General features: G+C 36.0%; 3 protein-coding genes and 1 long non-coding RNA gene across 5 annotated transcripts; 2 read left to right on the top strand and 2 right to left on the bottom strand.

The window, feature by feature from the left end:
- Positions 1-21,254: 21,254 nt before the first annotated feature.
- LOC123536568 (transcription factor IIIB 90 kDa subunit-like) lies at positions 21,255-72,678 on the bottom strand. Of its 2 annotated transcripts, XM_045319874.2 has the most exons (17): positions 72,575-72,676; positions 69,694-69,899; positions 68,721-68,801; positions 67,835-68,008; positions 66,524-66,555; positions 64,485-64,557; positions 51,979-52,128; positions 49,411-49,504; positions 48,696-48,816; positions 48,296-48,410; positions 46,797-47,374; positions 45,095-45,176; positions 42,919-42,980; positions 42,115-42,375; positions 32,565-32,694; positions 29,363-29,449; positions 21,255-26,846 (listed from the first exon to the last, which is right to left on the bottom strand). In XM_045319874.2, exons 2-17 carry the CDS (start codon positions 69,875-69,877, stop codon positions 26,812-26,814), a joined length of 2,259 nt encoding a protein of 752 aa, XP_045175809.2. In that variant the 5' UTR covers positions 69,878-69,899; positions 72,575-72,676; the 3' UTR covers positions 21,255-26,811. The 2 variants fall into 2 exon arrangements, with proteins under 2 accessions (XP_045175809.2, XP_053404726.1); XM_053548751.1 differs by lacking the exons at positions 21,255-26,846; positions 29,363-29,449; positions 32,565-32,694 and adding an exon at positions 32,701-41,124 and having other exon boundaries at positions 72,575-72,678.
- Positions 53,036-64,263, top strand: LOC123536575 (BTB/POZ domain-containing protein 6-B-like). The gene is made up of 3 exons (XM_045319888.2): positions 53,036-53,166; positions 59,077-59,580; positions 61,508-64,263. The coding sequence occupies exons 2-3, from the start codon at positions 59,105-59,107 to the stop codon at positions 62,538-62,540; spliced, it is 1,509 nt and encodes a 502-aa protein (XP_045175823.2). The 5' UTR covers positions 53,036-53,166; positions 59,077-59,104; the 3' UTR covers positions 62,541-64,263.
- On the top strand, positions 72,622-100,645 carry LOC123536583 (kelch-like protein 13). The gene is made up of 3 exons (XM_045319899.2): positions 72,622-72,737; positions 88,465-88,696; positions 89,046-100,645. The coding sequence occupies exons 2-3, from the start codon at positions 88,528-88,530 to the stop codon at positions 90,692-90,694; spliced, it is 1,818 nt and encodes a 605-aa protein (XP_045175834.2). The 5' UTR covers positions 72,622-72,737; positions 88,465-88,527; the 3' UTR covers positions 90,695-100,645.
- Positions 100,646-113,258: 12,613 nt separating this feature from the next.
- LOC128558688 (uncharacterized) lies at positions 113,259-116,911 on the bottom strand. The gene is made up of 3 exons (XR_008371845.1): positions 114,511-116,911; positions 114,091-114,213; positions 113,259-113,507 (listed from the first exon to the last, which is right to left on the bottom strand). It is a non-coding gene; the product is annotated as an uncharacterized LOC128558688 (long non-coding RNA).
- Positions 116,912-126,424: the final 9,513 nt, after the last annotated feature.

Below are 126,424 nucleotides of genomic sequence, written 5' to 3'. Positions count from 1 at the left end.
ACCTATATAATTACCACAAAATAGGGTAAAACTGGGTCGAGAGATGGTACACGGAGGCTAATGCAGGTAATATAAAAGGACATTGAATGAAACTAGTTCTTGAATTTATATACTGAACTTTTTGTGCACTTCATCCATCAACCACACTGTCTTGTGTACTCGGCTAAAGTTTCTATCATTATCAACATCAGCTGGACACAGTGTATATTGTCAGTAATTATAATGTCCAATTATTAGGTCCCCATCCCTTTGGCAGAAGCCCTTCAGTTATCACTGTCCATTTATCTGCCTGTACCTGCAGGCCACTACTTTGACATTATTAAGTGGATTTTGTCAAATCTTTACACAATGATAGAGACCATTAAGAGAGAGTGCAGTGTAATCTAGCTTGCATACTTATTTAGGTTGACTATAAAAAGTATATGGAGAGCTGTCGTACTCGCTTGGGCATCAGCGTGCATGTCCTCACCTTGGTTAAAGTTTTGATGCACTTTGACATTATCTCAATCATTATTTGATGGAAACTTAAAACAGTTATTCCTCATCATTACCCACATCTTGTGACAAAAAGACCATGACTCTGGCACCAATATTTCATGAATTATACCCCTTTTTACTTACAATTTCAGGATAAAGTTTTTTGTGCTCTTTCACTCTGTCTCTTCTATTACTAGATGGATTTGATTCAAACTAATTTCAACTAGAGCTATCACTAAAGGTGATGAATGTACCCCATTGCAATTCGACACACACACAAGATTGCATAATTATGTGGACTGTATGTATATATAGACTGTATGTATACAGTATAGTAACAAAAAACAAAGTCCCATAACTATGCAGAATATTTATCTAAAAGAACGTAACATGCACAATGCACAACTAGGGTTGGTACTGATCACTTGTGTGAAGTTTTGTTAAATTGTGTGCAAGGGTTCAGAAGATTTGGTGCGCACAAGATTGCATATGCAGACTGTATGTACATAGTATGTTAACAAGAAACAAAGTCCCATAACTCTGCAATTTTTGTTTTTTAAAGAACCTAACATGCCCCATGCACAACTACTGTTGTTACCGATCACTTGTGTGAAGTTTCATTAAACTGTGTCAAGGGGATGAGGGGAGATGGTGCGCACAAGATTGTGTCTATGTATATAGTATAGTAACAAAAAACAAAGTCCCGTAACTCTGCAATTTTTTTTTTTCTGAAAGAACCTAACATACCCCATGCACAACTACTGTTGTTACTGATCACTTGTGTTAAGTTTCATTAAAATGTGTCAAGGGGATGAGGAGAGATGGTGCGCACAAGATTGTGTCTATGTATATAGTATAGTAACAAAAAACAAAGTCCCGTAACTCTGCAAATTTTTATTCTGAAAGAACCTAAAATGCCCCATGCACAACTACTGTTGTTACTGATCACTTGTGTGAAGTTTCATTAAATTGTGTCAAGGGGATGAGGAGAGATGGTGCGCACAAGACTGTGTCTATGTATTTAGTATAGTAACAAAAAACAAAGTCCCATAACTCTGCAAATTTTTATTCTGAAAGAACCAAACATCCCCATGCACAACTACTGTTGTTACTGATCACTTGTGTTAAGTTTCATTAAATTGTGTCAAGGGGATGAGGAGAGATGGTGCGCACAAGATTGTGTCTACGGACAGACGGACAGACAACCTGAAACCAGTATACCCCCCTGACAACTTTGTTGTCAGGGGGGTACAAAAACAGTTGTTCCACATCATCACCCACATCATGTGACATAATGTCCATAAATCTGGCACATTTTTCATGAAATTCGCCACCTTTTTACTTACAATTTTAGCTTAATTATGAAGCATTTCTCTATATCTCTGTTGTTACAGAATGGATTTGATTCAAACTTAAAACAGTTGTGCCACATCATCAGCCACCTCATATGACACAAAGGCAACAACTCTTGCACCAATATTTCATAAATCATGCCCCCTTTTGCTTAAAATATCAAATTAATTTTGACGCACTTAAATTACTCTATCTTTACTTAACGGATTTGATTCAAATTTGAAATGTTACTTCCTCATCATTGTCATCATATGACACAAGCTAAAATATTTCTCGATTATAGTCAGTAACTATACCCCCACAAAACGAAGATTGGGGTGTGGGAAGGGGTATATAGGAGTGAGCTTGGTTGGTCGGTCAGTCCATTGGTTTTCATGGTTTCAGGACAATAACTCATGAAAGGCTTGACAGATTTAAATAATTTTTGGTACACAGGTGTAAACATTATAAAATAAAAGTCAAGATGAGGTCAGTAGGTCAAATGTCATGGTCATAATGACCTGGAACAGTTAAATGGTTTCCTGATGATAACTTGAGAATGCTTGGGCCTAGGATCATAAATTTTGGTACACAGTTGTAACATCATAAAATACAGGTCAAGTTCGAATCGAGGTCACAGAGACCCGGAACATTTAAACCGTTTCCGGACGATAACTTGAGAATGCTTTGGCCTAGGATCACGAAACTTAATAGGGAGGTTGATCATGACCAGCATATGATCCCTATTGATTTTGAGGTCAGTAGGTCAAATGTCAATGTCACTGTGACCCATAACAGTTAAAACATTTCTGGACGATAACTTGAGAATACTTGGGCCTAGGATCATGAAAGTTGATACTGTAGGAACGTTGGTCATGCCTATTGATTTTGAGGTCAGTAGGTCAAGGTTACAGTGACCCGGAACAGTTAAACCGTTACCGAACACTTGGACCTAGGATCACGAAACTTAAAATGGAGGTTGATCATGACCAGCAGATGACCCTTATTGATTTTGCGGTTCGACTTTGACATTGGCTTACTTCTGTGACAAGGCCGTATTGTGGGGGTATAAGTCGTCACTCCTGTGACAGCTCTAGTTAAGTTATAAAGCTTTCTTGTGAAATATAGTATTAATTTTCTGATATCTAAGTCTCTTCTCTTCTTTTATTGTCGTACGATCTGGAGGCCAGTGCATTTAAACGGGAAACACAGGGCATGTTCTTCATTCTTGATACATATACTTTTTATAGAAACAAAGATCTTTAACATATCAGGCATCAACTGATTGCTGGTTCGAAAATACTTACTCTTATGCAGATTTCAGCAACAATACGTGGAGAATTGTTTTGCTCACAGCCGGCTAACGGTGTGATAAAAAACTGTTTTCTATGCTGCACCAATATTATACTTTCTAACAGTACCAATTCTGTACTGTTTCTCATTTGCATATAAGTATCTTATTGAGTACAGCATTAAATGCTGCACCAGATAAACACTATAATTCTGTACTGATCCCCTGCCGAAGGTGGAGGAATACAGATTTGGTATTGTCCGTTCAGCTGTTCGTACATGCGTCACACGATTGTTACCTTGGGTTATAGGAGGTACGTAGCCTAGGACAATAGAAATTCATTGTATTCATTCTGTAACCCTTTAAGTCTTTTGTTCCTTAAGCGGTCATTCTATTGTTTTCAAACAATGGATTGACCACCTACTAGTAATACCAAATTGGGGCGTTGAGTGTGTGTGTGTAGGGGGCGGGGTCATCAGTCCGAAATTGAAAATCTTTTAATTCAAAAAGTATTTTTGAGACAGAATCACAAAATCTCACAATTGTTTATCATAATACGGCCTTTACTCGTATTTAGTATTATCCCCAGTAAAAGCAGTTTTTCCCCTTGATTTGATAAAAAGAGGGATTTCTGATTGAACCTAAGTAGCTTTTTCTTCTGGTTGTCATGGCAATCTGCATTCAGTATGGAAGACCTATATTTGAAAAAACCTGAAAGGGACTACGCAAGGAACATTCCAGTGAAGTTTAGTTGAAATTGGATAGGTGGTTTATAGTAGGAGATGTTCTTTAAACAAGAGCTGTCCGTAAGACAGCCAGCTCGACTATTCGAAATATTGTCCCAGAAGCAGGAAAATATTACCCAACAAGGGTGCCAGAATGTCACAATATACGCCCGTCACAGCAAATTTCTTTACACTAGCAACTGTATTTGCAAATGGAATTTTAATTTTGTGGAAGTAATTATTGTAATTCTTTTGTTTTTTCTAAATCCACATAAAAGCTCCTTACCAGGTAGAGATACCTTAAAATACACCTAAAATTAGAAAGTAACATCTATGTTGTACCACAGAAAAGTGGTCTTGGTTTTTCCCTACGGTCAATTATAAAAAAGTTACAATATAAGTTAATTATAGTAACAACTAAGGGAAGTTAATCTTTAAAAAAAAAAAAAAAAACAATCCCCCCATAAAATTTTAAGTCCACATAAAAATCCTTACCAGGTAGAGATAGGTCAAAATACACCTCAGAATTGGATGTAACATGCATGTTGTACTACAGAAAAGTGGTCTCAATTTTTCCCTACAACTAGTAATGAAAAAGTTACAATACAAGCTATTCATAGTAACAACAAAGGGAAGTAATTCTAAAGAAGGGACCTGCGCATGACACTTTGTCTCATGATGGTGTACAATTGTGCCAAGTTACATCAAAATCCCTCCATGCATGAAGAAGAAATGCTTCAGACAAAGTCATTCTTGTATCTGACCTTTGTCCTCTAAGTGTGACCTTGACCTTAGACCTAGGGGCCTGGTGTTTGCGCAAGACACTCCATCTCATGGTGGTGAACATTTGTGCCAAGTTATATCAAAATCCCTCCATGCATGAAGAAGAAATGCTCTGGACAAAGTTTTCATTCTTGTATCCTTTGACCTCTAAGTGTGACCTTGACCTTAGACCTAAGGACCTGGTTCTTGCGCAGGACACTCTGTCTCATGATGGTGAACATTTGTGCCAAGTTAAATCAGAATCCCTCCATGCATGAAGAAGATATGCTCCGGACAAAGTCATTCTAGAATTTGACCTTTGATCTCTAAGTGTGACCTTGACCTTAGACCTAGGGACCTGGTTCTTGCGCATGACACTCCGTCTCATGATGGTGAATAACTGTGCCAAGTTTCATCAAAATCCCTCCATGCATGAAGAAGATATGCTCCGGACAAAGTCATTCTTGAATTTGACCTTTGACCTCTAAGTGTGACCTTGACCTTAGATCCAGGGACCTGGTTCCTGCGCTTGACACTCCGTCTCATGATGGTGAACAACTGTGCCAAGTTTCATCAAAATCCCTCTATGCATGAAGAAGATATGCTCCGGACAAAGTCTGTGGACGCCGCCCGCCTGCCAGGGGCGTTCCCATTATACGTATAACAAGAGTGCAAGAATGTCACAATATACGCCCGTCACAGCAAATTTCTTTACTCTAGCACCTGTATTTGCAAATGGAATTTTAATTTTGTGGTTGTTTAGTAATAACTAAGTGTTTTGTTTTTCTAAGTCCACAAAAAAACTCCTTACCAGGTAGAGATACCTTAAAATACACCTAAAATTGGAAAGTAACATCTATGTTGTACCACAGAAAAGTGGTCTTGGTTTTTCCCTACGGTCAATTATAAAAAAGTTACAATATAAGTTATTTATAGTAACAACTAAGGGAAGTTAATCTTAAAAAAAAAAAAAAAAAAAAAAAAAAAAAAAATCAAAAAAAAAATTGTAAGTCCACACAAAAATCTTTACCAGGTACAGACTGGTCAAAATACACCTCAAAATTGGATGTAGCATGCATGTTGTACTACAGAAAAGTGGTCTCGATTTTTCCCTACGACTAGTAATGAAAAAGTTACAATATAAGCTATTTATAGTAACAACAAAGGGAAGTAATTCTAAAGAAGGGAACTGCGCATGACACTTCGTCTCATGATGATGTATAATTGTGTCAAGTTACATCAAAATCCCTCCATGCATGAAGAAGAAATGCTTCGGACAAAGTCATTCTTGTATCTGACCTTTGGCCTCTAAGTGTGACCTTGACCTTAGACCTAGGGACCTGGTTCTTGCGCACGACACTACGTCTTGTGGTGGTGAACATTTGTGCCAAGTTATATCAAAATCCCTCTATGCATGAAGAAGAAATGCTCCGGACAAGGTTTTCATTCTTGTATCCTTTGACCTCTAAGTGTGACCTTGACCTTAGACCTAGAGACCTGGTTCTCGCGCATGACACTCCGCCTCATGGTGGTGAACATTTGTGCCAAGTTATATCAAAATCCCTCTATGCATGAAGAAGAAATGCTCCGGACAAAGTTTTCATTCTTGTATCCTTTGACCTCTAAGTGTGACCTTGACCTTAGACCTAGGGACCTGGTTCTTGCGCATGACACTCCTTCTCATGATGATGAACAATTGTGCCAACTTTCATCAAAATCCCTCTATGCATGAAGAAGATATGCTCCGGACAAAGTCATTCTTCAATTTGACCTTTGACCTCCAAGTGTGACCTTGACCTTAGACCTAGGGACCTGGTTCTTGCGCATGACACTCCGTCTCATGATGGTGAACAACTGTGCCAAGTTTCATCAAAATCCCTTCATGCATGTAGAAGATATGCTCCGGACAAGGTCTGTGGACGCCGCCCGCCCGCCCGCCCGCCAGGGGCGTTCCCATAATACGTCCCGTTTTTCAAACGGGCGTATAAAAAGGTTAAATATCAAAGAGTTTTAAGTTCAAAAGGGGACATAATTTGACCAAAATGCATATCAGAGTTATGGGACTTGAAGTTTCAAATCTATATGCCTTTTAGTACTAGCTGTATGTACTTGCACGCAAAACTTTAACCAGGATTTTCTAAGTCCAAAAGGGGGCATAATTTGGCCAAAATGAAGGTCAGAGTTATGGGACTTGGTGCTATCAACTAGTTTTATAACCCCGAAGACACATGTGAAGTTTCAATTTTATATCTGCATCAGTTTTGGAGATACCGTATTTTGGTGCGTATAGGTCGCACTTTTTCTACTCATTCTGCTGCCTGAAAAAGTTCCTGCGACCTATACCACAGAACATTGCCAGCAGATTTTTTTTCAGGCCAATTTTCTGACCGTAGCTCTCGCAAAATTACGTGCATTTGTTACAAACGAACAAAATGGTTAAAAAGTATCAATATCGGCGGCTTTTCAACCAATAGCGGTTATTTTCAATAAAATATTTCGTAAATAACCCATACAGACTATTAAAATTACGAATGACTTTAATTCAATGATGTTTTTGAAGTTTGAATTACGTTAGTCTCTACTTTCATTTTACTGGATGCCATGACAGGTACATTGTACTCCGGGTTGGATAAAATCTGGACAGATCCGTCCTCCATTCAAAACATTGTTTATACTAATTCTTAGCATAATAAAAAGCTTGAAAGACATTTTTTTACATTTAATTTTTAAATAATAAAAAAAAAAAAGTCCAAAAAGAGATATTTTGTTAATTTTTTTACTCAGAATCAAAAGAACGCGGTTAATTACATGACGCGGAAAGGTGTTATAATTGCTGTGCAAACAATTCACACTTTAACTTGATAATTGCAGAATGTAAACACAAACCGACTGCTGCCAATTAGTGTCAAAAAGCCGCATTTCTTTGATTTGAGGTGCAGTCTATTACCGATACTACCGTTGGTACGAAACGGTTTGGATCGAAAAAACACTGTGCGATTTCCACCAATCAGGTTCTGATAATGATTCAGTCCACGGCAGCAATATGGCCGCCGCCATAACTTTTTTGCCGGTAAAAATCTGAAATATAACTGCGACTAATACGCTAGAACTTCAATTTTCCAACCATTTCCAGGGCAAAAATTAGATGCGTACTATACATTACCTCGACCTATACACACCAAAATACGGTAGTAACTTGCATGTAAAACTTTAACTTGCATGTAAAACTTTAACCAGAATTTTCTAAGTCCAAAAGGGGGCATTATTTGCTCAAAATACATGTCAGAGTTATGGGACTTGACCCAGTGAGGTTGGTAATAGATCTAGAAAAGAAAAAAATAAGTTTCAAATCTATATGCCTTTTAGTAATAGCTGTATGTACTTGCACGCAAAACTTTAACCAAGGTGTGACGCCAACGCCAGGGTGAGTAGAATAGCTAGACTATTCTTTGAATAGTCGAGCTAAAAATAATTATGGACAACAGATGGAAAGACAGCATGCAGACAAAAGACATCCAATAAAACAAAAACTCACAATATGAGTATGGCGTGCTCGGATGAACTTAAAAAGTAATGCCAGACATCGAACACATATCGCAGTGCCATCACAAGAGCTCATCCTGAACCTTTGGTTAAGGAGAGCTAAAAGAAAGATAAATAAATAATTATAAAAGTTACAGTTACGGTTCTTGTCAATACTTTCTGAACAAATATTACAGGTGAGAGAAAGAAAAATCAGTATTTCTAGATAAAGTTATGGTTCTTCCTCTATGAAGACTTTCCCATATTGTCATCTATCATATTATTAAATTGGGTTTAATATCTTACAGATATTAAAAATAAAGAAAAAAAATCCTTTTTATTGAATCATTTACCTTTTGTGACCTTTAGAATCAACCTTTATTACCAAATACAGTCGACATCGTACTTGCGACCACCTCTATTAAGCGATTTTTGTATTCAACGACCAGTCAAAATCCCTCTTGAACGTTTTCAGTATATAAATTCATTCCATTAAACGACTTTTTTATTAAACGACTAGCGACCACAGTAATGTAGTCCCGACAGGTAATATATTCGACAAAAGTATCTATTAAGCGACCGGGTACCAAAATTCTACAGGGAATTTCTTCATCTGTGTAATTAGCGAGTACGTTTTGCATGTGACTGAAGGCAATTAACCTGTATATCAGTCAAACTGACAAACAATCTAGCTAATTTCCACGGTTTGTGGACTTGGAAAAGTGTTCACGATGTTAAAACAGATTTTGAAACCATATATGTATGTTCATATGAATACAGTTACATTAACAGTTAAAAATAACTTTCCTTTTCATCTGAATGAAATTCATTAAGAGACCATTCCATTAAGAGACCACTTCTTAGCAGTACCTTGGGTGGTCTCTTAATACAATGTTGACTGTATGACAAACAGGCATTTAAAAGAGAAGATACAATGTCATGGATATATAGACAGATGGATGGACAAACAGATAGATAAACAACTTTCTTAAAATCTCCCATCCACTTCATGGCATGGAATAGATATTAAATGTATACAAAATGGTTAAGACAAAATGGCCATGTATAAAAGGGAATAATTGAACAATGACAGCAAGTCAAGAGTTATGTGATTTAAGACCCTACTCCTGATTTTATTTCTGGAATTTGAAGCCTGGTAGAACTGTTCACACCCATAAAAGGAAGCTAGATTGAAACCTTGCTTCAAAGAATTTGAGCAGAAATAGACTGAAAACCTTAAACAGTTTAAAGTCAGATTCCAGATAGCTATCATTTCTAGCAGTATTTCTTACCTTTGCTTTAAGATTATCTCTGCCAAGGCCACTGGCACCAGATCAGAAAGAAAATGCCTCCGTACGTGTTATACCCTACCCCTAGGTATTCTATAAGAACCATGGTCGTGAACGGGAAAATATACTAACCCGTTTCAATCGCACATTTCATACCTAAAGCGCGCAGTATGGTAAATGTGTACTATGGATATCAAACAAGTAGTAATTTATCTTCCATTGTGTACCGGTCACATTTTTTCAATACATCTTTTCTTAGAAAAACAACGCGTAGTTTATAGTAATTTCAACATTACACTAAAAACTTGCTTGAACTTCCCTGGTGAAGTTCCGTTCTAGATTACAAAACCATTCTGATTGGCTGTTGTGAAAATGTATGTCAATCGTCATTTTACTACACGTGTTCGCTAAAATGTGAAAATGCAGCAAAATGTGCAAAATGAATAAAATATACAGAACAGATGCAGACCAATGTACGATTTCAAATTAAAGATCATATACAAGATGAATTTCATTCATCATTTCGAGTTTTAGTGTAAAATTGTGATTTTTTTTAAATCTGTTTTTGTTTGTTTACGTTTCGCCAAACATGTGCGCACTGCCGTGACCTCTAGACCGGATGTTCATTAGGGAAGTTCAAGCAAGTTTTTTCTGTAACGTTGACGAAAGCATAAAATATGTTGATAATCTCAGCAATATGGAATATTGAGACAATGTGACTGGTACACGATGGAAGATAAATTATCGCTTGTTCAATATACTAGGTACCCATTCACCGAACTGCGCATTTAAGTTGAGAAATGTTCGATTGAAACGGGTTAGTGCACTTTCCCGTTCATGACCATGGTTCTTATAGAATACCTAGGGGTAGGGTATAACACGTACGGAGGCATTTTCTTTCTGATCTGGTGCCAGTGGCCAAGGCCTCTAACATGACAATCTGTCTGCCTTGTATCTAACCTCATATTCTGCCATTCCTGTAATGTGACATTCTGCTGTTCCTCTAATAGGTATCATCTGTACGACCAAACTGCTAGTACTAGAACAATCTCCTTTCTCTAGATATGGAACATATACCTGAAGAAGAAAACATGACAATGCTTTTTAAAACAGCAGTTTGTGGCCACTGAGAGTTTTCAAAATGTAGAATTGTTGCAAGAGTATATGTAACTTTCCTTGTACTTCATTCTGAAAGGTACTAAATGTAACTCAAAACTATAAATTTATTTAGGATGTGCTGAATCATACGGGTGTATCGGTTTTCCAGGCGTTTGTTGGTCATGGTATGTGCCGTAATGCTGTTTGTGTACAAGTACATTTGTGATGTAATCAAAAACATGTAACAGGAGTTGTCAATTATACAACCATTATATAAAGAAATAAACATTGTAAAACTGTTCTGTTTGTTGCTGGAAAAAAAAAACAGTTTGCACTGTTTTGTCTGTTGCTGAAAATTAACAATTTGCCAAGTTTGAAACATTCTTTAAAACACTGCCATCATGAAGTTTACAGAAATCTACTTTCTGCAGCTTACAGGGAGCTGATAAAATTTTATAAAACACTCTATTCCTGTTTTATAGACTCATATCTGAAAAATATTGTGGCACTCGTACAACAGTAAACGCTATACAAGAGTTTTTTTTGCTGGGTTTAACGTTACACTGGCAAAGATAGGTCATAGGGTAACTTTCCAGCTTTTGATGGTACAGGAAGACCCGAGATGCCCCTCCAGGCATTATATTTGACAGGCCAACACCTGGGTATAGCAACCAACCTTCCTCAACCTTTACCCTGCTAAATTTCTATAATGAACTTGTCCATCTTTTAAATTGGACAGTATTATTACATGTTAAAAGGGATGCATACTAGGATACTGGCTGAATGGCGAACATTGCAGATCATGATCAGACTGCACAGGATGTGTAGGTTGATCTTGATCTGCACTGGTTGCAAAGACATAATCAAAAACGTCCAGCTTGATAGAGTAAAGCTGGCTAGATGTCTTCTCAGACATGAAAGAATTCTTAATCCAAAGTGAATTTTGGACCCACAGCGGCGGCAAACAAGGCAGGGATTCAAAGTTGGCAACATTAACCACTTGGCCACCTAAAATATCATGATATACCAAAGTAAGAATAAAGGTGGCCATACCCAACCATTAACTTATATACACAGTCATGCACTTTATGGAAATGTTCATTCTTAAAAGGAAATGAATTTACAGAAATTTGTATCTTGTCTTTTTTTTCAACGTATTTACACTGCTTATATGTTACACATGGATGAAAAAAATGTGTACCTGTTTTGGCATCACCACTATCATGGTCAACACACAACAAAGAACTATCTACCCGACAACCATCTTCGCTGCCTCCGCTACAACAGTACACAGAACTGTCTACTAGGCTGAACCAGCTTCACTGCTTACATACCTGAAAAGAGACAAAATGAAAATGTTTTGCACAAACCCCGTTTTCTTGACATACTGTGTGAAAATTCTACATGCTCATTGTTTATAACTGAATACTATGAAAGCTGGTGCACCATGCTAAAAGCTAAAATACTGACTGTCAAATGGTTACTTTTTAAATGATAAATGTCCAATTGTTAAATGCAAAATGTGAAAGTCAATAAATTCCAAATGCTTATTGCTAAGAGCTGATTCCAATTATGAGCTGAACATAACAAGGGGTGAATGCATTTTTAAATAGTCATTTGCCACTGTTTCATCACTTCGGCTCAATTTAAAACTTATTTTTAAATAGTATTCCTTAACAGTTTAGGTGCCATGCACCCAAGACCGACTGAACATCATCAGGTTTTGCTCTAAGTCAGACTGGTAAAACATTATATCTTTTGAAATACTTCAAACTTTATTTTTTAATAAGATCATTTCCTCATAAAGCTGACATTTATCATATAGCATTAAGTGTATGGCATCTAGCATTTTGTATGTAGTACTAAGCATTATATATCTGGCATCAGCATTAAGTAATAGGCATTAAACATTTGTCATTTAGCATTAATGATAATTAGCATGTATTGAAAGCAGCCTGTCATGCTACTACCCAAATTCTAAATGAAAAATATTTTATGCTAAATGCAAGTTATCATACTAAACAGCAAATACTTAATGATATACTCAACAACTTTTCTAACTCCACACCTGTTTTTTTGTTTTAATCTGTGCTAAATTTTGACAGATTTGAATGAAATTTGTACACGCAATGTTTAATGATTATTTTATTAATATAAAACATAACAACAATAACAGTCTGAAGTAAACTTATTTAACCACAAAGGTAACAATAAACTAGGTAACCCTTCAATCACAAGTCACATAATCAGTAAATTCCAGGAGGACGGACATTTTGACCTGGACGTTTTGGCAAGGCAAATTTTCTGAATAGGACGTTTTGGCCCAAAAAATAAATTGTGGCTCCATGACACACAAAATATGGTCTGACCAAGTTTAACATAGACTTATATAGGGAAAAAAATAAAAATCTTTGTCTGAAAGTTAAAATTTGGTAGGTAGCATTGCCTAGTGGACCTCTAACAGGATTGTTTAAATTATGCCCCTGGGGTAAAAAGAGGCCCCACCCTCAGGGTCACTTGTTATATGAGATATATAGGGAAAAATACTTAAAAAATTATCAGATCATATTTCCTAGACTGTTTCATTATATTTACCTGATGTACCCAAGTGATTACGGGTCACCTTACTGTGACCTTGACCTACTGACCTACTTTCTTGTTTTTTTTTAAGATACAGCCTTGAAATTTGGACGACATGTAGTTTTGCATACCGATCTTAAAACTGACTTTCAGTGTGACTTACTGACCTACTTTCTATTATTTTAGCATCTGTTTGCCATTTGAAACATGTGGCTCATAATTTACTCAGGTGAGCGACTCATGTATATATGTGTGTGTGTGTGAAAATATTTGGGTTTTTTTTATGAAATTTCCATTTAAATGATCCATTATTAACATCTTCCTCAGATCACATATTCACTGTTTCTGATGATTATTCCAGACCATATTTTGCATGTTATGGAAATAAAATTTAATTTTGGCCAAAACATCCTACCCAAAAAAATTGTCTGGCCAAGACATCCTAGGCCAAATGTCCTACATTCCACATAATCAGTAAATTCCAAATCACAGCAAATACACACTGAACCTACGAATTTGATGAAATTCAATTTATTATATCCTGAATGTTCAACTGTGTTCAGTTAATACTAATTATCAATGTCTTCAAAGGTATGACTGTGATCTGTACTTATATCTCTTAAACTAACGAATATAGCTAAAATTTAATCATTTAAAAGGAAAATTAAACAAGAGCTGTCACTAATGGTGACAACCCTTACAGAAGAAAAAGGCCTGCTGCGTACTCTTGCTGTGTACATACAGCGTATATGATGCGTACATGATGTGTACTGAAATCAAGGGCTTTAAATAGTACGCAGGATATACACCGCACATACACCGATAGTACGTTTGTAGTACACTTTTGACATGCAAATGAGCTCTGCCGTGTACTACTTGCTGTGGACTACATAGTACACAGGATGTACGCTGGAGGAATTTAGTATGCGGGAAATAGTACGCAGCATGTACGCGGCACATACACTTTTCACATGCAAATGAGCCTGCGGTGTACTACCTCTGCGGCGTACATGCTGTGTACTCCTGCGGCGTACATTCTGTGTACTCCTGGCCCATTCCTGCGGCGTACATGCTGTGTACTCCTGCTGCATACATGCTGTGTACTCTTGTGGCGAAACTGCTGTGATAATGTAAATTCCTTACCCCACCAACTTTCTTATGCAAATGCTGATCATTTGGACAGAAAAAAAACAGAAAAAAGATAAGTGACATGCATCAATAAGTATTTACCCTTACCAAAATAATGTAGATTGATGTTATCAAATAAATTAGTATGCTTTTCTTCATCCACTTTTCAATGAAATAAATCAATTTTTGTAGCATGTAATTTGGTAAACATCTGAAGAAAATGGCGTAACTGCATCAAGGGGAAACAACTTTAATGCAACTAAATATAAGTGTTATAAATTTCGAAGTATCTGCGGTGTACATGCAGTGTACTATTTTCTTGTACAAGTTCTCCTGCGTACATGCAGTGTACTCCTTAAATTTTCAGAGTCTGTCCTGCGTACTTGAAGTGTACTAGTGACCTCCTGCGTACATGCTGTGTACTCGTCGAAATAGTACTCGGCATGTACGCGGCATGCGGTGTATGTAAAATGTACTCCTCTGGCTTACTACTGTGTTCGCGGCATATACACAGCAAATACGCAGCATGTACGCCACAGAGGCTTGCTTCTGTAAGGGAAATGCACCTGCAGCACCTTGACTTTTGACCTGGTGACCCCAAAGTCAGTAGGGGTCGTGTACTCAATAAGTACTATCAGTGTGTGAAGTTTGAAGGTCCTGGGTGCAGTGGTTCACGAGTAAAGTGCCTTCATGCAAAAAGTTAACATTGCCTTCATGCAAAAAGTTAACGTTGTGACGAATGGACGGACAGTTGAAAACTAATATGCCTCCCTTCGGGGGCATAAAAAAAAATACTGTTCTAGTCTACCAGTCTGATTTACAGTAGCAATAACAGGTTCTACTATCTTGAGACCGTAGGACTGGAACCTGGTCAGTTTTTAATCTAAAATGTTAATTAGAAAAAAAGTTTTTAACAGAGAAAAAGTTTTGTAATGAAGGTCAATGACTATTTAAAGGTATATTAATTTCATATTTGAAAACCTGAACAATTACTAAATAAAAGTATATATAATTTATGTAAACATAAAATTAACAAGTGGTACTAGCATTTAGGAGTGAACTGTCGCTTTTATTAATAGATTTGAAAGGTTACTGGAATAAACCACTTCAGTAAAGGGGTATCCTACCTTTTTATAACTTATTTTTATAATAAATATTTAAATGACTGCCTCTTCGACAATTAGACACAGTGGTGCAGTGGTAAGTGTGACTTCTCTAGAATCTAACTTTTGGGAGTTCGAATTCCAACGGAGATCAATATTTTTTTTTTCATTTTATATATTTTTTTTATTTATATTTTGGTAACATATATTTAAAATGATAATAATGTTAAAGATGTATTTGAATTGCATTACTTGTATCATTTTGCTATTTTCGCATATAACATAGGTTTTTCAAATATATTTTTGATTGTGAATTATTCAACATGGTTGACATAGCTCTTGACAATTTGGTCATTCAACTAGCTGATGACACTGATTCAGAGGAAACCGACGCCGCCAGTGAGTGTGAGGATGCTCCATGGGGAGCGTGTGTTTGAAATGTATTGAAATTGTATGAATGAAATTAAAAATGAAATTGAAATGGTGAAATAAAATGAAATAAAAAAAAACATGAAAAATATAAATAAAACAAATTTAATCATACAACAAATCACCCTGTGTGGGATTCGAACCCACAGCCTCCTAATCGCAAAAGTTAGATCACTAGCAAGATTCTTCAATTGTACCAACTGAGCTATCAATGCAATTTCAATCTACTCAGTATTTGAAATGTATTTATAGTTTTAAATAAGTCAAATATCTTTCAAACCATTATTTAATAAATGGAACAGTCTGGAAAATCCAAGTCTAAAAATAAAAGCGACAGGTCACTCCTAATTGCTAATACTATTTATTAAGTTTTAAAAGAACACAATGTATACATGTATAGCCAGTGGTTTCTTTTTTGCTATGTTTTTACAGCCAAATGGGACTGTTTCCGTCGCCAAAAATAGCCATATTTTCCCTCAAAGGTCATATTTTCCCCTTTGGATTAAAAGAAAATGTTTCCGTAATAATTTTTATAGAGAAAAGCTTTACCAAAGTCAATGTTTATGTATTTTTCAACCCCAGTTACCCCATGTTGTTTCAGATTAACAACTTTCGCAGCTGTTACGGACCAATAATTATGTAACACTATGCATGTTTACTTCAATAATTATGTGCACTATGTTAACTTCTCATCAATGACATCAGGTGCCAAATTCAAAAGACAAATGGAATCAGTTCTTGCATATCTTATCATTAAAATCAAATGATTTGGATTTAGAATCTATCCTTTTTGGGCTTTATCAGGCTACATTTTCCCTTCAGAAAGCCACAGGTTGGTAAAGAAAAATTGAAAAATCAAATAAAAAAATCACTGATAGCTTAACACAGAATAAATGAGTACAACTGCTAAAATTGGAAGTTTTTTTTTAAGAATGGGCTATTACTGCATGACATTTATGGCCATCAAGTGGTTCTTAGAGAAGGTTCGAGAGTTTGCGTAGCTTATCAGACAAAATTAAGAACAAGAGATATGTAAGTTGTAAATGGGCTTTTATTTAAGCCGGTATCAAAAACATGAAATACAAAATATCAAAACACATTTAGTTTGTTGACTAGAATTGTTAAAACATATATCATATCAATTTTGTTTTATCTGGGAAATAAAATTCCGGTTGACTGTTTAAGGCAGCAATAGGGATAGGAAAGGCTTATACATGTAGTTGTTTACATTACATAAATATTGTTTACATTACATAAACAATGTTATCAGTTGAGATATAGAAATCCATTTTATATTATATACATTTCTTGAAGGTTCTAGAGTTTACTTGTCTGGGTGGCCATAAAGACCTGGTCTGAGTGAGGTCTTTATATTAATGGCCATAAATGTATTTTATTAGTATGAAATGTTTTATGGACGAGATGGTTCCATACTATCCCGTACGGCCGTTGGCCATATACTTAAGCAGCAGCAAACTGTTTCACAGTGATAATCTGAAAATAGATGCGCATGCGCACAAACGACTTTCACGTTAAACAAAGAAGACAGCTTTCTTATTTCATTCGCTGAATATTTACATATTTTACTTGTTAGAATTTGTTTAACATTAAATAAACATTAAATTAAACAAATTCTAACAAGTAAAATATGTAAATATTCAGCGAATGAAATAAGAAAGCTGTCTTCTTTGTTTAATGTGAAAGTCGTTTGTGCGCATGCCCATCTATTTTCAGATTATCACTGTGAAACAGTTTGCTGCTGCTTAAGTATACGGCCAACGGCCGTACGGGATAATATGGAACCATCTCGTCCATAAAACATTTTATACTAATAAAATACATTTATGAATGTAGAGATAGCTTTGCATACAAACTAATTAATATATTTAGTAAAGTAATATTTACATATGATGAGAATTTTCTTCATTTGAATTAGATATCTAATTATAAAACATTTTAGAGACAGATGGCCATTGGAAAATCAAATAACTTTCAACTTCTTGCGGTAATACGTTTCGCGCGCATTTTTTTATTTGGATGCTTTTTGATTTGGGTGCGTTTTGACGTGCAGTTGACCTACTGCTGCCATAACTTTGCTGAAAAAGCAAAATTTTAGATGCCTGTTTACTTACCAAACGTTTCCAATCAACACCGACTCGACTTTTACCATTTTTATATTTCTTCTCTTTCCCACTAAAGACAACACACAACAATAATGTCGTCAACAGGTCAAGGTGAACACATCTCGTAAGTTCGTAACGTCACATGGTCCACGGTGGGGAAAGCACGTGACTAAATCGGATAACGTGCACGCAAAAGTGCTGAAAATAGGCCCGCTTTAGGTATGTTTTTTCACTATAACTTTTTGATTCGCAATTTGTTTTAAACGAGATAACGTGCATAAACCCCGCAATAAAAAGCTCTTTCAGCGGATATATGTTGATGAAACTCCCTCCCGTTTACGTAATCCTTGCCCAACCGATTCGAAAGATGCAAAATCATGAGTTTACCTGGAGTAAAAGTGTGACAAACGCTTTTCGATTTTCATCGTAAAAAGCAGTAAAAACAGCAAGTTCTAATGTGTGTCCGTAACATAAAGTGTGTTAGTAATTAAGTTTTAAAGCCTTCTTAAGAAATATAGCATTTATTTCAAGATATATATAATAATTTTATGTTATTGAACGATCTGGAGGCATGCCGCTTTAAAGTATAAATGTTTGAGTGCTAGTTCTATTCCAGAGTTCGTCCGGAAAGGCAAGGTCGTGTCAAAAATTTACAGAAAAAAAAATTTAATGTGACAAACACTTTTTGCAAACCCTCTTATATGCATTAAAACTAAAACTACTAACTGTGTTCTTTGAATGTGTCTCTTCAAGTCCTGTTGGATTTTCGTCCTTATATTTTAGAAATAGTAGATGTGTAGTTAAATTACAGGATAACGTTGATCATCTGAAAAAAAGAATGAAAGGATTATTTTTATTGAAAAAGAGTTATATGAGTCGAAAAGAGGTCTTGGGTAAAATATTTGGGATTGATTGGGGAGAACCCCAATAAAATTGTATTGTAGACTTATTGTAAACATATTCTCCGTTCACATATCGACACTCAATCTGATCATGGCAGACATTTTCTTAAGATATGTTTTATGAATAAAGGTATTGACTTCATCGATGTACTTGGTATATTTCGGGATAAACGTGCCATTGATTCTGTGCCTAAATACTTCGGAAGCTCTGACGTTCCGATTTTCTGTTATAAATATAAAACACCTGTAAGAAATATTATATTCAATTACAATAAAATTGTTTCAGACCTAGAAGTATATACTAATACTCCAACTTCCTGTGAATGTAAACACTCAAAATTTTGCTATTCAGATGCAGGCCATGTCTGGTAATTTTGATATTATCAAAGACAAACGTATTCGTAATTTATTTTTTAAAGGGCCTAAATACAGAATTCCTTCAAATACTGACTTTGATGCATGTCGTGGTCAGATTGCAGAATCCATCGAAACTTTTGTGTTAAATGGTGCCGACGTGAAAATGCTGATCCAAATGCATTATCGTCTCTTTAATATTGTCGATTCCCGTATTAAATTTTATAAAACAAATGAGCACCTACTTCCGCCTAAGCCCAAGTTCACTTTAAGACATCTGAAAAAAGAAATCCAAGAATTTCATTCTAAATATGTTTTAGTTCCAGCAGACAAGGCGGCTAACAATATTATCATCATTTGACGCCTACATTATATAAATATTTTACGAAGCGAACTAAATAGTACTAAAGCTTATATACTGAGTACTTCTGTTGAACAACATTTGATCACTCATCACATCACTGATCAGGTCATTTAAAGGTATTTATTTTTTAGCTCTAGAAGCCCATAATAGGGGCCAAATACTCTTGTTCGAACAAAATTCAGAGTGGACCTTACATTGACACCTCAAACAGAGTTTGAGGAAGATTAAATGGTTCAGAAGTCATTTAACCTTTAGCCTGCTGGCGGCCAGTGTTTCTGCCTTTTCGACCAGTGCAGACCAAGCTGATCATGGTCTGAACTGTTCGCTATCCAGTCAGTAAATTTTCATGTAATTCTAATAATAAATGGTATTGCCCAAATTGAATGGTGGACCAGTCCACTTTAGAAATTTAACAGGCTAAGGGTTAAAGGTATTTTTTTAGCTTTAGTGGCCCATAAAAGGAGTCATGTGCCCCAATCTGAATAAATGGGGAGAGTACCATACAATGATGCTGCATACCAAGTTTAATCAATAGCCATGAAACAGTACATAAAAAGTTGTTAAAACTTATTTCTACTTTAAGCTCTAATGGCCCCTAAAAGAGGCTAAGCGCCCCCATTTGTTCAAACTTCTTAGAGGACCTTACAATGATGCTACAAACCAAGATTGATGAATATACATCAAGCGGTTTATGAGAAGGCGTTAAAAGTATTTCTATTTTTTAGCTGTTGAGACCCCTTATAGGGGCCAATCACCCCCATTTGAAGAAACTTTGGAGAGGACCTTCAAATGATGCTACAGGCCAAGTTTGATGAAGATCTAACAAACTGTTCATGAGATGACGTTGTTTAAAGGTATTTTATTTTTAGCCCTAGCGGTCCAATCAAGGGCCAAAACATCCCCAGTTGAACAAAATTGAGAGGCCTTAGAATGATGATTCAGTCAAAATATGATGAAGATCCATGAAATAGTTCATGAAAAGAAGTCATGAAAAGGTGTTTTTCTTTTCTTTATTTTTGATGAAGATCCATCAAATTGTTCACAGGAAAAAATCATTTAAAGTTTTTTTCTAAGTTTAGCTCTGGTGGCCACTTAGTGGTGCCAAGCTGAAACATTTGAACAAACTTAGAGGACCATGCCAGGATGCTACTGACCAATTGCAAGTTTGTTGCAATTCTGATCAGTAGGTCCAGACGAGAATGACATCTGAAGAAAATTGTAGTTGAACAGAAGAAGAATTTACGGACCGACTAGGGCAATTCTAAATTACCTTTAGAAAAGCTAACATTTCGAGTTTTGGGAATAAAAATTTCAGTTACTTTGAACATAATGCTTAGGAATGTCTCAGTTCATGATCTTACATACATAGTCGAGTGAAAATTTTACAAGATCTAATTTATCTAGGGGGGCATTATTAAGACATAGAAATTCAATGATAAAACATTTCATTGACAATCACATCCTCGGTCACTTATTCATGATTCAAAACTGTCCCGATTAATCAGCTAACCATTACAGTAGGAGCTTGAACCCATGCTTATGTAGTTCAGTGACTTATCACTCAACTAAAAACATAACCACCTTCCACAAGTTGTTATTTGTGCCAAAATTACATACTAGTTTAACAAGGACTATCTGAATCAAAGAGCAGATCTGACATGGGACAGATGGTTTGAATAATGGACAATGGCTCTGGTGACAAAACATAAGTAACCATAATTGTGATAGTAAAGTTTTACAATCAACAGGTTCTTTCAAAGAAAACAATATCCAACTCTTAATTTACTTCTTTTTATTTCAATTTGACCATTATCTAGTACAATTATTTTTTAAATGCCAACAATTTAATAAATAGTAATTTATAAGCAAACTTCATCAAAGTAAAACGTTTTTCATTTCAAATAAATACAAAAACATGCAGAATATAATGCCCTACATGTGTGTGGTATATAATTGTAGACATTAAGTTTCCTACCAACTCACATTTTGATTTTATTTATTATTTAACAGAAAAATATAAATGTATATATGTATTAAACATAAAACTGAAAATAATGCAAAGCCACAAGTTTCTTAGCTAGTTTGGAATCTTTAACATTAGCAACAACAATATGACAAAGTATGACATGCAGAATTAGAATTTCAAGTAAGCATAAACAAATGGAATTCTGACTTGAGGTACAAGATCATTCACAAAATACACAGACTAAAGCAATAACTTCAAAATCAGCCAACTTGGATCTAGTCTTTAAGTTTGTATCATTTTGAAACATAATATGTCTGCTACATGTGAACAAAATCTGAATTTTTTACCATGCTGCATGCATTATATTTGTTTGTTGTGTTTCTAAATCTATAGAAAATAAACAGAACACAACTTCTATGATTAAAATATCACTGTATCATTTGAAGATTAAGATTTTTTTTTCAACAAGGTATCCATTTAATACATTTAACTAAAGCATATAGATACTGAATTTCTTCTCTCATTTATTTCTCTGGAAATTTCTTCTCTCATTTATTTCTCTGGAAATCAAAAAAAAAAAACAATCCATTTATACTTATCAATGAGTAAAAGTGATGCTAATAATGTATACAGATGATTGAGCCAACATTTAAGATAGGTCGGCTAAAATTTGTGGTTTTCGAAAGTTTGTCAGTGTTTCCCATACTTCCTGCAATTTTTAATGTTTTGCAAAGACTTCTTGATGTTCTTGTGATGTCATTTCTATGTCAGTTCACATTATGACTGCCCTAGACAAAACGTCCTTTAATTTAATCTCAAATGATTGACTGTCATTTTGAAGAAATATCATTTAAATGTAATAAAATATATTCACAATGTTAAGGTGATTTTCTATTGCAGAAATGTATGTGAATGTATTAGCAGTTATTGATGAATTTACATTTAAAAAGTCAAAACATTGACTGGGCTGCACAGCACATTTCTATAATTATCAAATAATCTCAGTAACTGAAGAGATCCTGATGAAAGATGTGCATGCACCACTGCCCTATAATGATCTATATTTGTATTAAATTTCATGAAGATCCGTCAATGGATTACTTTGTGATGTAGGAATTTATAACTTATAAAACAATGGAAGGGCAGTAACTCTGGTTACTGAAGTGATCCTGACAAAAGGTGCATGACCCTATAGTGATCTACATTTCTGTAAAGTTTCATGAAGATCCATTAAAATAGTCGAAAATCCCTATTTCTTACAAAATCAAGGGGAAAAACTCTGCTTTAACTGGAATTAAAAGTTAGTAAATGTCATGTGCTACTTAATAATTGTGTGAGGTTTGATGATTCCAGTTAAATACTTTTTTAATCTATTATAAGCAGATTCCTGGTTTTTGTTTTTTTTTTTAATCAAGGGGAAAAACTCTTTTACTCTGTCAAGAGGAATAATACTAAATGTGAGCTAAGGTCATGTGCTAATCAGTCATTAAGATTTTTGATTCTAGCTAAAATACTTTTTTTCAATTTTAAGCATTTTCAATTTGTTTTTACCAAATCGAGGGATAAACCCTGCTTTTACTAGGTCAAGCGTGATAATACTAAATGTAAGCAAAGCCCACATGATATGCATTTTCTATTTAGGACCGACAGACAAACATATGGAGAGGCAATGCAAAAATAATATCCCTCTATATTGGCGGGGGATAATAATTACAGTTGCCATCGGACATGTTACTGATTATAACAATACCAGTTATACTAAACTGCACATACTAGTGAATAAAGTTGAAGTGCCAGTCTACATATTTATTGATTAAAACACTATTATTTTTTTTCCATTTCTGTATGTACTGTTACTATTAACTAACCAATCTGATAAAAATATAATTTTATCTAGTGAATTTGGCACACTGCCAGTCCTACATTTAATACATGAACAAAGTAGATCTACTTGTCATAATTATTTCACAAAAATATGTAAATACAAGCCTTTTCTTTTTCAGTAAAATTTAGCAGTATCTTTTAGGGCATGGACAGCTTGAAATTTGAACCAAATGCACCCAGTCATCAAATGCCTGTAGGTACTTGTGTATGCCCTAGTATTTTCAAATGTGGTAAAAAATTCCTGTAAAATCAGTGTGACCAACACAGAGTATTGTATACTAGCACTGCATCTGTACATACCCTGGTAAAACAAGAGGGCCATGATGGCCCTAGATTGCTCACCTGAGATATGCTGCTAGCAGGAACAGTTTTGGTAGATGGTTATGCAAGGTAAATGTCTGTGAAATAATGTGCTTTCTGACAAGAATATTTTAAAAGTTTCTATTAAATAAATATGGCAGGTAATGTGTACATGTGTGTTGGGGGTGGGGGAGGTGGGGTAAAAAGTTGCAGGAATGTGACATGACAATATCAAACAAGAAGATTTTTTCACTACATATCAAAAAAGATTTTTCCACTACATACATGTAGGGAAAAGTGACCACACACCTTACCCCTTAGGGGCAGTTTTTATTTTTTGATGAAACAGAATAATTTGTACAATCTTCGTAAAAGGTCACCCAAGAAACATTTGTGTAAAACTGTTTTAAAATTGGGCCTGCTGTTTCTGACAAAAACATTTTTAAAGTTTCTAATATATACATATAGAGAAAAAAGTTACAACTCCCCCTGACAGCAATGTTTTATGACAAAGCATAATAATTTAAACAATCTTGGTAGAAGGTCACACAAGGACCATTTGTGTGAAATTATTTTAAAATCGGGCCAGCAATTTCATACAAGAATTTTTTTGTTTCCACTTATATTATACATATAGGGAAAAAGTGACTGTGCCCTCTGGCAGCCATTGTTTTTTGATTAATCAAAATAATTTGAACAATCTTGGTAGAGGGTCCCACAAGGACCAATTGTGTAAAATCATTTTAAAATTGGGCCAGCAGTATCACATAAAAAGATTTTTAATGTTTCCACTATAAACATATAGGGAGAAGAGGCCACGTACCCTGGCTGTCATGTTTTTTTTATGAATCAGAATAATTTGAACAATCTTGGTAGAAGGTTACATAAGGACCATTTGTGTGAAGTTTTTTCAAAATCAGACCAGGAGATGTCATTTGAAGAATTTTCTATTTTTAGCTCTGGCAGTCCCTATGTGCACATCATGCTCTGGTGAGCTAAAAATTGCTTCTGTGTAATCAAACAGCACTACATACTTGTAAACTTATTTCATTTTTACACAAATTGTTATTTTTCCTGACATAGCAAAATAACAACATCTGACTGTCACACTATGTACATGGCTCAAAAGATAAGAAACTATATAAATCTTGTTGCTGAAAATAAAACCGAATGTAGCCACTATGTACAATATGTACATGATATTATTCATCTTATCATTTATTGTTACTATAATGTCATTTGTGAATTCTAATAATGTAGAGAGTTACATCGCTACATTACAGTTACTGTACTCTAAAGCATGTAAAAATAAAACCAGAAGACAAGTCTTTTTTGTAAATTAAAATCTGTGCCATTTGACAATGCCTGATGATCTAGTTCTAAAAGAAGCAGTTGCCCTGAACAGTTATTTATACAGCTGATACTCGTTTATCTCAAAATTTCGGTTACCTCCAAGACATTTGCCATCCAGCTATCATGTGCACAAAATTATCATTTTAACACTTAGCCTTACATTTTGAGAAAAAATTCAAACAACACCAAATCATAAAAGGAAAGGGTTGTTTCAGATGAAAATTGAATACATAAAACATGTATATTACTCTACAAAACAGTTGTCAGTACCACTGAATTCTGGAAAGGGACTGCATAAAGGGGCCACACCATTTTCAAAGAACTATACGTTACATATCTTTGTTTTGATGCATCTGCATCGATGTCCCAGTGCTGAAATTTCACATAACTAGGTGTAACATAGTTTTCAGCAACTGTTTATTTTCATTTCTTTACAAATGGCATTCATTTTGAAAGGGGGACAACTTTTCCAGAATATTTCAAGTATCCACCTTACAGGACAGTACAGGTCAGGTAGGTTGTTGGTAAAGATGTTTGTTTATCAAATATTTCTGTGTTTTGATGACACACTCCTAAATCTTAAGTTGAATTTGGTTATTTCAAAGTAAAAGCTTGATCTCTTTGAATTGGAGATACCGAGTATCAATTGTATATAAACTTAAGGACTTGAACTGATCTTGCACAATCATATAATACTAACAAATCACAGACATGGTCAAATGGCACATTACAAGCAATAACAAAAGCTGCCATCTGAAGAAAGTCAACACAATTATACAACAAGAAAATTCCTCCTAGCTTACAAGGATACACCCACTACTCTTTGCTTCAATTTTGCATCACTTAAAAACATAGCTGTGCATCAAGTGAAATTTTACTACAACATCACTTTATCTTTAAAATCACAACTTTATTATCATTTATTCTAGGTATTAACATAATCAATTCCACATAATACATATTACAATGCCCCGAGATATGACTGTTTCATGAAAGATGGAAATGCATGAAAGTCTATGAAAAAAACCTGTTCAGTTAACTTTGATTTTGTATGTAACTGTATAATTAAGAAAATTACAATGTGAAGGTAATGAGCAGACAGGTGCATGTGGCTTGATCTACTAGTACCCTAGTCTTAAAAATAAATTTCAGAACACTTATTAAACGTTTCCTCAATAAATACTAATTCAAGACGTAAACTATTCTGTAAGTTAATAACTAACCGACCAACTTGACAGAGCCGTCATCAATGTCCCTGTTATGTCCAGGTAGATTATTTATGTTGTACCAAAGTGAGACAGAGTAATATACAACCTTTCTGAATTTTTCCTCGGGAACATGAAAAATAAAGTAAATGTGACTTATCAAAAATTTGTTTATCGAGGACTTAAGCAGATTAATTAAGCTTCATTTATTAAAGAAGAACAGAGTCATATTCAGACTCGTAAATTCTGTATAGAAATTATATCTCATTTAATTCAGTATTTCTTAACTGATCTTGAATTACATTACAAAATATAACATTCAACAAGAGGAATTTTCTGGTCTTCTTGCTAACACTATAAGCTACAGAAACATTGTAAAAATATGTATCAATGCTCCAAAACGTTACAACTGCTTTCTCAACAATAAATTCCATCCAGCTAACCACTTTACTGAGCCAGGAGTTTAATGTACCCTACTCAGTTCATTGCATTCTCTACAGGGGAGCAAACAATTTCAATCCAACAAGAGTTCTGTGCCCTTGCTATAGCTGTTCTATCTAATAATTGGCCAAACCGTTTCAATTCAATGCAAGTTCTGTGCCCTATAGCTGTGTGGTCTCCTAATTAGTCCATGTCATAATCATATTCTTCCTCTACACCTGGAAGTAAAAAAAAACCAAATTTTCAAATGCTGCCGAGCACTTCAATACTAGTTCCAAAAGTATTTTCATTCTATACAATTCTATTTTTTCACAGGTTTTTGGAAAAAGGCCCCTGGTCAAATTAACAATTTTTTAGGTGGTAAATTGTCATACTTGGGGGAAAAGTATTCTCAAAGTAGAATGGGAAAATTAGAAACATTAATTACAATAGTTTAAAACTTTCTTTTTCAAGTCTTACTGGTAGCCATTCAAATGAGTATCCCCTAGTGAAATTTAGAAAATTCATTTTTCAGGATTTTTTTTTCTTCTAAGTTACTGGTTCTTGACAGACCTTGCAGAAATAGTCCAACTATTCACCTGTCATGTTTAAACTTTTGTATACACTTACTGAGTTTTTCAGTATTGTTTTCACTACAACTATAAGTGAATTGTCAAAAAAGTGTAAAAAAAAAGGTCTGGAAAATACGTCACATTCGATTCGATGTAAAGAGTTTTTGTGACCAAGTTTTGGGTACTTTCTACAATAAATTTCATTGTAACTGTGTTTTGAAAGGTTTTTACTTATAAAAACATGAAATATACCAGCAGAATCATATATCTGAGTTTTGCCCAGGTGCAGACAGCCGTTAGTAACAGGTTGATTGTTATTATTATTATTATCATTATTATTATTATACCAGATTTATATAGCGCCCTTTTCATGATAAACACGTTCAAAGGCGCTTTACACATACTGCAGCCACATAGGGCGCAAAATCATCCTCTACTAGTACAGACACAGAGCGATCTGACCAGAGGGACAGAGTGAGATAAAGCCTCCAGAACAGACAGAGAGAACTTTTCAGATACAGACGTGTCCGGCTAACTTAGCCTAGCTCTTTTCAAATAGACAGTCTGGTTCTTTAACGTGCCCGGTGTATAGCACCGATACACGCGAAGCCGTATTTCCTGGGAAGAACCAGTACATGCCTCTAGTTAGGTGGGAGACATTCAAGAGCATCTCAGAAATTTCCAGTGCCTGGACTGAGATTCGAACCCCAAACCTCTGGATTGACAGTCAAGCGTGTTACCACTAGACCACCGGCCCACCTTCTGTGGACTATAGATACAAGTAACTCTTCTAGAGATACACAGGTTGTTATTATTATCAAAATTGGTCAGAATGGTAATCTTGAAGATTAAAATTTGTTTGATTTCATTAGCAAACGGCGAGAAATTTCTTTAGATAATCAGAAATTCATTTCAGTTGGGAATTTTTTGTTTGCATGGGGAATTTTTTGCTTTAAAATGGGAAAACTGTCTTTGGAAACAGGACAGGTTGAAAAAGCCGTATATACTATGGTATGACAAATCTTTAAAATTCAGAAAGTTCCTACTATTATCCTTGAAGACTTATAGAAAGATGTAGAACTCAAACCTGGATCTGCCAAAAACAGCCAAAATTCATGAACAACCCTGAAATGTATTTGTTGGATCAAACATGATCAAGTTATAAAAGTATACCTACCTGGGCAAAATGCAGATTGAAAGTTTTAGGAGCCATTTCAGCTTCCTCTAGTTCAGCCTCAATCAACAAAAATAAATTGCATGTGGAAAGATTATTTCATCTTTTTTCGTTTGTGTTTTGTAATGACTGAGGTCTTGCAGCAATTTTCCACATTTATTGTTGGAGAGGGCCTTCTTTACTATTACAGAACTGACCCAGTAAAGACTTGCCCACAACCAGTGGATACCAGAGTTTAAGTCTTTGATCTAATACACATGCCTATACAAGCTCATACTTACACCTTGTATGTATATCATTCATAAGCCCCAAAAATATCATCAGGAAAAAACTTGTGTATCTATAGAAGAATTACGTGTCAGGAAAAACCTTGTGTATCTATAGAAGAATTACTTATCATCAGGAAAAAACTTGTGTATCTATAGAAGAATTATGTGTATCTATAGTCTATAGAAGTGTTATATATATTTTTAGAAGAATTACGTGTATCTATAATCTATATAAGAATTCTGTGTATTCTGTTTATCTCTAGACGAGTTACGTGTATCTATAGTCCACAGAAGAGTTACAAGTATCTCTAGAAGTTATGTGAATCTATAAGAGTTTTATGTAGTTTTAGAAAAGTTATGTGTATCTATACTCTATAGAAGAGTCCTGTGTATCTCTAGAAGAGATTTGTGTATTTGTAGAAGAGTATGTGTCTTTCTATGTATCTCTAAAAGATCTAAGTGTATCTCTTAAGGACTTGTGTATTTCTTGAAACTTATCTGTTTTGCTAGAAGTGTTATGTGTATCTTATCCCTAAGAACTTTATGTATTTCTTGAAGTTAATGTAACTCTAGAAGAGTTATATATATAGACATTTTAGAAGACTTATATGCATTTATTAAATTTTGTTTTACAGAAAATATTTTTTTTAAAAGGAGTTTTTTCCTTTTGGCACTATTCAAACTTCTAATGATAACAACAAAGATATCAGTACAAATTTGAGGAGATGTAACAGGTGTACCTGTATGTCCAAACAGCTGTGCAGCACTGACGGGGTGATCCTCCTCCTCAAAGTAATCTTCTCCCTCCTCATCATCATATACATCGTCTGTAATATATACATTGATCATATACATTGTCTGTAATATATACATCGATCATATACATCAGTAATATATACATAGATCATATACATCGTCTGTAATATATACATCGATCATATACATCGTCTGTAATATATACATCGATCATAAACATCGTCTGTAATATATACATCGATCATAAACATTATATGTAATATATACATTGATCATATACATCGTCTGTAATATATACATCGTCTGTAACATATACATCGATCATAAACATCATATGTAATATATACATCGATCATATACATCGTCTGTAATATATACATCGATCATAAACATCGTCTGTAATATATACATCGATCATAAACATCATATGTAATATATACATCGATCATATACATCGTCTGTAATATATACATTGATCATAAACATTGTCTGTTATATATACATTGATCATAAACATCATAATTGTACAATATATACATCGATCATATACATCGTCTGTAATATATACATCGATCATATACATCGTCTGTAATATATACATCGATCATAAACATAACATCGTCTGTAATATATACATCGATCATAAACATTATATGTAAAATATACATTGATCATATACATCGTCTGTAATATATACAGTGATCATATACATCGTATATATATATATATATATATATATATATATATATATATATATATATATATATATATACACAAAGAGCATGCTTTTCAGTGAACAGTGAAATTTGTCTTATATTATCAAATATTTTTTCTATCAAATATACACAATTTTGTCAACCCAATGAACAAGAGCTGTCGGTAAGATAGCCAAGCTCGACTATTCGAAATATTGTCCCAGAAGCAGGAAAATATTACCCAAAAAGGTTAAATACCAAAAGAGTTTTAAGTTCAAAAGGGGGAATAATCTGACCAAAATGCATATCAGTTATGGGACTTGCTGCTATTAACTAGTTTTATAACCCCGAAGGCACATGTGAAGTTTCAATTCAATATCTGCATTAGTTTTGGAGATAGAAACTTGCATGTAAAACTTTAACCAGAATTTTCAAAGTCCAAAAGGGGGCATAATTTGGCCAAAATGAAGGTCAGAGTTATGGGACTTGCTGCTATCAACTAGTTTTATAACCCCGAAGACACATGTGAAGTTTCAAATCAATATCTGCATTAGTTTTGGAGATAATAACTTGCATGTAAAACTTTAACCAAAATTTTTTAAGTCTAAAAGGGGGCATAATTTGCTCAAAAAACATGTCAGAGTTATGGGACTTGACCCAGTGAGGTTGGTAATTGATCTAGAAAAAGAAAAAATAAGTTTCAAATCTATATGCCTTTTAGAAATAGCTGTATGTACTTGCACGCAAAAATTTAACCAGAATTTTCTAAGTCCAAAAGGGGGCATAATTTGGCTAAAATGAAGGTCAGAGTTATGGGACTTGCTGCTATCAACTAGATTTATAACCCTGAAGACACATGTGAAGTTTCAAATCAATATCTGCATTAGTTTTTGAGATAGTAACTTGCATGTAAAACTTTAACCAAAATTTTCTAAGTCTATAAGGGGGCATAATTTGCTCAAAATACATGTCAGAGTTATGGGTCTTGACCCAGTGAGGTTGGTAATTGATCTAGAAAAAGAAAAAATAAGTTTCAAATCTATATGCCTTTTAGAAATAGCTGTATGTCCTTGCACGCAAAACTTTAACCAGAATTTTCTAAGTCCAAAAGGGGGCATAATTTGGCCAAAATGAAAGTCAGAGTTATGGGACTTGCTGCTATCAACTAGTTTTATAACCCCGAAGACACATGTGAAGTTTCAAATCAATATCTGCATTAGTTTTGGAGATAGTAACTTGCATGTAAAACTTTAACCAAAATCTTCTAAGTCCAAAAGGGGGCATAATTTGCTTAAAATACATGTCAGAGTTATGGGACTTGACCCAGAGAGGTTGGTAATTGACCTAGAAAAAGAAAAAATAAGTTTCAAAGCTATATGCCTTTAATTGATGGCTGTATGTACTTGCATGCAAAAACTTAACCAAGGTGTGACGCCGACGCCGACGCCGATGCCAGGGTGAGTAGAATAGCTAGACTATTCTTCGAATAGTCGAGCTAAAAACATGAAGAGAGCAGGCAAGGCAGGGTATGTGTGTGTGTTGTGGTGGTGACAGGATACTAAAGGTTGAGAAACTAAATGAACAACAAAAAGTTTGGAGGGAGGGGGCTGCGGGAAGGAATGTAAATTATTGCAGTGACAGAGGATACAAAAGGGCAAGAAACTAGTAAATGAAACAATAAAATGTGCCTTTTTTTTTTTTTGGTGGTGGTGGGGGGGGGGAAGAGAGAGCAGGGTGTGTGTGCAGTGGTGTTGTTAACAGGGTACTAAAGATTAAGAAACTATTTTTTTGCCGCGGGGGGGGGGGGGGGGGGGGGGGTGTCAACTGGAGTGTAATGTAGATTATTGCAGTCTGCATATTGTCTCATCACAGCCTGCCTATATTCCATTCCAAGTTTCAAGTCAATACCTTTAATACTTTTAAGTTATGCTCTAGACACAAAATATGATGGGCAGATTTGACCTTACTGTAACCTTGACCTTTGACCTACCTTCCTAGTTCATGCACTCTGCACATTGTCACACTGCCACTTACCTACATCTCAAGTCTGAAGTCAATATAAATTTGACCTCATTTTGTGACCTTGACCTTTTACCTACAAAGCCAGTACAAAAGCTCTGCACATCGTCTTATCGCTATCTACCATTATGCCAAGTTTTAAGTCAATACTTTCAATGGTTATAAAGTTATGCTCCGGTCACAAATTATGACGGACAGACTGACGCACAGGCCATCACGTATACGTCCATTTTTTTTTTCAAAATGGTCGTATAAAATGCGAGACCTCATTTGGTTATCACAAGACTTAGGGAGATTTCACTCGAGAGAGCTTCAGACCCGTGTTATTGAATAGGTCTTGTCATTGCTGTTTTCTTGAATAGATCTTTGGTCAGCTGCTAAATGTCTTTTTTTTTTCTCTTATCCTAACTACTTCCAAAGTCTCTGGCTGTTAGCTGCTCTAACTCATAGATGAAAGTACATGTAAACATACCTTTTTGGTCATATTGCACTGGTCCCGATTCAACAACAACAACATCTACTGTGGGTTTAACATCCATCTGAGGTAGCATAGGTGGTGGCGCAATATCTGCTTTCTTTGGTTTCTTAGTTACTGGTTCCGGCTGTAAATAGACCATTATTTGTCTATTTACTTCTATTTGTTGCTATTATTGCACCTGCACTGTGAGTTAGTCTGTTTATCTCTCCAAAATGCTTTATGTCTCAACTCTTAGTTTTTTAACAATGCAAGGTATTGTAAATGTAAGGTAGGGTGAGGTGTGTAATGTACAATAGTCAGATCTGTACATCTAAGGTCAAGATGACTTGAACAAACACTAACCAAAACCTTAGCATCAAACCTAACCCACAGGCAAAGGCATTTAAGGGTCATTCATCACTTACTTGTGACATTTCTTCCAGCTCTATGGCAGGACAACTTTCAACAGATAAGATTTCTATTCAGAATTCAAAAGATTCAAGGACCCAAAGTTGTCAATCAGATTCAAGAAACATACCTTGGTAGAAATTTGTGGGATCACTGTTTAGTAATATAGTCATGTATGTATGTATAGCTCAGTATTTTTTAAAAATTTAGTATTCCTCAAACTAAACTGACCACCCAGTTGAATTGTTGCAACATATGGCCTAACAAAGAAGACCACAGTCATACAGCAGAATTATCAAGAGCTGATACAGGAGACTGCACCCTTGACTGATTCAGTGTTGGATAATGGAAAATAGCCTTGTAATACAGGATGCGGGTGATGATGTGGAGCAACTTTCTTAAGTTTAAATCAAACTTTTTAAGTAACTAGATGGGTGTTCTTTTTTATTTTTAAATGTATGTCTCCCCATGCATTTAATCTTGACAAGGCTGGTCTTTTCGAGTATTAAAATGTGGAAGTAAATCTTAACTAACTACAAAGAAACATAAAAGTATATACGGTACTATATACTAGTAGACTTTATGTATAACCAGACTGATGTCCACATCATATGACACATACCCCATAAAAATACTTGACAGAATAATAAATAAAGTCCACAACATGGTAAGAACTCTAGAAAAAAATAGTCAGACATAAAAGTCTGTACAATATGAACATGTCCACTTTATGCTCATGACGTAAAAAAGATTTATTTCAACTGGCTGAAAACTGCAAACTGCAAGAGTCAAGTACACAATGTTTCAAAAACAACACACCCTCAGGATCAGAAGAAAAGTTTGTTTTTTGGAAGTCTTAGGTATTTGGAAGTACACAGCAAATTGGACAAGTACCACTGTATACCATCAGCCATTCTTTGGTTATTTGGAACACATTCAGACTGGAGAATTATTTTAATTTTTGTTCTACAGGGACAGTTTAGTTTTACAATGTTTCAACACTCATTTTAATTATGAAAATGATAGAGATTTTTTACAATGTTTCAACACTCATTTTAATTATGCAAATGATGGAGATTTCGAAAAATGCCATGATTTTAGAGGCTTTATTAATTTTTTTTACATCACTGCATCCAGCTTTGAAGTTGTGAAGTTTGTGAAAGTGTTCGACCAATTACAAAATCAAACCTTCACACTGGCTAATTTATTTCTTTACTAAATTCATGCTATTAATGACACCGCAATCAGAATTAAAAGTCTGTGAAGATGTTTGATGTAAACAACAAAATTTAAACCGCCATTCATTTCTTTAATGAAAGATCTCTATCTAATCACAATCTACAGTGGTCATTTGATCCTTTGATTGACAGGTAGTGATTCTAATGCAAGTCAAAAATAATCAGTCATTGCTGGAATTATAGGTGAGGTTTCCCCACAGGCACAGATTTGTATTCGAATGAATATCTGTTTGTTTGTGTTGTACAGTTTTGGGGAATAAAATTGTACTGAAACAAGTCTTCTTTTTTTTTTTCGAAAATATCGTCCGGTGTTCTGAATTGGAAGATTCATACTTAGAAGTATGGTGTATATATATATATATATATAGGAAGACGGACAAAAACCCACCGGACAACAAGAGCTCGTCGAACACGAAATGCCCCCCTTGATTCATTTAGTAATTTACAAGGAACAGAAATTATATGCACACTGTAAATAAGTATATGTAAACCATGTGACCCACAGGGCGGAGCCATATTTGACCCTAGGGGAATAATTTAAATAATCTTAGTAGAGGATTACTATATGATGTCATATACAAAATATCAAAGCCCTAGGCCCTGTGGTTTTGGACAAGAGGTTTTTCAAAGTTTTTTCCGATATAAGTCTATATAAACCATGTGACCCTAGGGGTGGGGCCATATTTGACCCCAGGGAAATAATCTGAACAATCTTGGTAGAGGACCACTAGATTTTGCTACATACCAAATATCAAAGCCCTAGGCCCTATGGTTTTGGACAAGCAGATCAGAAACCGTTTAACTGTTCCTGGCCAATGTGACCTTGACCTTTGACCTAATGACCTCAAAATCAATAGGGGTCACCTGCTGGTCATGACCAACCTCCCTATCAACTTTCGTGACCCTAGGCCTAAGCGTTCTTGAGTTATCATCCGGAAACTTTTACTGTTCAGGGTCACTGTGACCTTGACCTTTAACATACTGACCTCAAAATCAATAGGGGTCATCTGCTGGTCATGGCCAACCTAACTATCAATTTTCCTGACACTAGGCCCAAGCGTTCTTGAGTTATTGCCTGGAAACCATTTTACTGTTCCTGGTCACTGTGACCTTGACCTTTGACATACTGACCTCAAAATCAATAGGGGTCACCTGCTGGTCATGACCAACCTCCCTATCAACTTTCGTGACCCTAGGCCTAAGCGTTCTTGAGTTATCATCCGAAAACTGTTTTACTGTTCAGGGTCACTGTGACCTTGACCTTTAACATACTGACCTCAAAATCAATAGGGGTCATCTGCTGGTCATGGCCAACCTAACTATCAATTTTCCTGACACTAGGCCCAAGCGTTCTTGAGTTATTGCCTGGAAACCATTTTATTGTTCCTGGTCACTGTGACCTTTACCTTTGACATACTGACCTCAAAATCAATAGGGGTCACCTGCTGGTCATGACCAACCTCCCTATCAACTTTCGTGACCCTAGGCCTAAGCGTTCTTTAGTTATCATCCGGAAACTGTTTTACTGTTCAGGGTCACTGTGACCTTGACCTTTAACATACTGACCTCAAAATCAATAGGGGTCATCTGCTGGTCATTACCAACCTCCCTATCAACTTTCATGATCCTAGGCCCAAGTGTTCTTGAGTTATCATCCGGAAACCGTTTTACTATTCAGGGTCACTGTGACCTTGACCCTTGATATACAGACCTCAAAATCAATAGGGGTCATCTACTGGTGATGACCAACCTCCCTATCAACTTTCATGATCCTAGGCCCAAGCGTTCTTGAGTTATCATCCGGAAACGGATAGGTCTACATTCCGACCGACCGACCGACATCTGCAAAACAATATACCCCTCCTTTTTCAAAGGGGGGCATAAAAACCCACCCAGTGATTTTTACATAGGCGGACATATACCCACCCTAAATATTTTCCAGGCAGACAAAAACCCACCCTATATATTTTGAAGGCGGACAAAAACCCACCTGTTATATATTACTATGTATATAATAAGGGTTATACTGTCAATTTGTGGATGAAAGTAGTGAGTATCGTGCCAGTTATTTTTGCTGTATTATTATTCCTATGTGATTACCAGAAGGGTAGTGTTTATAATTGTTTTCTTTATCATTTCTGTGGACATAAGAGTTGAACATGATCAGAAATAGATTCTAAATTATATAATAATTAGATTCAAACTAAAATTAAGGAATTAATTTATTATATTCAATGTTAACCCTTATCGAAACGAAATATATGAGTTGAACCTGATAAAAAAGTAAATGTATAGTTGTCCGCGTTATTCTCGCGTCATTGGTAATTTCGCGTTATTTCCGTTTTGCACGGAAGCACCATCTTGACGTTGTTTACAAACAACCTACTTTCATTTTCAGTTCAAATCTTAATCATTTCATCAAGAATGCATAGAATTTTGGTGAGTTAGCTTTGAAAATAGCTGAAGTACTTAAATTTCTATCCAATTAAACCAAATCCTGTATTTTTCACTTGTTAACATCGTTTTCGCCAATGTTTTGTTGATGTCGTCTGTTATAAATAGGCCCGATTCTGACAAACGACGATCCCGCAATGCCTTGATTCCCTTTAATTCCCGCCTTGTTACCATAATTTCCGAAACGGACTGGATTTAGTGGTCGCATACAAAGGTTCAATGGTCAGGATTCTGAGAAAGGACAGCTCTTTCAGGTGTACACGCTGTCAAAATGAGTAAATTGTTAAGTACTGGGTGTGGAGCATTTCGCATAATTTTACCAATATCGTTATAATTAAACTGTTGTTTTTACAAACAGACACAGAAGTCCTTAGTGTATCGGAATTAAACAAATATCGTGGTATGTAACCTAACAATAATTCTACAACTACAACAACAACATCTTTAACGCGAAAATACCAAGGACATACAAAATCAAAATGGAAGAAAGTCTACATGTTGACACGTGATTGTCGGGAGTATTTTAATTATATTTTGTGTCAAAACTTGTATGTTTTGATAGATAATGAATTATTTTAAATTATTTATTAAACAAAATAACTGTTATATTTTTATTTGCTTGCTTACTGTTTTTAAAGTCACTAGTACCGCGAGAATATAGGGGAACAGGCTATATATACCAGTCACATGGAGAATCCCAGTTTGCATCAAATGGAATTTTATTTTTCTTAGTAATTATAATGATGCGAACCTAACCTCACTCCTACCCCCACCATGTTCCAAAGTCACAGCACAGTGTAAATACACTCAAATGGCTGCCTCCATTGATCAGCCATTTTCTTAAATTTCAAACTGCCATATCTTCTTCAATACTGGTCCGATTTAAAAAAATTCTTTCAGCGTTATGAAAGGCTTGAGGATGGCTTTTATATAAAGCTAACTTATTGACATGCATTCCTTGACCTTTAAAGAAATTGTTGATGAAAAGTGACCACGCCCTCTGGCATCCATGTTTTTTGACGAATCAGAAAAATTTGAACAGTATTTGTGGAAGGTCACACAAGGACTATTTGTGTGGAATTATTTTAAAATCGGTCAAACAGTTTTATCCAAGAAGATTTTCCAATTTTCTACTTTATACATAAAGGGAAAAAAGACCACGCCCCCTGCCAGCCATGTTTTTTGATGAATCAGAAAAATTTGAACAATCTTGGTAGAGGATCACACAAGAACCATTTGTGTAAAATTATTTTAAAATTGGGCTGGCAGTTTCACAAAAGAAGATTTTTAAAGTTTCCACTATATACATATAGGGAAAAGTGACCAGGCCCTCCGGCGGCCTTGTTTTTTGACGAATCCAAATAATTTGAACAATCTTGGTAGAGGGTCACACAAGGACCATTCAAACTTTTGGCAGTTGGTTTAAATTATTTTTTGAAACTATACTTCACAATTTTTGTTCTAAAAAATAATTACAGCAATTGATCAAGAATGTCTCAATGTGTATTTATGCATGTTTTAATAACTTCTTATTCAATAATTAATTCAAAATTTAAAAAAAGGGCTTTCTGATGTGAAGCATGCATAATTTATATAAAAACCTGCCCCAGCACCATCATGGCAGCTGGGTTTTTAAAAAAAAATACTGTGCAGTATCTTTCCTAGCAGCTGACATGAAACAGTATTGTTTTGTTTAAATTTTGCTCTCAGTGGTCTTTCCAGAAAATTTATCAAATTCCCTGTTTTTCCAGTATTTCATCATCATCAATTGCAATAAAAACTGCACAGTCAGACATCAAACAGCTAAAGTTTCAAGGTTGTAACACCAATTGCACATCCAAGACAAACATTTAATCTATAATTAACCCACACTCAAAAGATCAAAAGTCAAATTAATTAGCACCTTAGAAAGTGCATTAAAACTAATTTCAAACTGCATTAAGTGGTCCAATCAATTAAGTTGTTATTGCTGTTGTTAACCTTTAATCAGTCTGCAACCCCTTATTAAAGGGTGATAATTAATGATGATTAATTCAATTAAGGTAATTAAAAATTGTCTAATAGATATGAGCAAAACATGTCACTTGAATATTGTATAAATATGGATGAAAAGTAAAATTTCAGTTAAACGCATTTGTGCAACTATTACTTGTCATTTATTATCTTAAACTACATTTTGTTTTATGAAAAGATATATATCTTATACTAAAATAAGTTCTGTATTGTGAAATAAGAAAAGTGATATAAACACAGATATGGATTTAATGGAACTTAGGAATTTGTACGAGCAGTCTGTTCTGCAAACTGAAGTGCTAGGTAAGCTTTTTGTTACTTATAAGAGACAAGAGAAAAGAAACTGTTTTACACAGAAAAATACTGTGTTATTTAATGATAATACAAGAAGAGATTCATCACTCTGATATGCCGTGCAATATCAAATTACTTTATATGTTATATATACTTTTCAATTTTCATGACAAGATTTAATAACATTGTTATAAACATAAGACGGTGTGGGAGATGTCATGAAAGCAGATTTATTTACACAGCATAAATTTTAAATTTATTAACTTTATGACCATTTGTATTGCTTAAAAATTAATAAAATTTCATACCTGACTTATTAATGAAACACAAACGTGAGATATTTTGACGAAAACCATTTGCAAGATTAAGTAATTACACTTTATTACATACTCATTTAATAACTCCGTTAAATAGTTTCACTGGAACCTGAAACGTCAATATTTTCCATATTACGTTCAAGTTTCATATCGGATGTGTGACATCATTTGTAAGAAAATTCAGCAAATAAAGAAGATAGGGTTGTGTGCTTGATTTTTTTTTGCTAGACAGATTTGAAATATTTGGACCTCACACAATTTTTCATAATGGGGAAAATCATAACTTTCATAACATTTTCCCCCAGTTGTAAATAGATATAAGGCTTATAAACTGGTGAAATAAAATATATCTATAGGTCTGTTTGCTTATTTTTGAGATATCTGACCATCAATAAAGTGAACCACAAATTTCATGCTAATTTCAAGACATGATTTTGAATTATTTAGTAGCGTGTCACATGTTTTAATATCATATTTTAACTTTAGATAGTAGCAGTGCCAATGTAATAAATTTACTCAGATTGCCATTTATTCATTCTACGTGTTCCAGATAAATGACGTTACGCCATCACTTCCGTTTTATCAAATGTGCAAAACTACCTTAACTGTGACTTTTTCTGGCATGCAAATTATTTGATATGGCAAAAGCCGTTATTCTTTATTATGATAGGACAATCCAACTCACATAAAGAATATTTTTGTGGTTTTAGAAATTGCAGATATTTATGTTGGGTAAACTTCATACAAGTATCATATTGGTCCTCTACATGACTTTCATTAAAAACAGATTGTTCCAAGCCTCATATTTCATCTTCCCTCTTGCTGGACAGATCATGAAAGTTTTGAAAATGATGTCTATAGGAAAATTTAAAGACATTTTCTGAAAAAATGAAATCCATACAATGTAAATTTTAGTGTAACTTCTCAAATATGTAAAAATTTCAACATATTGTCAAACATGATGAAATAAAGCTGTGTAACTGGTAATATTTTATGAAATATTTGCCTACAATTAAAGAGAACTTAAAGTCATAGATTTCTCAAGAAGATTGTATGACATTACTTCCAATTATGCATATACAATTTCAGAATTATTTTATGGGCAAATATTTTGATGAAACTTTAGTACAATTACAATGCTTGTTACATCAAAGAGTTGTCATGGCATGTTTTATATTTCTATCTGTTAAACACTGGTTCAATTTAACAGGAATAAATGATGATAGCTTTGACTTCCGAAAGTTCTGGTGAAATAAACATGCACAACTTACATTATTACTGGCATTTTTGCATGTGGAATAAATATGGATTAGTTGAAAGTGAAGCCTTTTTGCAAACAATATTTTTTTACAATAAGCTGCTAAAACGTTAAAAAAAGCTCCAATCTTATATATATATATTTTTTGTATATTTTCAGAGGTACATTTGCTGGAACTTCTGCATAGGCGTCAGCATGCTAGAGAGACTGGGTCCTCAGAATTTGACTACCTCGAGTTCAAGATCACTATTCTTCTGGGAGTTCTCCACATGTATGAACAGTATCGCGATCAGAAATGGACACTGTTACAGAAAGAGAGTACCCTAGCCTTGGAGGAAGTCCTCTACGGTGACGTTAGAAACAGAGCCACACCAATGACTCCACCCCTCACTCCACCAGGAAGCCCACAGGGTCACAGCTCTCCTCACAACCAAATGGACTGGTCAGAAAGTGAGATCCACATTCACATGATTCCCGCTCCACTTTCACCAATCAGAGACATGGACGAGTTAATACTGACTCCACCCGCAAGTCCACAGTCGCACGATAGGTACTACTTCAGTCGGAACCTTATGAACTCTAGTTTTACAGATCTGCCAGTAACAAGGGAAGTCTAGTGCAAGTAGTGAATATATTTGATAAATATACGTGAACATATATATGATAAATGTATGTGAAACAAGTATGTGCTGATTGCATTATAAAATGTGCTTAGAAGATATTATAATTTGTATATACTGTGAAATTTAGCTTTGTCTTTTCCAGCATTAATGCTGGTTGATAGAAGTGTTGGCTGTGTACATACATTTCCAGATATAAAATTTGTAAATAAATAATAATTACTTTTTATGTTTTATTCATCATAACTCCACTATGTAAAATGACTGACAGTAGTCAGATTCATACATAGAACAAGACAGCCTACGTTGTTCAACACAAGCACAGCAAGTCTAAGCAGTAGGAACCTCTGTATTGTAATTGTTAGAACTTTAAAGAAATTTGAATGTCCTCAATAATTTGAAGTACATTTCAATTCCCATAAACACCCATATGAAAGAATGTTGAAAGTGGAATAATGGCCAAGGATGTAATTATAACCCTGCTAGGTTCTATTACAAGTTAGCTACAGTTATATACAGACTTCATTCATCATGTATGATAGCAATGTATTCAAAACAATATTTGTAGTCTGCAGGTTTAACCCTCAGCCTGCTGGCGGCAAGTGATTCTGCCTTTGCAACCAGTGCAGACCAAGATCAGCCTGCACATCCGTGCAGTCTGATCATGGTCTGCACTGTTCACTATTCAGTCAGTAATTTTTCAGTGAACACCCCTTTGAATAATAAGTGGTATGGCCCAAATTGAATGATGGACTGGTCCATTTTAGATATTTAGCAGGGTAAGGTTTAAAACTGCATTTTTTAAAAATTCAGTACTGACAAATTGCTCAAAAATCTAATACCAAATTGTGGGTATGTCCATAATAGAAATCTAAGGTATCTTCAGTTAAATTTCTTCATAAAATAAATATTCTGCATAGCCTTTTCCGGTATAATTTTTAATTATAAACATAAAAGAAATACCTCTGGCCTGAGATCAAAGCTGACACTTGCTTTTCTCAACCGTGATATAGATGGATTATTATCTCGAAGTATTCCCTGAACATTTGAGTCTCCTTTAACCGGGGAGCTGAAAGCTGTGCTAGATTTCACGTTCAAGTCGTTTAACACATCGTAATTAATTTTACACGATATTTTTTTCTCCTGCATAATTTTCTGTATTGCCTCCTGTGCTGTAGCAGCTTCCTGTACAGGCTGCTTCTTCTTCCTCTTGTGTGTCTTCCTCTACATGAGATAAAGTAATATCAATTTGAAAATGTCTGAAAAATCATTGAAATGTCAAGCTTCAAAAATTAAGAATTACACGTAACATATTCTAAGTATGCCTGAATTCCAACCATTCTTTTTAGTTCTATTTTGCACCATTCTAGTGTCAATACATGGGGTACTTTTCACATCACTTTTATTTCATTATTTGATTGAGAAAAAACATATATGTGTCGATAACAGTACTCTTATTTCAGTCATTTATTCTATTTGAGACAATGACACTATTATTCCCAATGTTTTGAACTTGCATGTCAATCTGTCAATGGATATTATGGAAATACAGCAATCAAATATTACCCAGTACTCAGTATAACAGGCTTTTTTAAATTCTCAAAAAGTACGGAATTACCAGATATTTCAGCAGTGAGAAAGAAGCAAAAACATGATCAGCAAATCAAATTATATGTCATTCTCACATGACAAAAGCAAGTGTATATAAAAATTATCTATTCTTTTGAGATGCAGTATTCAAGTAAAATCTAGAATAATATAACCTACCCGTTTCTCTGGAGGTTTCTTGGCTTCCTCCTCTGCTTCTTTAGCCTTCTTTTCTTCTTTTACTGAAAAAACATCATCAATTTACCAAATCAGGATAAAACCACCAAAACCAGAGATGAACAACTACTGACGATCTTTAAATGCAGAATTTTCCATTAAATGTTGTTTCTGGTTATCTTTCCATCACTGTATAAAGCAGCTGAAACTCCTTTTCAAATACCTCACTAACATTTCATAATAATATCTGACCTAGTACATGATGGTAAAAGCTATGCTGCAGTAAAGGACAATAAAAGCCTGTGTTAAATCTATCAGGTAGAGTTATTTCTAATGTTCGTTTTCTTTAAAAACCAACAACAAACAAACAAAACCCAAAACTTAAAGTCTTTGTACAAGCAGCATACAAGGCATATAATTATACAGATAATATACATCATTGGCACCAGAACAGAAAGACAAGAGCACCGTCTTGGGGGTGCTGACGCTCATCTGATATTTTTGTACAACAGAAGAATTGTCCTACCCATGATTCTCTAAGTCCAAAAAGGGCCATAATTCTTGCAAAATGCAGGATGGTGTTCTGCTTCTTGATGTACATAGTCAATTTATGATGGTGAGCAACTGTTGCAAGTTTCAAAGCAATAGCTTGAATAGTTTAGGAGAAAAGCTGACCTAAACATTCAACTTAACCAATAAATCTGATATTTTCTAAGTCCAAAAGGGGCCATAAGTCTTGCAAAAAGCAGGACAGAGTTATGTTTCTTGCTGTCAATGGTCAGCTTATGATGGTAAACAAGTGTTGCAAGTTAAAAGCAATAGCTTTGATAGTTTAGGAGAAAAGCTGACTTAAACATATTACTCAAGTCCAAAAGGGGCAATAATTCTTGAAAAAAGCAGGCTGGAGTTATGTTTCTTGATTTACAGGGTCAGCTTATGATGGTGAACAAGTGTAACAAGTTTCAAAGCAATAGCTTTGATAGTTTAAGAGAAAAGGTTGACTAAACATAAAACTTAACCAAGAAACCTGATATTTTCTAAGTCCAAAAGGGGCCATAAATCTTGCAAAATGCAGGATGGAGTTATGTTTCTTGATGTACAGGATCAGCTTATGATGGTGAACAAGTATTCCAAGTTTCAAAGCAATAGCTTTAATAGTTTAGAAGAAAAGCTGACCTAAACATAAAACTTAACCAGGCAAAGCCGACGCTGACGCCGACGTCGATCAAGTGATGACAATAACTCATCATTTTTTCTTCAAAAAATCAGATGAGCTAAAAATGCCTCTGTACATGTAATACCAACCCCCTAGGTATTCTATAAGAACCATGGTCATGAAGGGGGAAATATACTAACCAGTTTCAATCGCGCATTTCATACTTAAACCACGCAGTTCGATAAATGTGTACTATGGATATCAAACAAGTGGTAATTTATCTTCCACTGTGTATCGGTAACATTTCTTCAATACATCTTATTTTAGAAAACAACGCGTAGTTTATAGTTATTTCATTACATAAAAAACTTGCCTGAACTTCCCTGGTGAAGTTCTGTTCTAGATTACAAAACCATTCTGATTGGCTAATGTCAAAATGTATGTCAATCGTCATTTTACTACACGTATTCGCTAAAATGTGAAAATGCAGCATAAATGTGCAAAATGAATAAAATAAACAGAACAGATGCAGACCAATGTACGACTTCAAATTGAAGATCATATACAAGATGAATTTCATTCATCATTTCAGGTTTTATTGTAAAAATGTGATTTTTTAAATTCTGTTTTTGTTTGTTTACATTTCGCCAAACATGTACACACTGCGGTGACCTCTAGACCGAATGTTCATTAGGGAAGGTCAAGCTAGTTTTTTCTGTAACGCTGATGAAAGCATAAAATATGTTGATAATCTCAGCAATATGGAATATTGAGACAATGTGACTGGTGCACGATGGAAGATAAATTATCGCTTGTTCAATATACTAAGTACCCATTCACCGAAATGCGCGTTAAAGTTGAGAAATTTACGATTGAAACGGGTTAGTATATTTTCCAGTTCATGACCATGGTTCTTATAGAATACCTAGGGGTAGGGTATAACATGTACAGAGGCATTTTCTTTCTGGTCTGGCGCCAGTGATATACATGGTTCCTAGACATACAAATATAAATCTGACTTACATCTCATTTCTTCGAGGAACTCAGCATTTTCTGCCATCCAGATTCTCGTTTTCAGTAACACCTCTTTCTCTGCTAATATGTACTGAATGATAAAACAATAACAAGAGATCACAGAGTGATCTTGGCGCCCACCATTGAGCCATTTTTTAATGTTCCAAATTTCAAGACTAGCTCAAGGTCAAAATCAAGGTCAAAGTTCATTTTGGTACACAAAACTATGCACATGGTCCAAATTTGAAGGCTGTAGCTTGAGAAATGTGAAAGTAGGTCCCTAGGTCAAAATCACGGTCAAATTTCATATCGGAACACAAAACTATGCATGTGGTCCAAATTTGAAGCCTGTATCTTCAAAAATGAGAAAGTAGGTCACTAGGTCAATGTCAGGGTCAAAGTTTATTTTAGTCCACAAACATATGCATTTGGTCCAAATTTGAAGGCTGTAGCTACAGAAATGTGAAAGTAGGTCACTGGGTCAATCTCAAGGTCAAAGTTCATTTCGGTACACAAAACTATGCATGTGGTCCAAATCTGAAGGCTATAGCTTGAGAAATATGAAAGTAGGCCACTAGGTCAAAATCAAGGTCAAATTTCATTTCGGAACACAACTATGCATGTGTTCCGAATTTGAAGCCTGTACCCTCAAAAATATGAAAGTAGGTCACTAGGTCAATGTCAAGGTCAAAGTTTATTTCGGTACACAAACCTATGCATGTGGTCCAAATTTGAAGGCTGTAGCTACAGAAATTTGAAAGTAGGTCACTAGGTCAAGATTAAGGTCAACTCATGTCAAGGTTCATCTAGCCACTCAAAACTATACATGTGGTCCAAAGTTGAATGTTGTAGGTTATAGACAAAAAGATCTTTAAGGTTTTTCCCTATATAAGTCTATATAAACAATGTGACCACTGGGGCAGGGCCATATTTGACCCTAGGGGGATAATTTAAATAAACTTGGTAGAGAACCACTAGCTACATTACAAATATCAAAGCCCTAGGCTTTGTGGTTTGGACAAGAAGATTTTCAAAGTTTTACCCTATATAAGTCTATATAAACGATGTGACCCAGGGGCGGGGCCATATTTGACCCTACAGAATGCTACATACCAAATATCAAAGCCCTAGACCCTGTGGTTTTGGACAAGAAGATTTTCAAAGTTGTTTCCTATATAAATCTATGTAAATTATAAAAATAAACAAAGGGCCATAACTCACTCAAAAAATGTTGAACCTGTCTGATTTTCAGGGGGACACAACTAGGGTACTAATACATCATTCTGACAAAGTTTCGTCAAAACCCCCTAGTAGTTTCTGAGGAGATGCGGTAACGAGAAATTGTTAACAGACGGAAGGACGACGGACCACGGACGCAGAGTGATTTGAATACCCCACCATCTGATGATGGTGGGCTAAAAACATTAAACAGGTAACAAGCCTAGGTAAACATTTAACCTGGGTTGTCAATTAGCAGCAAACAATATCATTATCAATAGTTGACCACTAAGTGTAACCTTGCCCTAAATCTACACACAACAAATTATTTCATTAAAATAATTTGAATATTGCACAATAAATGCTCAACTCCCAGCTCAAACGAGTTCAGAAGTAGGCATGCATATACTGACAATGAACAAACAATTACAATTATATAATACTCAGTGCAAGTAAGTTCAACAAAAAAACATCTTTAAGTAGTATGCATTACCTTACTAATCTCACTGTCATCAATACCTGTCAGATCAAGTTCACCATCTTCTATACCATCTCTAGAATTATCACTACCTTCCTTCATACAATCAGTTACCAAAGTCTCCATTTCAGGTCCAAGGGTGGGTACTCCAGGAACACCATCTAGTACTTCAGTAGCTTTCTTAATATTGTTACTGCTCAACACACTCACATCTGATCCAATTATCAATTCATCTCTAACTGAATCAGGAGTAATTTTACTACCCTCTAATGACTTTGTACCCTCACTATCCAATATTTCCCGAGTCACATTTTCCGTCTCTGACAGATTTGTCCCAACAATATCAGACACATCTCGAGTCACAGTGTCTGTTTCTACAGACTCTGTCACACCACTATCAAACACTTCTTTGGTTAAATTTTTGTTTGTTCCATCTGAAGACACTGCTGAATTGGATTCATTTTTAAAACTATCAATTTCTGAGAGCGAATCAAGGCTAGAGTTCCTGTTTTCTTCACTTATATTTTCCTCAGGTTCAGTAAGATCACTTAGCCTTGATGTTTCAGAATCCACAGATCCAGCATCAGACATTTCTGGTGGCATAAAAATAAAGGATGAAGGAAAATGTCTACACTACAAATTTGTACACAAAATAACTTGTTACATGCAACAATCTATAAAATGGAACATAAATTTTTCAAATTTCCAGTTCTGCAAGTAGGATAGACAGAATCATATATCCTGAGAATATTTTGTTTTGTTTTGCTAGCCTTATTAACTGTGGAAGTACCACGCAAGATCAAATCTAATGATTAAACTAAAACTTTGCAAAAGGCTAGTTCTTTATTTTTGTTTGAAACTATAAGTTGTGTGTCCCTCACAGGATATTGCGAAATCACTAATTTTCATGGGAGACTAATTTTTATGTAATGCAATGTAATAGAAATATCAATCCAAGAACTTTAATAATAACAAGCAAACAAACTTGCCATTCATTTTATATTTTTAAGTTGAAATCCATGAAACCATATCCATGTCAAATAGCCATTCTCGTCCATTCCATGAAATTCTATGCAAACAAAATTTAACAACTCCACGGTATTCGACAAAAACACAAACCTGATTTTGTTTCTATCATCCTTGTCCAACATTCTGCTTGGCTTTTATCAATTTTGTTGGCTCGAAAAATGCTTTTTAAGGAAAATGGGGAAATATCTATCTTGTGAGTATATCTGAGACATATAAACCTGAAGAGTGAAGTATACACTCACTTGCTAAACTGTGGCCATATTCCCCTAGGTTTTTAGTTGACTACTGTTTGCTCTATACTTACTGGCAATGTGCCAATATTCCCCAAGGTTTCTGGTTGACTAACCTTTACTGTGTACTTACTGGCATAATATACCTGTATTCTCCTAGGTTTCTGGTTGAATAGTGTTTGATCTATATAAACTGGCATACTGTCCTCATATTCCCCCAGGTTTCTGCCTGAGTAACGTTCACTCTATACTTACTGGCATAATGTGCCCATATTCCCCTAGGTTTCTGGTTGAGCAATGTTTGTTCAATCTCTTCCTGTAGTTTAGACACTTCTGATGCATATTCTGGCAATTTACTTTGTTCTTGAAACTAAAAGAAAGATAAATTTACTCCAGGAAAATAGTTTTAAAGATTAATCATGCATCTAGGATTTCTAATGAGTAACTCTTGACTTTATGAACGTTTCCCATCATTTCTTAATTTCAACTCCTGACAGAAAATTTCTATATTATCTAATATCATTTAATATGACCTAAAAGTATTGCACTTTATCCCATTGAGGAACATTACCATTTTCTTTTTGGAATTATTAATTTGCATAATACTGTAAACCCTCACAGAAAGTATAAAGGATATTAAAAATAAAAAAATTACCTTTTTGGCACGACGTTTTCCCTCGGTAAATGATGGTGGGTCAGCCTCCTCCTCTAGGTCTATAGTCTGGAATTCTTCGATTGTTAACTGACTAGATGGCGTTTCTTCAAACTCTATCAATCTTAAGTTTTAACAGAAATTTAATAGAATATTATAAATACTGCCATATCATGTGTATGTATAAAGGTGCAGCATTCATGAACTTCTATGTTATTTAGTCTGAAGACATTTAGTCATATTTGCACGGCAAAATAAGGAGCTGCGTTCAATAAACGCTTGATGCCCCCAGTGGCATCCTAGTCGATACAAAGCAACCTAAGTCCAAAACGAGGTCAAGTTCAAGGTCAAACTGAGGTCAGGTGATGTCTGAAGATGAGGAATGGTCACAGGTTACATCTGCATTAGTATCAAGTCATTCTAGTTAGGGGTATTGATACTAGACGAAACGGTCCCATTTGGTTAACCTCGTACGGACTGACGGACAGGACAATCACTATATGCCTCCCGCATCAGTAGATGCCGGGGCATAAAAACAGACAATAAAGCCTGGTAAAAAATGGTTAAAGATTACTTTTCTGTAAAACATCATGTCTTAATTTTTGTAAAAAGTTGAACTAATGCAAAAACATACACCAGTTGCTGAGGGCCATGTTTTTACCAATAAACCTTTTTCTGGTGATTAGTTAGCCATGAAATGGGAAAACAAACGAAGTACCTTTTTCTCAGTGTTGACTGGCATACCTTTACCACCTTTATTATCTCCTTTACAGATCTTGAGAAATCATGGATTCTTGCAGCCACCAGCAAGGCTGTAAGAACAACAGTACATTTCAAGCAACCGTGAGTGCTAAGAAACAATAAATGGAAATTTTGTAATGCATAAGAAACTATCAAATATTGATAATTTACAAAGGCTAGTCTTACCATGCAGGTCTCTACCGAATGTAGACATACTTCAGTTCAAATCCTGTTTATTTTTCATTTGTCGGTGGCCATAGCATTAGTCACTCCCCATAGACTTTTGTCACATAACAACAAACTTCCAATTGTCACAAAATACAGTAACAAGAGCTGTCGTAGGACAGCAGCGCTTGACTATTCAACAGTCTTGTCAATTGAATGAATACAAAAGACGAAAAATGGGCATAATTTTGTAAAAATGGGAAACAGGCTTATGGAACCTGCATAGTGCTTATCAGCTCATGACAGTGGACAAGCGTGTGAAGTTTCAATCCATTCGCATTAGTGGGTTCTGAGATACCAGCTTACATAAAAGAATTTATTAATTATAACCCAAAACTGCTAAGTCATAAAAGGGGCATAATTTTGAAAAAATGCAAAGTAGAGTTACTGAACCTTTGCACTGCATGTCATATCATGACAGTGAACAAGTGTGTGAAGTTTCAATCCATTCCCATTAGTGGATACTGAGATACCAGCTTACATACAAAAACTTAACCAAGAACTGCTAAGTTGAAAAAGGGGAATAATTTTGAAAAAATGCAAAGTAGAGTTATGGGACCTGCGTAGTGCATGTCATATCATGACAGTGAACAAGTGTGTGTAGTTTCAATTTATTCCAATTAGTGGATACTGAGATACCAGCTTACATACAAAAACTTAACCAAAAAGTCGAAAAGGGGCATAATTTTGAAAAAATGCAAAGTAGAGTTATGGGACCTGCACAGTGCATGTCGGATCATGACAGAGAACAAGTGTGTGAAGTTTCAACCCATTCCCATTAGCGGGTACTGAGATACCAGCTTACATACAAAACCTTAACCAAAAATTTCTAAGTTGAAAAAGGGGCATAATTTTGTAAAAAAGCAAAATAGTGTTATGGAACCTGTGCAATGTAAGTCAGTTTATCATAGTGAACAAGTGTGTGAAGTTTCAATCCATTCCCATTAGTGGTTACTGAGATACCAGCTTACATACAAAAACTTAATCGGGACGCCGACACATGGGCGAGTCCAATAGCTCTACTATTCTTTGAATAGTCGAGCTAAAAATGACCAAGGTCTAAAACAAAATAAAATTTCATTTCAAAGCAACATATAAGGTTGTAAACTATTGATACTAGTTAGTATGTACATCTACGTGGTTGTATTTGATTTGGAGAAGCTTTTGAACAGCTGTTTACTCACAATATTGGCATAGTCATGATCATTTGCCAGGAACCAAACTGTCAAATTTTGTCAATGGCTAAAAACATTTTTTCTCTCATCTAAATGATCTACTAAGAAACTGAAAGACATATTTAACTAGAAGGTGTTTTTGTCACAAAAACATGTTTTCCCCTATGTTTACCTTTAGATCTGGTGTTCATTTTGTGCAGCAAAGCGGAACGTGTCAGCGATACGCACAACTAGACTTGGTACTGATCACTCCTGTGATGTTTCATCGAAATCCAGCCAGCAGTTTGACCTGTGAAAGCCGGACAAGATTTTTCTATTTTTAGCTCTGGTGGCCATTTTTTGCAGCAAAGCGGAACGTGCAACTAGGCTTGGTACTGATCACTCCTGTGATGTTTTGCCGAAATCCAGCCAGCAGTTTGACCTGTAAAGCCTGATAGGATTTTTAGCTCTGGCGGCCATTTTGTGCAGCAAAGGGGAAGTGCTGGCAATATACACAACTAGGGTTGGTACTGATCTCTATTGTGAAGTTTCGTTTAAGTCCAGCCAGCAGTTTGACCTGTAAAAGCTGGACAAGATTTTTCTATTTTCAGCTCTGGTGGCCATTTTGTGTAGCGAAGCGGAACGTGCCGGCGACATGCACAACTAGGCTTGGTACTGATCACTCCTGTGAAGTTTCGCCGAAATCCGGCCAGCAGTTTGACCTGTGAAAGCAGGACAAGCTTAATGCGGACGGATGGTCCCACCGAAATGAAGGAGGGGGCCATTTCTTTTGTTTGAATAGGGGGCCCTGGTCCTATAATCTATTGTTAACGGATTGAAGCTATTGTTCTCTTTACTGCTAGATGGCCCTCTCTTTCTTTTAAGTTGCTCGGACGGACAGTGAAGGCAAAAACAATATTATGAGGGACATAATAAGCATTGTTGGCATGTTGATATTTGGCTATGTTTTTTTTTCACTGAAAAATGATATAGCAAGAAGTAAAAGCCATTATAAAAAACTGCATTACTTTTGAAAAGCCTTTCTTTATTAATATATAGAAAATGGGTGCTGGATGTATTTTTTGTCCTGGAATGTTTTTTGGTCACATAAAGCATCATTATTGACCAAACAAATTTGCCAAATGCCTGTGTATACAACAACATACCTGCTCCACAGAGACCACTAGGTCGTCTACCAGTGGACATCCAATCTCGTTTCATTCTCTGTACCAGTCTCATAGCTGTCATTGATACTTCATGTGTCTTGTCTCCAAACTCCAGACTGTGTGCAAACCTTGATATGTACAAGGCAGGGTCTGAAATAAAGAATTTGTACCGGGGTATGTACAAAATAATTATGTTGTAACTGGCAAAACCGACTCCTGATGAAAAATCAGTTCATTCCAAGTGTAAAGAGCAGATATCTATTACTGTGTAAAATGTTTGGTTCAACTATTAAGTTAAATGATTTTTTATTCCAAACACCAAGCTATAAATGCCACTAATGTAAATGACTCAAAGAGTGGGAATTTAAAATGTAAGAAAGAGAGAGGATGGGGGAAGGAATTGAGATAAATACCAATTAAAATCTCTGATGCACAATTTCACATGCTTGATAACATTCCTAAGAAGGTTCATGATTCTTGGACAAATACTTTTTGGAGACACATGTTAAAAACCCTTTTAGGCCCTTTATACATATTTTTGACTACATTACAGGCCATAAGTCTGGTCTGGCTAAGTGAAATTCTAAACAACCCCAGGTACACAACTTCACAACCCAAAATAACATTCCTATAATGTTTGATAGCTCTAGCTTATTTACTTTTTGAGACAAGTGCAACAAAACTGGGCAGACAGAAGGATAGAGGGATGGCTATCCAGATGCAAGGATAAAGACAAATCTTTTGTGTGCTCCCACCACCCCAAAAAATGGTTGAAGAGGAAAGGTGTGGGGGCACACAAAAAAAACAGTACACAAGTTATCAAGATGTAATATGATACAATTTGATGGGCTATTTCCCACTTTCTCAGCCACATTATATTTTGAAAAATCAGATATGTTAACTATGATTATGAAATTCTTATAAAACTGTTAAAGGTATGTGTAACAAACCCTCATTGTAAACATTAACACTACATAAAAAAAGGTTTATTAATGAGAGGCATCAGTCCTGCATTGCCAAAGGGAAATGAATGTTAATTTATTCACAATCACTTTAATATTGAGTTGTCTCCCTTCCTATGACATATTAATGGAATTGTGGGATATCCAGTAAAAGCAAACAAAGTACAGGAAGTAAGAAAAAATGCAGAATATTGGCCTAAAAATGATGCAAAAAGGACAGTAACATGTAAGTTAGTTTTTGCAAAATCATTACAATAAATGTAAGGACTATACAGCATATCTGACTCCATTATGTATCCTGTTTGTGAAAATTATCCAATTATTTAGCTGTATACTTATAAATAATTCTTAGTGGGTGGGGAAATGGGAGAACCTAGTCCAAATAACTGTACTCAAGGGTTGAATTTTGTTATATTTTTTTGACAGATTATCTGTAAATTTACAGGGTTTTCAGAAAAATCAGAGTCAATATGATAGCACCGAGCTGGAATTAGAGAATTTCTGTGTCCCATACGGAAAACACCATGTCCACCACAGGTCTAGGATTTCATCGTTTTTACAGACAGTCTGTAAATGTATGGGTCGACCGTCCATAAATTTAAACATTTTTCAGTTTATAGAGTTACAGACTGGGTATATGAAATCTGTTAAAATTATAACTTAAATCAAAACTGCCGGTTAAAATGAAATGTTTCACTTATTACATGGATAGATAAACTTAATGGGAGAATTTCAGACAGGTTGTATCACTTTATTTTTTTCTCATTTTCCAAAAATTCAAAGTCATCAATATTTGACAGAAAATCATAAATATTTTTTTTACCTTAAATTCATTTTTGCATGCAGTCTTAAAATCTGTAAGTTTAAACCTGCGGTTTTGATTTAAATTGCAATTTTAACAGATTTCATGTACCCAGTCTGTAAATTTATAGACTAAAAAATCTTTAAATTTATGGATTGTCAGTATATTTACAGAATGTCTATAAAAACTATGAAATCCTAGACCTGCACAATGTCTTTTGATTGAAGGACTCAGTGAAAATCAATGATATATCAGGCACGTAGCTAGGGCATTTTTCATAGTACGCAGATGTAATGGGGGTTGGGGGTTGGCGTATCCTCCCCTTGATTATTTATCAATGTGAGAACGGCAAATGGTGCATTTTAGCGTGTATTTGAAGCAAAAACTAGGGGTGACTATTGAGGCCAATTTTGACTATTGCAATACTATTGATATTGCTGAAAAACTATTGCGATACTATTCTATTGCAGGTTACTATTGCGATACTATTGCAATAGTTATCGGCCACCATGTTTTATACAGTAAAACTACCAACTGGCATTATTACACAGTGTAAGACACAACACCGTTTATAATTGCTGTTAATAGTGTTAATAATACACATTGAGATGTTTGTATAACTGAAATGGACAGATATAAATCTAACATTAAATATTTTTTTTTAAAAAAATTTCTATTTCTTGCCTTCCTTGGCTTTGAAACAATAAGTAAAACAATAAACCTATGGAAGGTATACTCAAACGAAACGGCCATTTTGTTACGAATCTCAACGTGTTTAATAACACAAAGCATCGAAAAAGACGAAAATTGACGGATCGGACTAAGGTGTACCAGCACTAAATGAATGGCCCTACCGAACAGTTTGCTATATCATACAAGTAGCCTACTTTCTCCATGTCCAAAGTACTTTTTCTCATTTAAGATTATTTAAATATATTTAATCAAAGTTTCTAAAAAAAACCCCTAAATTTATTAATTATCTCCCAGACTTCTCAGTCCTTTATGGTAGTTTAATTCCATGAGGGTAATTATTGTAATGGAGATGTAAACATTTTCCGAGGCGCAAATGAGAGCTGTCTCTGTTTCTTGGTTTATGAATTATTAATTATTTCTGTATTTACTAAAATTTCAAAACTATCGAAACTATCGATTGTTGAAGGAACTATCGGCGATTGTTATTGGATCGTGACTTTTCTATCGATGCATACTATCGGGACACTCAGTATCGCAATGCATCGATATTTCGATGTATCGTTACACCCCTAGCAAAAACATTGCACGAAAACCTTATTCTTAATTATTTATATAAACTGTTCTATTTTACTAGGTATGTGCGTTATATTTCACTGGCAATCTGTGGTTTAGTGATCCATGTTATGTGCAAGTATTAATTCAAAACGAATGGTTAGTGGTGGCACACTTTAAAAATATCATTATGATCGGATGTATCATTCAAGAGATATGTCTGTTAGTATATATACGATGATTGTTACAAGGAATTTGCTATAACTTCAAACTGAATACTAGACTAAGTCAACAATCATGATACTGATACAAATGTACCAAACCTGAAACTGATACCCTGTATAGGGAAAGCATTCCGGTATAGCTACGTCTTCATTACATCAACTTCGTTATAGGTATTTCCCTTATCTTTTTTTAAATTAAAACAGTAATGAGTATTCTGCAAAATGTTTCTTACACCTTTTAAACCAATTTGCTATTATTTCAGTTTACTGTACTTAAAACAAAATATGAAGTAAGCAATGATTGCATAGAAAGCAATCTCCGTTGCATGATATAGCCTTCTTGTTCCAACCAAATAAATTAGCCAGTTTAATTGTGTATGCTTGCTAGTTTTCACTACGCAGCTGCGTAAAAGCAGCTACACACCTGTATATAAGCAGGGGTTCCATTTGACCCGGGACCCCGGGTCCGGACCCGAGAGATTTTCAAAAGACGCTCAAAGGACCCGGCATGATACTTGCCTGTGCGTCCTTCGGGACCCGGAGGCATTTTCCTTTGATAATCCTTTCTCTTATCATTCATTTCCTTCAGTAAAACTATTTCCACGATAGACACGTGTATTCCAAAATAAACACTCGCGGTCATGCCTTTGATCTTCTGCTAAATCCCGCCGTTTCTCCTGTAGACATGCCTCGCTGATTTTTTTATCAGCAAGTTACGTCACGGTGAGTGCACATAGGTAAGAAGAATCAATGAAGTGTTGAAATTAATTGATAAAGAGTATTGATCCTGTGTACTGTCAAAAAAGGCGCCAATTATTAAATTATCGTAAGCAGCTGATTACCGAGCATGTGAAAAGTGCCCTGCAAGATTTTTTCATGCCAACTTTAAATTAGACCATTGTTTAGTGATCATACCGTAATTTCAACAAGAAACTTCACAAATTTTGATGAATTTTGAAAGCAAAAATAAATTTTGAATGTCCGTTCACGAGTCTAATTACACCCGATGTCATATGCATATTTCCAAAATTCCTTAAAAAAACTGACTTTCAATGCAGTTTTTAATAATAAATAGCATCATTATTTGAGGAACTATCTCTGATTTAGCTTAGTTGGCCAAGTAAACTAAGCAGAAACTACATTCCGATGACATTCCGAAAGTGTACCAGTATCCGGATAGTACATTTTGGATACATTTTTATAGAGTGTTATAGCACTGTTCTGTTATTAAAAATTAAATGAAATATAGAAGAAAAACCTAATCAAAATAACATGAATTTTGATAAATATTAGTTTACAATATGAGACTATATCACCTGAAACTGACATTTTTATTATGCTGTAACATGATCTTGGGTTTATTGTTTTCTTAGGTAAAGATCTACGTATTACTAAATAAAAAAAATATAGTCAATTATATGGACGTGGTGGGACAGGACTCCTGTATTTTGGAAAAGGACCCTTCAAAATTTGGGCCCAAGGGTCCTGGGACTCTTGGGTTTTCAGGTCTAGTGGAACCCCTGTATAAGAAGCTTGGAAATCATACACCATTTTCTAAAGTTTGATTGGGGCTATTATTTTCATGAATGGTTTCATATCTCTCTAAAAAAAACTAGGGAAATCTTCCTTTGTAATAGATGAATAAGTCATATCAAAATAAATCAAATACATGTAGCAGAAAAAATGCAACTGGCTGCAGTCACTTGCACTAAACACCTAATATCTCATCAAACCTTTATCAGAAAATTACTAAAAACACTTGATTTGTTATTCATACATATATATGAGTCCAAAAACATAATTTTCATCTTGTACTCAACACAAAACTAACAAAAAAGTAGTGGTATAATTGCTATCAAAGACAGAAAATTATTGTTCTTTTATCAAGTTTTCAAAATCCAAATTATTTGGGAATTTTGCTTAAAAGCATTATATACAGTTCTTAAGCAAATTTCTACAAAAAGGTGGTACTTGCAAAGTTTATTTGACATAACCAGTTGTTAAAATGAGTAATATACACAGAATGAAAGGATTGTCTTAATGAAGTATTCATGGATTTTCAGCACTTAAAATGTAGACATATGGGAAGTTTTAGTTGATATACAAAAGTTAATGCTAGTCCCCATGGCAACGTCATGTGCTGTCATCTGACCTAAATTTGCCTCATTCATATTTTGCATTTTCTCAAACGTAACTTGTCTTCAAACTTGTCCTAAGTGTGGTGAATATTTTCATGAAATGTAGGTCTTATGCCAATCATGTCAAACTATATATTTGACATTAGACATACTGCGTTGCTCATCACATGAAAGTCAGTGATATGCGACAATATTTTCTGTTTTGAATAAAAAATCAAACAAAGAGATAAATAATATGTTTTCGTCTATCGTACTTTCAAGGACCATGAATAAAGATAATAAATGCAGATATTAGAGATTTTCCAGGTATTTTTTAAACACACCTTGTAGTTATAGCTACAGTTTCATTTGCTATTTTTTTTCACCGCATTAACAACAAGAGCTGTCTGATGACAGCGCGCTCGACTATTCGAAGAACTGATTGAAGAATGGGGTCAAAATATTTCCACGGATATTCAGACAAAAGGAATAAATAGATTAGACAAACAGTGTTCCTGTATTACTTTGATTTCGATAAGTCTTGCACTAAATGGCAATATATGAGCCAATTTTAAAGTCCAAAAAGGGCCATAATTCAGTCAAAATAGTTATGTACTCTTGCCTACAGATGGAAATCATAATGATAAACAAGTGTTTAAAGTTTACAAGCCATATGTCAAATAGTTTTGACAAAACATGGACATGTATGAAAACAGAACCAATTTCAAAATCCAAAAAGGACCATAATTCAGCCAAAATCGATGACAGAGTTATGTTCTCTTTCCTACAGATAGAGACTATTATACTAAACAAGTGATAAAAGTTTCAAAGCCATATGTCAAACACTTTACAAAAAATATGAACTGGTACGAAAAACTTAACAAAGATTTCTAAGTCAAAATGGGCCATAATTCAGCCAAAATCCTTGATGGAGTTATGTACTCTTGCCTATAACTGGACATGGTGATGGTAAACAGGTGTTGAAAGTTTCAAAGCTTTATCTCAAAAGACTTTGTCAAAATATGAACTGGTACGAAATACTAACCAAGATTCCTAAGTCAGAAAGGGCCATAATTCAGCCAAAATCCTTGATGGAGTTATGTACTCTTGCCTATAACTGGACATGGTGATGGTAAACAAATATTGAAAGTTTCAAAGCTTTATCTCAAAAGACTTTGTCAAAATATGAACTGGTACGAAAAACTTAACCATGATTTCTAAGACAAAAGGGGCCATAATTCAGCCAAAATCCTGGATGGAGTTATGTACTCTTGCCTATAACTGGCCATGATGATGGTTAACAAGTGTTGAAAGTTTCAAAGCTTTATCTCAAAAGACTTTGTCAAAATGTGGACTGGTATGAAAAACTTAACCCAAGGTGTGACGCCAACGCCAACGCCGTGGTGAGTAGGATAGCTCTACTTATTCTTCGAATAGTCGAGCTAAAAATGCTGCAAGACAGGTACAGTACCATATTGCAGTCACTATACCCTGCAGTATACAAATACATCAAGTGTAGGCTGCTAGCTATAGAGAATTGTTATATCATAAGATAGTGAAGAATGTGTATAAGCAACAAGGTCTCTCAGTTAGCAGAATGGTATCCCATGGAAAGAGTTCCAGTCAGGCTGCTTTTCCTAACATGCTTGTTTAGAAACAAAATCAACAGATCTATTGTGTCTCATTATCTGTTATTAAAAAAAAAAGATAAAAAGTTTTCATAATTCTTATCTGAAATTTCATTTCAGTTTTGTGAAACATGTAACCTGAAGAAATATGCAGAGTGCAATTAGAATGGCTACTAAAAGTTGTGTCCCCAAATTTAGAAGTGATTCCGATGAGGAAGTTAACCAGGAGGTTCCATCTAACTATGCTGGAAACCAAACGGTACCAAAGCAGCCAATCCAGCGTGCACCTCGTTCTGTAACAGATCCCGTCTGGAAAACTCCACGGAATCCCCCGCCTCCGCCACAAATATCTTTACCAACATCTCAGGCAAGTCGCGAGTACAATTGGCAAGCAAACATGAGTTCAGTGCGGGAGAAAAATGCTGTAATGTATAACAATCCACTGATGGCTGATGTTTACTTCACTGTTGGATCTGGCAACAAGCAGAGAATTGCTGCACACAAGTATGTGCTTGCCACTGGTAGTTCTGTTTTCTATGCCATGTTTTTTGGAGGACTGGCTGACCAGAAAGATGACATAGATTTACCGGATGTTGAACACAATGCATTCCAAAACCTTCTTAGGTAAGTCTCCCTTTCTTTTATTAGTCATACATGTACTATAAAGTAGCTGGCTGTTTGAGTCAGGTAGAAGTTAGAACAAAATGTCAATTTCGAAAGTTAGCTGACCGTTTGCTTAAGAAAGGTGGCTGGTTTATAGGCAAGTTTGTTTGTCAAGGAGCAGGTCTATCTAGCTCTATCATTACATGTTACATAGACATTTTCTGGCTAAAACATTCCTAAATTTTTTTTGTACGCATCTGAGATAAAAACAGGTAACAAAAAGAACAAAAGGGCCATGATGGCCCTCTATCACTCGCCTGAATTTAGTTGCTTGCTTGAACAGTTAAAAGTTTCTACTAAATAAAAGGGGCCAAGCTAAATCATTTGAACAAACTTGATAAAGATCCATGCCAGGATGCTACTAACCAAGTCTTGAGTAATTTTAACCAGATTATTTGAGATTCGTATTGAAATCTGTATGTAAAATTAGAGACGTGACTCAAATTTCTTTGCTAAAGCTTCAAAAACGAAAAAGTAGGTGAATAGGTCATGGTAAAAATTATTCAAGATAGCTACTTAAATCTGTATGAAAAATTATACAGGTGGTCCAAATCTCTTTGATGTAGCTTTAAAACAAGAAAGTAGGTCAAGATTCAAGATTATTGAAATCAGTATCAAAAGTTATATAATCATGTGGTCCAAATTTCTATGCTGTAACTTCAAAAACGAGAAAGTAGGTCAGCAGGTCAAGATTAAGACTAGTCAAGACTAGTATTGAAATCTGTATCAAACATTATACTTGTGGTCCAATTTTCTTTGCCATTCCTTCAAAAACAAGTAAGTCTATGTAAAACAAGGGACCACCTAGGCATGGCCTATATTTACCCTAGGGTCATGATTTGAGAACCACTACAGCATGCCACATACCAAATATCTAAGCTATGGGCCATATGGTTTCGTATTATTTTTTTAAGGTTTTTCTCTACATAAGCCAATGTGAAAACTGTTGACCCAGGGGAGCAGTCAATTTTGACCACATGATCATGATTTGAACAAATTTGATAGCTGACCACTAGACAATATTAAATTCCAAATATCTAAGGTCTCAACCTTATGGTCCTGGACAAGAAGATTTTTAAAGATTTTTCCTATATACGTCAATGTAAAACAAGGGACCCCCAGCGTGGCATATATTGACTCCAGGGTCATGATTTGAACAATCTTTGTAGAGAACCACTAGAGCATGCATCATACTAAGTATCTAACTCTGTTATCTAAATCTTTTTTTATTTGGCATAAATGTTTGCATCAATGAGACAAAGTGTTGCATGCAACTTCCAGACCCCTACCTCAAAGGTCAAGGTATATAGAGGTCAAAGGTTAGCACTGTTAGTCCTTTTGACAGCTGGTTGGCTCGACATGTTGCCCATGGGCATCTAGTCTAAGTTTTTCCCTATGTAAGTCTATATAAACCATGTGAACCCTAGGGCGGGGCCGTATTTGACCCTAGGGTGAACATTTGAACAATCTTAGTACTTGACCACTAGATAATGCTACATACATAGGCCCTATAGTTTTGGACAGATTTTTAAAGTTTTTCCTTTCAGTTGCCATGGCAACCAGAGTTCTGTACGAAAGTCAATTCTTTGAACACTTTGTATAGCAGATTATCCAAGAAACATCCCTGTGAAGTTTCATCAAAATTGGCCTAGTGGTTTAGGAGGATAGGTTGTTTAAAGGAACATGTTGATGGACAATGCACAATGGACAATCACTGACCACAATAGCTCACCCCTGAGCACTTTGTGCTCAGGTGTCAGAGCAAAAGAGAATCACAAAATTATTGCTCATATGCAGTTACATTTAAGCTTGAAATTCAGATTTGTAAACCTGTACAAACACCAGAGTGCAAATTTGCATGCTGATATCTATTCCATTACCATTTCAGGTACCTTTACTGTGATGAGATAAATTTGGCTGCTGACAATGTTCTGTCTACATTGTATGTTGCCAAAAAGTACATTGTTCCCTACCTAGCACGTGCCTGTGTGCAGTACCTCGAGACAAGCCTCAGTGCACGGAACGCCTGTATTCTACTGTGTCAGGGCCGGCTGTTTGAGGAGCAAGAACTTATGCAGCAATGCTGGGAGGTTATTGATGCACAAGCAGAGGAAGCCCTTGCATCAGACGGTTTTGCAGAAATTGACTTTAGTACCTTAGAAAGTGTTCTCTTACGTGAAACTCTAAATGCACGCGAGGTTTCAGTGTTCAATGCAGCCTGTCGCTGGGCTGAAGCACAGTGCCGTAGACGTGAGCTTGAACCAACAGCAGAAAACAAGCGCCAAGTTCTTGGGGACTCTTTCAATTTGATCAGAATCCCCTCTATGTTACTGGAGGAGTTCGCTAATGGTCCTGCTCAGTCAGGGATACTTTCTCCCAAGGAAACCACAGATATATTTCTCTACTTCACTGCTAATAACAAACCTGAATTACCATTTAAACGCAAATCAAGATCTGGCCTAATGCCACAAAAATGTCACAGATTTCAGTCATCAGCATACCGCAGTAATCAATGGCGATATCGCGGCCGTTGTGACAGTATACAATTTGCTGTTGATCGGAGGGTTTTCATAGCGGGATTTGGACTCTATGGTTCTAGCAATGGTGCAATGGAATATCAAGTAAAGATTGAATTAAAAAAAGATGGTATCATTATGGGACATAGTTACTTAAGGTTTTTCTCAGATGGTTCTAGTAACACATTTCCAGCCATGTTCAAAAATCCCATACAAGTGGAACCCGACACATTTTACACTGCTAGTGCTATACTTGATGGGCCGGAACTCAGCTACTTTGGTCAAGAGGGCATGGCAGAGATTCAGTGTGGGAAAGTGACATTTCAGTTCCAGTGCTCATCTGACAGTACAAATGGTACAGGAGTTCAGGGCGGACAAATTCCAGAAATAATCTTCTACTCCTAAAATGAAAATTTTCTTACTTTGAAATATTGGTAGCATTGAACAATCATCCTTAAGCATGTATTTGAAAGCTGTAACTATTTATCAAGACAGTAATTTCTTAGGGCAGGCATAATTCAACACTAGAAAGTGTTCTTAAAATAGCTTGCCGACATAAAGATATTTTCCAGAATGACTGGCATATCACTTTTAAATGCAACAATAATCATGACAAGTTCATGTGGCAATATCGTGTATTTTACCTTGTTCACATTGCATAATATATGTCTTTTGATAAACTCTACTCAGCTAAAGCATTCCTTTTCTCAGACAATATTTATACTAAAAGAAGGCAACAGAGAACCATTTTAGATATTAGTCCTGTTCCACCAAGCAGTGGACATTGTGTAAATTCAAGGATTACAGACTTCTTTTACTATATACAAAAGGTTGTTTGCTTATTACTATCACTGCATTATGCCACATAATATCTAGTGGACAAAACATACAACTCTTGAGAACACTGATAAAGTGTATAAATGGTGATTTTTTAGTGGCTATTGTATTTTTAGCGTGACTTTTGAAAGAATAGGTAGAGCAGCATCCACATCCCGATTTGTTTAAGTATTTGTATGTAAGCTGGTATCTCAGTAACCACTTGTGGGAATGGATTGAAACTTATTCACTGTGATAAACTGACTTACACTACATAGGTTCCATAACTCTATTTTGCTTTCTTTTTTTTTTTTTTACAAAATTATGCCCCTTTTTTGACTTGGTAATTTTTGGTTAAGTTTTTGTAAGTTAGCTGGTATCTCGGTACCCACCGATGGGAATAGATTGAAACTTCACACACTACTTGTTCATTGTTATCATCTAACATGCAATGCACAGTTTCCATAACTCTACTTCGTTGGTTTTTTAAAAACAAAATTATGCCTCTTTTTCGACTTTTATATTCATTCAACTAACAAGGCTTTTGAATAGTCGAGCACTGCTGTCCTCAGACAGCTCTTGTTTAATCACTGGAGTGAAAAACTAAATGTACGTTTTCCGTTGCCATGTAAGACTCCCAGGTTTATATAATTGTGTAATGTTTGAACGATCTTTCAAACACTAAACACTACTGTTTAGGCAACTTTCAATTATTGCCTTCAGCGTCATGACTCTTATGTTTTGACGTTTCTCATTTAGCATTTAGTGATATGGAACAAATTTATTCTAATCGGATTAAATTTTTAGCACTGTATACAGCCTTCTTACGATATATGGTAGCTCCGTCCCAGTAACGGAATTTATCCTGTATCAAACAAGTGCACAAAAGTGGTGGCTTACTGTTTATCAAAAAGGAAACATCTAATATCGTACACTTGATTCTTTCAGTACGAGCAGACAAAGACTTTGATAGTAGAAAGGGTGTTTGTTTTGTTTCAGGTAATACACCCCTAATGACAATCGGCAATTTACGTGACATTACATAATAGCCTGATACTACTCCAGCATTTTCCGGCTGCTGATGTAGCGTGTATGAGCAACCAGATGGAGAATGCAGAAGTCCTAAGTATACGCAAAATACTCATACAGAAATAACTGATATTCATTATGGGTCCATTACCTTAACTGGGTAGAAATTTTGTAAACGTTTACCAAACATGACACAGGTGTATAAAAATGGGAGCTTTACTGCCATATGATAAAATTAAAAACCTGTATTGTTAGCATTATCCAAAAATAAAGTTTTATGTTTTTTTGTTTTTCTGTTCTTCAAACACAAATCCTTGTGACAATTCTGAGTAATGCACTGATCTAAGGACATATTTGGCTGCATGGTAAATTCTATATGGCTGGTTCTAGGTTGTTTAAATAAATTCTCTTTCTTTTCATGAGATCATGATTTTGACCAAATTAATGTAAAATTGTTAGTAAGTGTAGAGTTATTCCAGTTTTACACTATACAATATAACTCACCTATATCAGGTAGGTTGATGCACAGCTCTCGGGACAGTTGAAGATAAGTTCTACCCAAACTGTACACATTCACCTGAAATATCTCTGTCCAGTTAAAATCTTAAAACAGTTTTCACAAGCAAATGCAGCACTTCAGGACTCCCACTCATAATTTCACTAAGAATATAAATTTAGAGAAATGGCCCTACCATATGAAAGGAGAACAAAAGCTTTTTGTAAAACTCTGTGTTAACAGCTTATGTAATTTTCACTGGTTTCAGTCTCAAATATGCCCTGATCTTTGACCAAATGACCTTAAAAACATAGGGATCATCTAATGAAGAAAATACCATCTCTTTAAAGGAGCATAACATTCATATAAATTACTTGTTTAAAGAGTGACTTCTTCATTTGAATTTGAAACTAAATGTGTCTGTAGGACACAGGGTGTGCCCCCACTGGTACATTTGTCACAATTAAGGGCAATAATTCAAATGTTTGCAGTCTTAAGGGGGTATAGCCTCAACAAACATTCTATATAAAGGTTTCATGATTCTAGGCCGTATACTTTTTGAGCTATGAACATCAGAAACAACTAGAGCTGTTTATCTGTTCCAGGTCCTTGTGACCTTGACCTACTGACCTAAAAGTCGAACTTGACCCTTATTTTATGATGTTAGACCTGTGTACCAAAATTTATGATCCTAGGCTAAAGCATTTTCAAGTTATCATCCGGAAACCGTTTAACTGTTTCGGGTCATTGTGACCTTGACCTTTGACCTACTGAACTCGAAAGTCCAACATGACCTGTACTTTATGATGTTATACCTGTGTACCAAAATTTATGATCCTAGGCCCAAACATTCTCAAGTTATCATCCGGAAACCGTGTAACTGTTCTGGGTCATTGTGACCTCGACATTTGACCTACTGACCTCAAAGTCGAACCTGACCTGTATTTTATGATGTTATACCTGTGTATTAGAAATTATTTAAATCCGTCAAGCCTTCCATGAGTTATCACCCGGAAACCATGAAAACCAACAGGCAGACCGACCTATATACCCCCCAAACTTTGTTTGTGGGGGTATAAAAAATTCATCATTTTTGCAATTTCAAGGGCTGTAACTCTGTAATTAACAATAAAATCTCAAGAAGAATGCCAAGTGTGCAAGGTCACATCATGATAAAGACTCATGCAAGGTTTCATGAATTTACATCAAATACTTTCTGAGCTAGGCATGTCATTATGTGAAAATGTGCATTTTTATCAGGGGCCATAACTCTTGAAATAGGGGGCAGAGCCAGATGAAAAATAGGAGGCGCATCATAAACTTATTTTGGACAAGTCCAAATCTATATGCCCCCCCATGAGATTTCGTTATGTTGCATTGGCATGCATCCGGTTTATGTAGCATATTTTGTTTTGTCCTACTGGCAAGCGCGCCAATGCACCAAAACAAAACTTTGAAAGTTTTACGTGTCATTTTGCCGCATTGACTAATGACGAAATAACCAAACATAGAACGCGACAAAACAGATCATTTTATTTTGTGCCAACACATGCTCCATCTGACAACAAAAGCTCTGTGTTGGTGCACACAAAGATGAAATGATATGTTTGCTTCTTTCACCATGGCATGCACATCATTAGCAAAGATTTCTGGTATGTTGGCATGCACGCCAAAACAACACAATAACTTTCAAAATTTTGCTTTGGTGCAGGCGCCGAGACAACACAAAGAAAAGTGCCACAAATGCCTCGCATTCTTCATGTGAGGAAGCCATCCAGCTGGTCTACGGAAGGTCGGTAGTATCTACACTGGTGCCCGCTCGTTATTAAGTAATGCATGATGGGGCACCTGGGGTCTTCCTCTACCAGCAGCTGGAAAGTCACCATATGACCTATAATTGTGTCTGTGTGATGTTAAACCACACAAAAACAAAAGCCTCGCACCAGCCAACACGACATAACAAAATGTCCTAAATCAGCCACCATATGCAAGTAACAAACAAATCAATACACAATTTTCAATGCTACCAATATTTATACTGACTTACCTGCAAAGCATCACTGAAGTCTAGAAGCATATCTATAAAGATGTTAAAGATTAAACTGCATACCAATACCAGTCTGCTGTATGTTTTAATGTTTGCACAATGTAATTCTGTCCATTATATACTGTGAAATCATTAATATTCGTGGGGGACTAATTTTCGTGGATTTCATGGTTGAGTTAATCCACGAAATTTAATCCCAACGAACAAGAAGAATTCCCATTCATTTTATGTTCAAAAGTTGATATCCTCGAATTCATATCCCCACGAAATTACAGTTTTGACCAAAACCATGAAATTTAATGATTTTACAGTAGTGGCCCAAAGTTGTTCACCTGACCTTGACTCATATGACCTTTAATATAATTATGTATGACACAACGAAAACATGAATGGTGTTTACAAACGGACAATCCAACTATACCAATAGCTCACCCTGAACCTTTGGTTCAGATTAACTATAAATAAAGCTGTCTAATGATAGAATGCTCAACTAACTGAGACACTTCCACAGGAATTATTATTACAAGTGAAACATTTCTAACTGAAAATGGGGCACAACTTTGCGAAAATGTAAGCCAGAGTTATGAAACCTGCCGAGTGTGGTCATCTCATGCTGTGAAAGATGTGTAGAGTCTGAAATATTTGGTCACGACTTAGTTATTCCTGAGAAACAGGCTTTCATGCAAAACTTTCACAAAAAGTTTTGAAAGGCTGAGTAATTTCTAAGGAACCTGCTTTACATGCAAGACTTTACACATTCGTGTTGATGCTCTCTGTAAGGGAGCGTGCAGTAACTCCAAGTTGAGCTACAAAGGCAGCCAAACCAACACCAAAAGTTACCTATGACACAAATATAGTAACTGTTAGTTTCGCAACATTTTTTTATGTTCCTAAACTGTACAAGAAGGGTAAAAATCTTGATGTTTTTAAAGGGATATTAGATCCAAATTTCATATTTAAAAACATGACCAATTTTTTCATATAGTTTATGTAAACATAAAATTAGCAAGTTTATTGTAACTGTATTTAATGACTATTTATTAAAGTAGTACAAACCTTATACATGTATAGATAAACACAGTAGAAATGTATCGCTAAAAAAAACTGACCATTACTGCATGACATTTAATTATGAATGTAGCTCTATATGCAAACTTAATTTATATATTTAGTACAGTTTAATATATTTAATGAGGATTTTATACATTTGAAGTAAATACCTAAAGATAAGATATTTTAGTGGAAGATGGCCACTGGATATTTTTAATGCTTAGGTACAAATACTTGTCTGGCCAAACTGTATAAGGATACGTGGTGTTCTCTCTGACCGACAGACTAAATACAAACATGCTGCTATCACATGTGTTGTTTTCCTTCCTCTTGTCATACGCTTAGACACAGCCATTTTGAAGAAATTAAATGCTGTATCAACACAATGCTGGTTCAAATTCATTTGACTGGCAAGTTGTTGTATCCGTTTCTTACCTGTAAATACATACACATTTGCTACAAATTAGTAAACAGTTATAAGTGTTTTACACACTGCTAAAAAAAATTTTGTTACATATGGCAGTCAGTCATATCTATGCAGTAAACACAATAGTGTCACTGGTTTTCGTAATAGTTATAAAGAAACTTACAACGTCCTTCCACCATGTACCTTACAGAAATGGAGGACACATCATGCTAGACATTGTGTAACAGTTAGAACAGTGTCCAGCACAAGGATCAATATATATTCCCCAAGCTGAAGGATCCAGGCGGCAAGTTTGCAAACTCAAGGATCTGTTGTTGCATTTTTTTCAAGTTCAATGACCCAAATGGCAAACCGAATCCAAATGGCAAAGTTGCCAAGTTAAATGATCCAACTGATGAAACTGCCAAGTCAAAGAATCCAAAATTGCCAGGTCAAATGATCCAACTGGCAAACTTGCCAAGCCCAAGGATCAAAATGGCAAACTGGATTTTTGAGTTCTCCATGCAAAGTTGTGAAGAATATATGACTACTGACAGGATTTTTTCAACATTCAGATTTATCTGTAATAATGAATCATCCAAAATCTGTGATCTTGGAAAGATTCTTCCAAGCACCATTGCATTTTTTGGCGTCAAGGTGCTATTTCGGAAAATTTCTTACGATCTTTTTCATTTTTTTACAATGAGAGCTATTTAAGACACGTGTTTAACATTTCCGTACCATTCTGCAGGGTGACCGTCCTTGATTCTTTTTGCATTCCATGAGGAAATGTTCCACCAATAGAGAATGATTTACCAGGTCCTGCAAAAAAATATTTTGAAATACGTACAAACCAACTTTGTATAAATTACTTTCAACTCTGACCAGATATACTGTATATAGAGGGAAGTTTACAGTGATGTTCTCAGATGGAAATAAATTCATTTATTGTCCAAATCTTTTTTACTAGCAAGTTTACTTAAATTCTACATGACTTATCAGTCCATCTGAGGAAGAACTTTAGCCAATAATCTTTTCATTTGTAAATTTCCTGAAAAATACTGCAAAGGTAGTTCTGCAAGTTCAAATCAAACCTTCTTCTACAATGCAGAATTTGGTTAAACCCCGATTTTTTAAAACTTCAGAATATACTTAGAAAATTCGGCAAATAAAAAACATAGGGTAACAATGTGTGTTTGATTTTTGCTAGACTGACTTGAAAACTTGCATATGAACCTCGCACAAGTTTTTCTAATGGGAGTCTATGGGAAAATAACAATTATGATGACATTTTCGCGAATGGAAATATTTCTATTATATAGATTTTAATAAAAAAGTCTTAAATAAACATATGGTCTATAATGTGAGGAAATGAAATGTATAGGTCTGTGTGTTTGTTTTTGAGATATCTGCCCATGCATGATTAAAGAGATCTGCACATTACACCCTGATTTTAAGACATTATTTCGAACTTTTTAATGCGTCAGACGTTTTAATATCATATTTATCTTTTAAAATATAGTACCATTGCCGTTTAGATAAATTGACTTACTGACTGCAATTTATTCATAAAACGATTTTCATTTCCGTATGTGGAGTCCAGGCTTTATTCTGTTTTCCCAATAAACGATGTTACTCCATTACTTGCAGTTTATCCAACATGCAGAAGTACCTTACTTTACCCTTAACACATGACTGGCAGTTTGTTACTTACCATCTGAGGAAACAAACTGTCCAATGAGAGAAGATCCTCCACCAGAGTTTTCCTGGAACTGGACCTCTGACACAATGATCTGATCCTCGAGCACAGACCCACAACCTGTACATACTGCATCTCCTCGTGTTGAGTCAATATCAATGTCAGTGCAGCCGCACTGATTGCACATGCGACTTGACATCTTCTACCACAAACTACTTTTGCTGAAAATATGGTGTAACTCAAGTTTATAAGAATATGTAATAAATAAGATTTAAACTGGTTTAAAGTAGTCTATTTGTTGGTTGTGTCATACAGACATTGAGAAAACATTTTGAAGGGCAATGTCTTATTTCTATGACAAATAACAAGTTGCATTTTCATCCACAGACATGCGCAATTAGAAGTTTGTTGGGAACGAATAAATGTCCACTTCAGAGCAAAACAGCATGAAGCCTTTTTTTTTTGATAATACTGTCATGTAATGATGCTGACACCATGCCATTATTTATGTCATTTTAACATTATAGAATTCATTATAATTCTCTGTTTTACATTCAGTAAACATGCATATCATGAGTGTCACCATGATGAATTTATTCATTCAGAACATTAAATTTTATTTTACGATGACCTCATACTGAATTTGCTAAAATGAAAGTTGCATTTCAACACACATCTGAACTGGAACAAGACTCGCCGCAGCTATCCACAAGACAGGCTATTCAACATTTTTTCAGTCGAACAAGGGCGATAATTTGGCAAGACCTGCGTAGCCCAATTATTTTATTACAATTCAAAATTACTACGTTCAAACTGAATTTTTATAATGGCCTTGATAAAAACTTGTATGTAAAACTTCAATTTCTTCAACTGCCCCCACTGGTACATTTCTCACAAATAAGGGGCAATAATTCAAATGTTTGCAGTCTTAAATGGGTATAGCCTCAACAAACATTTTATATAAAGGATTCATTATTTTAGGCCATATACTTTTTGAGCTATGAGCATCGCAAACAAAAAAAAACAACACTATTTTGGCTATTTCAAGGGCCATAACTCTGTAATGAGTGCAAAATTCTCAAGAAGAATGCCAAGTGTGCAAGGTCACATCATGATAAAGACTCATGTAAGGTTTCATGAATTTACATCAAATACTTTTTGAACTAGGCACATCATTAGGAGAAAATGTGCATTTTTGACTATTCCAGAGGCCATAACTTTAAAAATAGGGGTGGAGCCAGCCAAAAAATAAGAGGTGTGCAAGTTTATATGCAAGTTTTCATCAATTTATATCAAATAATTTTTGAGCTAGATGCATCACAAGGTGAAAATGTGCATTTTTACTATTTCCGGGGCCATAAGTCTTGAAATACGGGGCGGAGGCAGACGAAAAATAAGAGATGCGCAAGTTCACATCACGATAAAAGATTCATGAAAGGTTTCATCAATTTATACCAAATATTTTTTTAGCTAGGTACGTCACGCACTTTGGACGGACGGACAAGACCGAATCTATATATATGCCCCCACCATTCATTGAGGGGGGGAGCACAAAAAGCTCAATACAGGGAGGTCAGAGAGGTCTCCAACTGGAAATTTTTGAAAAATAGGTATGAAATTGTGGCCTCAGGGGCATTTACTGGGTACTCCCCTCATTTTAGGAGGTTCAGGGGGCTCTCCCCCTAGACATTTTTTAAATACAGGTATGAAATGTGAAATGGTGATCTCTGGTGCATTTTTAGGACAACGTTTTTATGTAGTGGAGGTGTTACTCCTCTCCTGATGGGAGGGGGAGGGCGGCTCTCCCACTGGAAAAATTTTAAATATAGGTATGAAATGGTGGCCTCTGGGTTTATAAATTTTGAGAGAACATTATTGCCAAAATAGTTGGATGCATCTTTGATAAGTATACTTTATACGTCACTTCTCAGCCAACTGGGGGGCACAAACCCCCTCAGCCCTGCCCTGGATCCGGGCCTGACGTATTTAATGTTTAAAGTTGTACAGACGCGTAAGTCTATTTCAATGATCTTTGTTTTATGAGTTTTTTATGGATGTTTCATGCAAAAAAAAAATCATTTAAAGGAACAGACCCTGTAGCAGGTGAATTTCCGTGCATAAAAATGACACCTAAGTTAGGTGTAAAGGTCTGACAATAAAAAAAAAAACATCTGTCTATAAAATGTATTACACCTGAATGCCAAAAAATTTGGCAAATGAACTTGACTAGGCTTTTAAAACCAATTCAGTTTAAGACAGTTTAATACAAAAATTACTAATTTGATTTCTTTCAATTCGCTGTGGTTTAAAAAAACTGGATACAAGGTAACTTTACTGCTTTTTTTTGCAATTCATTAATATGACAGATACCAATCTCCTTCCATACCTAGCTTCTGTGCAAGGAACAAGATACAGGAAAATTGATCTAACATTGCATAAGTGTTATATATAACATTGTCCAACAAACAAAAGTAAATAATCTCAAAAGAACAAAACAAAAACATAAAGTAGAAAAAATTACTGATGAAAAAAAAATGTGATGTGCCCTCATGTGGGTTTTGAACTCACACCCATGAAACATCTGTTTTCAAAATCAAAAAATATGCAAGTATCTAAACCACTGCACCACTGTTCCAAATTACTGCCTGACGAGAAATTTTATGTGTAATTATCGATGTTAGTACCAATGTCATATGTACACGTGTTCCCTATGGTAGTCCGCTGTCACAAAAACTCTACAAATATAGTCTAATCGTGGAATTGTCAATTGTGCCAGGACAGTCTGGCATGCTGGACCCCGTGGAAAGTCATGAAGTTTTAACAGTAACATAATTTATGTCCAATTTACAGTGAAATATGACAGTCATAATAATCATGTAAACATGTATACGATTACCTTTCTTGAACACTGCGAGAAACCTTGCTAATATACTGAAAAATTGTTTAACCCACTAGAATGTGATGAAAGCGACAGCAACACATCTCATGCGCATGCGCAAAGTTTATATACACATTACTTCCGGAAGTAGTGAGACATCGTCTAGAAAACTGAATTTTTGGTAATTTCTTTGATTATCGGTTCTATTCATGTCCAGAAAAGTTGTAAACATGATAAACAACTAAGAGTTCATGTAGAAAACTACTGCTGTTTAGTTTATATTGATACTTTATTGAATAACTCCCCATCTATAGGAAGGAATAAGTTGATTTTTTTGAAGGGAGACAATCGTCGGCTAGACTTTAGAATCTGTCCGTAGCTATTCTCGTTATTTGGGCATTCTTTTATTTATCGATGTGGTAGCATATATTTTCCTCGCCAGGTTTAGAAAATGCGGGGGGTGTGGGGGGCAGCAGCCCCCCAATTATGAATTATACAAACTAAAAAAGCCTTACCTTTATTTAAACCATACAGGTACTGGATATTGCAAATTATGCAGATTTTACCTACGGACAGATTCTAAAAGTGCTCCGACACTTTCATGCGCATCAAGCCACAAAGATTGTTAGTAGAAGATAAAAGAGAAAGGGAAATAAAAGTGAAAGGAAAATTTGTTAATAATTTAAAAGATAAAAACCATGGTGAAGAGCAAGGTTAGATGCTCAGATCTTCGTAGAAACTGTGCAGAATGTTGTCAATGAAGTTTGCACTGCTAACATTGTCTGGTCTTACTTATTTGGCATATATCGGGATGACTTATCTTATGATTTGTTATTGGTAGTGTCGAGCCGTCCGGTAACCGGACGCCTAGCCTGATGCAGTCCTTTCTAGGCGTCTGGTTACCGGACGTCTAGAAAATCAATAGAAAATCCTTGGGGATTTTCTAGCTGTCCTTTAATAGATTTTCTAATGAATAAGTAACAGGGCTTTTAATAATACCTGCTATTAATTTACCAAAGATAACGGTACAATTATCTGCAAACAAAATTTTTTGTGAATACATACTAAAGATTTACTTTTATTGTCTCAAATAAATCACTGCATTATTCAGCCGATAAAATGAAAGTTTGCCGAAATCAGTAATGGCGAGATTGCCGTGACGTCACTCATTTAAATTTGTTCATCTGGGGTGGGCAAAACAATGTTTTTATGAGATCAGAATTTTTTAAATTATAAAAACTTTTTCACTGGATTTTCAAAATTAAAACAGTTTTGAAATACTTATACAATTTTCATATTTTAGTATTCAAAGATTTTTTTAAATGAATAACTGTTTTGAATGACATTTAATTTCAATAGCAGTGTGATGTTCAAAACTTTTAGAAAAACAGTAGTTAACACATGGTTAAGCGTTCATAATTAATCCATTTTATTTCGAAAAAATAGTCAAAATTAATTAATGAATTGCTTGTTTATAAGCTTTCCATTCATCAAAAAATTTATTTATAAATTTGTGTTATAAGAATTAAAGTTTGGACCGTTAGAAAAACATCACTTTTTACAAAATAACATGGACGTTTGGCGATCAATGTTATATCATTTCTAAAAATAGAATATCAGTGATTTTGTATACAAACATGATCCCATTCGTTTTGTCGACTGAAAAATGAGTAATCTATTCGAGACGATGAAAAATATACTTTAGTATGTATTCACGCAATATTTTGTTTACAATTACAGATATTAAGTATTGATATCTTAAGTACATAACAGTTAAAACTATATAAAATCATTACTTATTCATGAAGAAATCAATTACCAGACGGCTAGAAAATCCCCTGAGGATTTGTGTTACCAGACGGCTAGAACGCAGGCTAGGCGTTCAGTTACCGGATGGCTAGACACTTCCTTTGTTATTTTATCCTAAGCCTTACCCATATCTGCATTTTACTGTTGGGAAAGGGATGACATTAAAAAAGTCATAAAATACTGGTCAAACTTACTTGCTCTACTTCTTCTTGCCGTTCGCAACTACACTGTCAGACCAGTAGCCTCGATGAAACTTATGGTTTGCCACAGATCCTCATTGCCTCCATACAGTTTCTAGTGGATTGAGGTATCTATCGGCCAAGTTGCAGCTCGCTCCTGGTCATGCCTTTTACATCTCTGAAGCATATGCTCCGCAGTCTGATCTTTTTCACCACATGGACAAGTTGGCGATGATGCCAGTCTGTATTTCTTGTACACGTGAGCATTGAGCTTGTTGTGCCCTGAGCAGAGCCTGACCATCACTTGCTCTAATAATAAACTGTACAGTAGTTCTTTGCAAACTCTGATTTTGTAAAACTATAATATGAGGTTATTTAACACTGTTGACTACAATACTGAATTCTGTTGGACGAGTGCACAACAATAGTAACCCATCTATAATCAAAATAATTTGCCGGTCAGATTGTTTTATATTTGTGACGGGAAATTTCCTCCACTAATTTGGTCTTTCGAGTGTTTGATGAGAGTGATCGAGATATTGCCCAGTATGGAAAAAATGAAATTATGGCTTTTCTGGAGTGTAGGTTTTGGATATTGTTATATATACACTTAGAAGGCCGTGAATACATTTAAATTACACAAATTAAATTTATATAGGTATGAAATAATGGTTTTTGTATGTACACCGGTATTGAGTAAAAATGTAAATAATGGATTCTGTATCTAGGAATCATTGGAATGAATGAGTGACAGTCCATCTTAATCATAATACTAATTAACAGCAAATTCTAATGACTTTGTGTGATGCAGGAAGGTATTTAGTTTATAATTGTAATTTCCTATGGATTGAAATCGTCTTGAAACTTGTAAAAAATTTTAGTAAAATTTGGACAAAGCTCGCTATGTTCGCAATTCACCAGCTGCTAAAAGATATAAAAGATTTGGTGTAACTTACATTTCACTGGTACTGCTTGTTAGTATGTTCATACTCAAAAAACACGTCATAGAAATTTGGGCAGTTTTGACTTTTTAAAAATGTTGGAAATTTTAGGTTATATTTTTTAGCTTGACTATTCGAAGAATAAGTAGAGCATCCTACTCACCACGGCGTCGGCGTCACACCTTGGTTAAGTTTTTCATACCAGTCCACTTTTTATATGCCCGAAGGGACGTATTATGTTATTACGCTGGTGTCCGTCTGTCTGTCCGTCCGTCTGTCCATTAGCAATTTCGTGTCCGCTCTGTAACTCTTGAACCCCTTGAAGGATTTCAAGGAAACTTTACACAAATGTTCACCACACCGAGACGATGTGCAGAGCACATGTTTTGGATGTCTCACTTCAAGGTCAAGGTCACACTTAGGAGTCAAAGGTCATATCAGTTTGTTTCGTGTCCGCTTTGTAACTCTTGAACCCCTTGAAGGATTTCAAAGTAACTTGACACAAATGTTCACCACACCAAGACGACGTGCAGAACGCATGTTCCGGATGACTCGCTTCAAGGTCAAGGTCACACTTAGGGGTCAAAGGTCATATCATTTTGTTTCGTGTCCGCTCTGTAACGCTTGAACTGCTGGAAGGATTTCAAAGAAACTTGGCAGAAATGTTTACCACATTGTAACGATGTGCAGAGCGCATGTTCTGGATGACTCGCTTCAAGGTCAAGGACACACTTAAGGGTCAAAGGTCATATATGTCTTTGCTTTGTGTAAATTGCTCTGCATTGCAGTGTTCTTGTTTTTATTTGGCAGATCTCTTTTTTGTACTTACAATAATTTTTTTTTTGAATTACTTCCCTTTTATGTTCAGTCAGGGGTGTAACTGTTTCAAGTTATCGCAGTTTATAACCCATTTAAGTTATTGGTTAAACTTTTGTAACTTGTTTCAGTTATCATAAAATATTACAAAGCCCTCCTGTGCCAATTCTCATTTTGAATGAGACTAATGCAATTATTTCCTGAATCCTTGACCTTTTATCTTTCCAGCTATGCAGTAAACTTTTTTACGCAAGGCTGATAAAGTTTTACGCAAAAGCTTTAAAGCTATAAAACTCTTAATATCTCATTATTATCCCATTATGCTTATCAGGTCATGCTCAGACTAAAAGAGAATTTGATTAACCTCAGTTTGCTACTAATTTCACTTTAAAGGTCACTTTGTGAGAACAGCAAAAAGACTTTTTTTGAATAACTTACCTGAGTTAACTATATTTTATAACTAATACAGGTTATAAAATGCTTGAAAAAGTAACTGAAATAGGTTACATAACTTAAAACAGTTACACCCCTGACTGATGTTACTATAAATAGCTTATTTTGAAACTTTTTAGCTCACCTGTCACAAAGTGACAAGGTGAGCTTTTGTGATCGCGCGGTGTCCGTCGTCCGTCCGTGCGTCCGTCCGTGCGTCCGTCCGTCCGTCCGTAAACTTTTGCTTGTGACCACTCTAGAGGTCACATTTTTCATGGGATCTTTATGAAAGTTGGTCAGAATGTTTATCTTGATGATATCTAGGTCAAGTTCGAAACTGGGTCACGTGCCATCAAAAACTAGGTCAGTAGGTCTAAAAATAGAAAAACCTTGTGACCTCTCTAGAGGCCATATATTTCACAAGATCTTCATGAAAATTGGTCAGAATGTTCATCTTGATGATATCTAGGTCAAGTTCGAAACTGGGTCACGTGCCATCAAAAACTAGGTCAGTAGGTCTAAAAATAGAAAAACCTTGTGACCTCTCTGGAGGCCATATATTTCACAAGATCTTCATGAAAATTGGTCAGAACGTTTACCTTGATGATATCTAGGTCAAGTTCGAAACTGGGTCACGTGCCTTCAAAAACTAGGTCAGTAGGTCAAATAATAGAAAAACCTTGTGACCTCTCTAGAGGCCATATTTTTCATGGGATCTGTATGAAAGTTGGTCAGAATGTTCATCTTAATGATATCTAGGTCAAATTCGAAACTGGGTCATGTGCGGTCAAAAACTAGGTCAGTAGGTCTAAAAATAGAAAAACCTTGTGACCTCTCTAGAGGCCATATATTTCATGAGATCTTCATGAAAATTGGTCAGAATGTTCATCTTGATAATATCTAGGTCAAGTTCGAAACTGGGTCACGTGCCTTCAAAAACTAGGTCAGTAGGTCAAATAATAGAAAAACCTTGTGACCTCTCTAGAGGCCATATTTTTCATGGGATCTGTATGAAAGTTGGTCTGAATGTTCATCTTGATGATATCTAGGTCAAGTTCGAAAGTAGATAATGTGCCTTCAAAAACTAGGTCAGTAGGTCATATAATAGAAAAACCTTGTGACCTCTCTAAAGGCCATATTTTTCATGTTATCTGTATGAAAATTGGTCAGAATGTTCATCTTGATGATATCTAGGTCAGGTTCGAAACTGGGTCAACTGCGGTCAAAAACTAGGTCAGTAGGTCTAAAAATAGAAAAACCTTGTGACCTCTCTAGAGGCCATACTTGTGAATGGATCTTCATGAAAATTGGTCAGAATGTTCACCTTGATGATATCTAGTTTAAGTTTGAAACTGGGTCATGTGCCTTAAAAAACTAGGTCAGTAGTTCAAATAATAAAAAAAACCTTGTGACCTCTCTAGAGGCCATACTTTTCATGGGATCTGTATGAAAGTTTATCTGAATGTTCATCTTGATGATATCTAGGTCAAGTTTGAAACTGGGTCACGTGCGGTCAAAAACTAGGTCAGTAGGTCTAAAATTACGAAAATCTTTCGACCTCTCTAGAGGCCATATTTTTCAATGGATCTTCATGAAAATTGATCTGAATGTTCACCTTGATGAAATCTAGGTCAATTTCGAAACCGGGTCACGTGCGGTCAAAAACTAGGCCAGTAGGTATAAAAATAGAAAAACCTTGTGACCTCTCTAGAGGCCATATTTTTCATGAGATCTTCATGAAAATTAGTGAGAATATTCACCTTGATGATATCTAGGTAAAGTTCAAAACAGGGTCACGTACCTTCGAAAACTAGGTCAATAGGTCAAATAATAGAAAAACCTTGTTACCTCTCTAGAGACCATATTTTTCAATGGATCTTCATGAAAATTGGTCAGAATTTTTATCTTGATAATACCTAGGTCAAATTCAAAACTTGGTCACTATGTCAAATAATAGAAAAAACGAAGTCATACTCAAAACTGGGTCATGTGGGAAGAGGTGAGCGATTCAGGACCATCATGGTCCTCTTGTTTATTATTGGCCGTAGGGAAAAACCGAGACCACTTTTCTGTGGAACAACATGGATGGTACCTCCAATTTTAAGGTGTATTTTTACATACCTGTACCTGATAAGGATTTTTTTGTAGACTTTGAATTTTTATGCCCCCGAAGGGAGGCATATAGTTTTTGAACCGTCTGTCGGTCTGTCAGTCTGTTGGTCTGTCCGCAATTTTCGTGTCCGGTCCATATCTTTGTCATCGATGGATGGATTTTCAAATAACTTGGCATGAATGTGTACCACATTAAGACGATGTGCAGTGCGCAAGACCCAGGTCCGTAGCTCAAAGGTCAAGGTCACACTTAGACGTTAAAGGGTAGTGCATTGATGGGCGTGTCCAGTCCATATCTTTGTCATCGATGGATGGATTTTCAAATAACTTGGCATGAATGTGTACCACAGTAAGACGACATGCAGTGCGCAAGACCCAGGTCGGTAGCTCAAAGGTCAAGGTCACACTTAGACGTTAAAGGATAGTGCATTGATGGGCGTGTCCGGTCCATATCTTTGTCATCGATGGATGGATTTTCAAATAACTTGGCATGAATGTGTACCACAGTAAGACGACGTGCAGTGCGCAAGACCCAGGTCCGTAGCTCAAAGGTCAAGGTCACACTTAGACGTTAAAGGATAGTGCATTGATGGGCGTGTCCGGTCCATATTTTTGTCATCGATGGATGGTTTTCAAATAACTTGGCATGAATGTGTACCACAATAAGACGACATGTCACACGCAAGACCCAGGTCCGTAGCTCAAAGGTCAAGGTCACACTTAGACGTTAAAGATCATTTTTCATGATAGTGCAATGATGGGCATGTCCAGTCCATATCTTTGTCATTCATGCATGGATTTTAAAATAACTATGCATGAATGTGTGACACAGTAAGACGATGTGTCGCGCGCAAGACCCAGCTCCGTAGGTCAAAGGTCCTTAACTCTAACATTGGCCATAACTATTCATTCAAAGTGCCATCGGGGGCATTTGTCATCCTACGGAGACAGCTCTTGTTTTTTGTGGACTTAGATTTGTTTTTTGAAGTTTTCCTTTTGTTGTTCCAGTCCTTTGGGGCTACAACAGTCAAGTTCTTAAAATTTTGCTCCCATCCTATGATGTAAGCCTTCGGGCGTATATTGCCCCACTTGGCGGGGCTCTTGTTGACAAAGTCTTTTGAGATAAAGCTTCGAAACTTTCAACACTTGTTTACCATCACCATGGCCAGTTGTAGGCAAGAGCACATAACTCTATCAAGGATTTTGGCTGAATTATGGCCCCTTTTGACTTAGAAATCATGGTTAAGTTTTTCGTACCAGTTCATATTTTGGCAAAGTCTTTTGAGATAAAGCTTTGAAACTTTCAACACTTGATTAGCATCACCGTGTCTAGTTATAGGCAAGGCTACATAACTCCATCAAGGATTTTGGCTGAATTATGGCCCCTTTTGACTTTGTAATCTTGGTTAAGTTTTTCGTACCAGTTCATATTTTGACAAAGTCTTTTGAGATAAAGCTTTGAAACTTTCAACTCTTGTTTACCATCACCATGTCCAGTTATAGGCAAGAGCACATAACTGCATCAAGAATTTTGGCTGAATTATGGCCCTTTTTGACTTAGAAATCTGGGTTAAGTTTTTTGTACCAGTTCATATTTTGGCAAAGTCTTTTGAGATAAAGCTTTGAAACTTTCAACACTTGTTTACCATCACTATGACCAGTAATAGGCAAATGTACATAACTGCATCAAGGCTTTTGGCTGAATTATGGCCCCTTTCTACTTAGAAATCTTGTTAAGTTTTTCGTACCAGTTCATATTTTGTGTAAAGTGTTTGACATATGGCTTTGAAACTTTTATCACTTATTCAGTATAATAGTCTATATCTGTAGGAAAGAGTACATAACTCTATCATCTTTTTTGGCTGAATTACGGCCCTTTTTGGACTTGGAAATCTGTTCTGTTTTCATACAAGTCCATGTTTTGTCAAAACTATTTGACATATAGCTTTTAAACTTTGAACACTTGTTTATCATTATGATTTCCATCTGTAGGCAAGAGTACATAACACTGACAACTATTTTGGCTGAATTATGGTCCTTTTTGGACTTTGAAATTGGTTCACATATTGCTATTTAGTGCAAGACTTACCGAAATCCACAAATACTGTAACATTTTTCTTTTGTCTGAATATCTATGTCAGTATTTTGACCCCATTCTTCAATCAATTCTTTGAATAGTCGAGCACGCTGTCATCAGACAGCTCTTGTTTCTTTACATGAAAATTGCCGTTAGCTAACATGTCATTGTCACAAAATTGTTCAAGTTCATGTAATGTACTGTGGTAGAGAAGAGTGCAGTTACACTGCCTAGCTGTAAACAATGTTGTTTAAGCGAATGGGTAGTGTCTGCCTTAGGTGTTAGAGGTCCTTGGTTCGAGTCCCAGTCAAAACTTAAATATTTTCCTTCTGTTAAAGTATATATTTGAATGTTATTGGACTGTTCCAGATGTTCTATATTTTTAGCAAACAGTACAATGGATCATTATTTTAGCAATCCAGATCGCTGCTAGATGCAAAATGAAATACACCCAAATTGAAAATATCCAATATATTATGTCCCTTTGATAATTCTGCTCAACATGTCCACATAATTTTCTTTTATATGAAAATATTATATATACTCACAGATATACAATTCTGCATTAAAATATAGGTACAGTGCAACCTCTGTAGAGCAACACCCTGTGGGAGATACAAATATTGACTGTTATGTAGAGGTTGTTGTTCTGGAGAGGTAAATTTGATAGTATATTTCAGCTTAGGGAAATTTTTGCGATGTTGTTGTAGGGAGGCTTTTACTTAACAGAGGACCACTCTGGAGAGGTTGTACTGTTTATCAATTTTTATTAGCTCACCTGAGCAATGCTCAGGTGAGTTTTTCTGATCGCTCAATGTCTGTCCTCTGTCTGTCTGTCGTCTGTCAACTTTTGGCTTGTGTATGCGATAGAGGCTGTATTTTTCAACTGAGCTTCATGATATTTGGTCAGAATGATAACCTTGATGAAATCTAGGCCGAGTTCGAAAATGGGTCATCTGGGGTCAAAAACTAGGTCACTAGGTCAAATCAAAGAAAAACCTTGTGTATGCGATAGAGGCTGTATTTTTCAATTAATCTTCATGAATTTTGGTCAGAATGATAACCTTGATGAAATCTAGACTGAGTTTGAAAATGGGTCATCTGGGGTCAAAAACTAGGTTACTAGGTCAAATGAAATAAAAACCTTGTGTATGCGAAAGAGGCTGTATTTTTCAATTAATCTTCATGAATTTTGGTCAGAATGATAACCTAGATAAAATCTAGGTCGAGTTCGAAAATGGGTCATCTGGGGTCAAAAGCTAGGTCACTAGGTCAAATCAAAGAAAAAGCTTGTATATGCGATAGAGGCTGTATTTTTCGATTGATCTTCAGGAAATAAAGTCAAAAAATAAACTTAATGAAATTTAGGCCGAGATTGAAAATGGGTCCTTTTGGATCAAAAAGTAGGTCACTAGGTCAAATCAAGGAAAAACCTTGTGTATGCGATAGATGCTGTATTTTTCAATTGATCTTCATGAAATTTGGTCAGAATAATTGCATTGATAAAATATTAGTCAAGTTTGAATATGGGTCATCTGGGGTCAAAAATTAGGTCACTAGGTCAAATCAAAGAAAAACTTTGTGCATGCAATAGAAGCTGTATTTTTCAATAAATCTTCATGAAATTATGTCTGAATAATAGCCTTGATGAAATCTAGGTCAAGTTTGAATATGGGTCACCTTGGATCAGAAAGTAGGTCACTAGGTCAAATCAAAGAAAAAACTTGTGTATGCTATAGAGGCTGTATTTTTCAACTGATCTTCATGAAATTTGGTCAAAATGATTGCCTTGATAAAATCTACGTTGAGTTTGATTATGGGTCATCTGGGGTCAGAAAGTAGGTCACTATGTCAAATCAAAGAAACACCTTGTGTATGTGATAGAGGCTGTATTTTTCAACAGATCTTCATGAAATTTTGTCAGAATGATAGCCTTGATGAAATTTGGGTGAAGTTTGAATATGGATAATCTGGGTTTAAAAACTAGTCACTAGGTTAAATAATGGAAAAACCTTGTGTATGCAATAGGGGCTGCATTTTACACTGGATTTCATAATATTTGTTCAGAATGGTTGCCTTGATGAAATCTAGGTCAAGTTCGAATATGGGTAGTCTGGGGTCAAAAACTAGGTCACTAGGTCAAATCAAAGAAAAACCTTCTGTATGTGATGGAGGCTGTATTTTTCAATTGATCTTCTTGAAATTTGGTCAGAATGATAGCCTTGATGAACTCTAGGTTAAGTTTGAATATGGGTCATCTGGGGTCAAAAACTAGGGCACTAGGTCAGATAAAAGAAAATACTTGTTTATACTCAAGATTTTTTGCTCCAATTTTAATGATAATTGGTCAGAATATTTTTTCCATGAAATCATTAGGTCAAACATGTTTACACTGTTATGGTGTGTTTCTCAGGTGAGCGACCTAGGGCCATCTTGGCCCTCTTGTTAAGAAATATATGGACATTTGCATGCATTTCAAAGCTTTTTAACTTCATACCTATGTTTTGAAAAAAGCAGGTACTCTCTCTACGATAATCATTAATCAATATATTATACTCTAATACCATTAATATTGTACCTGCAAAGGAAAATCTATGATTATTATGTCTCCCCCAGGAGACATATTGTTTTTGCCCTGTCCGTCCGTCCGTCCGTCCTTCCGTCCGTCACACTTCATTTCCGAGCAATAACTGGAGAACCATTTGACCTAGAACCTTCAAACTTTATAGGATTGTAGGGCTGCTGGAGTAGACGACCCCTATTGTTTTTGGGGTCACTCCGTCAAAGGTCAAGGTCACAGGGGCCTTAACATTGAGACCCGCCCGCTTAGCTCAGTAGGTAGAGTGTCGGTCTACGGATCGCGGGGTCGTGAGTTCGATCCTCGGGCGGGGCGTATGTTCTCCGTGACTATTTGATAAACGACAATGTGTCTGAAATCATTAGTCCTCCACCTCTGATTCATGTGGGGAAGTTGGCAGTTACTTGCGGAGAACAGGTTTGTACTGGTACAGAATCCAGGAACACTGGTTAGGTTAACTGCCCGCCGTTACATGACTGAAATACTGTTGAAAACGGCGTTAAACCCAAAACAAACAAACAAAGCCTTAACATTGAAAACCATTTCCGATCAATAACTAGAGAACCACTTGACCCAGAATGTTGAAACTTCATATGATGATTGGTCATGAAGGGTAGATGACCCCTATTGATTTTGGGGTCATTCCGTCAAAGATCAAGGTCACAGGGGCCTGAACATTGAAAACCATTTCCGATCAATAACTAGAGAACCACTTGTTCCATAATGTTGAAACTTCATAGGATGATTGGTCATGAAGAGTAGATGACCCCTATTGATTTTGGGGTCACTCCGTCAAAGATCAAGGTCACAGGGGCCTGAACATTGAAAACCATTTCCGATCAATAACTAGAGAACCACTTGACCCAGAATGTTGAAACTTCATAGGATGATTGGTCATAAAGAGTAGATGACCCCTATTGATTTTGGGGTCACTCCATCAAAGGTCAAGGTCACAGGGGCCTGAACATGGAAAACCATTTCTGATCAATAACTAGAGAACCACTTGACCCAGAATGTTGAAACTTCATAGGATGATTGTACATGCAAAGTAGATGACCCCTATCAATTTTGGGGTCACTCCATTAAAGGTCAAGGTCACAGGGACCTGAACATGGAAAACCATTTCCGGTCAGTAACTTGAGAACCACTTGACCCAGAATGTTGAAACTTAATAGGTTGATTGGTCATGCAGAGTAGATGACCCCTAACGATTTTGGTGTCACTCTGTGAAAGGTCAAGGTCACAGGGGCCTGAACATTGAAAACCATTTCCGGTCAGTAACTTGAGAACCACTTGACCCAGAATGATGAAACTTCATAGGATGATTGGTCATGCAGAGTAGATGACCCCTAACGATTTTGGGGTCACTCTGTTAAAGGTCAAGGCCACAGGGGCCTGAACATGGAAAACCATTTCCAATCAATAACTTGAGAACTTCTCGACCCAGAATGTTGTAACTTCATAGGATGATTGTTCATGCAGAGTAAATGACCCCTATTGTTTTTGGGGTCACTCCGTTAAAGGTCAAGGTCACAGGGGCCTGAACATTGATAACCAGTTCCGATCAATAACTTGAGAACCACTTGACCCAGAATGTTGAAACTTCATAGGATGATAAATGCAGAGTAGATGACCCCTATTGATTTTGGGGTCAGTCAATTAAAGGTCAAGGTCACAGTGGCCTGTTCATGTAAAATCTTTTTTTGGAAATAACTTCAGAACCACTTGACCTACAATGTTGAAACTTAATAGGATGATTGGACATGCAGAGTAGATGACTCCTATTTATTTTGAGGTCACTTGATCAAAGGTCAAGGTCACTGGAGCCTGAACAGTGACTTGAGAACCACTAGGCCAATAGTGTTGAAATTTAGCGGGATGACTGGACATGCCAAGTAGATGATCCCTGTTGAAGCCAACCATCAGTGTCTCTTTGACTTTCGCTCCTGACCCCTATTGACTTCTTGCCTATAGGACTTTGCATTGGGGGAGACATGCGCTTTTTTACAAAAGCATTTTTTAGTTTTTCATAAAGTTGCCCTTTATCTCCACTATTCGGAGAATAGGGATGCTATTTTACTCACCCATGCGTTGGCGTGAGCTTTCTTGGTTAAAGTTTTTGGGCAACTTTTGTTTTTCTTTGTTACTATTGCTTATATCTTACTGTAACTTCACATTATCATTGTTCAGCATGCAAACAAAGTATGTGCAGGGGCTGGACCTATTATACCCGAGGTCAAGGTCACCAAGGTGTTTTACTTACGTTATTACGCCCCCGGGATCTACTGGTGCGGGAGGCATATAGTGATTGTCCTGTCTGTCTGTTCGTCCATCCGTACGAGGTTAACCAAATGAGACCGTTTCGTCTAGCATCAATACCCCTTACTAGAATGACGTGATACTAATGCAGATGTAACCTGTGACCATTCCTCATCTTCAGACATCACCTGACCTCAGTTTGACCTTGACCTCATTTTGGACTTAGGTTGCTTTATATGGGCCATCCCTTGGTTAACCAAATGAGACCGTTTCGTCTAGCATCAATACCGCTTACAAGAATGAATTGATACTAATACGGACGAACCTGTGACAATTCCTCATCTTCAAACATCACCTGACCTCAGTTTGACCTTGACCTCGTTTTGGACTTAGGTTGCTTTGTATCGACAAGGATGCCACCGAGCGTTTATTGAATGCAGCTCCTTGTTCTAAGGTTAAAGTTTTTCGGCAGCCTTTGTTTTTCTGTCGTATCTTTGTTGCTGATTGCTTATAAATATCTTACTGTAACTTCACATAAACATTGTCCAGCATACAAGCAAAGTATGTGCAGGGGCTGGGCCCATTATACCCAAGGTGAAGGTCACCAAGTTGTTATACTTGGAATTATTTACATGTTAATTTTATATATTCGAAAGCTTCCTTTATAGACATATCTTTGGTACTTCAAAAGATAATGACTTGAAATTAAAAATATTTCTTTATAATCATCATCTGCAATCTGGTTACAATCCCCATAACTCTAATTATATTTTTGACAGAATTATGCCCCTTTCATACTTAAAGTTTTTTGGCAATCTTCACTTTCTGGATATAACTATCTATAGTGGAGCACGTTGTCTTACGGACAGCTCTTGTTATGTGTCCCACACCACTGTGTGGTGGGAGACATATTGATTTACTCCTGTGTGTCCGTCCGTCTGTCACAAATCTTGTCTGCACTCTTAAGTCGAACATTTCTCATCCGATCTTCACCAAACTTGAACAAAATGTGTTTGCCAAATTAATGCCAATAAATCTTTGGCCAAGTTCGATAACTAGCCAAATCGGCCCAGGCACTTCGAAATTATGGCCCTTGAATTACCGATAGGCCGCTTACTCAAAAACTTACCTGTCACAAATCTTGTCCGCACTTTAAGTCGAACATTTCTCATCCGATCTTCACCAAACTTGAACAAAATGTGTTTGCCAAATTAATGCCAATAAATCTTTGGCCAAGTTCGATAACTAGCCAAATCGGCCCAGGCACTTCGAAATTATGGCCCTTGAATTACCGATAGGCCGCTTACTCAAAAACTTACCTGTCACAAATCTTGTCCGCACTTTAAGTCGAACATTTCGCATCCGATCTTCACCAAACTTGAACAAAATGTGTTTGCCAATAAGTCCTTGGCCAAGTTCGATAACTAGCCAAATCACCCTAGACACTTCGGAATTATGGCCCTTGAATTACAGATAGCCCGCTTACTCCAAAACTTATCCAATAGGCCGCTTACTCCAACACTTACTCCAAAACTATCAAAGGTATATTTTCTGTGAGTAAACAGAGTAAAAAGACAGACTTACTATTCAGATGATTAGGCAGTTGTGGGAAACATGCGCTTTTCTCAAAAGCAGCTCTTGTAAGTTACACATTTCTGTAAATATTTTAGCTCATACTTGGGTTAGTGTTACTTAAATAATTCAGGAGGGATGGAAAGACAGTCAGACACACGCACACATGCACGCACACACACACACACACACACATGCAAGTCATAGGGTATGAGTATCAAGTTAGTGATTTAGGTGCCAGTTTTTTACATCAAGAAGTTTTCTTATGAAACTATACTTTTTCTGTCTACAATTTACTGAAACTGGATAAAATATTAACTTTAGTATGAACATGATGTCATGCAAGTGAGTTTCAAGCAATTTTCGTCAGCAACTGGGTCATGCATTAAAAATCTATTTGTTTTCCTTACTAAACTCTGACATTTTCAAATGAAGTTTCAGTCATCTGGTCATATCCTTAATGTTTGTATTGATTTTTCAATTCCTTTCGTTGCAGAGTATTTGCATTAAATTCACTTCATAGAACTGATTAGACTTTGCAAAAGAGAGTGAGAAAATATCCCAGAGAGCACTCTTCTAGGACAGTTTAATGATAGAGTACTTAACATTTGTAGCAAAATGTAATCATTGGATAATAAGTATTTTTTGGTCAGTAGCATTAATGATATATTGCTTCTTGCCTCTAAAAATGCAGTTGCAATTTTACATGAAATGTTTAATGCTGTGATTTGAACTGATTTCAAACACACAAGTCACTATTTTGTGTTATTATGATTAAATCTATAGATACGCCGTTTCCATTCACAGTCACATATTAAAAAGTCAGCTTGTAGGCACAGTCAAAAACAAGTATTGACCTCCAGCAGTGAAGTTATAACAAGGTTATGTCTAACTGTTAGTAACACAACTTAATACAAAACACTGGAAAGGTTTCGATTTTTCTCAAATAACCTAATAGATGTGTTGTTTACATTTATTATGTTTGAAACTTGAAGGGATTTATAGATTCTAATAGGTAAACAATTGCAAGACATCGCAAATTTATTGCAGTTGACTCTCAGTTGCAGTGAGTTTTGCAATTAGTTATAAGACTTAGTGATTTTATGTTGAATATGTTTAAATTTGCATTGCAGGTACACAGTGTTAATGTCCGTACCTTCATATGACAATGACTTGAAGACTGGTGTACGTTGAGGATGGCGGAGTCAGACTCGTACCACAGTCCCAGTAAGGGGAATGGTGCAGGCTGCAGTAACGAGGTGTACAGGGTGGAAGAAAGACCAGAACATGGCATGAGAATACTGCATGCCCTTAACAAACTGAAAACAGACAAAATACTCTGTGATGTCACTCTCATTGCTGAAAGTAAGATAAATAATTTAATGTGAAACCTTGTTATCGTTCATATCACTGAATAGACCACCGCGAAAATAATAATGTCAGTCATTCTGAATTGTCATTGGAAATTTATGTAGAATTGATAAATATAATTTTCTCAAGGTATCAGCATGTAGTTGGAGAGAATCAATTATAAAATTGTACAATAAATGCAATGTAGGGTTATTTAACTTAGTAGCATGTCAAGTAACTTCAAAATGAGAGGTGATGCTCAGAATGGATATTTCAGTCAGAGAACAAAATGACCGTCTTCATGTGTGTCGAAAATGTTAAATATACTGTGATATCTATAAATGTGGTATTTTTTTTTTTACAGATAAAAGATTTGAGGCACACCGAGTAATCCTGGTATCGGCTTCTGATTACTTCCGATCCATGTTTACATCAGGCATGCGCGAAAGTCATCAGCGGGAGATAGAGTTGAAAGGGATCACGAGTAAGGGCCTTGAAAAGGTTCTAGAAATCATCTACACCTCTACAACTACTTTAGAGGGTGATGATATATTTGATGTTATAGCCGCCGCAACACACCTCCAAGTGACCCCTGTGATAGAATTCTGTGAGAGAAACTTTCTAAGTGGTATGACAACCACTAATTTTTATGACTTCATCAATACTGCAAAGTTGTATAGTATGAACAATGCCCTGAAACAAATAGACGTATTTATTGCTAGAAACCTGATGCAGATATCAAAAGACGGTACACTTTCACTTCTGACATACGATCAAATGGTGAACTGCTTAAAGAATGACAAACTGTGTATAAGAGAGATAGATATTTTCAAAATTACGTGGGACTGGTTGAAACAAGATGTACTTCGTGAAGAGCATGGTGTCTTTCTCATGAAATTGATTCGATTCCCGCTGATAAACCCTCGAGATCTCGTTCAGCAAGTCCAGCAGGTAGAGGCGATGATGACGCTTCCAGAGTTGAGGGAAATGGTGCTCTCGGCCCTGAATTATCATGTTGTGCCCCATTCACAGCCTCTGTTGAATAATCTCTCGACACAGTTGCGGTCTTTCACAGAAAGGTTGATCAGTGTTGGTGGACGAGAAATTCACCCAAATCCTTGCCTGCACGATGAAATTCTTGTTTTTGACAGCAAAATTACAGCAAATAGCTTATTAAATAGAAGTGAAATAGCGACTTTACCAAGTGCTTTAAGTCATATGCAAGTAGTAGTATTTAACAATTTCCTCTATGTGCTTGGTGGTTGTACGACGCAATGTGCACATGGAGAGTCTGCTGTGAATTCGGTGTTGCGATATGATCCTAGGTTTGATGCCTGGTTTCAGGTTGCTTCAATGATAAATAAAAGGGCTTACTTCTTTGCGGGTGTGTTGAACAATAAAATATATGCTGTCGGTGGAAAGTTTAAGGATGGTAGTCTAGCAACAGCAGAAGTGTATGATCCAGCTGAAAATACATGGGAACCAATCGCGAACATGCCAATGTCCTACCACGCACATGCGGGAGCAGTATATGCTGGTCACATATTCGTTTCCGGTGGTTATAGCAATAATCATTTCACTCCTGACATGCAGCGCTATGATCCAGACACAAACCAGTGGGAGGATATGGCCCCTATGCTGACCCCTAGGGGCTGGCATGTGATGTGCACAGCACAAGATAAGCTGTTTGTATTTGGGGGATGCAATCTGAATGTAAATCAACAAGCACAGCCTGTTGTACAGTCTGAATGTTACGATCCTGAGGCAGATCAGTGGACAATCATAGCACCGTTGTCAATCTCACACAAAGAGGCATCGTGTGTTGTGTACAACGATCAAATTTATGTGCTCGGTGGATATAACGTTCAAACCAAAACAGGGCAGAAGCTGGTGTCTCGTTATGATGTATATAGTGGAATCTGGGAAACTATAGGTGGTTTACCTCGTAGTTTGACAGGAGTAGGGTACTGTACACTACAACTCCCAACCTTCAACCTTGATGACGATGATTAGTGCAAACATTAGGAATTAGAATGTATAACTTTTTTAAAATCTAGGCCTATATTCATCAATACTCTTCAGTCTGAAATTTCAGGCATGTTTAAGACAGAAATACAGATTGTAAAATGGTAAATACAGTATTAATGAAAACATGTAGAATTGTTTACTTGTAGGCCTACATTTATCAAAATTGTGCATATACTATTATTAAACTGGTAATACAATTCTGCATCAAATTTCGGTCATCTGTTTTGTTTCTCAAGCATTCAAGCATCAAAAACATAATATCCCAGTAATTAAAATTAAAGTCACTTAGTGATGAAGTGAAATGTCTATATCTGCTTTATATTACACGTATGGTCATTTCTGGAAACACATTATAAGAAATATTGGGTCATGACAATATTGTTATAGGTATTGTCATGGGCGTTTTCAAAAAGTGAAACTGTACTGTCATCATGATCATCATTTTCCTGATGGTTTTATTTTCGCTAATATTTGCTTGCGAATTTAAAACTTTTGTGAAGATTAAACAACATTGTTCATGTAGTGAAAAACATCAACATGAATTCATAACAATCAAAAAGGCTGTTTATAATATTGCAATATAAAAAGTATACAAAAGATTCTGAAGGTACAGTAGGCCCAGTACGAATAAATTCTTTTCATTTCAAGATGTAGTATAGCCATAACCATCTCCACTTAAATAATTAATGAGAAAAAACAGCACAATTCTTCAAAAAAGTGACTGTTTGAATTATTAATTGAGAGTTAAATTGCTTGTAGTCAAGACATTAGTGAGTAGAAGTTTATAAATTCCAAGTCTAAACTTTCAGACCGAGAGATATTACTGAATATTGGTCTTGTTCGTGCTTTTAGGCTTCAGTATTGAGAGTTGTTGTTGAAATTGCTTTATGATATTGATACAAGGTGAATGTATTGTTACACGTTATATTATTATTGTTATGAAATAAAGGTCTCTTTTAAAACAAGATTATCATTAGGGTGAAGTGACACGTGCATTTTTATAGAAAAGTGGGTCGTTTTGTATTTGAAATCTTAAAATTGAGAACAAAACATGCAGTTGGAATCCATTGTTGGGCTTATGAACCACAGTTTGGAAACATCTCAAACTTAACACTGGCAATGTTCTGTTTTAATACATGTTTCACAAACCTGTTCTCTGCAAGTAACTCAACTTCCCCACATGAATCAGAGGTGGAGGACGAATGATATAAGGAAGAAATAGTTTTAACATTAATATTTTAATTGAATTTACTTAAAGCATATATGATTTTCTAATTTTGAAGAAAAGGCAGAACTCATTTTTGAATAGAGAAAATAAAAGCTGTTTCAGTGTTAGACACTGGGAAGCTTTTTATGTCATTTAAAGATGTAATGTTATATTTACATTGGTACAGTTACATTTTTAGCTCACCTGAGCACAAAGTGCTCAGGGTGAGCCATTGTGATTGCTCACCGTCCGGCATCGGTCCATCCACACTTCCCTTCAAACAACATCTCTGATAAATTGTGCTGAGTAATATCAAAATCACTTTAAGGATTGTCGAGTTACAGACAGGACAGGAAATAAGCCCTTTTGGCCTTAGACTTCCAAGTGTGACCTTGACCTTTCAGCTAAGGGCCCTGGTTTTGCGTAAGACATGTCTCATCAAGGGGAATATTTGTGCCAACTGATATTTAAATCCTGTTTTGCATGACAAAGTTATAGACCAGACAGCAAACAAAATCCTGACATTTGATTTCCAATTGTGACCTTGACCTTTGAGCTAGAGGTCTGGCTTTTGTGCATGACACATCGGTTATCATGGGGAACTTTTGTGCCAAGTAATATTAAAAACCCTTGATGAATGACAGAGTTATGGACCCGACACAAAACAGACCCGGTTTATGCCATGTAAACATTTGACTGCCAAGTGTGACCTTGACCTTTGAGCTAGGGGTCTGAAAGTTGAGCATGACACATCATCTTATTGTGAGGAACATTTTTGCCAAGTAATATTAAAATGCCTTCATAGATGGTAGAGTTATCCATATGAAGGTGTGGTCAGTTTACCCCTCATTAATGAAGTGGAAACTTTAAAAAATCTTCATGTTGATATATTGTCATATCACATCATTCCCCCAATGTCTTACCCCACCCTTACCCCACCCTCCCACCTCAACACATACACAGTATCTGCCTGTATTTATTTAGTAGAAACTTTTAACAGTTTAAGCAAGCAACTTAACTCGGGTGAGTGATATAGGGCCATCATGGCCCTCTTGTTTGGTACTGTATGTAATAATGTCTAGCATGTGTTTCATTTTCATTTTTTTTTTTCAGATAGTTTTTAAAGGAATCATCTACATAAGCAGTGTCTATTAGATAGTTTTTCATTCTAGAATTTGTATATGAAGTCACATTTACATACTCAGTTTAGATAATAAATATTCATATTGAATTATAACATGTTTCCCCCGTGATAGAAACAGCATTGATTTAAGTGCTCAATTGTCTACAGTTAAAATGATGTTACTGCGCAACATACTTTATTGTACTAAAATGATGTTACTGCGCAACATACTTTATTGTACTATAAGGTCTGATTAGTGGTGAGGCTCTCATTGTCTGCTTAATAGTATTATCACTTAGTAAAAGCATGTAATGGGTACATCTAGGTATAATCGGCATTTGATAATCTTTTTAACATGAATATAAGAAATTCTAATAGATTTTGCACCAAGTGCATTGTATAAGGTCTTGAATACTTGTGTTGATGGTTGCATGTATTTCTGTGTTGAAGCAGTATCCAGTCAAGAATGATGTGCTAGGGCAATAGTGTTTTATCTGCCCAAGGTCATGAAGTAGACTGTAGTGAACTATTGACCCGTGATGGAGGCAGAAGTTTGACTATCGCTGAAGCAAGCCATTCTATTATGTATTAATTACATAACTAACAAATATATGAAAAAGATTATTTATAACCAGAGTCATGCCTTGAAAAGAAAGCTACATGTACATGAAGACTGCTAATCAACAATTTTTACACTGAAATGCTTTAAAAAGGCACACCTAACATAATTGTGAACAAAGTCAAGGTTAAAGCATAAGTTTTAGTTAAATTTTGTTATAGGGTCTAGCACTAAAAGCTATCTTAATTGCATAAGATTTCAAAGAGAAGAAACAATAATCACACATGTGTCATTACACCCACTATTAAAAAAGTCTGTATCAGTGAAATGAAAAGTATTTTTTCAGTTTGGCAGTGTAACAGTAAGAGAAATTTACCTCACATGATTGCATGGAAATCATTACAGAAGGGAAAATGTGACTTTCTCACTAAATCATCCAATTTATTTTCATGCATAATTTTTTGCCAAAATTAAATATAAGAAATTGCAATATGTCCAAAATTTTCTTGATATATTTCCAATAAGTTTTGGCAGAACCTCAAAAACTGTTTGTTTTTAAAGCATTTCAGTGTGTAAGAATGGAAGACTGGAACAAAACCTGTACTTTAAGAAATAGATCTTAAAAATGTGAAGTTATTTTCAGCTCGACTATTCAAAGAATAGTCTAGCTATTCTACTCACCCTGGCGTCGGCGTCGGCGTCACACCTTGGTTAAGTTTTTGCGTGCAAGTACATACAGCTATTTCTAAAAGGCATATAGATTTGAAACATATTTTTTCTTTTTCTAGATCAATTACCAACCTCACTGGGTCAAGTCCCATAACTCTGACATGTTTTCAGAGGAAATTATGCCCCCTTTTAGACTTAGAAAATTTTGGTTAAAGTTTTACATGCAAGTTATTATCTCCAAAACTAATGTAGATATTGATTTGAAACTTCACATGTGTCTTCGGGGTTATAAAACTAGTTGATAGCAGCAAGTCCCACAACTCCGACCTTCATTTTGGCCAAATTATGCCCCCTTTTGGACTTAGCAAATTCTGGTTAGTTTTGCGTGCAAGTACATACAGCTATTACTAAAAGGCATATAGATTTGAAACTTATTTTTTCTTTTTCTAGATCAATTACTAACCTCACTGGATCAAGTCCCATAACTCTGGCATGTATTTTGGGCAAATTATGCCCGTTTTTGGACTTTTGGTTAAAGTTTACATGCAAGTTTCTATCTCCAATACTAATGCAGATATTGAATTGAAACTTCACATGTGCCTTCGGGGTTATAAAACTAGTTGATAGCAGCAAGTCCCATAACTGATATGCATTTTGGTCAAATTATTCCCCCTTTTGAACTTAAAACTCTTTTGATGTTTAACCTTTTTATACGTCCGTTTGAAAAACAGGACGTATTATGGGAACGCCCCTGGCGGGCTGGCGGCATTCACAGACTTTGTCTGGAGCATATCTTCTACATGCATGAAGGGATTTTGATGAAACTTGGCACAGTTGTTCACCATCATGAGACGGAGTGTCATGCGCAAAAACCAGGTCCCTAGGTCTAAGGTCAAGGTCACACTTAGAGGTCAAAGGTCAAATTCAAGAATGACTTTGTCCGGAGCATATCTTCTTCATGCATGGAGGGATTTTGATGAAAGTTGGCACAATTGTTAATCATCATGTGACGGAGTGTCATGCACAAGAACCAGGTCCCTAGCTCTAAGGTCAAGGTCACACTTAGAGGTCAAAGGATACAAGAAAGAAAACTTTGTCCGGAGCATATCTTCTTCATGCATAGAGGGATTTTGATATAACTTGGCACAAATGTTCATCACCACGAGGCGGAGTGTCATGCCCAAGAACCAGGTCCCTAGGTCTAAGGTCAAGGTCACACTTAGAGGTTAAAGGATACAAGAATGAATACCTTGTCCGGAGCATTTCTTCTTCATGCATAGAGGGATTTTGATATAACTTTGCACAAATGTTCACCACGAGGCGGAGTGTCATGCGCAAGAACCAGGTCCCTAGGTCAAAGGTCAAGGTCACACTTAGAGGTCAAAGGTCAGATACAAGAATGACTTTGTCCAAAGCATTTCTTCTTCATGCATGGAGGGATTTTGATGTAACTTGGCACAATTATACACCATCATGAGACGAAGTGTCATGGGCAATTCCCTTCTTTAGAATTACTTCCCTTTGTTGTTACTATAAATAGCTTATATTGTAACTTTTTCATTACTAGTGGTAGGGAAAAATCGAGACCACTTTTCTGTAGTACAACATGCATGCTACATCCAATTATGAGGTGTATTTTGACTAATCTCTACCTGGTAAAGATTTTTTTGTGGACTTAAAATTTTTTGGGGGATTTTTTTTTTTTTTTTTTTTTTTTTTAAAGATTATCTTCCCTTAGTTGTTACTATAAATAACTTATATTGTAACTTTTTTATAATTGACCGTAGGGAAAAAACAAGACCACTTTTCTGTGGTACAACATGGATGTTACTTTCAAATTTTAGGTGTATTTTAAGGTATCTCTACCTGGTAAGGAGTTTTTTTGTGGACTTAGAAAAACAAATGACTTACAATGATTACTAAACAACCACAAAATTAAAATTCCATTTGCAAATACAGGTGCTAGAGTAAAGAAATTTGCTGTGACGGGCGTATATTGTGACATTCTGGCACTCTTGTTGGGTAATATTTTCCTGCTTCTGGGACAATATTTCGAATAGTCGAGCTTGGCTGTCTTACGGACAGCTCTTGTTGAATTATGCATAAAATTGGCATGTTTTGAATCTATATGCCAGTAATTATGATATGCGTGTTTTAAGGATTTAAAGTATTTAAGTTTGTTAAAAGTTGTGTATTGTAAAGCAACTTTCCAGCTGTCGTATGTCACCATTGTGTAATGATTTGGTATGCTTAATGTGACCTGATGTTTGTAAACATTCTTTGTTGCAATCTTAATAAAGTGTTTCTAGTTATTTTTAAGTGTCTGCAAATCTCGTAAATAAAATGTAACCCTTTGAAGTTTATTCTTGGTCATGCTTATTACCTAACAATGCTGCATTCATGCTAGATACTCATCCTTACTGCTTCAATTTACATCACACTATGATAAACTGGAAACACATATTCTTGATATTAGTTGTTAGCTCACCTGAGCATTGAGTTTTTCTGATCGCTCGATGTCTGTCGTCTGTCTGTTGTCTGTCAACGTTTAGCTTATGTATGCGATAGAGGCTGTATTTTTCAACTGATTGTCATGAATTTTGCCGAGTTCGAAAACGGGTCATCTGGGGTCAAAAACTAGGTCACTAGGTCAAATCCAAGAAAAACCTTGTGTATGCAATGGAGGCTGTATTTTTCAATTAATGTTCATGAATTTTGGTCAGAATGATAGCCTTGATGAAATCTAGGCCGAGTTCGAAAATGGGTCATCTGGGGTCAAAAACTAGGTCACTAGGTCAAATTAAAGAAAAACCTTGTGTATGCGATAGGGGCTGCATTTTACACTGGATTTTCATAAAATCTGGTCAGAATGGTTGCCTTGATGAAATCTAGGTGAAGTCGAATATGGATAGTCCGAGTTCAAAAACTAGGCCAAGTTCGAAAAAGGGTCATCTGGGGTCAAAAACTAGGTCACTAGGTCAAATCAAAGAAAAACCTTGTGTATGCGATAGAGGCTGTATTTTTCAATTAATCTTCATGAATTTTGGTCAGAATGATTGCCTTAATGAAATCTTGGTCAAGTTTGAATATGGGTCAAAAAGTAGGTCACTAGGTCAAATCGATAGAGGCTGTATTTTCAGTTGATCTTCCTGAAGTTAAGTCAAAATGATAACATTAATGAAATCTAGGCTGAGTTTGAAAATGGGTCTTCTTGGGTCAAAAAGTAGGTCACTAGGTCAAATCAAAGAAAAACCTTGTGTATGCAATAGAGACTGTATTTTTCAATTGATCTTAATGAAATTTGGTCAGAATGATTGCATTGATGTAATCTAGGTCAAGTTTGAATATGGGTCATCTAGGGTAAAAAATTAGGTCACTAGGTTAATCCAAAGAAAAACTTTGAGTAACCGATAGAGCCTATATTTTTCAATTGATCTTCCTGAAATTAAGTCAGAATGATTGCCCTGATGAAATCTAGGTCAGATTTGAATATGGGTTATCTTGGGTCAAAAAATAGGTCACTAGGTCAAATTAAAGAAAAACATTGTGTATGCAATAGGGGCTGCATTTTACACTGGATTTTCATAAAATCTGGTCAGAATGGTTGCCTTGATGAAATCTAGGTCAAGTTCGAATATGGATAGTCCGAGTTCAAAAACTAGGTCAAATCAAAGAAATACCTTGTGTATGTGGTAGAGGCTGTATTTTTCAATTGATGTTCATGAAATTTAGTCAGAATGATAGCCTTGATGAAATCTAGGTCAGATTCAAATATGGGTCATCTGGGGTCAAAAAGTAGGTCACTAGGTCAAATCAAAGAAAATACTTATTTATGCTCAAGATTTTTGCTCCAATTTTAATGATAATTGGTCAGATTTTTTTTTCCATGAAATCGCTAGGTCAAACATGTTTACACTGTTATGGTGTGTTTCTCAGGTGAGCGACCTAGGGCCATCTTTGCCCTCTTGTTTTTCTTTTCATCAAGAATTTTGTATTTTACCAGATTTATTCATATAAAATTGGGAAAGCACTTAATGTTAGCACTTAAAGTGTATTTTCTACCATTTGCCATTGTTACTTTTCATTAAATTAAAGGAGAGAAATCCATAGTGTTGAAATGCAATTAAATTAATTGGAAAAACTTATACACACAAATGATGTAAATGTGCTTTTTTTCTAATGGATAGTAATGTTGATATCTATTTCTGTTAAATGATGTCTAATGTTTCACCAGTTACCATGGCATTATATAGGTCATGTTGCGTAATGATGCAGACTTTAGTTTCACTTTAAATGGTTGTAGGTATAATAATGCACATTTACTTGTCAAATACATAGAGACTGAGATTTCAGTTTAATGAAATTTCAAAACTCAAGATGTGCCAGTTTAATCAGTATTTCTTTACTGATCTTGTAAACTTGGTATATAGACATTTATAAATCTTATTAAGCTTTGCAGGTGTAGGATGGGGAATGCTTAAAGTTGTCATGGGTTAGGGCCCCAGACAGAGCTTTAGTATTACAGTTTCTAAATATAGAGATTTTTTACCCACACGTTTATTGTAATCAGTTTTTTCCCATTACAGCCTGACATTCAGTTAAATTGTGTCATTTAAGTTTTTCTTTTGGAAAGCTTTTATTGACGATAAAAGGAATGCATGATTTTAACATGGAGATATGTAAGTTTAAAGGGACTGGCCTCCAGATCGTTCGAAAACAAACAAAAAATATTTTTTTTAGATATCTTGAAATAAATGCTATATTTCTTAAGAAGGCTTTAAAACTTAATTACTGACACACTATATGTTATGGAAACACATGAGAATTTGCTGTTTTTACTACTTTTTACGATGAAAATCGAAAAGCATTTGTAACGCTTTTACTCCAGGTAAACTGTCTCCATTATAAAAATCTATATTTTGAAGTCATAATTCACTACTTCCGCTATAGCGCTATTAGTTACGACGACAGGAAAATGTCTTTATTGCCGCAGTGGTCCGGGGTTCGATTCCCGACGCGGTCATCTTTTTTTCTTTTTAAAATATTTTAGAAACAAAAACTCATATTCTAATGTTCATAATATGACTTCAGTTTGAAAGAAAGATTTTTTTTTTTAGCCAAATCTGGAGGTCAGTGCCTCTAAGGGACTTATTTTGATTACTGTAAATCCTATTCATCATATGCTTTCATTCTGCCAGGCCTTGTGGTGCAGTGTCTGCCTCCCAGCACACAGGTTGTGAGTTTAAGAGGGGAAGATCATCCTCTCTACAATCACATTTTTATGGCCCATTCATTGTAACTTGATGGTTTTACATATTTTCTAACTGATAAACTAAAACAGTGGACTTTGTTTTAGTAAGAGAGTAGTTTTCTTGGGTAAGACAGTCACTGTTTTTCCAGTATTTACAAATTGGAAAGAACAGAATTGTTTTATAAATGCAGTGTGAAAAAAAAAAAATAGGTCAAATGTAATTAGGTAATTTGACTTTTCTCACAAATTTAATGATCTGATTTTATATTCAGTGTTTTCAAGTTATACAGGTTGGATATCGAGTGTAAATCATTTTGGGAATCTTACAAAGATGCATACATGTGTGTATGTACTGCTGTTTAAATACCATAAATATTGTAAACTTACTTTATTATATTGAAGAAAGTGGGTAAGGTTGTTGTCTTTGAATCACTTGCCCCTTTCTGCTGGGGGTTCAAAACGTCACTTGGGAAAGTTCTTTCATCTAAAGAATCCATCCAGCTGGGGAAAGTTCTTTCAGCTAAAGAATCCATCCAGCTGGCTTATGGAAAGTCATTAGTTCTACCAAAGTGTGTGGCCTGTGCTTCAAATAATGTACTGAGGGATTGTCCCCAATCTTGAAAAGCTGGAAAGTCGCCATATGAACTAAAATTGTGTCAGTGTAACTTAAAAAAACAACAACAATATATTGAGGAGACAATTGCCAAACAAGACCTTTTGTTGACATAAATTTAAACACATTTGTGTTTGCTATTAAAATTACTTGATGCCAGTCAGGTTCAAACATTTGATCCGATTGTCGGTATACAAATCTATGTGTAAATGTTGCTTAGTGTTCAAAAAAGAATAAGACAAGCATACTTGGCTTATAAAACTGTGTTATTTTCATGTTTATAGAATAAATGGAAAGCATTCTGTTAAGTGTGCTGATTTTGTGTAGCTTTAAGATTGCTTTGTATTTATTGTACTGAAATGTGTGATGAAAGTTTCTTTAGGATCTTAAATGCATTGTAAATTGTTCCTTCTAACAACTTGTTATCTCAGATGATTGTCAAGGTAATATGTTGACTCTGTTTATGTTATGTATTTTCATCACAACATATAATATAGTAAAACACAAAATGGCTGTTGTTTTGCATTCTTTTTAAACTCATTTTAGGCATAACCTGCTTAAGGTGAACTATTTTGCCCACATGCTGTCTCTCCATCAAAATTGCTGTAAATTACATCTCTGAAACCACATGGTGGAAGTTAATGAAACTTGACATTGATGTTCCTTAGATGGTCCGCTGCCATGGTCCTCTGGCAAAGTTTTTAAGCAAATTCATTCCATATAGAAATCTGGTTGCTATAGCAATGGAAAGAAAAATGTCCTTGGTTGACCAGTTTATTTCAATTCATAGGTGTTTTCACTTTTGCCTATTAGTGTAGAGTAGAAACTCTGGCGTTGCGTGTCCCTTATGGCTTCCTCTCCTGCCTTCAATCTCTTAGTCACCTTAGTTTCCTCCTGTGGCAAGTTTCCCATACAGCAGATCCTTTGGTATACATCCATCATCCATTCTGTGAACGTGACTGAGCCAGCATAGGCAGAGGTGGTTGTACATTGATGGAAATCCCGCTCTTTTAAGAAAGTCATTGTTTGTCACCTCGTCTTTCCAAGTGATGAAAAGTACTCTGCGCAGATAACGAAGATCGAAAATCAGGAGCTTTCTTGTGCTGCATGCTTTGTCCAGGATTCACTGCCATAGAAAAGGGTATTGGTGAGACAGGCTTTATAGACCTTCATTTTCTTTGTTGTTGTAAGGTGTTTGTTTTTCCAGTCTCTTTTGGTGAGCTTTGAGAGGGTTGCAGATGCTTTGCCGATTCCTTTGTTGATTTCTACATTAAGTGAAAGCGTATTGGAGGTGGTAGAGCCTAGATTCCTGAATTGGTGGACTACTTACATAGTTCTTCTCGGTTGATGCTGATTCTAGGATTTTCTGTCCTGTCTTTACTCAATTTGGGTTTTCTTTTGACTGATGGTGAGTCAAAAAAGATCACATGCTTCTGAGAACCTGTTCATTAGCCTTTGTAGCCCTTCGTGTTGATGTGAAGCTACTGCAGCATTGTCTGCAAAGAGTATATCTCTAATGAGGACCTTTCTGATCTTTGTCTTGGCTTTGAACCTGAAAAGGTAGACAGCATTCAGATCTGGAATGGAGGTAAACAACGGCTGTGGATGTACCAAAAGTGTGTTGAGGAGAAGGGCAAAGAAGATTCCAAAGAGTGTTCCAGCTAGTAGACAGCCTTGTTTGACTCCAATCTTTACTGGACAGTACTCATCATTCCATGAAAAGAGATTACTATGCTGAGTAACTTTGGAGGATAGCTAGTCTTTGGAAGCATTTTGAAGAGGCCATCTCTACTCACAAAGTCGAACGCCATTTGTTAAGTCAGTAAAGGTTTTGGTTCTGTTCGCGATATTTCTCCTGGAGTTTGTAAGGGAGAATATCATGTCTAGAATGTCATGTCTACTCATTATAGACCTCTTGGCACAGAAACCACATTGAAACTCTGGATATATCCCTCCGCCAGTTGCTGTAGTCTAGTTAGGGTAAGTATGAGCAAACAGACAATGTTGACCAGTGAGATGCCTCGATAGTTGTGGTCACCCTTGTTCTTGTAGTTTATTTATTTATTTATTTATTTATTTGGGTTTTACGGCGCATCAACACAGTAAAGGTTATATGGCGCCAAACAGGACTACAAATTTTGGTTCCACATCTCATTGTTCTTGTACAGAGTTACAATGTTAGCATCTCTCATCATGACTTGGGGAACTGCACCTTCTCTCCAGCACTGAAGTAGGAGTCAATATAGTGTTATAGCAAGCTGGGCTTTCCACTCTTTATGACTGGCTGGCCTTTCCTGATGGCAACTGGTCAATAGCTTTGGCAAGTTGCTCCACTGGATGTTCATTGTTAAGTTCTGACACCATGGGCAGTTGGTCAATAGCATCAGTGGCTTACTGTTGAACGATGTTTTCTCTGGAGTGCAGCTCAGAGTAGTGTTCCACTCATCTTTCGAGTTGTTTGCTGGAGTACAGCTCAGAGTAGTGTTCCACTCATCTGTCAAGTTGTTTGCTGGAGTGCAGCTCAGAGTAGTGTTCCACTCATCTGCCGAGTTGTTCGCTGGAGTACAGCTCTGAGTAGTGTTCCACTCATCTGTCAAGTTGTTTGCTGGAGTGCAGCTCAGAGTAGTGTTCCACTCATCTGTCAAGTTGTTTGCTGAAGTACAGCTCAGAGTAGTGTTCTACCCATCTGTCAAGTTGTTTGGCCTTGTAGGTGATAATCACACCAATCTTGGATTTGAGGTTTGCTATTTTCTTCACGCCTGGTCAGACTGCTTTTTTGATGTCGTCCTACATGGTTCCAGTGTCTGTGGATTGCTAGATTGTGTTGCAGAGGTCAGACCAGTAGTCGTTAACACAAGTCTGGATTTCTATCTAGACATCATTCCTAGTAAATCGTAAAAGACCTGGGTGTTGCTTTGGATGGCTTGTCCTTGGGGCTTGTAAGGCAGAGGGTTTGGTATCAATCAGAGGGGTGAGTTTATCGATTTTGTGGTCAAACCATTTATTCTGTTTGGATCCAGTTTTCTTGCCAAAGATGGTAATGGCTACATCGTATGTTGCATTCCTCAAGTTATTCCATTGTTGGGTAAAGGCTTGGTCATAGTCTGTAACAAGGGAGGAGTCAAGAAGGCTGACAAATTCAGATGACAAGTGTGGCACTTTTGTCTTTGCTAACATCGATTCTAGGCTTTCCTTCCTGCTTTGTCCTATAGAAACTTTTGGGTTGTATGTTGATGCTAGAGCAGACATTAGGGAATGGTCTGAGTCACAATCTACACTGTGAAAGCTTCTGGTAATGAGAAAAAGACTAGTGTTAAGTCCAGCTGATGCCAGTGTTTAGACCTTTGATGACGCCATGATACCCTGTGCTGTTTCTTGGTACTGAAGTAGGAGTTAGTCACACAAAGCTCGTGATACAAATACAGCACTAAGAAACGTCTTCATTGCACTTCACTTCTCCAAAACAGCCTAGGCAGTTTGGCCAAGGATCATTGTCATTTCCTACACGAGTATTGAAATCGCCCAACATGATCACCTCTTCCTGTTGTTGGACGCTTTTGATGAGGGTGTCCAGCTGGTTGTAAAACTCATCCTTGGTGTTGTCAGAGGCCATGAGAGTTGGGACATACACACAAAACAGATTGATGGGTCTGCTGGTGCTGTTAACTTGCAGGCTTATGAAGCGTTCGGTAGCTGAGCAGCCTGCCTGAACCTTGTCTAGCAGTGTGTTCCCGACTACAAAGCCAACTCTGTGTTCACGCATTTCCTCTTCCTCCTTACCCTGCCAGAAGAATGGATAATCTTGATTCCTTCAAGCTACCAGACTCAGCAAGTCAAGTCTATTGCAGTACAGCTATGTAAACTTTCAGGCATACTAGCTCATTGTCAATGATGGCTGTCTTTCTGAGGTCAGAGATGGTCAGGAGATCAAACGTTAAGGCAGTTGTCATGGTACATATATTCAAGCACCCGTTCCCAAGTGCCGCTTTCTTTGTTGTTTTCATATTCTTTGGTGTGACAGTTACTGTCCACTTGGAGTTTATCCTAAGCCCCACGCACTCAGTGAGCAGTAGGCTAGTGGCGGGACAACACCTAATTGGCTGAGGGCTGCTCAGTTTATGGCGGGCGGTAGCTATCCAATGAAGTTAGAAAACTTCCTCCACCATTGGGAATTACTCCTTGCACCTGGCTGTATGCCTGTTCAGCTAGGGCTTAAAACTGGTTGGTTCTACACTGAAAACGTAGCTGGAGTTTTCTCTCCAGGGCACAAAGCCTGGACATGTGTGGAGAGGAAGAGTTACCCAAGGATCAGAATCCCCCTCTCTGCCTCAAATGGCCAGAGGAAAGGAGAAACCAGTACATCTGGGACCATATTGACTGCAGGAGCTGCCAGAAATCTTCCAGGGTTTGACAAACAGCTGCCTCACGAGATCTACTAACGATTTCCTGTAGGGGTTTACTCCCCTAGCCTTTGACTGTCCCCAGTTATCTACAAGGCAGTAGAGCTATTTGTCCAATAACTTGGGATCTGTTCATGGGCATCATGGCGTATCCACACATCGGTGGGCCTGTCATGACCCTCTTGTAAAATTTATGTGAGGTGGCTATATTAGAGTCCCATTGTAACATCAGTATTTTCATCCATCTAAACATTTGTTCCTCATTCTGTAGTACTAAAATTCTATTTATATAATTTATGCAGTTTTCTTGCAACAATTCTGTTTGAATTACACAATAAAAAGCTAGGTCACATGGTCAAAGTGAAGGAAATATTAATACCAAATATCTGTTACCAATGAACTGTAATTGATGAAGGTGTGATTGTAGACTATTACAGATTTATGCAAAGAAGGCCAATCAAAACTTTCCTGACTGCATACAATTTTTCCAGTTCTCAGGTGAGTCAGAGCTATAATTGTAATCGCTGTCAGTAGTTTTTCTATACATGGGTTTTTTTTATGACAAATCTTTAGATACCCAGTCTGAATGTTTATGAAATTCTGGATCTAGCTTGGACCTTGGTGACCTGGGGTCCAGGTCTAATCTGATAACAAATGCTCAAATGACCCATATTTTGACCTATGATGACTCGGTTTCAAATTTGACTTAGATTTCTGTAAGACAAATATTCTAATCTAAATCAAGTAAAAATATCACTCCGGGAGAACTACGTTCCAGCGTAAGTCATGTCTCTACGATATCATGTGACGTATCTCAACAATGTCTGGTTACGGTATCGCTCAATATCACGCGGCTTATATACTTTTCATATATAATAATTACTTTGAATATATTTTCTTGTGTCTTTGCATGAATATGTATTCAGGTTTTAAAAGTAATCGTATAAGTGGATTAAAACATTTAGATTTTAAAAAACAGTCGTCTGTTACTTGAGAAAATTTTGTTATTTTTCAGAATAAAAAATATACTACATGTTTTCAAAAACAATACTTACAGACAGTCAATAATCAATTGAAGGCAATGTCGGTTTTAATCTTAGAAATATATTTTCTGCAATTGCTTTATCATAAACAGACAATATTTATTTAATATCCTGTTCCTCACTCTAACCGATAAAGTTACTAACTCTAAACATGACATAGGCAAGCGTTACTGTGACACTCATCGAAGTCTTGCGGCTAAACACATTACTTATATTCGAGTAAAATATACCAGCAAGTCTTAATGTGACTGAAAATCAGATTTTGTTCAAAGTGTGTAGTATTTTCTATCCGATTTTCCATTTAACGGTTTCCCCAAGATATCTTAGTCCAATGAAAGCAAAATGTACGCAGGCACAGAGTTGACTTATACTATTGCATGCGCACACCTTAATTATAATTAAGTCTGCAAACAGATCTTTTTGAAGCACATACGCAACGAAGCAACATAAAGTGAGCATGTAATTGTAGGGTATATTTATATTAGATTGGTATCGAGAAATATGCACGCTTCTACAGCAGAAATACTGCGCGACTTTATGAAGAATGAATGCATATTTCTCGATGCAAATCTAATTATTATAATCTTTTTATTATTACTACACGTGTATTATTCATTATATCAACAATATAAATTTTGTTTTTTAGCTCGAGTTGAACTGAAAATGTCGTGGTTAAAGAACTTAAAAACAGGGCGACATTCATGAATCTATGAAAGTGACGTCACAACTGACGACACGCACCCGATATGAAACTGGAACGTCAATATGGAAAAATATTTCTTGCACACCAGACCGACGTTTCCGTTGATTTTACCCATGCCGGCAAAACCCGTGCCAGATGGCTCTTGTTCTGTTAATGACAACTAGCGCTTTATGCATTGATTATATATGGTATTGTTTATGTGAACTAAGAAATATCAGGTACCTTGAGAGTATATTTCTCGGTCCAAAAACGTTATTTTACGGAAAGAACATACCATTACGCTAGAAACGATAAACTAAAGTGGAACTTTGTTATTGTGCTTCACTGAAACGTCATGACGTCACTTCAGTTTATGGACGTAAATTTCCCGCACTGCATACATACCCTACTATAAGAAAGAGTGCTGCAAATAAAGTCTTTTATATTTGCTTTTTTCTCCTATCATTTGTAAAGTACGGCATGCAAAAAATAATCTGTCATAATAAAATGCATATTTGTTACAGTATATGGTATGCAAAATAAATCATGCGTTTACAAACCGGGTAGAAATATTCGTCCTGAGGGCACCTGCGCCTTGGGCGGTTACGAGTTCTGACGTCTCAGGTTCCTAACACATTCACATGTAATAATTATTCAGTGTCCAACAAATTTATAATCTTACTGGTAGCCCATAGGGCTACCAGAATTTTTTTCTGGTAGCCCAGCATTTTTAGCTCACCTGTCACAAAGTGACAAGGTGAGTTTTTGTGATCGCGCGGCGTCCGTCGTCCGTCCGTGCGTCCGTAAACTTTTGCTTGTGACCACTCTAGAGGTCACATTTTTCATGGGATCTTTATGAAAATTGGTCAGAATGTTCACCTTGATGATATCTAGGTCAAGTTCGAAACTGGGTCACGTGCCGTCAAAAACTAGGTCAGTAGGTCTAAAAATAGAAAAACCTTGTGACCTCTCTAGAGGCCATATATTTCACAAGATCTTCATGAAAATTGGTCAGAATGTTTACCTTGATGATATCTAGGTCAAGTTAGAAACTGGGTCACGTGGGGTCAAAAACTAGGTCAGTAGGTCTAAAAATAGAAAAACCTTGTGACCTCTCTAGAGGCCATATTTTGCATGAGATCTTCATGAATATTTGTCAGAATGTTCACCTTGATAATATCTAGGTCAAGTTCGAAACTGGGTCACGTGGGGTCAAAAACTAGGTCAGTAGGTCTAAAAATAGAAAAACCTTGTGACCTCTCTAGAGGCCATATTTTTCATGAGATCTTCATGAATATTGGTCAGAATGTTCACCTTGATGATATCTAGGTCAAGTTTGAAACTGGGTCACGTGATTTCAAAAACTAGGTCATTAGGTCTAAAAATAGAAAAACCTTGTGACCTCTCTAGAGGCCATATTTCTCAATGGATCTTCATGAAAATTGGTCAGAATGTTCAGCTTGATGATATCTAGGTCAAGTTCGAAACTGGGTCAGTAGATCTAAAAATAGAAAAACCTTGTGACCTCTCTAGAGGCCATATTTTTCATGAGATCTTCATGAATATTGGTCAGAATGTTCACCTTGATGATATCGAAGTTAAGTTCGATACTGGGTCATGTGGGATCAAAAACTAGGTCAGTAGGTCTAAAAATAGAAAAACCTTGTGACCTCTCTAGAGGCCATATTTCTCAATGGATCTTCATGAAAATTGGTCAGAATGTTCACCTTGATGATATCTAGATCAAGTTCGAAACTGGGTCACGTGGGGTTAAAAACTAGGTCAGTAGATCTAAAAATAGAAAAACCTTGTGACCTCTCTAGAGGCCATATTTTTCATGAGATCTTCATGAATATTGGTCAGAAGGTTCATCTTGATGATATCTAGGTCAGGTTCGAAACTGGGTCACGTGGGGTCAAAAACTAGGTCAGTAGGTCTAAAAATAGAAAAACCTTGTGACCTCTCTAGAGGCCATATTTTTCAATGGATCTTCATGAAAATTGGTCAGAATGTTTACCTTGATGATATCTAGATCAAGTTCGAAACTGGGTCACGTGGGGTTAAAAACTAGGTCAGTAGATCTAAAAATAGAATAACCTTGTGACCTCTCTAGAGGCCATATTTTTCATGAGATCTTCATGAATATTGGTCAGAAGGTTCATCTTGATGATATCTAGGTCAGGTTCGAAACTGGGTCACGTGGGGTCAAAAACTAGGTCAGTAGGTCTAAAAATAGAATCAAAGGCCTGAAGGGCCTGAGTCGGCTAATGATTGATGTACTGACAGTACAGTCTACCAGTTTCAGTTTGTTTTTAGGTTTTTTTTCTTAAAATTTCATAACACAGCTCGATATTTACCCAAAATATTATATCCGGATACGATTACACTTTTCTCCAGTTTCAACAATATATTTTACAAATTGTGATGATACGAAGACATTTAGCAGCAATTGGCAGTATCTGACATTGAAGTTTACGGTTAAATTACCTCTTATTTAAATCTTTTCATAAAAAAGTTGTTTCGTTTCGTGAAAGCAGCCAAACATAGACGATCTACTTTCGATTTCAAAAACTACAAGAAAATACAATTTAATGTTTCGCCGATTTGTTTATTTCTCGAAAATAAGAATTAAAATCATTTTTAATATCAGTAGTAACTAAACAAACCAGTAAGAGCTTCTTCTTCCGATAATTTATCCGTTTACTGACTGCAAAATTCAACTCACGCAAAGTTTATAGAAATCATACGATGCGTGTTTACGTTCAATGTGGGAGAATTAAGGCTGATCGGCTATGTTACCTAACGCATCCAGACGATTCAGATTTTGTTTTTAAAAAAGCATTGTGTGCGTTTCTGTAATTTTATAACGTTTTTATACGCTTAGAAATTATTAGACATGCGTATTTGCATTATTTCTATACGTAATTCACGCTAATACGCATCTTATCTGGAGCCCTGTGGAACTATTTTTTGTCTTTCGCTGGATGTTATCCAAGCTTTGTAAGCCTGCGCAATTCTTAAAATGCACATTTATGCTTAATGAGTTACATTCGAGTATTGCACAATTACAAGTCATAAATATGACAGATTACATCGTATATTGGTCATAGCACAGGGGATTTACACAACTTAACTTCATTCATGCAGTGAACTGTTTGAAGTTTGGGAAATCTAATGGAACTACATCCCTTCACGTGTTATTCGGTCCATTTAGAGAATCGCTGAACAGCAAGGACTCGTCAAAAGGCTTTCAGCCTTTAGCCGACTCAAAAACCTTGTGACCTCTCTAGAGGCCATATTTTTCATGAGATCTTCATGAAAATTGGTGAGACTGTTCAGCTTGATGATATCTAAGTCAGGTTCGTAACTGGGTCATGTGCCGTCAAAAACTAGGTCAGTAGGTCGAAAAATAGAAAAACCTTGTGACCTTTAAGAGGCCATATTTTTCACGAGATCTTCATGAAAATTGGTGAGAATGTTCACCTTGATGATATCTAGGTCAAGTTTAAAAGTGGGTCACGTGCCTTCAAAAACTAGGTCATTAGGTCAAATAATAGAAAAACCTTGTGACCTCTCTAGAGGCCATATTTTTCAATGGATCTTCATGAAAATTGGTCAGAATTTTTATTTTGATGATATCTAGGTCACATGTGCTGAAAAACTAGGTCACTTTGTCAAATAATAGAAATAACGACGTCATACTCAGTTTAACACTGGGTCATGTGGGGATAGGTGAGCGATTCAGGACCATCATGGTCCTCTTGTTTGTTGTTGCCGAAAATTTAAACCCCGAAAGTATAAACTTGTTCTATCCGAACCTGACTTTCTGAGATGTGAGAATCAAAGGGGTCTGAATTTAACGTTTGTTTAAAAATTTAAAAACATCAAAATAAACCAGTGTGTTTGTTTCCAGTTCCGCAGACACATTCCCGTCATATTAATCTAGGTTTTTTGGAAAACGGCCCCTGGTCAAATTTGGAATTTCTTCACATGGTGAATTGTCAAAATTAATCATATTAGTTTAAAACTTTATTTTCAAGTTTTATGGTAAGCATTCAGATGCATTAAAAATCTTAAGTATCTTCAAGTTCTAGACAGACCTTGCAAAAAATAACTACTACTTTGTCAAGTTCAAACTTTTGTTTACACTCAGTAAGTTTCCACGCCAATAACAACTGCATTTTCCAAACAGCAGAGTGTGTGTGCATTCGAGGGGAAAAATCGGGTCGCGAAAATATGTGACATTTGATTTTAATTATGTAAAAACTATCTGTCAACACGTTTTCTTTGCTTTATTCAATAAATGGTAATGTACCGGTATTTATGTGTTTTGAGATGTTTTTATGTACAAAACATACAATTTTCAGGCAGAATCATGTCTTTAATTTTTACCAAGGTGCAGACGGTCATGTTGCTAAAAATAGGAACAAACTGGTTTTTCCAGTATTTTTTTTTATTTCATTAGCGAACAAAACAATCAAAACTGGATATAAGTTGGGATTTTTTTCTTTGGATTGGGAACTGTTTGCTTCAAACTGGAGAAAATGGATAGGGAATTTTTATTGGGCCTGTGAGACAGGTGGGAAAAGCCCTGGCTTTACATATTTGATACACGTAGGCGGAAACTGTTTCTGCAGCTAGATCATGGGCAGGATTAATTACGACCGGATAATCATTACACATGGTCAGTTGTTGTTTATTGCAAACTATAATCAAGGAAACGACCAGATGTTGATTTTATAAAATATACAATGACCGGGCTACTAAAGCTTTAAATTTATGGTTGCCTGGCGGGCTTACGTCAGGATTTTTTTGGTAGCCCGAAGAAAATTTCTGGTAGCCCACGGGCTCCGGGCAATGGATTTGTCGGACACTGTTATTATTATGTGCGGACAAAATGAGTGACACGCCTGCACATGATGACGAAAATATTTGTTACGAAATAGCTAATTTCTGTACAAAGCTCTAGAAGTAATGCTTCACGATCCGGATAATCTATACAGACTATTTAATAAGTGTGAACGTATAAGCTATTTTGAGCCAATTTAGTAATATTAATGAAGCGTTTTACGTCACTCTGATAAAAGATACTACACGGGTACTGAACAGTGCCTGCAGTACCGCCTGTGCCGACGAGGATTGAAGGCACTTCGCTTCCTGTACCGCAGGTACTTCGTCAATGTTTACAAAACGAGCGAGATCGGTGAGTGATTTTTGTCATTTTGTTACTGCATGAAGCATTTTTTAAAAAATCTGGGAATGTAGCAGGGTGTAGATGTATCTTATCTACATATCCATGCTAAAATTTGAGGCAAATGATCAATTTCCTAGAAACGTAAGGACAAATAAGTTGGGAATGAAACGTGATTTTTTCACATCAGTGACTGTTTAGACTCATTTCTTTTCGCTGACCCAAACGATATCATCTCCGCTGTCGTAAATTGTATTTATAAATGACATGTGATCTGCTAAAACATAAAACGTGTCCAGAAAATTCCGAATTTGAACGTTATGCCAATTTTTGAAAAGTGCCGCAGGCATTTCGACGATGCCGCAGCCCCTTTGAGGTGCCGCAGGCACTTTCAAAAAGTATCGGGACATAAATTTGGCCGAAACTAGACAAACAGACAAATGGAAGAACAGAGAAACAGAAGGGCAAAAACTAAATGCCCCCATGATACTGTAATAAATTGACTTTATAGTATTGTAAAATAAAAGGGACCAAACCTTTGTTATGCTTTAAATATCCATCCATTATGGTGGCATATAGGTTATAAGGCCAGAGTTTTTTTATTTTTTGTTACTCGGATTTTGGGCAGAAAAATGTTGATAGGAGGAGGGAAAAAAATAAAAATAAAAAGGCAGTAAAATTACTAAAACAACAGACGATAAGTGATCACTTCAAATGTGTTGCCTGAAAGGATTTTAACACTACTTTAATACGCATTTAACATGTAATACAAAGAAAATTACCATTCTGTGTTTAACTTTTTTATTATCTTGAACATAAAATTGATGATTTCAAAAACTTTAACAAAATCACTCTTTGGGCATGGGTACTATTTGCCCTTGGTCATAACATCTCCGGCGGGTATTAAATTGATGATTGAATGGCAATTTTCAATGGTCTGATCGGCTGGTTTCATTTTTAACATGTGCATACTTTTATTTTTAATTCATAAACTTTTCTGACCAAGATCTTTATTTAATACATTTTAATATTTATTTGTTGTGTTATAAGTCACACTGACACAATTTTATAGGTCATATGGTGACTTTCCAGACTTAAATGGTGCTGGAAGACCCCAGGTACTCCTCTGGGCATCATCTCAGGCAAGAATTGGCATCTGGGTAGAATGGTCTACTTTCCGTCAGCCAGCTGGATATCTTTTTCACATGATGACCTGAGTGGGGCTCGATCCCACAGTGGTCAGGGGCAAATGATTCAAAGTCGGGCCACTCTTTATTTTATATTTGATGGCCAGAAAATGACTGAAAGCATAAGTAGCTAGAAAAACACCCGTCCCTAGATTTGCCACTATAATGCCACCCTTTTCAATGGTGGAGTATTTAGACAATTTTCCACCAAAATGCCACCTAAAATGCCACCAAAATGGTGAAAAAATGAACAGGACAGTGGCAAACCTGTTTTCCACTAAATTCCACCTTTTTCCACTTGTGTACACCTTTAGGTGGCAATAAGTGGAGTATTTAGACAGTTTTACACCATTATGCCACCATTATGGTGGAAAATTTGTTTGCCACTTAATTCCACCAATAGCCACCTTCATGGTGGCAGTAAGTGGAGTATTTAGACAAAATACCACTAAAATGCCACCATTATGGTGTAAAATCTATTTTCCACTTAACGCCACTTATTTCCACCAATCTCCAATAGGTGACAGTAAGTGGACAAAATTTCAGCAAACGCCACTATGGTGGCAGTCCTATTTTCCACTAAATGCCACCAAATAGCTGGCAATAGATGGCAATTAGTGGAAATTGGCTGCACCTGCTAAATCTGAAAAAAAATCAGTAGTAAGCAAAAATCAAATTATATTAATATGTTTTTTTATTTTAATGCAAAAATCAAAGACCCTTCACAAGAAATCACAAAAGATCTGAACACGAGGATCAGGATGCTGTCGATGCAATCTCATTTTTTCATATTCCAGGATGGCTTAAGTTGATGGCAAATGACTCTCCAAATTTCACTCCTTTGGATGCAAGGCCATTTTCCCAGCACACAATCTGTAACAGCAAACCATATATCTATTAATAAATATATTTTTCTAACATTCTTTAATAATTTTGCAGAAAATTGTAAATTTCCTCTCGGAAATATGAAATCAAAAGACTGAACTAACTGACATAACAACAAACTCTACAAACTTAATCTATGTCAAATGATATGCCACATCTTTATTAAAACTGTAAGAAGTTTCATCAAAATCTACTTTGTAGAAAACTTTCTATTCAATTAATACAGGAGAAATCCCTATTTTTTACCAAATCAAGGTAAATAATTGAGCAGTGTTAATAAGCTTATAATAATTACATGAGGTTTTGTGATTCTATAGACAAAGCTGCTATAATATTTTTCCAATTACAAGCATTTTCAATTAATCTGATGGACAAATGAAATAGAAAGGACAACACCAAAAATAATATCCCTCTACCTTTGACAAAAGATAATAATGGCACTTGGGTTTTTCATCAAATTTATTAATTAATTTATCATATAATATGCCAGGAAATTCTATTAATTGATGTATTTCTTTAAAATTTAAGGGTTATTTAAACATAAGCTTTTGTAAAAACATAAAATATTTACCTGATTCAGAATTATCTTGATATGTTTCTTTTATGCAGTAATAAGCTGTATGCTGCTCAGGTATAATTATACAGCCAGGCAGGCAGATCATGTCACAAAGTTGCATTTTTTCACAGAAGGTTCCTGGTATGAAAAGTTGCATATTGTATCCTAAGTGCTAATCAACAGTGTAAATAATTACATTGATACAATTTTACCAGCAGTGTTATAAACATAATTGAGCTATATACCAAAAAATATATCTTGGATTAATAATCCATCTGCCAAGCTTCCTAAAAGGAGATTGGTTGATTTTAATTTCAAGCAGTTTTGTAAATGTTGTTTCAAATTCAAGTATTTGTTAAGAGTAAGTATAAGACAATGTCAAAGACAGTAATAATTTAAAAAAAAAACAAAAAAAAAACAGTATAATATTGTTACCTCTCACAATGTGTTTCCATTTTCTCCCTGACTGACTCATCAAATGCCAGATTTCAAATTTTGGTATTACTACACAGATAAATTGATTCCACACATACACTTTTTTGGTCAGCTAAAGAAGGTGTCAGATACTTAAGTTGAAAACTATTGTAAAAACATCCTTTTTATATACACTTCTTTTTTTTTTCAATCAATGAAGAGAAAAGGCAAGAACTATTTCTTTGCATCTGACCTGATGTTTGCCTGCATGTATATATCTTAACTGACCCAAATTCCACCTGGGGTTGTTTCTATACATTAGTGTGGGAGCTTGTAACTTGATCTATCATTAATCTTATCTTTAACCAACTTTCACTCATGCAGAAATAATACACTGCAGACACATTCGAAAATGATCTTTTCAGATTCAGCCAGTACAGCCAATTTCCACTAGTTGCCACCTATTTTCCACCATTTTCTGTATTTCAGAATTGTTGATTGAAAAAGTGACTTATTAATATTTACATTGAATATAATATTAATAAATATTCTGTCTCACAAAATAACCAAAATTCAAATTTTCTGTATAATACACCACTCTGAATATTATTTTTGTCCAGCTGGAGTCAGCGTAGACTTATTCTCATTTTAACGAAACCCTTTGAAGGAGCCTGGGTACGTGATACTGTTTTGCTGATGTCGGTCAGTCCGTCTGTCAGTCTGTTGGTCGTTTGGTATGTAGAACAATCGGTTTCCGGATGGTAACTCAAGAACACTTGGGCCTAAGATCATGAAACTTTATATGGAGGTTCGTCATGACCAGCAGTAACCCCTGTTGACTTGGAGGCCAGTAGGTCAAAGGTCAAGGTCACAGTGACCTTGAACAGTTAAACAGTTTCCAGATTTTAACTCTAGTGCTCTTGGGCTTAGGATCATGAAAGTGAATGGGAAGGTTGATCAAAACTAGCAGATATCCCCTATGAGATAGATTATGAGTTCAGTAGGTCAAAGCTCAAGGTCACAGTGAGCTGAAACAGTTAAGCTGTTTCCGGATGTTTATTTGAGAACTCTTAGACCTATGATCATGAAAATAAATAGGGACATTGATCATGACCAGCAGACGACCCCTATTGATTTTGAGGTCAGTTGATCAAAGGTCTAGGTCACATTGACCCAGAACACTAGAACTTTTTTTGCCCAATAACTAGAGAATGCTTTGGTCTAAGATCACATTTGATACAGAAGTCACTTATGACTGGTAAATGATCCATAATTATTGATTTGAGGTCAGTACATGAGACGTCCAGTGCACAGTGAACAGATGATTTCTGTTTCTTGTACAGTTAATGAATGCATTAAGGGGGGCATTTTTGTGTTCTATGAGCTGTTGTCAATGTGGGGTTTTAGCAAAGTCAGGGTCCGTGTCAGTTAGGCCTGAAGTTTGACATTTAGTGTCCATTACACCTTGATTCCAACCCAAGTCCATGTAAAGATTTTGCCAAGGGTAATCCAATGTCTTACAGTTTGCTTCTAAATCAAACATCACAAAAATTTCTAAGTTTTTTTTTCACCTATTTGCCACCAAGAAAATTTTCTAAGTCCCTATTTTCCACTAAACGCCGCTCAGTTTACACCATGAAAAAAAACTATGTTCTACTTTCCACCAATTTCCACCTTTCTGCCACCATAAAGAAAAACTATGTTCAAATTTACACCTAATGTCACCAAAATAAAGTGGCTTTTAGTGGCAAATTTACCACTTGCTGGAAAAAAGAGTTGAATTGTACACCAAACGCCAGCTAATGCCAGCTATTTCCACCAAGTGCCACCCTTTTACCATGGAAAGAAGTGGCAAAGAGTGGCATTAGGCGGCAAATCTAGGGACGGGAGGTCCCTGAAAAGGATTTGTATGCAATGGAATATATAGATAAATACCTCCAATCAGGCAACTTGTAATATATATGTATATGTCTTCATAAGCATATCACAGGGTTTTATCTCCTCATAATAGGGTCCTTCCCTCAGAAAATATCTTTTAAATTATGCAGTTATCCCCAAAAACTGACTTTACATAAGGTTTTTTTTATTCCCCTTTGCCCAAACACCGAGCTGTTTTTGCTCCAAATCACAGGCCTGGGCACCTTTCCCTCCTGGTTAACCCCCCTCTCCCCCACCCAAATCTAAAACGGATGACTCCTTTGGCAGCACTTTGTTGCTCCTATACGTCATCCTCATGTAAATATATAACTGCCAAAGGCATGTCAAATTCGCATTAAATGTTGCCGTTGTTATTTACGTCGGGTAAATCTATGTTTTTCTAACATTTTGAGACACCGTTACTGACCGTAACCTTTACAGAACTTGTTTTTCGTTGTTTTATTGTCTATATACTAGATCACAAACCAAATATTCCGCTTTTCCATCGCGCATAAATCGTTCAAAGACAATCTTAAATTTCATTCAAGTTTTTGTTTACGTACGGGAGACGCTTCCATTTGAGCGGAAATTGCGCCTATATGACACTGACGGATAATGCACTGACTAATATCGACGTTGTCGTCGTCGTCAGAATGCAGCAAAACATCGATCATCGCCCGAAAATAATTTTGAAATTTTTTGAAATTTCAATTTTTATTTTTTTCGAAAATGACGGAAAATAGGGTCGGCGGGTCTGAGTAACGAAAAATCAAAGAACTCTGGCCTAAACCAATAAAAAATTTCATATAAAATTCAGCTACTTAAGAACAATTTTGTTACAGTTTCTAGATTTTCACTCCGTCGTAGACCTATTTTCCACAAGATATCCATACATTTCCTTCAAGAAAACGAAAAGAAAAAGGGGTGTTGAATAGTATGCAGTGAAATGCAAGTCAGGTAAACTCATATTGCCGCATTTCAGAAAGCGGTCCGCAGAATAAACACCCTACTTTCGTTTTCACATAAACAACTCGAAAACATGCAAATATTAGCATGAAAAGTGTCCTATTTTATGTAACAATCATTCCACGAGTAAAATAATGCCCATTTGGCTCCCGATTTACAGCTGACATTTACTAGCTAGACAGTTATTTCGGTATAAAGTCAGAAACTATATTGGTATTTCGAAATTTTCTGTAGTTATTTTAATAGCCTAACGTTTCCTGGAAATATGAAGCATATCTACAAAAAAAAAAATTTGTGAAAATGTTTCCAGAAAAATGGAGAACTTAAAAAGTATACCTCATAAACGATCAAACGGGAGAAATGTAATAGTTTTTACATGTACGTAAAACCTATTTTCTTCCTGCAAACAAAACTTCGAGAAAAAAAACATATCAAGCAGCATAGGACGGACAGAGAAGGCAATTTTCAAAAAGAATAATGTTTGGGAAATACAGTTTGCTTCAACTGACCGGAACAATCACGTACTAGAGTTTAAGATTACCCGCGAAGATAAACCGATTGCTAAACTATTTGATATTAGTGAATATAAAATATAATCGTGCGAATGCGAGTTATTGGAGATTTGGTTAGTTATGGGCCAAATTTATGAAACTTTTTGAAGTGCCTGCAGTACCTCGAAGGGACTGCGGCATCGTCGAAATGCTTGCGGCACTTTTCCAAAATTGGCATAACGTTCAAATTCGGAATTTTCTGGACACATTTTATGTTTTAGCAACCAACATGTCATTTATATATATAATTTACGATGGCAGAGACGACATCGTTTGGACCAGCGAAAAGAAATGAGTCTAAACAGTCACTGATGTGAAAAAATCACGTTTCATTCCCAACTTATTTGTCCTTACGTTTCTAGGAAATTGATCGTTTGCCACAAATTTTAGCATGGATATGTAGATAAGATACATCTACACCCCGCTACATTCCCAGATTTTTGAAAAAATGCTTCATGCAGTAACAAAATGACAAAAATCACTCACCGATCTCGCTCGTTTTGTAAACATTGACGAAGTACCTGCGGTACAGGAAGCGAAATGCCTTCAATCCTCGTCGGCACAGGCGGTACCGCAGGCACTGTTTAGTACCCGTGTACTAAGGTTTGTGGTGATGAAAGGTCCTAGGTGCCCCACTGAACATTATTTCATATACGGACAGGCGCCTTTGTAGAGCAAACGACCTACTGCAAGCGTACATGAAAATCCCACACTAAAAGCTTAATTTCAAGCACATAGTTGAGAGGGCAAGTGATTCGAAGTCAGCGAACATTGGCCTCGCAGAACCTTTCACGTTGTAACTTACTATGGGCGCACAGAATATACAATGCCAATTTAAATGATTTTTGTAAAATTCATACAAAATCCTATTATAGATCTTGCGGATCATACATTAACTCTAAAAGAAGATCTTTTTTAAAGGAATCTATTGCAACAAAACAAAATCTTTTCACAAGAAATAGGGGAAAAATGTAAAACTATGTGGGATTTTAGTAAAATCAAAAGATCTCATTAATAATTGTGAATTTAAAAAAAGCAAAGGGATTAAACAGATAGCGAAATGATCACGAATAAAAACTTGAGTCACTACGAACATAGATTGGAGTGAAGAAATAAATAATGATTTAATGAGATTGTTGAAAAGCAAGTTTATTTTGTTTTTTGAGAAAGGGATGCAGTAAAATACAAATTTGTCTGGGATTAAAATGAATGCTTATATTTGCATGACTTTCATTTCAAAGAAAGGAAAAGGGCGATTCAGTAAAATATGACAAAGTAAAAGAGATTCGAGTAACTGCACGACTGGTAATGCATAATAATAATAATAAACTGTATAAGTATGAACACAAGTTTCGTGGATTTAATAGGGAAATTGGGAGATGAAAATAATGAAATTTTCAGGAAATGCACGTGTTAAAAAGGACGAGAAAGAAAGAAATGCAGTAATGTATAAAATAACAAAATTGTAATGTTCTTCCAAGTATTAAAACCTTACATGTTGTCTACTGACTTAAAATTTAACATAAAATGTAAACATTGAAATGCATAACATGTATGCACTTTTTTAAAACTGAGTGTATAAGTAATATTTCAGCTGAAGACCACTATTGCACGGGTATGAAACGTTGCCTGCGGCACAAAATGTGCCGCACTAAAATGAAGGCATCGCGCTTCCGACGGCGCAGGCATTGCACAGGATGTTTACAAAAATAACGAGCACGGTGAGTAAAATTGAATGTTTTTGGTTATTGTCTTGTTACAGTAAACACTTTTTAGAAATCGGGGAATGCAGCGGGATTTAGTTATGTCTTGCCGACAAATCCATGCCCAGTTTGTGAAGAAATATGTAATATTGTTATTTTGCGCGTGTTTTTCATCAGATACAGTAACATGAAAATTACCAAAGCAGTGAATATTCCGAGTCATTTCACATCCTGCAGAAAAAGGAATGATGCATTTCTGTAGTATATCATAAAAAGACATCTTGAATACTATTGTAGTCAGTAGTACGTGTAATTTCGACCACCTAACATGTATTAAAATCAATAACAATGTTGTTCCTCCAGTTATTGTGTAAGACAAATTTTTCTGAACCCGAACTTTGTAATATTAATAGCTATTTTAAGAAGTTTGCAATATTTTTCCTCGCTGTTTTGGGGGATGGGGCCAGATCCCTTCCAGTTGAGAAAATCACGTCATTTTATATCGAACTGGGATTATTTCTCCTAAAATAACAATATTCAGTTACCAAACATTTCCATTTGTAACAATTATTGGTACTTAGTTCAAAGCAAGGTATGAAAACCAGCATTGGAGCACAAAAACTGTTATAACATTTGTCATTTTTCAACCAATTTTGTTGTTTTTGTTTCAGCATCGAGTGTTTTTTCTTTACAGTTCGGGCGTACTTTTTATAAGCGGTGAGCTGAATCCCTCTCCATCTGCCCCCCCCCCCCCCCCCCCCAAAAAAAAAGTGAGAATCGCTGTTATTGCGTTCCAAAAAAAAAAAAAAAAAAAAAAAAAAAAAACAAACAAAAAATCGTAAAAACGTGAAACTTCTTTGGCTCAGCTCGAGCCATTTTTTCTGTAACAGTACATCAGCACCAAATTTACTGTTAGGTCAAGATATTTAAATACGAACGAAGAATATTTAAAATTACTGTTCCCAAGTTTTGTGTGGAAAAGAACCAATGAAGTTGAGATCTTTCGAAAAATGTGTCCAAAATGGGTCTTAACTTGTTCTGAAATTCTACAAAAATATTAACGTACTTTACTCACTCTTTGTCGTTCAAATATGATTTAGGTCTGTGCACTGACTGTACACATAAAGTTTACGTCTGACGATAAGGAGTTCTGAATGATTTTCTTTTCCCTTTTAATATACACTGAATGCACATTCATCTGAAAATATAAAATTAACAAGATACTTAACAATTGTTAACTTCATAATTTGCTTCTTTTCCACATAAAATTTCTGAATAGTATCGTTGTAAGGGAAGTTTCGTGTTTTACGTTGTTTTTATTTTGTCTTGTTTAGTTCCTTTTCTTTTTTCTTTCTTTTTGTTAGGGTTGGGGTGGGGGAACTCAGCTCATCGCTAATCAAAATAGTACGCCAAAACTGTAAAGAAAATAAAAACAACAATGCTTGATGCTGAAACTAAAACATCAAAACTGGCTGAAAAATGACAAAGTTATGACAGTTTTTGTGCTCTAATGCTGGTTTTCGTACCTTGGTTTGAAGTAAGCATCAATGATTGTTACTAATGGCAATGTTTGGTAATTGAATATTGTTATTTTAGGAGAAAATAATCCCAGTTCCATATATAAAATGACGTGATTCTCCCAACTGGAATCGACCTGGCCCCATCCCCCAAAACAGCGAGAAAGAATACTGCAAACTTGTTAAAATAGCTATTAATATTATAAAGTTCGGATTCAGAAGATTTGTCTTACACAATAACTGGAGGAACAACATTGTTATTGTTTTTTTGTACTTTAATACATGTTAGGTGGTCGAAATTACACGTACTACTGACTACAATAGTATTCAAGATGACTGCGCCCCTCGCGATGCCTGCGGCACCATCGAGATGCCTGCGGCACTGGACTGAAAAGTCGGCAGAACGAGGGGATATATGCCTTTTCCTTGACATGTATTTTATCTCAATCGATCAGATATCATGTCTTTTTATAATATACTACAGAAATGCATCATTCCTTTTTCTGCAGGATGTGAAATGACTCGGAATATTCACTGCTTTTGTAATTTTCACGTTACTGTATCCGATAAAAAACACGCGCAAAATAACAATATTACACATTTTTTCACAAACTGGGCATGGATTTGTCGGCAAGACATAACTACATCCCGCTGCATTCCCCGATTTCTAAAATGTGTTTACTGTAACAAGACAATAACCAAAAACATTCAATTTTACTCACCGTGCTCGTTATTTTTGTAAACATCCTGCGCAATGCCTGCGCCGTCGGAAGCGCGATGCCTTCATTTCAGCGCGGCACATTTTGTGCCGCAGGCAACGTTTCATACCCGTGTATTGTGTAGGAGTCACCGACAATGCTTACAACATTCCATGGTATTTACATTAAGAGGAAGTATTTCTACAGCGGACACCTGAAGATTCTTGTTTCTACTGTAGAGCATTAACTTTACGTTTTAATTTTCATGCTGAAATTGTATATACTTGTATGCATCCATTTCAAATACTTTTACACCAGCCTGCATAAAACTGTAATGTGTAAAATGATGACGACAACTGAGCCACACAATGAGAAAACCAATATAGTAGGTTTGCGACCAGCATGAATTCAGACAGTCTGGGTCAGGATCCATGTTGTTCGCTAACGGTTTCTCTAATTGCAATAGGCTTCGACAGCGAACAGCATCGATCCTGACCAGACTGCGCGGAGGCGCAGGCTGGTCTGAATCTATGCTGGTCACAAACGCACTTTGTTGGTTTTCTCATGGCGCGGCTCAAATACATTTGTCATACTGATTAAATTGTTGTACCTTACTCAGACGTCATCCAGTGATGTATGAAAGTGTCTAAGAAATGTTCTCAACGAAAAAATAAAATGTACATAGGAATTTTCTACAAGTTCAAATGGTAATTATGATGTTGAGACTTTGCAACACTGTATGTGAGACGTTGTCACATATTGTCCGTTATCGTTGCAGCCTTGCAACATTTATGTAGCTTTCATAAGTTTATTTGTAGCTAGTTCGTTCTATCTTCCAAAATTCTGCAAATAGCTAATATTGCTTCCACACATTAAACTCATCTTTTCAGTTATGTACACGTAGAATCAATGCTTTATTGCACATAATAAATGAATCAACAAGGTCATATGGAGCGACACCATAACATTGTTGTTGAGAGATGTCACATGTTATCGATGAGAGTTGACTTACGTTGGAACGTAGTTCTCCTGGAACATGCATATGATTAACTTGCCGTCATACGTGAAAGACACTACTGACTTTATTAATAAAGTGAAAAATATGAAAATTAAAAGTAAAAACACATATTTGGTAACACTAGATGTATCATCTCTTTATACTAACATTCCACATAATGACGGAATTGACGCCTGCAAGTATTTTCTACAACAGGACAACCATAACAGCAAATTATCGACAGAAGAAATTTCCCATTTGCTGAAACTTGTACTCGGAAATAACTACTTTAAATTTGGGGACAATTATTACCTCCAAAGGATGGGCACGGCCATGGGTAGTTCTATGGCACCAACCTATGCTTCCCTGTTCATGCGCAAGTTTGAACATGACTTCTTCCAAACTCGGGACATCAAACCAACACTGTGGTTAAGGTTTCTTGATGATGTGTTTATGATATGGGATCATTCGCTTGACGAGCTGCATTCATTCATCAATGAAATAAATAGTTTCCATCCGAATATTAAGTTTACTCACACCATATCGAATAAATCCGTTTCCTTCTTGGATGTTCAAGTATCGAAAAGCGATTCGCTTCAAATTGAAACAGATATTTATGTGAAAGAAACAAGCAACCATCAGTATCTCGACTACACTTCATGTCATCCGAAAATGTGCAAGGACGGAATTCCTTACAGCCAGGCCAAACGTTATAGGAGAATTATATCGGACGACGATTCATTTGATTCATCACTTCATGAATTACGTGACTTCTTTTTAGACAGAAATTATCCTAAATCTGTGATAGATGCAGCTTTTGAAAAAGTATCACATATGACACAAAGTGACGCACTAAATTCCTCAACCAGAGACAAGAAAAATGTACTCCCATTCACAGTGGTATATAATCCGTCGTTACCAAATATTGGCCGTTCAATTAATAAATACTGGGATCTTTTGAAGTTATCAAATAACAAAGGTGTTAATTTTGTGCATAATACGTACAAACCTACTGTAGCGTATAATCGGCCTAAGAATCTGCAAGACTTTTTGATAAGCTCAGAGTTTACGACTAACATTTGCGCATCTGAAAGTTGTAAAAGAAACCGTTGTTCACATTGCCCTCGTATTAATACTGGAACATCATTTATGAGTCACGTTACAAAGGAGACATTCAATTTACGTCACAACATGAACTGTCAAACTAACAAGAGCTGTCGGAGGACAGCAACGCTCGACTATTTAACAGCCTTGTCGCTTGAATGAATAAGAAAGTCGAAAAAGGGGCATAATTTAGTAAAAAAAGTAAAATAGGGTTATGGAACCTGCATAGTGCTTATCAGCTCATGACAGTGGACAAGTGTATGAAGTTTCAATCCATTCCCATTAGTGGGTACTGAGATACCAGCTTACATATAAGAATTTAACCCAAAAACTCCTAAGTTGAAAAAGGGGCATAATTCTGTAAAATGCAAAGTTGAGTTATTGACCCTTTGCACTGCATGTCATATCATGACAGTGAACTAGTGTGTGAAGTTTCAATCCTTTCCCATTAGTGGATACTGAGATACCAGCTTACATACAAAATCTTAACCAAAAATTTCTATGTTGAAAAAGGGGCATAATTTTGTAAAAAAGCAAAATAAAGTTATGGGACCTGCTTTGTGCATGTCAGATCATGACAGTGAACAAGTGTGTGAAGTTTCAATCCATTCCCACAAGTGGTTACTGAGATACCAGCTTACATACAAAACCTTAACCAAAAATTTCTAAGTCAAAAAAGGGGCATAATTTTGTAAAAAAGCAAAACAGAGTTATGGAACCTGTGCAATGTAAGTCAGTTTATCACAGTGAATAAGTGTGTGAAGTTTCAATCCATTCCCACAAGTGGTTGCTGAGATACCAGCTTACATACAAAACTTAACCAAATCGGGACGCGGACGCCGACGCAGACGCGGACGCCGACGCATGGGCGAGTCCAATAGCTCTACTATTCTATGAATAGTCGAGCTAAAAACGTAGTGTACTTAATAACATGCAAAAAGTGCAACATGCAGTATGTTGGACAAACTATGCAGCCTGTATGTCACATTCATGGTCACTGAAAGTCAGTTTTAACATCGGTGTGCAAAACTGTATTATGTCATCCAAATTTCAAGGCTGTATCTTAAAAGAACAAGAAAGTAGGTCAGTAGGTCAAGGTCACAGTCAAGTGATCCCCTAATTACTCGGGGTCTTGTGGTAGTTATAATCAAACAGTCTAGGAAATTTGATCAGATAATTTTTGAAGTATTTTTTTCCTATATAACTCGTATAACTATAGCTGTCACAGGACTCCACAATACAGCCTTGTCACAGAAGTATGCCAATGTCAAAGTCGAACCTCAAAATCAGTAGGGGTCATCTGCTGGTCATGATCAACCTCCCTATTAAGTTTAGTGATCCTAGGCCCAAGCATTCTCAAGTTATCGTCCAGAAACGATTTAATTGTTCCGGGTCACCGTGACCTTGACCTTTGACCTACTGACTCAAAATCAATAGGTGTCATCTGCTGGTCATGGCCAGGCGTTTTTAAGTTATTGTCAGGAAATGGTTTAACTGTTCCAGGTCACTGTGACCTTGACCTTACCTCAAAATCAATAGGGGTCATCTGATGGTCATGACCAACCTCCCTACCAAGTTTCATGATCCTAGGCCCAAGCGTTCTCAAGTTATCATCCGGTGTTACACCTGTGGACCAAAAATTATTTGTCTGTCAAGCCTTTCACGAGTTATTGTCCGGAAACAGACCGACAGACAGACCGACAAGCTCACTCCTATATACTCCTCAAACTTCATTTTGTGGTGATAAAAAAAACTAAGTGACTCTGGGGCGGGGCTTTAAATGGACCCTAGGTCATGATTTGAACAATCTTAGTAAAAGACCACTAGACAATGCCACATGTAAAATATCTAAGCTCTATCCCTCTCGGTTTCAAAGAAGAACATTTTTTTATGTTTTTCCTATAGATACCTAAGTAAATTCAAGGGATCATGTGCGACGGGGCGAGACCAATATTAACCCTGGGATCATAACTTGAACAAGCTTGGTAAAAGTCCACTAGACAATGCCACATACCAAATATCTAAGCTCTAGGTCTTCAGGTTTTAGAGAAGATTTTTGAAATTCACAATATAGTCACATAGGGAAAATAAGCCCCACCCCCTGGCAGCCATGTTTTTTAACAAAATAGAATGGCTTAAGCAATTTTGATAGAAAGTCACCTGGAGATCATTCTTACAAAATATTTTTGAAATCCGGCTAATAGTTTCTGGGAAGAAGATTTTTAAAGATTTTCTTTTTGATTGGCATGGCAACCGCAGTTCTCCACAGATTCTCCATTAATTATTTGAACAATTTTGAAGGGGGGCCACCCAAGGATCATTTCTGTGACGTTTAGTCTAAATCTGCCCAGTGGTTTTGAAGATGATTTTTGAAATTTACAATATTGTCATATAGGGAAAATAAGCCCAGCCCCCTGGCGGCCATGTGTTTTACCGATATAAAACTGGTAGAGGGTCACCTAGAGAATGTTATTGAAATCCA

This window comes from Mercenaria mercenaria, chromosome 1 (assembly GCF_021730395.1).
Source record: "Mercenaria mercenaria strain notata chromosome 1, MADL_Memer_1, whole genome shotgun sequence".
In the NCBI taxonomy this organism is placed as follows: Eukaryota; Metazoa; Mollusca; class Bivalvia; order Venerida; family Veneridae; genus Mercenaria; species Mercenaria mercenaria.
Note: the sequence above shows the minus strand (reverse complement) of the source record. Positions and strands in the feature narration are given on the sequence as shown.

Excerpts from the sequence above, each read along its gene's own strand:
- LOC123536575 (XM_045319888.2), top strand. The coding sequence starts at position 59,105 with ATGCAGAGTGCAATTAGAATGGCTACTAAAAGTTGTGTCCCCAAATTT. Across the intron at positions 59,581-61,507 it reads GCATTCCAAAACCTTCTTAG|GTACCTTTACTGTGATGAGA; the intron begins GTAAGTCTCCCT and ends TTACCATTTCAG.
- LOC123536568 (XM_045319874.2), bottom strand. The coding sequence starts at position 69,877 with ATGTCAAGTCGCATGTGCAATCAGTGCGGCTGCACTGACATTGATATT. Across the intron at positions 48,817-49,410 it reads CAGTCAACACTGAGAAAAAG|ATTGATAGAGTTTGAAGAAA; the intron begins GTACTTCGTTTG and ends TTAAAACTTAAG. Across the intron at positions 42,376-42,918 it reads AGAAACCTCCAGAGAAACGG|AGGAAGACACACAAGAGGAA; the intron begins GTAGGTTATATT and ends TATCTCATGTAG.
- LOC123536583 (XM_045319899.2), top strand. The coding sequence starts at position 88,528 with ATGGCGGAGTCAGACTCGTACCACAGTCCCAGTAAGGGGAATGGTGCA. Across the intron at positions 88,697-89,045 it reads TGTCACTCTCATTGCTGAAA|ATAAAAGATTTGAGGCACAC; the intron begins GTAAGATAAATA and ends TTTTTTTTACAG.